This window comes from Phycodurus eques, chromosome 2 (assembly GCF_024500275.1).
Source record: "Phycodurus eques isolate BA_2022a chromosome 2, UOR_Pequ_1.1, whole genome shotgun sequence".
Taxonomy (NCBI): domain Eukaryota; kingdom Metazoa; phylum Chordata; class Actinopteri; order Syngnathiformes; family Syngnathidae; genus Phycodurus; species Phycodurus eques.
In genome coordinates, this window is record NC_084526.1 from 20504416 (window position 1) to 20626311 (window position 121896).

The window sequence follows — 121896 nt, forward strand, 5'->3', positions numbered from 1 at the left end:
CAAATGCTTATTGCCAGTGTTGATATCATACTATATCAACAGTGATTATGTGTGTTTTTGTGGTTTCTTTGCTCATCCTGATTATTATTGTTTGACTTGCATTGCTTTTATTGAATGAAAGTTTACTGCGATTGGCTGCCAACCAGTTCAGGGTGTTTTTGTTTTCTCTGTTTCCTACAGCTTCCGAAAGACAACATGGCACATGGCTTGTCCGACGTGAGGGCTTCAGTATGGCCTGTACCTAATGTTGTGGCCGGTGAGTCTAAGTCCCCGTGTCTGATCTGGCTGACCTCTTTAGCACAGACTGTCACATGCTCCAACATGCGTTCAGAGCTTGATGTGTGGGGAAAGCTCTGAGATCAGATCACTCTTGAAGCCACCTGAGGCCCGATGACTGCAAAAAAGAGCAGTACCGTCGCCGGCAGACTCGTTAAGATATGATTACATGGGAGGTTGGACCGCTACATGTTAATTAGAAAGCAGAGAGGATGTGGCGGGGCAGTAACGGGGACACAGCGAGAGAAGGTCGCTCTGAAGGATGATACGTGACACGAGGGGACGCGTGGCCACTGACCCAACACTGATGTCATGTGTGCGTTCCTTCGAATGTGGCCCACCTGCTTGTTGGCCCGATCTAGCCACAAGGACACACGGTTCATCTCCACGCCGTCAGTCAGCCAGCTTATTATTTAGTTTTTCAGTCAGACGGTTAGTCAGTCAATCAGTTAGTTTCACAGTAAATCATTTAGTTAGGTAGTCTGTATATCTGTCGTCTGTCTGTTTGGTTGGTCGGTTGGTCCCCGAGTCGGCTAGATTAGTTTATTGGTCTGTCAGTTAGTTTGTTGGTTGGGCAGTCAGTTTGTCCCCAAGTTAGCCAAACGGACTGGCCTCTCAGTCCGTTTGTTAATCAGTCAACTAGCTAGTGCAGTGTCGGGAAAGTTCAGTTCACAAATTTTAAAATGAACTAGTTAAATTCGTGGTTCATAATTAGAAATTTTGAACTAAGTTCACCATTCCAAAACTGAAGTAGTTCATAATTGTTCTTTTTTCCCATGTTGTTGCAAGCTACAGTATACCCTGAAAATACTGACATTTCTCCATTGTTGCCACAAAGGTCTGGAAGATCATATAATGTCTATTTATTATGATAAATAGTTACGTAAAAGTAGCCTGGTCGTTGTATCTAAATCTGCTTGTAATCAATACTTCAGTTAATCAATTTAATTCAATACGATTCAAAAACCTTTTGGCATTTATTATTATCAAAGTAATAAAGAACTGAACACATCTATGACTGCTGTACACAGTTGTCCGTATACGTTTACATTCCCTGGCAGAATTTGTGACATATTGGCACATTAGAAGAAAACAAAAAAAACAAAGATGTCTGAACAAGAACCATCTCATTATTTTCTTTATGTATTTTATAATAATTGTGCTCAGTGTTGTACCTGAACGAGTTCAATGAAAATCTTTTTCATTAACTAGTTTATATTTTGGGTGAATTGAACTTAGTTCATTTCTGCCTGTTGAACGTTATTGAGAACGCGCTCATTCTGGTGTCAAAGAACGTTTTTTGAACGAAAGTTCATTTTCATTCAAGAGTGCCAGGTTTTGTTAGGGACTTCCCGGACAAAACCTGTCTGAACACACTACATATGAGACTTCATATGTCAGGAGATTAGCGCTGTATTTGGCAACCGATTCAGTTTGAACGTCATTCACGATGTGCGTTCAGGGACATTCTGTAAATGGGAGAGAATGTGTAAGATATTTTGTTAATATAGTCAGCCAGAGCTGCAAGGAGTGCAAAGAATGCAAATAAATGTCCTTTCACTATCATTGCTGTCATAATGTGTTGTGTATTTTTGTTTGTACGTTATGGACAAAACTCCTGTTTTGTTTATAATTCCTCATTAACAAAACATTCAAGCAACAAGTTTTCCTCACGTTTTTGAGATCGTAGGGTGAAAGCTGCAGCTGGCTACTAGTGTAGACTGAATGAGTGGGAACAATGTAAGAATGAAATGCCAGTATTTTGAGGGTCAGCAACATAAAGTAATTTTATCTCATTGTGTGAATTATTTAAAGTAAGTAAAAAGGCTTCATTATGCTTCAAATAAATGCATTCACTTTTTTTCTTATAATGGCGTTTCACATGTGCACTTCTAATAAGTGCTCCCAGTTTCCACTGGGAAGCATATATAAAAATTACTCTGACAGTTCGTTTTTTTTGGGCATGAGCAACATTTGTTCCAAATGTTCTTTTATCGGTCCTTTTCTGAACGTTCTCTCATTCTCCATCTTTAGTCTGCGTGCAGTTAGTGTAACTGCCTGAAATGCAAACTAGATTGGCTGAGTAAGGTCACATGGGATGGCTTACTTGCAAGTAATTGGTCTGTACATTTCGTTACTACCGTGACGCCTATAATGCTTATAGTCTAGAGCAGGGTTGTCAAACTCGTTTATGTCACGGGCCACATCGCAGTTATGGTTCCACTCGGAGGGCCGTTATGGCTGCAAACCCATTTTAATGTATGATTGCCTCATATTATTACATATACACAAATTAATGGCCAATTACTTTTGAAATCAAAAGCCAGTAAAAACTGTTCAAATACAGTATGAATCAATTTTATTTTAAAAGTGGGGTTGGCAACAAAAAATGCAAGCAATATCTCAATATTTTTAAAAGTGAAGCCAATTTGGAATTTGATATTTTAGCAAGAAACACAAAGTTGATGAATACTCGCGGGCCACATAAAATGACGTGGCGGGCTGGATCTGGCCCACGGGCCACCAGTTTGACACCTGTGGTCTAGCGGAAACCTGGGGCTTCATTTATCAAAGAGTGCAGAGAAAATATTCTCACTTAATTCGTAGAGATGATATTTAGAATGTGTGTGAAACAACAACAACAAAAAACGTATTCACAAACAAACAAACACCAGTAAGTAGTGTGTGTTGATAAATCACACTTGTTCTAAACTGCAACAGTTGGGCACGTTTTACATTTGGCATCATTTGCATTGAGAAATGCCTCCAATTAACCATTATGGTAGCAGCAATCCCTTTAAGGATGCGCGAATGGGCTATTTGGGGCACAATAAAAGTGTCCTTCCCCACCTTTCACATCAAAGTAATGCCACTGTGAGGATATGTATGTTTAAAGATCGGAAGCGGCGTTTCAGCAACGATGTTTTGCCTACATCATGAGAGTCCGCATAGCGGCCTCTTGTTGGTTCATACATGTAATGGCGTACTTTATCCGCCCCTGCAGAGAACCCAAGGCCAAATCCGGCCTGCCACATCATTTTATGTAACCAGCAAACGCAAACGTGTCAACTTCCATGAATTCTTGCTAAAATCTGCACCAAAATTTCCAAATTGTCATATGTAATAAATGTTATTGCAAAATCACTTTTTTTTGTTGTTACTAAACCCCTTTTTACACTAACATGAACAATAGCTGAACAAACTATTATTCTTGACTTCTGATTTCAAAAAGAGTTATCCATCAATTTGCTGTGTATATGTAGTGATATGAAAAGCCAAATAAACATTTACCGCATGTGGTTTGACAGTCATAATGGCCCTCTAAGGGAAACCATAACTAGAATTTAACAGCTGCAAATGGCAGCTACTTGGTGGGTGAGAAGCATCAACAAATGCCCTTTGTTTTAAACAGTGACAAATTGTTCTATCACTATGTTGTGATTCAGATGCTGAAATGTGTCTGTTGCGAATGACATTACCGTAAGACGGTGAATTCTTCCTCTTCGAGACATTCAAGCACATTTAATTAATAAGTGATAAATATTGAGGCTAATGACATGGTTTTGGTTCACAACAAAATGACTGTTTGCTTCCAAATACTTTTGAAGTTGCAGAGATTACATTTTGGGCTCATATATGACTAAAATGGTTGGAGAAAAATATTATTCAAATTAAATGAATAAAGTAATATTAAATTAGTTTTGAAAATATCTGTGACAGGTTAATTTGGTTCTCTCCATTTTCTAATCTTTACTCTCCTAATTACAATTTCAAGTTAAATAAGTCTTATACGATGCAACTTGACCTTAAATGTTTCATATTTCACATCCATATTGAGTTGAGGCCGTTCCCAGGCCAGCTGAAAGACGTAGTCTCTCCAGCGTGTCCTGGGGCATCCCTGGGGTCTCCTCCCGGTGGGACATTTCCGGAACACCTCACCAGGGAGGCATCCTGAACAGATGCCCGAGCCACCTCATCTGGCACCTCTCAATGCAGAGGAGCAGCAGCTCTACTCTGAGCCCCTCCCGGATGACCGAGCTTCTCACCCCATCTCTAAGGGAGAGCCCGGACACCCTGCGGAGGAAACTCACTTCGTCCGCTTGTACCCGGGATCTTGTTCTTTCGGTCACGGCTCACAGCTCGTGACCATAGGTGAGGGTAGGAACGTAGATCGACCGGTAAATAGAGAGCTTCGCCTTACGTCTTAGCTCCTTCTTCACCACAACGGACCGATACAAAGTCCGCATCACTGCAGACGCTGCACCGATCCGCCTGTGGATCTCCCGTTCCATTCTTCCCTCACTCGTGAACAAGACCCCAAGATATTTGAACTCCTCCACTTGGGGAGGGATCTCATCTCCGACCTGGAGAGGGCACTCCATCCTTTTCCGACTGAGGCCCATGGTGTCAGATTTGGAGGTGCGGATTCTCATCCTATCCCATGAAGTGGAACAGATTAAATAATCATGCATAACAAGGGCGTAAGCCCCCCTAAAATAGGCCTAATGACACCACTGTCTCCAACTATGTATTTGGGAAACCCTTGTTTAATTTTGGCTTGTTGGTGATGTCTGCATGGGAACTGTATGTACATTTTGGCCAGGGAAATATTTGCATCCAACACAGTCTGCTGTCTGCAGTATGCTAGCAAATCAGTTAGTCGGTCTGACAGTTAGTTTGTAGGTCAGTTTGCATGTTAGTTAGTTAGTTTAGTCTGTGCTGTCCATTTTGATCATCTGTTGTTTTTAAATGCTCATAATTAGCAAAACTAAATAAAATAACGCTGAATTAAATTTCATTACAGTATAATTATTCTAGGCGGCACAGTGGACGACTGGTTAGCACATCTGCCTGACAGTTCTGAGGGCCCGGGTTCAAATCCGGCCACGCCTGTATGGAGTTTGTGTGTTCTCCCCGTGTCTGTGTGGGTTTTCTCCAGGTACTCCGGTTTCCACCCACATCCCAAAAACATGCATGGTAGGTTAATTGCCGACTATAAATTTCCCGTAGGTGTGAATGTCAGTGCGAATGGTTGTTTGTTTATATGTGCCCTGTGATTGGCTGGCGACCAGTTCAGGGTGTAACCTGCCTCTCACCCACAGTCAGCTGGGATAGGCTACAGCACGCCCGCGACCCTTGTGAGGATAGGCGGCACAGAAAATGGATGGATGGATAATTTTTATACTCCAATAATCTTTTAGTCTCAACAAGGTACCAGGACAGGATCTCTATTAATTTTGTGTGACATGAAGCATGGCCGAGCTTGTTCAGGTCGGATCTCACCTCTTTACCATTGTCAATTGAAAAGGCAACCCACAGCTGCTGTGAATCAACACTCTAATTGGTAAACTACACAAGGGTCTCGAGATTGTGTTGTGAGGATGGGAGATGTCATGTGGAGACTCAGTTTCATCCGTGGGGAATCAATCTGCCAGCATTAGATAACGATTGGTGATTCCGGGAGTGAGTTTCATCACACACACATAAACACACAGAATGTCTCCACAGTCAACAATGATGGGAGATGTAATTACTCTGATAGTAATTATTGCTGTCTTTGAGACGATGGCTGCCTGCCTGCTTGATGCATTGCAATCCCATTTGGCTCGTTATGAAACACTACAGGCTAAATAAGGAGTGTTTTGAAGAAGCTGCTTGAGGTGTTTCTGAATTGTCATTGGCATATAACATGGACGAAGCCATCCATCCATCCATTCTCTGATCTGCTTCTCCTCACTAGGTTCGCGGCTGAGATGGAGCCTATCCCAGGTGACTGGGCGAAAGGTGGGTTACATCCTGAACTGGTCACCAGCCTATTCAACTATTCACACTGACACCTATGGACAGTTTAGAGTCTTCAATTTAACTACCATGCATGTTTTTGGAATGTGGGAGGAAATCGGAGTACCTGGAGAAAATGTTCTCAACCTGCAGGCGGGTTGAGAACATGATCTGTGATTTGATCACAGGACCTCAGAACTGTGAGGTGGATGTGCTAACCACCTGGTCACTATGCCACCAGGGGGGAACCAGTGAGTCACTATTTACTATTTACTTAATTCAAGGAGAGTCACTGATGATGTAGTGGTACACTTTCTTGACTTTGGTGCGGGTAGCGTGGGTTCAGTTCCCAATCAGTGTGTGAATGTGGGTGCGGATGGTTGTCTGTGTCTATATGTGCCCTGCGACTGACTGGCGACCACTTCAGGGTTTAGTCCGCCTTTCGCACGAAGTCAGCTGGGATTGGCTCCAGCGCCCCGTGACCCTAACCAGGATAAGCGGTGTTGAAAATGGATGAATAATTCAATTTCTCGCCAATGATACTGTAAGACCGCAATAGCCTATTAACACACCAGGGTGTGTATAAGTGTGTACACACCTTTGCCAAGGTCAAAAGTTCCTCACTGTATTTGTTTGACTAGTTAGTCGGTTAGTTGTTTTGTCAGTCAGTCAGTTTGTTAGTCAGTCAGGTAGTTAAGTAGGTAAGCAGTTAATCAGCTAGTGAATGAATAACTGAGTGAGTCAGTCGGTCTGTCTTTTAATTAGTCATCCATCCATCCATCCATTTTCTGAGCCGCTTCTCCTCACTCGGGTCGCGGGCGCGCTGGAGCCTATCCCAGCTGTCATCGGGCAGGAGGCGGGGTACACCCTGAACTGGTTGCCAGCCAATCGCAGGGCACATACAAACAGACAACCATTCGCACTCACAGTCATGCCTACGGGCAATTTAGAGTCTCCAATTAATGCATGTTTTTGGGATGTGGGAGGAAACCGGAGTGCCCGGAGAAAACCCACGCAGGCACGGGGAGAACATGCAAACTCCACACAGTCGGGGCTGGGGATTGAACCCGGGTCCTCAGAACTGTGAGGCTGACGCTCTAACCAGTCGGCCACCGTGCCGCCTTTAATTAGTCAGTCAGTTTGTTAATTTGTTGATCGCTCAACCAGTTTGTTAGTCAGATAGCCAGTTATTCATGCACATGAATGTTTTGCATATGATTACACGATTCATATTTTCAATGTCTTCTGCAAGACTATTAGTCATTTTCAAATATCCTCAGCTTCTTATTCTGTTACATTTCTGAGGCCCACGCTGCGGTAACTCTTGCAGCATCAAGGAAAATGAAGGAAATGGGAAAGAAGAAAAGAAGATGTTCGGGAACTTCTCCATTCTAGCTGAAGCATACAAAAAGGAAGTGGAAAATATTTGTAGGAAGCCAACAAAGAGTTCTTATGTAACAGCGAAGAAAGCCAGTGCAGCAATAGGAAAAGCTTAATTAGATTACCGGTACTTCTTATTCAGGTGTCATTGGAGCCTGTGACTGTCTGCTTTTATTGCACCTGTCCTTTTTTAAGTTTTTTTGGCTTCCTCTAGAAATGTAAATAACCGAGTTAACATCATGCTTTCCCAGGGGCTCTCGCATCAAAACAGGAGAAACAAAAGGTTTACACGTTGTACTTTATGTTTCTCCCCCCCACCCCCAAATAAGCAAGGAAGTTTAGTAACATGTTAGTGTTGTTGTTCAATGTAAACACAAAGACAAGTCCCCATTGATTCTTTTAATAGAAGGATCAGGGATATAAAATAAAAAACATGTACTTTTTTAAATCACATTAAACAACTGACCAGATGATTAAATGTGTATAAAAACATAGCATTTGTACAAACCACAATTCCAATGACGTTGGGACATATAAGAGTAAATAAAAACAGAATACACTAATATGCAAATCTTTTGCAACCTATAGTCAATTGAATACACCACAAAGACAAGCTATTTAATGTTCTAACTCAGGTGTGTCAAACTCTTTTTTGTCGCGGGCCACATTGTAGTCACGGTTTCCCTCAGAGGGCCGTTGACTGTGAAACCATATAAATATTTAGTCACCTCATTATTACATCCATCCATCCATCCATTTTCTGAGCCGCTTATCCTCACAAGGGTCATGGGAGTGCTGGAGCCTATCCCAGCTATCAACGGGCAGGAGGCGGGGTACACCCTGAACTGGTTGCCAGCCAATCGCAGGGCACATTTAAACAAACAACCATTCGCACTCACATTCACACCTACGGGCAATTTGGAGTCTTCAATCAACTTACCACGCATATTTTTGGGATGTGGGAGGACACCGGAGTGCCCGGAGAAAACCCACGCAGGCACGGGGAGAACATCCAAACTCCACGCAGGCGGGGCCGGGGAATGAACCCCAGTTCACAGAACTGTGAGACAGACGCTCTAACCAGTCAACCACCGTGCCACTCATTATTACATACACACAACAAATTGATGGAGACCCAGTTTTGAAATCAAAAGTCAAGGATAATAGTTTGTTCAACTATTGTTCACGTTACCATAAACAGAAAATGCTTGCAATGTCTCAACGCTACTATTTATTGTTATTTTAGAATTTGAAGCAATAATCTGAGCAATAATCATGGACGTTGACACAGATGATTTGCTTTCACGGGCCTCATAAAATGACTTGGCGGGCCAGATTTGGCCCCCGGGCCTTGAGTTTGACACCTGTGTTCTAACTGATAAATGTTATTGTTTTTCATTGCAAATATTCTTTCATTTTAATTTGATGCAAGCAAATCATTCCAAAAAAAGCTAGGAGAGGGACAACAAAATGCTGGGAAAGTTGAGGAATGCTCCCAAAAAAAAAAAAAAAAAAAAAAAAAAAAAAAGTTTTGGAACATTCCAAAGGTGAACAGCTTAATTGGAAACAGCTGATTGTGTGTCATGATTGGGTATAAAAGGAGCATCCCCGAAAGACTTAGTTATTCACAAGCAAGAATGGGTTAACTACTTAGTCCACTCGGGCTTGTGGTTTTAAAAAAAAAAAAAAAAATATTTTAAGTAGCATGCCGGCTAGGGTTAGTGGGGTCTCGTGTAGCAGATAGAGTGAGTGAGCGAGCTTGTTTGGAGGCGCGCACAGTGAGTTGACGACTGAAAAAAATATAAACAGATTCACTGATTAGTTGAGATCGACTCGACGATCATTGCCTCAGAGCATCGACTACAACAAATCTGAATTCGTTCAAACCTCACTGTGCATTGGTATCTCATAGTAAAGAAGAAGCTGAGGTGAACTGTGAAGCTCTCTTTATCTTTGTCAGGGCAGATAACCAGGTGTACCTAATGTTGTGGCCCACTTGTTCAAATATGTATGACTGTACAATGTAACAGCTTTCTTTTGTGGAAAACAGTGCTTTAGTTGTCATGGCAACAATAACCAGCTCCTACTATTAAACAGCCAGATAACAATATGCCTTGAAAAATGTTACTGTTGTGCTACATTTATTGTTTCTTAAATAATACCACTTGAATAAACTTTGTCACACCATGAGGGAGGTGATACTATCCTTTCACGTAATCATATATGTGGGGGGGGGGGAAAATATAGCAATGTATCATTTTCTATGAACAACATACCGTAATGAATGCATTAGATATAGAGTTTCAATTTCTATCAGGTTTTGTATGCTTGATGTGCAAGACGACTGCGTTTATAAAAACTATCGTAGATGGGGTTTGGAGTTATGCAGTTCCCACCCCTTATGAACATATTGTTGCACGTGGTTGACATGTCTTAACTTTTATGCCATTAATTAACTGATGCTCCCCCACAGAGGGAAAATAAGCAGAAAATAAATCCGCTTGAATTTATTAATGCATCTAAACCGGTTTGTGATGTCTTAATGAGCCGAGCGTGACAGATTGGGCCTTCAGTGCTTCAACCTTGCTCTGTCATTGAGAAAGATTGTTATTTCGCATCCACGCTGTGGCCTTGCTTTTGTGACTCATCCCCTACGAATCCTTTGAGGGACTCAAAGAAAGGTCATATCACAGAAACCCATTAAAGGAGACATATTATGCATTTTCCACTATTTAAAGAGTCATAATATGAATTCTGTGATTGGCTGGTAACCAGTCCAAGGTGTACCCCGCATCTCGCCCAAAGTCATCTGGGACAGCATTGCGAAGAGGTGAGCGGCTACTTGTTCTCAGGCAGCCCAGAGTCTGAGGGGACGAAGTAAAAGCTTCATCGCCAAGCCACTGATTTAGACTTGACAATTAGTGTGCATATCCATGCATGCATTTGTAAACAAGCTATCAAAACGTCAACACGTTATAATATGTTCATTTTCAATGGACTCGCTCTTTCTGTGAAAATGCAGGGATTTGTACTCCCCTCCTTCCTGCCGAGTCAACGATGCCTGTGAAGGTGATACCATACTTCAGCCAGCCAGTTCCGTTTAGGTGGAAATGCAGGATTGGTCCCTGCGGGACCAATTGGGATGTGCCAAAAGATCTGGATGATGGGAGAATGGGAAAATGTCAAACAATGGCATCCCCCCTCGCAGGCTAAATGATTCTTAGCCTCAGCTACCGCACGAGTCGAGACGCTTTAGTGCCGGTTTAGTGTGAAAACACTAAACACACAAGTTGCGCTCAAGGGCTCCCCCTGTTGTCGTATATATATATATATATATATATATATCATGTTCACCAACAAATTTGCATTTGCGAAATGTACCGGAAATTAACAGAATTTGCATCATGTCTTGAAAATGAAATAATGTTTAAGCACAGAAAAGTGGTGGTTAGTACGTCTGCCTCATAGAGAAGTGGACTTCACGTTGTCCTCATGCTTGTGTGTGTTTTCTTGAAATTGACCGGAGACCATTCTCTCACCCAAAGTCAGCTGGGATGGGCTCACCCGCAACCTTAATGAACAAGGTCAGTGTAGAAAATGGATGGATGGGATCGTATTGCATCCACAAAACTGTGAACTGTAATATTAGCCAAGAGCGATATCCTTGCTGATCCATAATGAAGTTGACGGTCTGCAGTCGACATGACAATGAAAGAAGGGCTTTTTCATATTAGTATCTGGGTATTGTTCTTATATGTTAGGGCACTGCAACTTTGAGTTTTCGGATAAAATTCTGACATATTGTGCTTCAAATTGACGCTTCTAACTTTTGTGCTGTGTTTAATATTAAATGCAAAATTTCAAGAAACTAATTTGCAAATCAAATTCGTTTTTGTTTTTCCATTTTTCTCCTTTCAAAAATGATTAAAGGACAGCTCCCTACCAACGAGAACAATGTCGTCTCACTGGGATTCTTCTTTTGTAATGAAACAATGCAAAACCATGATGATTGCAGCAGTTAACGGCATAATTTGTGAAAAGCCCAATGAAAGTATTCCTATGCATTTATTTTTTTTTTTCCCAGCATTCTTTGAATCCTCTACTGAGAGACACCCGGTGACAGAATTTTCTTCTTTCCCTTCTTCTTGAGCAATGAGAAAATGGGCAGATCGTTATGGTTACAAGTTATAAATAGAGCAGCCAGAAGTGCAGGTGACAGGAACTGAGAGTATTATCTTGAGAAACAAAGCTCAGATCCTCCCTAGAATGCATTTTTTTGGTGCAGCTGAAAAGAAAGCAATTAAATGTTGCAATGTGAGATTTTTGGATACATTTCTTCGACTAACTTGTAAAAACTAACCCACAGTGTCGAGTTCTGAAAACACATCCTTTACAGACACTGTGTAAATAGACACGTACACTATGTTAATCGCACTCAAAACTGTCATCAACATTTGCTTACCTACTTAAGTCAGTTTCATTGAAGAATCTGCATTGTCAAAACCCAGAATATTGGGTTAAGTTGTCGCCAATGTTTAAGATAGCCTTCAAATTTGCTATACCGAAGAATTGAAATAGTCCTCAGTTTTCTTGAAAAGATACACATTTGGCTCGTCAATAACTCAAAATTGTTTGCATGGTGTCCAAAACACACTTACGTTAGCTACAGTGAATATGCTACGTTAATCCAATACTTTTCATCATCATTGATAATTACAAAAACACAAATGTTTGGTTCACAAAAGGCTCCAAATTGCCTTCAGTGTTTACGATAACACGTATGTTATGTTCATTGAAGACACAAATGTCTTGTTTACCAAACCTGGATGTTTAGTTTATTGAATACTCTTAATTGTTGTCAATGTTTATTAAAAACATGCACTTCAGTTTTTATCAAAGGCGTCAGATCATTTTCAGTGTTTGGGAAAATACTTGTACTCCAATTTGTAAACCAAAGAAACAATTTGAGTTGTTGGTGAATCTAACGTATGGGTTTTTGTAAAAAAAAAAACTAAAAAAAAAAAAAGCATTATTCGAGTCTTTGGTGAACCTCATATACTATACATGTTTTTGTAAACAAACCAAAGGATTGTATTCTTTGGGGAACCTAATGGATGAGTTTAATACACAAAGAGTATGATTTGAGTCAACGGGTAACCTAACATACTGTACTTATTTTCATTCATACTGTTTCCTTGACTTATCACTTCAATTCGTTTTGTGAACATGCTTGTAAGTTAATTTACTCGTATAGCAAATCAATATTCCCTATTGAAAAAAATTCAAACACCATTAATCCGTTCCAGCTGCCCAAAAACATTTTTGTTGCGCCTTTTAAATCAAGAACAGTAGCACTGTACATAATAAAATATAAAAAAAGACAATATAAAGAAATAAATAAATTAATAGTTTCATTACTGCATCTCTCGACAAGCCAAAAGTCACCACAACGGTCGTGTTATACATGTACAATAGTAAGCCTAACTTAAGCAGTAGCGTTACATAGGATTATACTGTATAGTACATACATACATATTTTTAATGTATATATGTCGTATACTTGTTGATTATTGTGTTACAATAACGCTTTTCCTCATTGATTTAAAATGTTGCTTTTAATGTGTAAGTGCTGTATGATACGACGTAATGGTCGGCCAATCAGAAGCCATGTGGTGAATGACGTAGGGCGAGGCTGGCTCGTCTATCAAGAGCGGGACGCCATTATTCGGACGCGGATGCTGCCGATTAAATGTGCCTTTCGGGCGAAAGCGCAGTGGACGTGTGTTTACTCCTGGACTCAATACAGAGATTCAACCTCTGCGTTACAATCTGAAACGTATACGGTTCGTTGCAGGCAGGTTGGCCGGATCGTCGCGTTTAAGCTCCCCTGTACCTAATGAGGTGGCCAAAGGGAATGAAGGAATTTAATTGTCGTAGTGAACCTCGTGTCATACATATGCACTCCAGACTACACACAGTCAGAGTCGAATATTTCATGACGTTTTTTTAATATAGGTACATCTCAATAAATTAGAATATAGTTGAAAAGTTTTTCTTTAGTACTCATAGAGTGATTAAACACTGAAGTACTTTTCAGAGGGCAAATTCCAGCCTAATTTCTACATTATAAATCACTTTATTTCTTGAATTAATTCACTATTTCGTTGGACGTTATATTTTAGTTTCTCAATATGAGGATTTTTCTTTTTATTTGCTATGTGCTACAATCATCAAAATAATACATATTTTAAATATGAAATACTTCACTCTGAATATGTGCAGTTCATCTCTATAATTTCACTTTTTGAATTGAACTACCTAATAAAAGATTTACACTATTCATGTGTGAGCATGATTGACATGAACTCGTGAATGCGAATGATGAGTGCGAGAATGTGATTGACATGCTCGCGTTAATGCATTTGATTCGTGTTAATGAGAGCAAGACTCGTGTGTATGAGAGTGTTTGAGTAGTATTAATGAGTTCAAGATTCATGCGTATGAGAGCATTTGAGTAGTGTCAATGAGAGCAAGACGCGTGTGTATGAGAGCATTTGAGTCGTGGTAATGAGACCATTTGAGTGGTGCTATTAAGAACAAGACTCATGTGTATGAGAGCATTTGAGTAGTCCTTATGAGAGTCTTTCAGTAGTTTGTGTGCGTGTGAAAGCATTTGAATAGTAAGCGTGAGAATAGTGTGCTTGTTAACGTTTAGGTACTTACTGTAGTGTTGTCATGTCAAGTCTGCACTAAGTTGCTGATTTTATGTGGCTTCGAACTACACAAATATTTAAGTTATTGGTTCATATAATCACCGCCCAGCTCACACGGGTGCAGTGTGAGCTGGGCGGTGGCCGAAGGCGGGGACCTTGGCGATCCGATCCCCGGCTACAGAAGCTGGCTCTAGGGACGTGGAATGTCACCTCTCTGGCAGGGAAGGAGCCCGAGCTGGAGTGTGAGGTCGAGACGTTCCGACTAGATATAGTCGGACTCGCCTCCACACACAGCTTGGGCTCTGGTACCAGTCCTCTCGAGAGGGGTTGGACTCTCTTCCTCTCTGGAGTTGCCCACGGTGAGAGGCGCCGAGCAGGTGTGGGTATACTTATTGCCCCCCGGCTCGGCACCTGTACGTTGGGGTTCACCCCGGTGGACGAGAGGGTAGCCTCCCTCCGCCTTCGGGTGGGGGGACGGGTCCTGACTTGTTTGTGCCTATGCACCAAACAGCAGTTCAGAGTACCCACCCTTTTTGGAGTCCTTGGAGGGGGTGCTGGAGAGCGCCCCCGTTGGGGACTCCATTGTTCTGACTTCAATGCTCACGTGGGCAATGACAGTGAGACCTGGAAGGGCGTGATTGGGAGGAACGGCCCCCCCGATCAGAACCCGAGTGGTGTTCTGTTATTGGACTTCTGTGCTCGTCATGGATTGTCCATAACGAACACCATGTTCAAGCATAAGGGTGTCCACATGTGCACTTGGCACCAGGACACCCTAGGTCGCAGTTCGATGATCGACTTTGTGGTCGTGTCATCGGACTTGCGGCCACATGTCTTGGACACTCGGGTGAAGAGAGGGGCGGAGCTGTCAACTGATCACCACCTGGTGGTGAGTTGGCTCCGATGGTGGGGGAAGATGCCGGTCCGACGTGGCAGGCCCAAACGTATTGTGAGGGTCTGCTGGGAACGTCTGGCAGAATCCCCTGTCAGAAGGAGTTTCAACTCACACCTCCGACAGAACTTTGCTCATGTTCCGGGGGAGGCTGGGGACATCGAGTCCGAGTGGACCATGTTCCACGCCTCCATTGCTGAGGCGGCTGACCGGAGCTGTGGCCGTAAGGTGGTCGGTGCCTGTCGTGGTGGCAATCCCCGAACCCGTTGGTGGACACCAACGGTGAGGGATGCCGTCAAGCTGAAGAAGGAGTCCTATTGTTCCTTTATGGCCTGTGGGACTCCTGAGGCAGCTGATGGGTACCGGGTGGCCAAGCGGAATGCAGCTCTGGTGGTCGCTGAAGCAAAAACTCTGGTATGGGAGGAGTTCGGTGAGGCCATGGAGAAAGACTTCCGGACGGCTTCGAGGAAATTCTGGTCCACCATCCGACGTCTCAGGAGAGGAAAGCAGTGCACCACCAACACTGTGTATAGTGGGGATGGGGCGCTGCTGACCTCGACTCGGGACGTTGTGAGTCGGTGGGGAGAATACTTCGAAGACCTCCTCAATTCCACCGACACGCCTTCCCATGAGGAAGCAGAGTGTGGGTTCTCTGAGGCGGGCTCTCCTATCTCTGGGTTTGAGGTCACCGAGGTAGTTAAAAAGCTCCTCGGTGGCAGGGCCCCGGGGGTGGATGAGATTCGCCCGGAGTTCCTAAAGGCTCTGGATGTTGTGGGGCTGTCCTGGTTAACACGCCTCTGCAACATTGCGTGGACATCGGGGACAGTGCCTCTGGATTGGCAGACTGGGGTGGTGGTCCCCCTTTTTAAGAAGGGGGACCGGAGGGTGTGTTCCAACTACAGGGGGATCACACTGCTTAGCCTCCCTGGTAAGGTCTATTCAGGGGTGCTGGAGAGGAGGGTCCGTCGGGAAGTCGAATCTCAGATTCAGGAGGAGCAGTGTGATTTTCGTCCTGGCCGTGGAACAGTGGACCAGCTCTACACCCTCGGCAGGGTCCTCGAGGGTGCATGGGGGACAGTGCCTCTGGATTGGCAGACTGGGGTGGTGGTCCTTCTTTTTAAGAAGGGGGACCGGAGGGTGTGTTCCAACTACAGGGGGATCACACTGCTTAGCCTCCCTGGTAAGGTCTATTCAGGGGTGCTGGAGAGGAGGGTCCGTCGGGAAGTCGAATCTCAGATTCAGGAGGAGCAGTGTGATTTTCGTCCTGGCCGTGGAACAGTGGACCAGCTCTACACCCTCGGCAGGGTCCTCGAGGGTGCATGGGAGTTCGCCCAACCAGTCTACATGTGTTTTGTGGACTTGGAGAAGGCGTTCGACCGTGTCCCTCGGGGAGTCCTGTGGAGGGTGCTTCAGGAGTATGGGGTACCGAACCCCCTGATACGGGCTGTTCGGTCCCTGTACGACCGGAGTCAGAGTTTGGTCCGCATATCCGGCAGTAAGTCGGACTCGTTCCCGGTGAGGGTTGGACTGCACCAAGGCTGCCCTTTGTCGCCGATTCTGTTCATAACTTTTATGGACAGAATTTCTAGGCGCAGCCAAGGCGAAGAAGGGGTCCGGTTTGGTGGCCTCAGTATCGCATCTCTTCTTTTTGCTGATGATGAGGTTCTGTTGGCTTCATCAAGCCGTGAGCTCCAACTCTCACTGGAGCGGTTCGCAGCTGAGTGTGAAGCGGCTGGGATGAGAATCAGCACCTCCAAATCTGAGACCATGGTCCTCAGTCGGAAAAGGGTGGCATGCCCTCTCCAGGTCAGGGATGAGATCCTGTCCCAAGTGGAGGAGTTCAAGTATCTTGGGGTCTTGTTCACGAGTGAGGGAAGAATGGAACGGGAGATCGACAGACGGATCGGTGCAGCCTCTGCAGTGATGCGGAATTTGCATCGGTCCGTTGTGGTAAAGAAGGAGCTAAGCCGAAAAGCGAAGCTCTCAATTTACCGGTCGATCTTCGTTCCTACCCTCACCTATGGTAATGAGCTGTGGGTCGTGACCGAAAGAATGAGATCCCGGATACAAGTGGCCGAAATGAGTTTCCTCCGCAGGGTGTCCGGGCTCTCCCTTAGAGATAGGGTGAGAAGCTCAGTCATCCGGGAGGATCTCAGAGTAGAGCCACTGCTCCTCCGCATTGAGAGGAGCCAGATGAGGTGGCTGGGGCATCTGATTCGGATGCCTCCCGGACGCCTCCCTGGTGAAGTGTTCCGGGCACGTCCCACTGGGAGGAGACCCCGGGGACGACCCAGGACATGCTGGAGGGACTACGTCCTTCGGCTGGCCTGGGAACGCCTCGGGATCCCTCCGGAAGAGCTGGATGAAGTGGCTGGGGAGAGGGAAGTCTGGGCGTCCCTGCTAAAGCTACTGCCCCCGCGACCCGACCCGGATAAGCGGTAGAAAATGGATGGATGGATGGATGGATGGTTCATATTTATGACATCATTCTGTAACTTGTGAGGCTTACATTGCCAAGTAATGGGTACAGTTTAGTTCATGCTTTTTTGTACTGTGGGTAAGTTATATTCCTGCCACTTGGCAGCTGCTAACTTAGTTACTTTTGAAATCAAGTAATCAGTCAAGTAACTAAGTTACTTTTAAGCTTAAGTAATCAGTAAAGTTACTTCTTCAAGGTAACTGTGGCAACACTACTGACAATTGATTGATTAGATCAGTTTTGATGTAACTGAGGTTCATCCTTATCCTGTCTGCTGCAGAGGTTGGTCTTCTCAGCCTCCCTGGTGGTGTTTGTGTCAGTTGCATATTCCGCCAGCTACTCGATCGAGCCCATAATTAAAGACAGCTCAAGGATTTTAACGGAGGCGCTTACTTGATGCCGGCTGGGCTTGAGACATCGCCAGCGGCTCTGACTACAAAGCTGCAGATATGGCTCATGTTCATTGAGGGAAGGGAAAAAAAGCAGCAATGGGATAACAAGCCATGGCTTTCTTTCTCTTCTTGCAGAAGCTTGCCGTAGCCAGGGAGTGTGAGGAGCTCTCGGTGTGTCTGTGTGTCTGGCCATGCACTGCTGGCCAGTGTCTATCATTCACCACAGAGCCCAGTCGTGATGATAGCCTTCGGGGTGTGTACTTGAGGGTTTACAAAAGCACATTAGGTTCAGTAAAGATTATTTTTAGTCTTCTGTTTGCAAAAACATGCTACATTCACCGAACACAGAAAATCGTCCTTAGTGTTTCTTGAAAACCCTCGCATTACACTATCAATGAGTGGGATATGTAGCCACACTGCCTGCATCAAAGTCAGGCAAGATTACCACTACACCATCACTGACCCATGCTAGGTTTACAAAGATTACAAATTTAGTATTTCTTTAGAAAATGACGTTCAATTAACTAGAAATCATCCTCACAAAAGGTTAACAAAAGGCTCAAATCATTTTTCTTCCCAAAACACATGTAAATTTACCAAAATCTCAAATTGTGCATTTGGTTTACACAATCACGCGTTTGATTCACGGAAGACTTAAAAAAGTAAATCGCGTTTTTACCAAAACACATATGCAAAGTTGATCAAAGACTCATATTGTTGTTTTTGTTTGCACGGTGTCAGTTCAGGTAAGGGCTACATGCAGAGTGTGTCCACCTGACAAACCGCCGACATTCCCATTTGGGTAGCTGCAGGGTTGTCAGCCAGGAGCCCCCCTAAATTGATGTTTCGATCCATTATTGGTGGAGCCAACAGTAGGGAAATCGCTCTTGCGCCCCCTGTAGCTACCTCTTGATTTCTCAGTCAAAGCCAGAGGCGCTCTCTCTCTGCCTCTTCTTCCAAATCTTTGAATGCCTACTTCAGCTTTGGCCTGGTCACACCCACGTTCCCCAGAAGGTGCTGGATGGATGCGCCAATGAACCCACTGCAACCGACCTCCACAGGGTTGATGGTGGTTGACCGTCCCGCTTCTCAACACTCAGCTGCAAGCCTGGTTTATTTGTCCTTCCTGCTTTCGTAAGCTGTCTCCACTCCTTCTTCCTGTGTGACGAAGAGCTCTGCAATTATCACTGCTGGGGCTAAGGGGAACCACAGGATAATGACTGGTCTCAGAGAGGTTGCAGCTATCTCGAGTGGGAAATTGAGCTGCCAATCAAGGCCAATTCCAGTCACATCCAAGGGTAAGCACTGATCTTCTCTCCCTTGTGCTGCTCTCTTCCCCTTGTGTCTCTGTCCTGTCCTGTCCTACATTGTCCTCTTCTTCCCTCACAGGGTGAAGAACCACTGCCCCATACAAAACACAATTCAATGTGACATTGTAGTATGCATAGAATGATTTATTTTACTTATTTGCTTTTCTGTCACTCCCCTTTAAAACCTTGTTATGTCCGACTGAAATTTTCAATAACTGTCCATAATAATACAAAGAACCACAGTGGCACTATCCATCCATCCATTTTCTGAGCCACTTCTCCTCACTAGGGTCGCGGGCGTGCTGGAGCACATCCCAGCTATCATCGGGCAGAAGGCGGGGTACACCCCGAACTGGTCGCCGGCCAATTGCAGGGCACATACAAACAAACAACCATTCACACTCATTTTCATACCTATGGGCAATTTAGAGTTGTCAATTAACCTACCATGCTTGTTTTTGGGATGTGGGAGGAAACCGGAGTGCCCGGAGAAAACCCACCCAGGCACGGGGAGAACATGCAAACTCCACAGTGGCACGATAAAAAATAAAATAAAATAAAATAAAATAAAATAAAATAAAATAAAATAAAATAAAATAAAATAAAATAAAAGAAAGAAAGAAAGAAAGAGAGAAATAAAATAAAAAACTCTGCTGTTGGACAGTAAGACTGTTCCAGAATAAAAGTGATACAGATTCTCTATTTTGCTTGCCCTGGCAGCTGAACAGGACAGGTTGGGGGGGGGGGGGGGAAGTAATCTTCTCTTTCTTTGGGTGATGTTTTGAGCCCCTGCTCCTTGTCCAACAAAATGCATCAGCTTTGTGATGTTGAAAAATGGTCTTTGGCCACTTCGAGCCTGCAAGACTCAAGGATCTCTGCAAGCTTCTGCAGGATTTGGTCATCATGCTACTTGTAACAATCTTGAGCCACAGCTGTTTTACAGCTGGACAGGATGTACTACAGGCTTGGGTTTGGGGCATTGCAGAGTTGGCAGTTTTTCTCGGAGCCATACCACCGATACATGTTGCTGGGACAGGGGAGGGTGTGGTAATTGACTAGAATGAGAAAGCCTTCAATTGCTTGGGGCATCTTACACATAAGGTCACTTGATGGTCCTGTCAACTACTCCTTCCCAGGTTGCCCAACATGCTTGCTGATGCTGGCTAAGCGCGCTGATCTTTTGTTGCGTCTGCTCCGCCTTGACCATCTCTACAAGCATCGGGTCTTTCCTCTCCTTTTGTGTGACTTTCGACCAGTGCTTGGGAGCTGTTCCTCAGCCCAGGCCAGTTCAGTGTCTCCTTCTGCTGTCTGTAGCCCAGGTTGTTTGACTTCACTGGCAGCTGGTGTGTGTTTCTTAGGCTCTGAGGCAAGACCAGCCTCACGTGGATGACAATGTTTTTCTAAAGGGAGATATTAAGAAACCCATTGCTATGCCCTTCTCAAGATGATGCCAACTAGTAGTAACTTCGTGCGTTATGTAGCAGACTTGGATACTGCTAAAGTAGTTGGACACCAAGCTCTGGATACAGAAAAAGATGAACATTCGATTCACCAAAGATTACATATCGTCTTCAATGTTTTGAAAACTTGCATGCTCAGTTAACTGAAGACTCAAAAACGTCTTCTGTGTTTATGGAAATACATATTTTAGGTTGACCAAAGACTCAAATAATTTTTTAAAATTTTTTTTTTACCAAAACACATTTGATAGATTCACCATAGACTCAAATTGTTAATTTTGTTTGTCTAAACAAAATGAAAAAATGTTCACAGAAGTCACAAAATAGCCCAGTGTTTCCCAACCTTTATCGAGCCAATGCACAATTACATTAAAAAAAAATCTCACAGCACACCACCAAACAAACATGTAACAAGAAAATATGAACACTGAAATACTGATGATTTTGTCTCAATTTCCTCACAAATTTAAAGTAAATCACAAAGCTGATATATTTGCAGGAAGCAATGACTTAATCTGTTGTGTGAATGGCAATTGGCGGATAGACAGGTTAATTGTACCTTCTGTCATCAAATGAAAGAGAAGTTAATCCTTCTGTTTGCCACTATACATTGTTGTCATAGATAGATGCATAAAGACATTTGTAATTACTAAATAATAATCTTCAGACAAATTAAGGGAAATTGACAAATTTCCCGCTGCACTGCTGATGATCTCTCATGGCACAGAAGTGTGTCACGGCACACTGGTTGGGAATCACTGAAATAGTCTACCATGTTTCCGAAAAAAGTATGCTAGTTTCCTCAAGGACTCAAATTATTCTTTTCGTTTACAAAAACATGCACTCGATTCACCAAAAATATGAAATTGAAAAAGCGGTATGTTTTCTTGATGGAGGCACGCTTGATGAGTATGGCCTGGCACTCGAGTCCAACACAGTACACGATGACGGTGTTGGAGACGATTTAAGTGCACCAATTCCCCGTCTGGAATCTTCCTTGAAGTGCAGACACAACAAACACAGTGGAGTTGATTTCAAAGTCGTTTTCAAGTCTCTCTACCCGCTGCGGACGCCCCCGTCTGTTGCTGTTCACAGTTAAAGGTGCGCCGTGCGTGTGTATGTCAGCGTGTTCGCAATGCTGTTTTTCAGATGGGTGTGGGGGATTAATGATGTTTCTCACTGGCAGCGGCTCTCGCCTCTGGGTTCCTTTCATATTAGCAACAGAGCAAGCCCGGTGACAGATAAGATGATTTCCTCCTTCACTTTTCACATTCCCTCCGATTGAATGGTAGCTGCTTTAAAATTCTCTTTCTGTCTGTTACGTAACATCCCTCCACTAGACAATTACTGTGCTGGAAGCGGGTGTTCATTGCTCATTGATTTTTAAAAAATTATCTGATTTTATCGGCAGCACGGTGGACGACTGGTTAGCAGATCTGTCTCATAGTTCTGAAGGCCTGGGTTCAAATCTGGCCTCGCCTGTGTGGAGTTTGCATGTTCTCGCTGTGCCTGCGTGGGTTTTCTCCGGGTGCACCGGTTTCGTCCCACATCCCAAAAACATGGTAGGTTAATTGAAGACTCTAAATTGTCCGTAGGTGTGAATGTGAGTGTGAATGGTTGTTTGTTTATATGTGCCCTGCGATTGGCTGGCGACCAGTTCAGAGTGTACCCCGCCTCTTGCCCAGAGTCAAGTGGGATCGGTACCAGCACACCCGCGACCCGAGTGAGGATAAGCGGTACGGAAAATGGATGGATGGATGGAAGGATGGATGCATCTGATTTTATCCATCTTGGGCAACAGCAATGAGAGGAAAACAGTGCAGACTTCAGCCATGGCTGAAACATTTGAAATCTGTGAAATAAATGAGTAAAATATTGCAATCTAGGAGGGACATAAAGTTTCCTTTTGGATAATAAGCACGACAAATTCCAACTTGGTCTGTTGAGATGGGACAGCAATACAAGCGCCAAGCGTCCCAGCATGTTAAACAGAATTTAATTTGAAAATAAGATAAGATGTGGATGAGAGCTGGTTTGACAGATCAGCTTCCAACCCTGAATCACTTATGTATAACTAATCAAATCATATGCAAATATTAGAATGAATACACCAAAAAATAAAAGAAAGTATGCTAATATCAGTACACAAATATTACAACAGACTACAAAAAAAAATATTAGGAAGGAAGCAGAAGCAGAAAGGGCAGCACGGTGGACGACTGGTTAGAGCGCCTGCCTCACAGTTATGATTATTTCTGAATTATTTTATTATTTTTATACTGTTACTTTTTTAAATTGTTGAAGTTAGTTAAGAACAAAAGCATTTTTATTTCCTAAAATCTTTGTGCTGTGTTTTACCATAATCATAATCAACTTAAGGCAAAATCACAAAACTATTCAATGATCATGACATTTCAAGTAAAAACTATTGGTATCGGTATCTGTATTGGCGATACTAGCCCTGGAACAAAGACCCTTTGATATGCAGAACTGAAGATAGTGACCAAAAGGTTGGGAGATCCTCTCACCAATAAGACCAACCTGGGAAATATCGACAACAATAGATTTATTAGTTGGATATGCCACAGATTGAACTATTACTCCCGGACCTTGAGTTATGTTTAATCACCGCCCTTTTCAGGAACTCAAATACAGCAATGAACTTCTTCTTTTCCTTTCGGCTTGTCCCGTTAGGGGTCGCCACAGCGCGTCATCCTTTTCCATGTAAGCCAATCTCCTGCATCCTCCTCTCGAACACCAACTGCCCTCATGTCTTCCCTCAAGACATCCATCAACCTTCTCTTTGGTCTTCCTCTAGCTCTCTTGCCTGGCAACTCTATCCTCATCATCCTTCTACCAATATACTCACTATTTCTCCTCTGAATGTGTCCAAACCATCAAAGTGTGCTCTCTCTAACTTTGTCTCCAAAACATCGAACCTTGGCTGTCCCTCTGATGAGCTCATTTCTAATTTCATCCAACCTGGTCACTCCAAGAGCGAACCTGATTATCTTCATTTCCGTCCACCTCCAGCTCTGCTTCCTGTTGTCTCTTCAGTGCCACAGTCTATAATCCATACATCATGGCTGGCCTCACCACTGTTTTATAAACTTTGCCCTTCATCCGAGCAGAGACTCTTCTGTCACATAACACACCTGACACCTTCCTCCACCCGTTCCGACCTGCTTGGACCCGTTTCTTCACTTCCTGACCACACTCACCATTACTCTGGACGGTTGACCCCAAGTATTTAAAGTCCTCCACCCTTGCTATCTCTTCTCCCTGTAGCCTCACTCTTCCCCCACCACCCCTCTCATTCATGCACATATATTCTGTTTTACTTCGGCTAATCTTCATTCCTCTTCTTTCCAGTGCATGCCTCCATCTTTCTAACTGTTCCTCCAGCTGCTCCCTGCTTTCACTGCAGATCACAATGTCATCTGCAAACATCATGGTCCACGGGGATTTCAGTCTAACCTCATCTGTCAGCCTATCCATCAGCCTATCCAAAGGAAGGGGCTCAGGGCTGATCCCTGATGCAGTCCCACGTCCACCTTAAATTCTTCTGTCACACCTACAGAACACCTCACCGCTGTTCTGCTGCCCTCGTACATGTCCTGTATTATTCTAACATACTTCTCTGCCACTCCAGACTTCTGCATGCAGTACCACAGTTCCTCTCTGGGTACTCTGTCATAGGCTTTCTCTAGATCTACAAAGACACAATGTAGCTCCTTCTGACCTTCTCTGTACTTTTCCATCAACATCCTCAAGGCAAATAATGCATCTGTGGTACTCTTTCTAGGCATGAAACCATACTGTTGCTCGCAAATACTCACTTCTGTCCTGAGTCTAGCCTCCACTACTCTTTCCCATAACTTCATTGTGTGGCTCATCAACTTTATTCCTCGATAGTTGCCACAGCTGTGCACATCACCTTTGTTCTTAAAAATGGGCACCAGTACGCTTTTCTTCCATTCCTCAGGCATCTTCTCACCCGCTATAATTCTATTGAACAAGCTGGTCAAAAACTCCACAGCCACCTCTCCTAGATGCTTCCATACCTCCACAGGAATGTCATCAGGACCAACTGCCTTTCCATTTTTCATTCTCTTTAATGCCTTTCTAACTTCCCCCTTACTAATCATTGCCACTTCCTGGTCCACCACACTTGCCTCTTCTACTCTCCCTTCTCTATCATTTTCCTCATTCATCAACTCCTCGAAAGTATTCTTTCCATCTAGCTAGCACACTGCTGGCACCAGTCAACATATTTCCATCTCTATCCTTAATCACCCTAACCTGCTGCACATCCTTCCCATCTCTATCCCTCTATCTGGCCAGTCTGTATAGATCATTTTCTCCTTCTTTAGTGTCCAACCTGCCATACATGTCATCATATGCCTCTTGTTTTGCCTTTGCCACCTCTACCTTTGCCCTGTGTCGCATCTCAATGTATTCCTTTCGCCTCTCCTCGGTCCTCTCAGTGTCCCACTTCTTCTTAGCTAACCTTTTTCCTTGTATGATTTCCTGGACTGTGAAGTTCCACCACCAAGTCTCCTTCTCTCCTTTCCTGCCAGAAGATACACCAAGTACTCTCCTGCCTGCCTCTCTGATCACCTTGGCTGCAGTGGTCCAGTCTTCTGGAAGCTCCTCCTGTCCACCGAGAGCCTGTATCACCTTTTCCCGAAAAGATGCACAACACTCGTCCTGTCTCAGCTTCCACCACATGGTTCTCTTCTCTGCCTAATTTTCCTCCCCACCACCAGAGTCATCTTACACACCATCATCCTATGCTGTCTAGCCACACTCTCCCCTACCACTACTTTACAGTTTACAGTTGGTAACCTCCTTCAGATTACATCGTCTGCACAAGATGTAATCCACCTGTGTGCTTCTACCTCCGCTCTTGTAGGTCACCCTATATTCGTGCCTCTTCTGGAAAAAAGTGTTCACTACAGCCATTTGCATCCTTGTTGCAAAGTTTACCACCATCTCTCCCTTCAAGTTCCTTTTCTGGATGCCGTACTTACCCATCACTTCTTCATCACCCCTATTACCTTCACCAATATGTTCATTACAATCTGCACCAATTACGACTCTCTCTCTGTCTGGGATGCTCAGAACTACTATCATCTAGCTCCTTCCAGAATTTCTCTTTCACCTCTAGGTCACATCCTACCTGTGGGGCACATTACACATAACACCCTTAATTTCAAATTTCAGCCTCATCACTCAATCTGATACTCTTTTCACCTCCAAGACATTCTTAGCCAACTCTTCTTTTAAAATACCCCGATTCCATTTCTCTTCCCATCTACACCATGGTAAAATAATTTAAACCCTGCCCCTAAACTTCTAGCCTTACTGCCTTTCCACCTGGTCTCCTGGACACACAATATATCAACCTTTCTCCTAATCATCATGTCAACCAACTCCCGAGATTTTCCTGGCAGAGTCCCAACATTCAAAGTCCCCACATTCAGTTCTAGGCTCTGTGTTTTCCTCTTCTCTTTCTGCTGAAGAACCCGCTTTCCACCTCTTCTTCTTCTTTGACTTCGACCCACAGTAGCTGAATTTCCAACGGCGCCCCACAGGTTGACGGCGCCGGCGGCGGACGTTGTTAACCCGGGCCACGACCGATCCGGAATTCTTTGGATGAACGCTCATATTTGTTTGGCAAGGTTTTAAGACGGATGCCCTTCCTGACGCAACCCTCTACGTTTATCCGGGCTTGGGACCGGCCTACAGTTTGCACTGACTTGTGCCCCCCATAGGGCTGCATTAAATACAGCAATGAACTATTTTTTAATATTAAAACATGCACGCAAGGTGCCACCAAACACCCACTGTGAACAATTGCTGGGACAGAGGTGACACCCGCTGACGTTTGAGAGTTACTGCAAACCTGTGGACTCTCATTCGAAGATTCTTTAACTGAAGATAAATGTCTGTTTAGATATTTTACGAACTCTTCAGAAATATTCCAAATGTATGCCTTGATGTCTGTGTCATTGTTTCAGCTTTACAGGTCTAGCTGCGAGACTTTGAGAACTCCTCGTCTTGATTTGAAGCCAAACAGTGTGAAATGTTGTATTGAACAATAAGCAGTTGATCTGCCAAGCCTAAAGTTTAAACAATCATTCTATATGCTTGATATGTGAGTAAGAGTACAAAGTTGGGAGTATTTTATGTTAAGACGTGATTTTTATGACTAAATTGTAGACCAAAATTCAAGTCGATGGGTGTGGTCTTCTTCAGTTTCCCCATCTCTTAGACACACCTCCTGTCATGGCCCTGTGTTTCAAGTTGTTTTTCTTTGTGTTGCAGTGTCTGGGTGAGCGAAGGTGGGCGTGGACATCGGTGACACACCTGTCATGCATTGTAATCATCAGCCTTTTTAGGGGGCACCGTGACAGTGTGTGGGCGTCGGAATATTCACTCGTTTTTGTCCCGTGTTTGCCGCCGTTCTGACCGCTGTCCAAATTTAGGCTCACTCCGATTATACCACACGGACCGTTTGTCGTGTCTCCCTGCGTTATCTGTTTTTGATTCTCTCTTGTTGTAAGTTCCTTTTAGTTTCGCATGATTTCGCCATCACATGCTCGGCCATTCAATTAAAATTGTTCGGACTTCTAACCTGGAGTCTATTCTTTGGGATCTGCCCTTACGGCATTGCCGATCGTGACACCTCCTGGGTATTTAACCTTTGACTCCCACCTCTTCTCAGGCTCTTGTGTCTTGCCTCTCATGTCTTGCTTCTTGAATCTTCCTGGTTAATCTCCCAGCCGTTGTGGGGCTGGACTCGGCCAACCCCCTCCCGCCTTCCCTTTTCTTTGTTCGAACACGAGGTTCGACCAGCGTGAACCAGGCACTGCTGCCTAACAGCCAAATTCCCCCCCACCCACGACACACCGTCCCCCAGAGATGGGTGTATGTGGTGCATTAAAAACATGCGGATGAGTGAGTGATGCATTTAAAAGCCAGGGGGGGAGGCAGGGCGGAAGGGCAGGGTGCACGGACCGGGAAACAGCACAGACCTGCTGAAACCCGGTCCAACACCCACACCCTCTCGACCCGATACCAGTCCCCCAGGAACCCTTTGATATATATATGTTCCCAGATGTGATTAGTGAGAAAAATATATACAGTGAGTGGTGTGAGCGTGTGCTAAGTGAGTGATTAAGAGGCATGGCTACTGCAGGTCGGGTCCAGCAGGCCGGACAACCACCGACGAAGAGGGCTGCTCCACCCATACCCGCAGCACTGACCCCGTAACCCCCCAAACATCCCCGCCAGCACCCACTACCCGCCCCCGAGTGTGGGAGGTTGATTGCATATTCTTCTGTGAGGTGTTTAATTTTTTCCTCAATTCCATTTCCCAATTTTTGTTCTTGTTTTTTTTTCTTTTTTTTTTTTTTTATACGAAGAGTATGACATGATTCGACCTCTCAATACAGCTTTCCCGATTTCCCACAACAGAGATGGGGATATAGGAATTTCAAAACTTCATCTCATTCCTTCTTCACGAAAGGGATGTGTTGAAGCGCCATGTTGGTGGGGGGTCCCACCATGTTAGTGGAGGGTCCCAAACTTGATTCAACTTTTAGATTGAGAGAAATTGGTGCATGGTCGCTGATGATGATTGGATGTATTTTGGGGGTTGTTCTTTAAGCTGCCGAATTGTTTGAAAGAAAAAAAATCTATTCTTGAGAAAGAGAGGCGAACCGACGAGAAAAATGTGTATTCTCTTTTTGTACGGTTGTTCAGCCTCCATATGTCAACAAGACCAAAGTTGTCCATATATTGCTCTAGTATATTGTGTCATTGGGGCTGATTGCTATTTTTGAGATTTGAGTGATCTATTAGGGGATTTAGCGTAAGGTTAAAATCACCTCCCATGATAATTTTAGAATTGACTGACAAGTTTAACAAGTGTGAAAAGAGCATGTGAAAAAAGGCTGGATCATCTTTATTTGGAGCGTATACATTCACGATTGTGTTAAGCTTGTGAAATATTATAGCCTGTATAATTATATATCGGCCTTCTGGATCTGCTACTGTAATATTTATTGTAAAAAGTAGTCTTTTATGGACTAGTATTGAGACTCCTCTTTGTCTACAGTTATAAAAGGCTGAGATAACCTGAGTGAATGAGGCATTGTTCTTCTGACTCAGTCAGGTACGTTTCGTGTAATTGGAGGAGGTCTGTTTTAAATTTAGTGGTATAATCCATAATCTTAATTATTTTTGCCTGCGATCGAATGCCATTGACATTTCATGACACAAAAGTTAAGTGTGACATATAATGGGTGCATATATCATAATTTTAAATAGATTTGGTACTATGCATTCATTGTTGTTGTTTTTTTTGACAGTTTTCAGGAGATTTTTTTGGTATTGTGTTGACAAATGTTATTTAGAGAGGGTGATAGAGATGCTATATTTAAGTACTGCAGAGCCAGGGTACATAGAAGGGTAACAAACAAACACTGAACACAGAAAACAAACAAGGTATAAGGGGATAATATGTGTGTGGTGGTTGTTTGTAGTGCGCAAGAAGAGTTCACTTCATACAATTCCCAACTTTGCTCTCTCTCGCTATGACTCACTCATTTGACGCTGACATTTTCATTTTTAGCCCAGCAACACACGATGTCGTATTTCCCTTTTCGCATGCCTAGTTGTCTTTCTTTCACCAATGTTTGTCTGTCCTTTGTTCTGTAGTTAAATCCCTGTAGATTTCCCTTTAGATATAATTAAATGTTCTATAAAATTCTACTTCTTGTTGTTTTGTGTTTTTAGTTAATCATAAACCTCTGTAATCGAGGACTCATATTTTATAAATGTAGCAGCCTTCTAGATTATGAGACTAATCGAGGTTTGTTGTCTTTTTCCTAAATTTTACATATCTAAAAAAGAGACGTGGTGTCCCTGTACGAGACAGAAATAGTTTGATTCTTCAACGTAAATCAAACCAAACCAGAAGTAACGCAGGCGTTACCTTCTGACTAATCTCGTTTCCAAATAAATTAGGTTTTTATCCAAAACCAATATACGTTACAATTTGAACAAATGCAAAAAATATTGGGGAAGAAGTAAAAAAAAAGTACTTGCTGGAAAAATTTGCTGAAGATTATTACTGATCATTACTATTAGAAAAACTACACAAATATAAGAAAATATATCGTAAAAAAAGATTTCTCGGAAATACTAAAATGTAAGATCTAAATCACAAAAATATTAGGAAAGAAATTGTAAAATATATAAATAATATTTAAAAAATGAAATATATTCCCAAAAAATACAAAGACATTAGAAGGAAATACAATAGTGTATAGTTTTATTTACAGGCAGCAGTCAGGACACTCAAGGTCACCGTACAAACATAGTTCAAACAAATCAATTAAAATGTCAAATAATATGGGAAATGTTAAAGTGAATAGGCAGTCCGGAATAGGTGGTCTTGAGTTCGTATTTGAAGAGTGTCAATGAGTCTGTGTTTCAGAGGTCAGGTGGTAGTGAGTTCCAAAAATGGGGGGGCAGAGCGACTCAAGGCTGTGATAATACGAGCAGCAGAATTCTGGAGAAGCTGTAGTTTTTGTCGTGACTTGTGGGGGAGACCATATCGCAGAGATTTGCAGTAATGCCGGCGGAAAGTGACGAGCCCATGAACAAAACAAGGACAGCAGCAGTGTGGGGTTTGAGGGATGGACAAAGGCGATTGTTGTTTCCTAAGTAAAAGTATGCAGACTAGATGATGTTGTTTATATGTGCTTGGAAGGAGGGTGTCCTGTTGAGTATGACACTTCTGACTCTTAACCTAAGAGTAGGGGGAAACAGAAGGACTATCAAGGATTATGGAAAAATTATCAATTTTGGCTAGCATGGACTTGGTACCTGAACGTGGAGTATTAAGTTTTTTTCACTGTTGAGTAGTAGAAGGTTTGGTGAGAAGTGGTGTTTTGGTTAACCGAACATGAGAATAATTTTCCAATGACAATATATATATATATTACAACACAAAATATTAAAATACAACAACAAAGATTCCAATTACAAAAGAATACATGAATATTAGACCAAAGAAAATAAAATAAAACAAAGTATCATGGCCATGTTTCATCCCCCGGTAAACCTCAGACAGAAAAGAATATATATATATATATATATATATATATATATATATATAGGATATAGTCTTCTTCACTGTCTGAGGCTTGTCTTCTTCTCCATCTTCATTTTATCACAGTTTATCTACCCTTTCATCCCTACCTACTTCAGAGCCCTTCATTCATTTAAAATTATTTAATAGCCGAGAGAAACATATTTTTGTTTGGTTTTGAATATCGCCTTGGAATAGCACATATGACCCGTGGTTGCCAGGACAACGAAGCCCCTCAAAGCATAAAAAATTAAATCCTGTCCTTGGTTCAGGAGAATATGTCACTTATGATGAGACTGATGTGTCCTCTCCCTTTAGTTATGTGGAACTTGAATGAGTGTATCTTGTGGACCACTCAAGGTCAAGTTGTTTACGTACACTCACACACGGGGCCTTCAGTTAGAATCTCATTTGAAATGGCCAACTCTTTAATTCTGTGTGAGGCTAGTGCGCTAAAAATACATCCCGCTTCATTATGTTAGATTTTTTTTTTTCTTTTGCATGCGCTGTGTGTGCTAAATGATATTAATATTTTTAATCACGGCTGGCAGGAGAGGCAATTATTTCTTGGTGATGGAGATTGGGTGGTAAAAAAAAGAAGAAGGAGGAGGAGAGGCCTCTTGTCACAATCCATCGCTGCATATAAAGTGTGAACATACGTAGAAGGTGCAGTGAAGACACAAATAACTACTGGCCTCTCTTCTAACTCACAACTTAAAGAACATACATGCTCCACAGGCATGTTAGCACACACACACACACACACACATACACACACACACACAGGGATGCAGAAATATATTTGTATTTGTATTTGCTTTATATTTGCTGATGTTTCCGAGTGTGTTTGTGTAAGCATTTGTGTATGTGTTTACACAATCGTGTGTGTGTGTGTGAGACACCGTACTTCATGTATAAGCATTTGTGTGTTTTGGGTGTGTTTGCATGTCTGTGTTGTCAAGGGGAAATGTTACCGTTGTGTATCCCCGCCCGACCACGTCGTCATTGTGTTCCTGGGCAAGACACTTTAGCAATTTGCCTACGACTGAATGTGGTCGGATGTTTGGTGGTGGTCGGAGGTACAGTCTGCTTGCATTGAGGCCAAGTCGGGCAGTGACCCACCAGATCCAGCAGAGGGAGCTGTGGTGGTGTGTGTGTGACAGTTAATAATAATAATCATGCATTGTTTTTATATGGCAGCACGTTGTAGACTGGTTAGCACATCTGCCTCACAGTTCTGAGGACTGGGGTTCAAATCCGGGTCCCGCCTGTGTGGAGTTTTCATGTTCTCCCCGTGCCTGCGTGGGGTTTCTCCGCGCACTCCGGTTTCCTCCCACATCCCAAAAACATGCATTGTAGGTTGATTGAAGACTTTAAATTGCCCGTAGGTGTGAATGTGAATGTGAATAGTTGTTGGTTTATATATGCCCTGGGATTGGCTGGTGACCAGTTCAGGGTGTACCCCGCCTCTTGCCAGAAGATAGCTGGGATAGGCTCCAGCACGTCCGCGACCTTAGTGAGGATAAGCGGTAGAGAAAATGGATGGATGGATGGATTTTTATTGCACTTTGTGTACAATGATAAGCGGTGTGGAAAATGGATGGATGGATGGATCTCAAAGTGCTACAGAGGAGAAATTGAACAAATAGATGAATAAAAATTGGATGTAATTATAAAATTATTAGAGACAATGAGTAATTAAAGCCTAACCCAAAATGGTATTTAGCTGTATGCTTTTTTGAAAAGATGTTTTAAGTTGGCCTCTACTCTGCAACGTACACTTACAGAACTAGAGTAGAACAGTACCAATCTTTTTTTCATTGATCTTAACTCAAGTACAAGTAAATGGACATATTTAGGACTGTACTGGAAACCTTTTTAACACCAGACTTTTTTTTGTCTTTTCCAAAAACACATATTTGTAATATTCTGCCCTTGGGAGAGGTTTGTGTTCTCTGAGTAGTCTTGTCTTTAACCCTGTAGACAGATTAGTTCCCCACTAATGAGGAACTGCAGTATGCATAAAACAACAGGAAACTTACTCACAAAATCCAGAGACAGACCTACTTTCAAAGTGATTAAAAGTACAGCAGCAACCGCATGCGCGCTACATGATGTGTTAAGAACATGTAAGGCCAATGTCACACCTGGGAGGTGCTATTCATAATGGAATGAGTTGAAAATAGAAGTGATCATTCGCTGACTGTGGAAGAGCCTGCTCACATTTGAAGAGTTAAACTCACATTAGATCAGCTCATCATTTAAAATGTTTCAATGCTCACTGCAATGAGCATATCGTTGCTGTCAGGCGGAAACCTTCTATGTCCAAATATCGTCAATTAAATATTTTTTCACAAATCTATAGTATTGGTCTGTCCTCACGTCATTTGTTATTTTTATGTATCATTATCCAATTTATAGTGTTGGAAATTGCTTGACAGCAAATCTATGAACGCTCCTGGACAGTTGAACTGTCGTAAAACTCCACCTCATGTCTCACTTTGCGGGAGCCATGCGGCATTATGTCGCCTCAAGATTGAAAGTCTGGTTCATTCATTCATTCAACATCCGTTCCGCTTCTCCTCACTCGAGTCGTGGGCGTGCTAGAGCCTATCCCAGCTATCTTTGGGCGAGAGGCGGGGTACACCCTGAACTGGTGGCCAGCCAATCGCAGGGCACATATAAACAAACAACCATTTACACTCACATTCACACCTAACGGCAATTTAGCGAAGTCTGGTTGTTTTTTAGACAATTATGAGTGAAAATAGGTTAGATACTTTTGAGTAAGCATGCTTTGTTGAACAGGGATCGCTGTAATGCTTCGGAGCAGAACAGAAGGTAACTGCATGCAAGTATGAAAGTCTTTTTTGACTCATCAGGGTGTCAGCATGAGTGCAGACTTTGAAAAGGATAGCTGACGCTTGCGACGTCCCCTACCAGTTTATTCAATGACTGTGTCATAAATTAGTGGGTTTTTTTTGTTTTTTTAGCATATTAAATTAGCAATTGAACTTTATTTTGATGTCGGTGCACGTTTTAGGATAGCAATACAAGATATAATACCAACTTGAATGATGCGGTGTTTGGTAACTCAAGCAAGATGGTGTTTTGGGGATTTTATGAAAAGTAGTGATTGACAGGGACGATGCATAATATTTTGCACCTATGGGGATAAAATTCAGAAAATAAAAACGTGACTTGCAATTTTAGAAAAAAGACAAATCAAAGCTTAATAAAACATTTTAAAAAATGAAAATCTTTTTTATTTTTTTTTATTTTAAATCTACAACAATTAAAATATATATTTGAACCAAAGGCCCAGATTTTGTTTATGATTATTTGTTGTTATCTGTTGAACTGACAGTGTGGCCTCATTCCAAGTGGACTGTAACGACCAAAACTGAAAATAATCCTCACCTTTATCTGGAGCTTTACCAAAATGTATCAAACTAAATGTATGTTTTAATTTAAAAACAGAAAACTATCCATCCATCCATCCATCCATCCATCCATTTTTTGAGCTGCTTATCCTCACTCGGGTCATGGGTGCGCTGGCGCCTATTTCAGCTGCCTTTGGGCGAGAGGCTGGGTACACGCTGAACTGGTCGCCAGCCAATCGCAGGACACATATAAACAAACAACCATTCGCACTCACGTTTACACTTACGGACAATTTATTCTCCCATTAATTTTTAAGCAGATGTGCTCACCAGTCGGCCACCGCTTATAGAAAACTAAATATTTTCAAATATAATATTCAAAATAATTTAGGATAAAATTCAAGACATCTGAATAAAATTATTTGAATTTAAATATGGTATTTAACTAAATTTTATAAACAAAATAAAAAAACATTGAAATATTACTTGGAGTAATTCAAGTAATTTGACCATGTTACGATTTTTAATTAAATTAAAAGGTTTACTTGAATAACAATAGAAAATTATAAATTAATTCCAAAATTTAACAAAAGTACTTTTTGTGTCTTGCTGCAAAAAAAATATTAAATGCCACACCACTCTACACAGTTTAATGAAAATCAGTACAGTTGTTTTTTCAATAATCCCTCTGACCAGCACATGGGGATGATGAAAACATAACCTCCATGGTGGAGGTAATAAAAGACAGATGGCGTGTGTTTTGGGTTGGGTCAGGTCAGCACTCGCTCTGCAGGTTAAGCAGGAAAAAAAAAAAAAAAAAAGTCTCATCTATAACTCTCGGGCAGCTGTTCACCATGGCGGAGGATTAGGGGGCGGCACACATCCTGTATTTCACCAGGATTTATCTCAAAGTGGATTGCTCATAAGCCTCTCATAAATAATTTCCACATGATGGTAGTCATGCCATTTGCTGTGTGAGTCCACATGACCTTCAGTCAGCTGTCCTTCAGGCTGCGGTAAGGGTAGAATGGACCAAACCATCCACTCACACAAAGAGATGGCATGTCTCTCTTGAAAAGCTGGAGACCATGTGTCATTTTTTTTTTCAAGTCATGGTGAATGCTGTAATTGGTCATTAAAATTTTAAAATCTTTGGAAATCTAATCTGTCTAGAATACCTACTTCTGACTGGGGCTCTCTGAATCTGTCCAAGTGCATGCAATGGAACTTGCCCAAAGTGGTAGCTTCAAATCAAAAGAAAAGTCTTCCTTCTGATTTCTTGAATTGCGTCCTTGAGACTTTTTCGCACGTTCTGTTGCAATCGATGTTGTATGTTCTTGATGATCAGTGAAACTGGTGTCTCCAGCAATTTTTTTCTGTCTTTCCAGGAAGCTCTACTGAATGTGTTTTGCACAGTTGTGCTGAAGATCCCTAAAATACTGTCTGTACATTTTCAAAAGGGTACACACTCAACTACTTGGAATGAAAAAACACTCACGCATGTATGGACGCACACACGCACACACACACACAGATGCCTATACACTGCCACTTATAATATGTATTCAACTGTATGTTAATTATAAACTTTTGTTTTAGCGCGAGGAAGGAAGAAAGTTGATGGTGTTCTGATTTTTTAAGATCACTTTGCTGTGAAACACAGCAAGATGTCTGTGGCTGAACTGGACCCAAGAGCAAGCAGAGGCAGATAGATTGCGATGAACAGTTTATTTAGGAAGGTAATGAAGGTGGTCCTGGGTGTGTTGGCAGACAGCGGTGTGGATAAGCGGCACGAAAGACGTGGATCAGGAACACGGGGGGAATACTAGGAACGAGGAGAGACACAGGAGTCAAAAAGTGAAACAAGGACCAGGTTGCTTACATGAGGTAAGTGGGCCGTGGTACCGCTGGAATAAGCTGCACTACTTCGGCGAGGATTTCTGGGAACAGGCAGGCTTATATGTAGGTGGTGATGAGGGCTGATTGTTGACAGGTGCGCGGCTTGAGGAAGGTGCTGAAAGAGAGGAGAGGGGAGAGAGAGGGGACGAGAAGGTGCAAAGCGCCATCCAGGCTCCAGAAACGGTACTGCAGGACAGTACATGACATATATATAACCTCACCTAGGAAGTAATAGGCAACTAAGAGCCATCAGGTTGGATTTGAACTGTCTCCTTGCATGCAAGTTTTTATTAAATTCATTTATTATTCATTATTCTCAAAGTGCTTGTCCTGTCTCTTGTCTACCAAAGGGTTAAACCCCTCCGGTTGCAGGGCTTACGCATACCCTCCGCACCACAACGCCCTCGAAGATCGTAATGCTCATTTTCGCTTGACATTGTCAGAGTGGTATTGATTATCAAGCATTACAGAACCGATTTTAACAAAAGTCGGTAAAGGTGGTGGCACGTGGCATCAGGACGATTTCATTTTGGTGAAGATGAGAGGAGTCACGATGGGCATGATTCGGCATGTGTTCATCTTCCATCAACCAGGTAGTAGCCTGTTAACTAACTTAACTAAATACAAATAAGACTTTTGTTTTGCTTCCTTGGGTTAAAATTTGGGCCTTGGCAGAAGTCATTCTAGTTGAAATTTTGCATTAGCTCTCCATTTGATTCTTTCATTATTCCTTGTAGGCTTAGCAGTTCATTTCACGTTTCTTCTTCTCTGCGACTTGGAACCATTTTCTTATAGATGTCCAAAGCCCGCAAGCAATAAAGTTTGAAGTTGCAAAGTTGGAGTGTCGCAGCACAAATTGCGCCTGGCACCAAAGATAAAACCAAAGGATGCAGGGGGAACTGGCGCTCAATCTGCAGTTGATGCCTGGCGTCCTCCACGTCCTCCCTCCATGGCCTGTGGGGTTATTGAGGGAGGACCGAGGCGTGACGAGGATTTACAGAGCTCGAGAGGGAAATGTATGTGTTGATCAGGCTACTGATTGCTCTAAAAACTCATCGTCTTTCACCATTTTATCCATAAGGATAACAGTGGCCGACTGGTCTCTAAAGGTCTCTCTCTCTATATATACATACACACACACACACACACACACACACACACACACACACACACACACAGCCCCTCCAAATGTATTGGAACAGTCAATCCATAAACCCTATAAACACTGTTATGAGGTCCTGAGCATGCAGTGCCAAGGCCCTCTTAAAAGTCGTCCGTTTCTTCATAGTTGTTATTCTTCTATACTTTCCAGGGGTCCTTCAAAGACCAACTTGTCTTCGAGATTTTTTCCAATTGCTACCAAATTTGAAGTACAAACCTCAATTCCCATAAAATTTTGACATTGTGTAAGTATAAAACGGAATACATTCATCCATCCATTTTCTGTACCGCTTATCCTCACTTGAGTTACGGGCGTGATGGAGCCTATGCCAGCTATCTTCGGGCGAGAGGCGGGGTACACCCTGAACCGGTCGCCAGTCAATCAAAGGGCACATACAAACAACCAACCATTCGCACTCACATTCACATCTACAGGATATTTAGAGTTTTCAATTAACCTACAACGCATGTTTTTGGGATGTGGGAGGAAACCGGAGTGCCCGGAGAAACCCCACGCAGGCACGGGGAGAACATGCAAACTCCACACAGGCGAGGCCGGGATTTGAACCCCGGTCCTTAGAAGTGTGAGGCAGATGTGCTAACCAGTCGTCCACCGTGCCGCCTATTTTTCAATATGATTATTATTTTATTAAATGACACCAAGTCATTGAGTATGCAAAATTTTACCGAGCAAGCAAGGAACCATTTGTAGTAACCGGATAAAAGTACAGTAGGTTTTAAAATGTGCGATATTCATGAAGCAAATCATTAAAAAAGTAATTAAACATTATCTTTTATTTTTATGGTATTTAATTTTGATCTATTCTCTTATTGCCAGTGGCCTAATGTGCAGGCCAACCCAGGACAATCACAAGACACCAACTCAGACATCACTACGAGGCAAAGAAGGCGGCTTAAGCTTTTAGGCTTTAAAGCTCTGGTCCCCTGTATGCAGTTTCAAGACTCCATATTCTGCGACTCAAGTGTGTGAGATGGTATTAAAAAGGCACACGCATGTGCGCGCACACACAAGCACACACATGCACACGCACACACACACACGCACACACACACACAGCCTCTCATAGCAGCCAGCCAATTAAGGAGGAAGGATATTGCCAGGATCAGCACATAAAAGTGCATTTCACATATTAGAATAGATTTTTTTTATTATTATTATGCAGTGCTATGATGGATAAAACAAATAAAATAGGAAGTAAAAAAGATTCTGATGATGTGGATATTTCATCTATGTGGTAATAATTTCCATATGCCTTAATGAGGAATGACCTTTAATTATCCAGGCGACCGAGCTTTTCCACCAATCTTTGGTATAGCGGCTGCTATGCTAATACATTCATTTATCTTTTAGCTTGTGGAACAACGTTGCAATCGGTGTCATTTGCCACATTTGCATGCAAACGTGACAAACGGGTTTTGTGTGCTTGTAAATCAGGGAGGCCGGAATTATTCCCGAAGATGTAGATTTTTTGTTAACTACAATTCTTTTTACGAGTGGTGAACACATCGATCCAAATATCGATAATATCCACACCAATGTTGGTACTGCTATTGATCAAGGGAAAATCACCAAAAAATGAGACTTGGTAAAGGTCAGGTAACTTCATTAAGATTCAGCAATTTGATGATGAATCCACCTTAAACAGGAATACACTGAACCCTGTTCATTCCGGGTATACAGTCCAGACCCACTGGCTATAGGTGCAAAACTCCAATGTAGCGAGACTATATTATAGTTATTCATTCATTCATCTTCCGTACCGCTTATCCTCACTAGGGTCGCGGGCGTGCTGGTGGCTATCCCAGCTATCTTCGGGCGAGAAACGGGGTACACCCCGAACTGGTCGCCATCCAATCGCAGGGGACATATAAACAAACAACCATTCACACTCACATTCACAGCTACGGCCAATTTAGAGTCTTCTGTTAACCTAACATGCATGTTTTGGGATGTGGGAGGAAACCGGAGTATCCGGAGAGATTATTATAGTTATATGGTATATTATATAAAATAAATTATATAGATTTATCCCTCCCGCACACATAGTGCTGTGGTTTTTAACGTTGGCAAGTTTGTGTGTGAGTGTCTGAGAGTGAGTTGTGGTTGACAGCTGCTTCTGCGTGAGTGTGCTTATTGTGTATGTGTTTGTTTTACTGTTCAATAAACAGCTGAAAAGTGCATTAGTGACTGTGAGTGTCCTTTCACACAGGCAAGGGCATTACAGAGGATATACTTTAAAATTGTGATTGTTTTGTATTTGGATAACAACAAAAATTTCAAGGCAAAGAGTTTGCAACCGCAATCCAGTGAAGCTTTAGCCTAGATTTTTTTCCCATTCATCCTCTTTGTATTTTCCGGCCCTCTGGATGCTCTGTGGCACCATGCTGCCTCTCATAGGTCAGCTTTGGTACTACAAAAACACATCTGGTTTGGATGGGGGCAGTCACGATTGTCGTGTGTGGGGTCTCTATAACAAAATGAAAATAAAATGGCTTATGTTTTGATTTGGAAAAAATGACCTGGAAGTGTTCATGTACAGTATGTTGCCTTCACAACCATAAAAATACCAATTCCGGAGCAACTACGAGACATCTATCATTTACTAGCTTCAGCTTTTTAGTAGCCACTCAGCAGACAAAAAAAACATACAACTGCAGCGAAGACTATCTGAAACAACCCAGGCTGAACGCAACTCTTCTTGACTAACACAGATCTTCAAGCAGTTGAGATGTACTGTTTCAATTTAGCATACTACCTTGAAACTAATTATTACTTTCCCATTAGCCAGGGCTCTGGCCGCATCTCGCGGTATCTTGCCGCATTACAGAAAGAGCACACAAATCAGTGAATAGTTGAGTTTTTCAGAAAACAGCTGAGACTAGATTCCACAGAAAAAACTTTGAAAAAGTGAATTTGTGAATATTGAACTACGAATAGGCTGGGGTTCAATGTATTTCCTATGGGGAAATCTTTTGCAAATCCTAACAAATCAGAATTTGACAAGCTACTAAACATTGTGTAAAATATTTCTTACTCTGATAGTGTCAGTCAAAACCAGTATTGAATCTCAATTCTCGCACTGGATCTCATTAGATGGTGCATCTAAAGTCTTGCCCAATGGGCGTTTTGCATTGAAATAAATGTGCACTACAATTTATACAGCCCTGTTGGGCAAACCATCCATCTATTTCGGCCTATTCTATGTACAACCCCAATTCCAATGAAGTTGGGACGTTGTGTTGAACATAAATAAAAACAGAATACAATGATTTGCAAATCCTCCATCCATCCATTATCTGAGCCGCTTCTCCTCACTAGGGTCGTGGGCGTGCTGGAGCCTATCCCAGCTGTCATCGGGCAACCAACATGGAATGCCTGTGACCTTCGATCCCCCAGGCGGCACCGCGACATCAATGTGTAAAGGCTATCACCACATGGGCTCAGGAACACTTCAGAAAACCAATGTCAGTAAATACAGTTTGGCGCTACATCCGTAAGTGCAACTTGAAACTCTACTATGGCAAAAGCAAAAGCATTTTATCAACAACACCGAGAAACGCCGCCAGCTTCTCTGGGCCAGAGCTCATCTAAGATGGACTGACGCAAAGTGGAAAAGTGTTCTGTGGTCCGATGAGTCCACATTTCAAATTGTTTTGGGAAATAGTGGACTTCGTGTCCTCTGGGCCAAAGAGGAAAAGAACCATCCGGACTGTTACGGACGCAAAGTTCAAAAGCCAGTGATGGTATGGGGCTGTATTAGTGCCAATGGCATGGGTAACTTACACATCTGTGAAGGCACCATTAATGCTGAAGGTACATACAGGTTTTGGAGAAAAATATGCTGCCATCCAAGCAACCTTTTTCATAGACGCCCCTGCTTATTTCAGCAAGACAATGCCAAACCACATTCTGCACGTGTTACAACAGCGTGGCTTTGTAGTAAAAGAGTGCGGGTACTAGACTGGCCTGCCTGCAGTCCAGACCTGTCTCCCATTGAAAATGTGTGGCGCATTATGAAGCGTAAAATACGACAACTGAAGCTGAAGCTCTACATCAAGCAAGAATGGGAAAGAATTCCACCTACAAAGCTTCAACAATTATTGTCCTCAGTTCCCAAACGTTTATTGAATGTTGTTAAAAGAAAAGGTGATGTAACACAGTGGTAAACATGATCCTGTCCCAGCTTTTTTGGAACGTGTTGCAGCCATAAAATTCTTAGTTAATAATTATTTGCTAAAAACAATAAAGTTTATCAGTTTGAACATTACATATCTTGTCTTTGTAGTATATTCTATTAAATATAGGTTGAACATGATTTGCAAATCATTGTATTCTGTTTTCATTCATGTTTAACACAACGTCCCAACTTCACTGGAATTGGGGTTGTATAAATGGCCATAACTATGGAGGAAATGGAGCTGGGGAACAACATGATGTCCATAAATCATGTGACGTGGATTCAGACAATGACAGAGCAGTGCAGTCCCTTCAAAGAGTGTCCAGACTTTTCTTTGTATGACTTTGGTTCATGCTGAACCCCGCTTCGGGTCCAAAATCATCTGGGATAAACTCCAGCTCACCAGCGACCCGAGTGAGAATAAGTGGTATAGAAAATGTATTTATGGATGGAAGAATAAAAACAATAAAGACATTTTAATCATATAGTTTTAGTTTTTTTTTTATTATGTAATGCAACACAATGTTACAGGACTCTTGATAATATAAATATCCGGTGGGCTGGATTAAAGAACAGAGCAGTTCATATGTGGCCCACTTTGCCCACCCAGTTGTAGGGTATAAAAACAGTTTAGTAAGCATTTTTTTTCCTTCTATAAAGCAGCCTGTCCTCTACAACCACCACTTTCATTGTGATATCTCATCACGCTAAACCCATATGCTATGCAATGTTGCAAAATAATAACATGTGTGAATGCTATTTAGCAGTCACAAAATGAAATAATATATTATCATGAGACGCCAGACTGAAAATACAACAATACAAACAATACTTATTGTAAAAATGTAAAAAAAAAAAAAAAAAAAGTCCGATTATTCTGAAAGCGGCACACTCTGACGTCACATGGATAGAAAAGTCACGTGATTTCCGACGGCACGTGACAGTAGCGTTGAAGCAGAGACGTCAACATGGCTGCGGCACCACAGTGAGTTTATATTTGTTCCTTTCAACATCACCAACTATTATATTTTAGTCATCCTTGCTTCATGTATGTGATTTATTTTTTAAATAAATATGTTATCGCTACGCCACGTCGACAATACCGTCGTACATTCTAGGCGTGTCGATTCACTGTAAAAAAAAAAACAACATATCAAACATTACTTTCGACAACACAGTTCAGACGTTTCAATATAATGTTCATGGAATGATTGGTGGAGTGTGTGGAGTGTTTATCTGGTAATTTGCAAAATTATTATTTTGGAACACCATGTTTCCCCCCATTCAATAACTTGTAATTATTGTACAAAGTCAATAGAAAGTGAACGCACCACTGTTAAATGAAACTAACACATTTAACAGTGGTGCGTTCAAGTTCTATATCTACTGATTTCCCTGGTAGTACGACCCCGATAAATCATTTAATAAGGAAATACAATTTGACCTACAGCGTCAAAATATATATATTGCCCACCTAATATATGTTTCGTACAAGTTAAAATTCATATTTATTAAAGTTCACATTTAATAAAATGCTGCATTAGATTGTTATTATTATCTTAGTCTATTTTATTACAAATAAAAATAATAGTGACATGTTCACCATTTATAACTCCCATGTATATGTAAATCCCATATTAAAATGTGTATAATAAAAACAATACAATAATAATATATTTTTTAAAAAAGATGTCTGTCATTAGTTATTGGTTAAAAAAAAAAAAAAAAAAGATAAAATCCAATTATAACTTCTTGTCCGTAGGGGAAAAATAGAAAACATTCCTTTGGGCACACTCATTCTGTATGTGGCTGTGTTTAGTTATTATGTGATGTAAACAATGAGCGTATTGGCTTACTATTGCTAAATTGGCAAATGTTTCAGTGTTGTTGGATGATACTGAAGAAGACTACTTTAAAAGTGTTTTGTGTTATAACATACCAAAAATGGGAGTGCTCTGAATGTTGCTGCATGCCAGTTAGTTAATAGACAGACAGACTGCGACGGAAGTCATAAGAATCAATGTTTCGTACAAGTTAAAATTCATATTTATTAAAGTTCACATTTAATAAAATGCTGCATTAGATTGTTATTATTATCTTAGTCTATTTTATTACAAATAAAAATAATAGTGACATGTTCACCATTTATAACTCCCATGTATATGTAAATCCCATATTAAAATGTGTATAATAAAAACAATACAATAATAATGTATTTTTTAAAAAAGATGTCTGTCATTAGTTATTGGTTAAAAAAAAAAAAAAAAAGATAAAATCCAATTATAACTTCTTGTCCGTAGGGGAAAAATAGAAAACATTCCTTTGGGCACACTCATTCTGTATGTGGCTGTGTTTAGTTATTATGTGATGTAAACAATGAGCGTATTGGCTTACTATTGCTAAATTGGCAAATGTTTCAGTGTTGTTGGATGATACTGAAGAAGACTACTTTAAAAGTGTTTTGTGTTATAACATACCAAAAATGGGAGTGCTCTGAATGTTGCTGCATGCCAGTTAGTTAATAGACAGACAGACTGCGACGGAAGTCATAAGAATCAAACAACGTGCCAGTTTTCAATTGTTGCACATGGAACTTATAAATGGTGTTGTCAACCCCTCCTTTTGTATTTTTTTTATTGTTTTACTTTATTGTCCTGTGATTGCAGCAGTTCTCGCACCATCCCAAGTTCCATCCATCCATCCATTTTCTTTCCCGCTTATCCTCACTAGGGTTATGCAGTCAAAATGCACATGGAACTTTGCCCTTTGGAAAGTGACAATTGAATTGATATGTACTACGGATGTCCCGATCCAACTTTTTCACTTCTGATCAGAAACAGAATCATCTTTATTTGCCAAGTATGTCCAAAAACACACAAGGAATTTGTCTCCGGAAGTTGGAGCCGCTCTAGTACGAGATCAGACAGTCAATTTACAGAACACTTTGGAGACAGTAAGACATTGCCAAAAACGAAAACAGTCTCTGAGCAGTAAAGGGTTGCTAGTTATCTGGTAATGCCGGTACATTTTTTAAATGAATTAATCAATTTATTTTTTTTACAATTGTGCAAAAAGATGCAGAGTCCTCTAGCACTTAGAGCAGTTCGAATGACTAATATTGCAATAGTCCGGTGCAATGACCATTGTGCAAAGGGCGCCGAGACTTCAAGGAGTGTATGCGGTTTAAAGTGACGAGTAGTGCGATAATCTGGGACAATGTTGGTTGTGCAAATGTTACTGATCCGATACAGATATTGCAGCCTTGGGTTTTGGTCGATATCAACAATAATCATACATACTTATTTTGTAGTATGGAATGTTAGAAAAGGCTTGGTCAAGTGATATAAGAGAACAATGAGCAACAGTAGGTATGAGAAAACCAATGGGTTACATAAAGTATCTTTAAAAATAAGAATGTACTACAATTGAATACAATTTTTAAAAAATTATATAAGAAAATCCTGAACAAATAACTCCAATGAAACCAATAACAACATTGCATTGAGAATCAGTCGATCAGTCAAACAGAACAAAGTTTCTCGAGGGGAGAGAGAAACAAAGACAAAAGACAAAGCACTAATTGTAAACAGGATGAGAAAAGAAAGTCATTACATTATCTACAACAATGAAACATTAAATTAAGAAAAAAGAATAAATATCAAAATTGTTAAATTGGAACATAACCACTGCTTAACTTAAACATAAGCACATTCTACATTTGAATAGATTAAACAAAAAAACAAATTGTAAAACCATGAAAAATAACATTAGTAAATTATAAATACAAATGATACTTTATTATAGAGCAAAATAACAATTCAAGTTCAATTGAGTTACTTTTTTTTACTGTCAGTATATGGTGGGAACATCCTTTGCTTTCTCCACATGTGCGGCAATACACTTTTGAACTTGTGCACATCTTGGCCTCTGAGGGGCAGTGTGGTGCATGCAATGAAATACACACTCTTAACAAAGAAGTTTAGAAGAAGTCACGATTGGATATTGTTAATTTAACTCGTTTTTCACAGAGTTCGAATAATATATGCCTGAGAATATTGTTATATTGCCTGTTTGTATGTTTATACAGCATTTCTGTACCAATATTCAGAGGTGGGAGTAAGTCACATATGTGCAAGTCATAAACAAGTCTCAAGCAAGTCCCAAGTCAAAATCAAGCAAGTCAAGTCGAATCACCACTAAATTTCAAGCAAGTCAAATCAATACTTGGTTTAAGCAAGTCTTAAGTCAAGTCATGCAATCTTGCTCAAGTTGCAACATATATTGGAGTGGTAATAAAATGTTTTTTCACTCCCCCCCATAAATCATAACACTAAAAAAAGTATTCACACCTTTAGAAAAGTTAAATGAACAACAGCTGAGATTATGATTGATTGAATTTATTGCATGGAATTGTTTTAAAGTTGAATTTCCAACTCAATTTAATTGAACTTTCTTTCTGAACAAACTACTGTATTTTCTGTCACATCCAACACTAAGTTGATTAATTAATAAACAATTACAAATGCCTATTTGCTGTACCATATTTATCCCTTACTAACTATTTTAACAACTCGTGCAGTGTTTGATCATTCTCGGCTCTTAATTAATTTTTTCTATGTATATTTTGTGTGCAGCATTCTCTAATTTAACTTTTGAATGAATGAAAAATGATTAAGTTCATCTTGTGTCAGCTTCTGTGTTTAGCAAGCTTTTTGATAAGAACCTTTTGAAAATGCAAATTCAAAAAAAAATAAATAAATAACAATGTAAAACACAATTTGGGGCCACGTCTTGCAACTTTCAACATCTGCGCATTGACTGAGAATCATCAAACGGATGCCCTTTTAGAGGGAAATGGGGCACGGTTTTTGCAGATTGGAGTGCCGCTGGCATGAGCTGTCATTTAGAATCCATCCACCCATCCATCCATTTTCTGAGCCGCTTCTCCTCACTAGGGCCGCGGGCACGCTGGAGCCTATCCCAGCTATCATCGGGCAGGAGGCGGGGTACACCCTGAACTCGTTGCTGTCATTTAGAATGAATTTTTATTCATTAACATGCGAACAAAATTGGCCAGTACGCAGGTGTCATGAATCTGACGGTGATTTTTTAGATAGGCTCCACTTGTGCGCAGACTAAGAACATTTCTACGCATTTATTAATCAATGCGGCCCAATGTTTTGTGAATGTTTTCATCACATATTCTTTCATATCCCTATTCTTTAAACTCAGTACTATTTTATTTCATCTATAAACCTGAATGTTACACTGTTGCACAGAATTTTTATTTTCTATTTTATTTTTTAACCGAAGGCCACTGTGTTGCCAGGACGTGTAGAAAATCCTTTGGATACGACATAATCAGATTTGAAGTGGTGTGAGGAGTCGCCCCGGCTACACAAAGATTAAGACAGAACTTTGACAAGCTTGTAACACACCGGGTCAGATAGCAAGTCTCCCGTCGCTGATAAGACAGTTTATCTGATGCTGCACGCTGGACTGTACTCAAGGTCGATCCATAAACCCTATAAACACTGTTATGAGGTCCTGAGCATGCAGTGCCAAGGCCCTCTTAAAATTGCTCCGTTTCTTCATAGTTGTTATTCTTCGGCCAAATAAATCACAATTTTGAGGGCCTTTCTATACTTTCCAGGGGGCCTTCAAAGACCAACTTTTCTTCGAGATTTTTTCCAATTGCTACCAAATTTGAAGTACAAACCCAAATTCCAATAAAGTTTTGACATTGTGTAAAACATTGTGCAAATATGTAACGGAATACATTCATCCATCCATTTTCTGTGCCGCTTATCCTCACTAGGGTTGCGGGCGTGCTGGACCCAATCCCAGCTAACTTCGGGCGAGAGGCGGGGTACACCCTGAACTGGTCGCCAGCCAATCGCAGGGCACATTTAAACAAACAACCATTCACATTCACACCTACGGGCAATTTAGAGTCTTTAATCAACCTAGCATGGACGTTTTTGGGATGTGGGAGGAAACCGGAGTGCCCGGAGAAAACCCACGCAGACACGGGGAGAACATGCAAGCACCACACTGGTGGAGTCGGGATTTGAACCCCGGTCCTCAGAACTGTGAGGCAGATGTGCTAACCAGTCACCCACCATGAAATGGAATACAATGAATTGCAAATTCTTTTCAAACTATATTCGATTGAATACACTACCAAGGCAAGATATTTAATGTTCAAACTGATAAAACGTGACTGTTTTTTTTTGCAAATATTGACTCATTTTGAGTTTGATGCCTGCAACATGTTCCAAAAAAGCTGGGGCAGGCATGCTTACCACTGTGTTACATCACCTTTCCGTTTAACAACACTAATTCTTGAAGCTTCATAGGGTCCACAGGGTCCACATACGTCCTCTTTGTGAAGCTAACTGGCTGTCTGTTAGCATGCGCCTGGTCACCATTTTGAGATATCGGTAGTGGTTTCAATCTCCGACTGTTCATTTATCTCCGCATACACTTGAAGGCATTGAATTTTTGTTTCCAGGACCATCTTCTGAGCAGTTTGTTGATAGTCTTCAGTGGAAAAGGGAGACATCTTGTTGCTGGTCTTGTTGCTAATAGCAGGCTTGTGCTTTTTAGCAGGCCATGCTCACGTACTGGTGAGGGGGTATCAAAAAATATTGGAATAAGGCAACGACTGAACGTATCTACAAAAGGTGCAGTCCCACAGGTTTAAAAATATCCAGGAGTTGCTGCTTGTAATTTCTTTGGAAGAAGAAAAACATGCTTACCAGCAAGAATAATATAAACAGAGGCGAAGCAAGCAGAGCGAGCAAAGAAAAACATCTGCACTGTACGAGAGCAGGAGTGATCAACTTATCTTGAAAATATGGAACGTTTTGTCTCAAATATACAATTTCATTCTCGTAAAAATGTTGTTTTGATTCTAGTAGCAGATCAGATATTGATCAAATGTTGTACGTAATGGAGGTTCCACCCTGAACAGAACCAGAGTTGCCTCATACCGGCATGAATATATTGATGCAATAACACTGAACCTGACTGACTGGCTTTCCTCAAATAGTGTCCGGTCCACTCATAGACACTGACATAAGTTTAGGTCAGATCAACATTACAACATGACATAAATAATGGTTGCTAACTTGCTGTAATTAAATCAATTTATTGCAATTAAATTAATTCAATAAATACGGTTAATGACATGCTTACTCAAACTTTCTCACCGTCCCGGCTATATGGACGGGTGTTGTCCAGAGTTTGCGTCCGTTTGGCTTTTCCTTTATTTATTTATTTATTTTCACGCTGCGTTGCTTGAACGCGGCACGCGTGTACATTCTTTAGGTGCCCGATCAAATTTGTGTTGATGCATTTAGATGACATTCCCCACTTCAGTTGTGCACAGACTGCAAATAATTGTCTGAGATGCCGCAAAATAGGCCCACACCGATGACGTCTTTTTTAACCGACATGTTGGAAAAAACTTTATTGGCCATCAGATAGTTACAGTATTACGCCACAAGACACGTGACAAGGCTAAAATTAAACTAGCTTTTGGATTCATACGCAACGGCGACGCGGAGTTAAATGTCTTGTGCGGAGCCGTTCGATGACGTCATTGATCGGATCGGCAAATTATGACATGAAAGCCGATCAGCATAAAATGCTAATTATCGGCCTATACCGATCACACCGATCTGATCGGCGTAAAGTCTAGTCGTAACTGCCAATATCTCATGTCATAGATGCTGTTCTTTACACACAGAGATGAGAGTTAATAGTTAAGCCCATTTGAACTCTTTCTCACAAAAAAAGCAGCACTTACTGTATAGCTACAAGTAAAGAGTCTCTCAGATTAATTTAAGTGTGAAGTCTTGGTACAAAAAAAAAAAACAGGGTCGAGACAAAGCAACCCATACGAACTGACTTGAAAGAGAAATAAATGGCTTAATTAATAAACAATGTGGTGACCAAAATAAACATTGGCATGTTCTTATCGCCATGCAGTCTGTGCAAACCTGAATACATAGTGCATTGCTATAAGAGCTCATAATCACTGCAACACTTGGTATGCTTGATCTGTGTGTAGCCTACTCTCAAACTGATGCGTCGTACTATGTGCAATTGAGTGAAAAAATTTGTGGCTTCTATTTGAGGAAAATACCGTATGCGAAAACTATTTGCGTACTCTGGTCGGCCATTAATGTTTCAGTTGAGACGCATTGAACAACATTGTTCAAGATGACCATTTTCAACATTTATATAAAAACCCGTGATTCACCCGTACCGAAGTGCCGATACTATAAGTCTGTTGTCGTAAAAATGCTCCAATACTATGCACTGATACTACATCACCAACCTGACATAAACAGTATACTGTACCTTGCGGGTCGGAGTCATGTCAGCCGTTTGTTGATACTTTAAGGAAATGGATGACAACTCTTTGAGGTGACTACAAATTATACTCAGCAAAATGGAGGATAAACTCTGCTCGGGCAATTACAGTGGCGGCCGCTTCTTGGCAAGCACCGAGTTTCGTGAGCTCTGTCGCCCACTCTATTTCACCCAGCTCTGCTATAGCCGGGCAGGCAGTATGCTGCTGTGCGGCACAGCGCATAAAGAGAAGTAAGCGATAGCGTGATAAAGTATCACGACCGTTGCCCTGCCACAGTGTGTTCTTGTGTGTTCTCAAGAAGCAGCCTGGTATTTATTTTGGCATATGGCATTATTTTGTAGTTAACACACAAGAGGTAACATGGCATCCATATTCCCACGTGTTTATGTCCACTAGACCCGACTCTACTTTCTTCTTCATCTCATAGTTCTTCTCTGTCTCTTATCTGCTGTACAGTATGTACTCCTTTTACATAGTGCCCTCTAGACTTCTGATCCAGACACCACATAACTGAATGTGTATGGCAAGACTGTTAAAAGAGCATGCAGTTGGATATTAGAATTTCCATTATTTTTCAGTAATTTCCATCCATCCATCCATTTTCTGAGCCGCTTCTCCTCACTAGGGTCACGGGCGTGCTGGAGCCTATCCCAGCTGTCATCGGGCAGGAGGCCGGGTATGCCCTGAACTGGTTGCCAGCCAATCGCAGGGCACATACAAACAAACAACCATTCGCACTCGCAGTCATGCCTACAGGCAATTTAGAGTCTCCAATTAATGCATGTTTTTGGGATGTGGGAGGAAACCGGAGTGCCCGGAGAAAACCCACGCAGGCACGGGGAGAACATGCAAACTCCACATAGGCGGGGCCGGGGATTGAACCCGGGTCCTCAGAACTGTGAGGCTGACGCTCTAAGCAGTCGTCCACCGTGCCGCCTGTCAGTAATTTATTACTCTCAAACGTCTTATATTTGAGTGAGACATATGCCATGTTCAAGAAAGGTTTTTGAACAATACAAGACATAATGGCAAGTTGGCAACATTATCAATTGTCTGTACTCAGTATCAGCAAGTACTCCAGTGTAAGTGCTTGAACTCGTACTTGGTCTGAAAAAAGTACCATTGGTGCATCCCTAATGGAAACGGTGAAAAATCAACTTTGAGAGCGGATTTAGCATTTTTAGCCTTCCAAAAAACTATTGTCCTGTAAGCGAACTGCAAAAATCTGTTACGTTTTTATCCGATTTCAGCACCCCTTTATTCCACTCTTGTGCTTTCAGACCAGTCTACTGGCTGGGTAACGAGACCCTTCGAGTGTCCGCTGAGCTTTTCGCAGAGAACCGTCGGCGTCTGTGTGGTGGGCTGAGGGCCAAAGATGGCATGGAGACCTGCTCGGTGGCGGTGCTGCAGGGCGGCGAGCAGCAGCAGAGGCACTGCACCGACACGGACCTCCTCTTCAGGCAGGTCGGTGGTTGTTACGCAGAGCTGTATCATTTCAAATGTAGGACGCGGTTGTATTGTTTCCCTCTTTACACTTTCTCACTATAGGAGTCTTTCTTCCATTGGGCCTTTGGGGTGACTGAGGCTGACTGCTATGGCACGATTGAAGTGGACACGGGGAAATCCATCCTCTTTGTTCCGAAACTACCTAAAATCTACGCCACTTGGATGGGAGAGTAAGTCTTTGTGTTTTCTGGGAGGTGGTGTGTTTGGAATAACATAAATGTTGTGTGCTTTTTACTAAAAGTTGCGTCTGGTTGTGTTGACAGGATCTATTCCAAAGACCACTTCAGGAAGAAGTATGCTGTGGATGAGGTGCACTATACCTGTGATGTAAGTCTACCTTTTTACCTGTCTCTTAACTGAACTTTGTTGTTCCGCCAACCACTACTACTGCTTCGAATACTAATACAGTAATGATAATAGAAAAGACTATAAAAATATCTATTTCTGTTGATTTATGGCAATACTTGAGCGCTATACAATTGTAATGATGATGGAACTTTTTTTTAATAAAGGGCCAATGAAAGTGTCATTTATCAACTTTAGCACTAGGTAGCACAACTGCACATCGACATCATATCACTACCATTCTCAGGACTTTGATGTAATTTTGTCTGTAACTATTTTTGGGTTACACATAAATGTGCATGGAAGAATATAGTTAATAAGTGGGTGCAGTTGTGCTACCTACTGCTAAAGTTGGTAAATTACCCTTTCATTGGCCCTTTATTAAAAAAAAAAAAAAAAGTTCCATCATCATTACAATTGTATAGCGCTCAAGTATTGCCATAAATCAACAGAAATAGATATTTTTTATATTTTTTTCTCTTATCATTACTATATATGATATTTGGGATGTGGGAGGAAACCGGAGTGCCCAGAGAAAACCCACGCAGGCAGGGCGAGAACATGCAAACAGGCGGAGCCGGGCATTGAACCCCGGTCCTCAGAACTGTGAGGCAGACGCTCTAACCAGTCGAGCCACCGTGCCGCCTGCACATTTATGTATAACCCAAAAATAGTTACAGACAAACATTTACACAATTACATCAAAGTCCTGAGAATGGTCGTAATATGATGTTGATGTTGCCAAAAACCTATATATACAAACACACACACACACGTGCACACATATATATATTTTTAATATAGTCGGCGCTCAATTTACACCCAGACCTTCTCAGTTCCATTAAGAGCGAAGGTTTTCTTGCAGCTTCCCTGAGGCGTGCAATTCCCGCCTGGGGGTAGGCTTTCCACGTCAATTCACCGCCGCTTCCTCTGCGAAAGTCACAGTCGGAGCCTTCAAAACACTAAAATGCCATAATAGCTCCGTTCGCCCGCGTTAAGTGTCGCCAGCTGGGACTTGCACTGAAAGCACAATAGAAAACCACACTGTCAATATTGTGATCTCCTTAAGTGCAGCGTACTGTTTTTTTTTGTTTTTTTTAATTGAAAATTTTTTTTTCCATCCACCCAAGCGAGTTGCTTGCAGTCCCCTGCGCACATCAAAATGTTTCGCCTGGCTCGACTTGACGAGCGTTTTGCTCCAGACGGTTCTGCTACCTCTTCTCACAAAGGTGTAAAACACATTTTTAAAGCCTTCAAAAATGTCTTGTTGATTGACATTTTTATGCCTTTGCGGGGCAAGTAGATGTGTCCTTCTTAGATGGAGTAGATGGCTGTCACTTAATGCGTACAGTATATATATTAAATTTAACACAGAGCGGTAAATTATGTTTTGACTTTTTTCTTTTTTTTTTAATATAGTAATCCTGACTGTCCTTTTTTTCTGGCTGACTATTTAACATATTTAACTTTATTATTCATATAGAATATATTTTGTCTATGTAGTTTAGAACAAAATAGTATTTTGGTAGCACTAAAAAGAAAAAATACGACGACAACAAAGTCAGAATTGTGTGAAAAATTTACAATGGAAAAATAAATGAAATAATACAACAACAAATTAATTTAAGAATTGAATCAAAATACTAATGAGAATAAAGTCATATTGTAAGGAAAACGTCATATTTTTTAGAATTAACTCAGTGATCATCAGTATAAGATTGAACTATCCAACCCAATGAAGTCTGAGTATTAAAAGAAAAAAGAAATGCTTTTACAATAGTAAAGTTGTAATTTTATGAGAGTATAATTAACATTTTTGAGGGGGAAAAAAATTATAATGATAAAAGTTGTCAGAATAAAGTGGAAATAATAAGCAAATTAATTCATCATTTTGCAAGAATAAAATCTTTCATTTTGCGAGGCGAAAAAAGTAGAAATTTTACAAAAAATTAAATATTAATTTTACAAGACGCCGAAATTTTAAATGAAAAATGTTCACAAGAAACATGTCATATTCATAAGAATTAACCTGAGGCCAATGAAAGCAAAATATTAAATGACAACGGACTAAAGCTCAAATTACTTTATATAGAGAGAGTTTGAAATAACCGGCTGTAAGAGAGACTTTTGTTGATTTTAACAATAAAACACCATTTTCACTCTGTAATGGCATTTGAAAAATATCTGTTTCAGTCGTCAGTTCGAGTATTTGTTCACTTGTGAAGTATTGTGTCGACCACGGCTGCGAATCGAGACTACCTTCAGACTACCTATGTAAAACTAAAACTATGTGATAGTTGGAACGTTCCCCAGGTGGACACACATGTCAGCAAAATGTCACCTGACATTTGAGGCTGCTGGATAAGCAATAAAGTCACTTGAGGTTCCCTGTCACATCTGTGCTGCGGAGCCATGGCGACACCTGGCAGCCAGAATGCCACACTGCAGCGTGTGTGCATGCGTGTACACAGAAGTGTACACACATACAAGTGTACACACGTATTTGTCATCAATGTTTTAATTTTTTTGCCTTGCAGATTGCTGAAGTCCTGGGCAACCTGAAACCAGCTGTCCTCCTCACACTGGTATGCTGCTTTCTTTCTTCCTACGCTATCTTCATTTAAAAAAAAAAAAAAAAAAAAAAAAAAAGCGCAGGGCAGGAAGGAACCATGTTTACCAACGTAAACGTGAGTTAAAATGGATGGCAGACACCAGTCAATATGGCTGTAGACAGAGTCATTGGAATCTTGATGATGATAATGACAAATGAAATAATCTTATTATATTGGTATTAAGTTTTACACGATCAGGATTTTTGGGGCCGATCAGTGAGTTTAAAAAAACGATCACCGATCCAATCACAGGATGGAGGAATGTGTCTATTTAAATGACCTGTTCATTTACTGTATATACTTGTGTATTTAATTGCTCAAAAAATTATATTTACAATAAATAATTGTAAATAGCCTCCTCTATTTATGCCAGTGAGGCATAGTGACAGAGAGAACAAATGATAAATGGTCTTCTATTAGATGGCAGGAAGTACACACAATAATTAATCTATCCACTTTTTGTGACATTTTTGTTTATTGGTGTGCCGTGAGAATTTTCAATTGTAAAATACCATAAAGGTTGGAAATCACTGCTCTAGTCAGATCGTGTATTCTAATCAGTCAGGTCAAACCAACATTACATTACAGAAATAATGAGCTGCTTGCAAGCCGTATCGTATTAAAAGTACGTGAACATACCTCAAGCAAGCCTTTTCCCCATTTTGTTCTTACAAACACACGGCGTGATCCATTATTGTTGTCGTCCCCATGATAACGAGTGTATCTGGTCGCGTTTGCGTTGACACGATGAAATATACTGTGTACGATGGCGACGCGGAGTAAGTGTCTTTTCGGATCGGCGAATTCTGACATTAAAGCCGATTAAAGCCGATCAGCATAAAATGCTAATTATCGCCCGATGCCGATAAGGCCGACAAAATCCGTGTAAAGTCTAATTGGTATATACGATTTGTGAATTTACAGTAAAGTGAAAAAAAAACCTGTTTATTAATATATTTTTTGAAAAATAACACATTAAAAAAAAATATATATATATATATATATATATATATAATGTATATGTATATATATGTGTGTGTGTATATATAAGTGTATAAATATTTGTGTGTGTGTGTATGTGTATATATATATATATATATATATATATATATACATATTGCAATTTTAGGAGAGTAAAAATGCAATTGAAAGTTATTTTTTATATTACAGGAAGAAAGCGATGATTGTGAGAATAAAGCATAAAAGTGAGACTATAGGTGTACTATTATGAGGAATGATATTACTTTTTACTCGAATAAAGCTAGAATTTTAAAATAATAAAACTGCAATTTTACGAGAAATAAGTTATATGTGAGTATAAATTTTGAGAATATAGTTTAAATATTAAGAATGTTTTTGTCATAATATGCTACATTCTATTGCAATTTTACAACATCGTACTATTCAACTATAACTATAATTTGTCTTCACTGACTGACTAGCTGGGAGAAATAACACAACTTCCCACTACATGGTGTTGCTTTTATGGATGGCAGGATGATATATGATAAGAATCTTTACATCTCCATCATTTATAAGGCTAATTAGTTAGCAATTATACGGTTGTGATGCAAAATATGAACCTTTTACTTTTATTGATTCACAGAAACTTGGACTGGATCAGTAAAAGTCCAATTTGGTAATCAATCTCAACTATACATTGCCGTGTGGATGCATTTAACATTTGTCATTTGTGTGTGTGTGTGTGTGTGTGTGTGTGCTTGCGTGTGCGTGCATGTGTTCATTGTAGCGTGGACAGAACACAGACAGTGGGAGCGTCAGCCGTGAAGCCTCCTTTGAAGGAATTAGCCTGTAGGTTTCCCTTTATTTACACTTTGCTTTATGCGTTCTCATGCATAATGTTAATTTAGTGGCGTAAAACAATGCTGTCCTTTGCACTGCTCTTTGGTGTTTTTTTAAAAATACACACCTTGACGCTCACCTGCCCATCCTCTTCGGGCCCCGCTAGATGGGGGGGGGGGGGGGGGGGGGGGGGGCTCTTGCTCTTCTGGGGATGGGTGGAGGGTGGAAGGTGACGGTAGCGGGGTGCACTGGGCGGTGGTGATCAGCGTGGAGGCATGACCAAGCAGCCAAACAGGACAGGTCAAGAACAATAATAAAAGTAAATAAATAAAATATTTATCAGGGACTTATCTTAAGATTTTTTTTTCCCTTTAAGAAACGATATGTAATGTGGAAGTCTGGTATTGTCAAACTGAGCTACTTTTGTTTTCTTTGTTTTGGTTCAGATTCCAAGTGAACAACACGTTGTTGCACCCAGTCATCGTGGAATGGTAAGATGTCACATGCATGGGATTTAGCTACAACAAATTTCTAAGCAACTTTAAGCAGTGTTTGGAAAGTTATTTTTATGCAAATTAGTTCCAAGTTCAGTTCACCATTCCAAAAATGAACTAGTTCAGTTCATAATTTAAAATTCTGATCAAAGGTCACCATTCAAAAAATGAACTAGTTCATAGTTCTTTTTTTCCCCCCAACATGATGCTGACGAGCTAGTTCACTCAAAATACTGGCATTTCATTTCCTCATTATTACCATCCATTCAGGCCACACTAGTAGCCAGCTGCAACGTACAGTCCCAAAAACACAAGAGCAAACTTGTTGCTTGAATAGTCTTTTTTAAAATGAGGAAATCAAACAAAAACAGGACTTTTCACCTTAGTGCGTAACAAAAACACACAGCACACACTGGATCAATGGTAAAAGGACAATGATAATTGCATTTCTCGCAGCTCTGTCTGACTATATTAACAAAACATCCTATCCTTATAATCAAAAACATAATAATAATTTCATATAGCAGTGTGATCATACAGTGTTTTAATGCAGCCCTATGGGGGGCACAAGCCAGTGCAAACTGTAGGCAGGTCGTAATTCCGGATAAATGCAGGCTTAAAACTTTGCCAAAGAATTCCATACTGGATTGGTCGTGGCCTGGGTTAACAACGTCCGCCACTGGCGCCGTTAACCTACAGAGTACAGGTGGAAATTCAGCTACTGTGGGTCGAAGACGACGGAGAGGTGGAAAGCAGGTTCTGTGGCAGAAAGAGAAGAGGAGAGCACAGAACCTAGAACTGAATGTGGGGACTTTGAATGTTGGGACTATGACAGAGTGTTGTGCAGCTTTTTGGGAAGAGGTGAGACAGGCTCTCGATGGACGGGAGGAGCTTCCAGAAGACTGGACCACTGCAGCCAAGGTGATCAGAGAGGTAGGCTAGAGACTACTTGGTGTATCTTCTGGCAGGAAAGGAGAGAAGGAGACTTGGTGATGGAACCTCACAGTACAGGAAATCATACAAGAAAAAAGTTTAGCTAAGAAGAAGTGGGACACTGAGAGGACCAAGGAGAGGCGACACAGGGCAAAGGTAGAGGTGGCAAAGGCCAAACAAGAGGCATATGATGACATGTATGGCAGGTTGGACACTAAAGAAGGAGAAAAGGATCTATACAGGCTGGCCAGACAGAGGGATAGAGATGGGAAGGATGTGTAGCAGGTTAGGGTGATTAAGGATAGAGATGGAACTATGTTGACTGGTGCCAGCAGTGTGCTATCTAGATGGGAAGAATACTTCGAGGAGTTGATGAATGAGGAAAATGAGAGAGAAGGGAGAGTAGAAGAGGCAAGTGTGTGGCAAGTATGATTAGTAAGGGGGAAGTTAGAAAGGCATTAAAGAGGATGAAAAATGGAAAGGCAGTTGGTCCTGATGACATTCCTGTGGAGGTATGGAAGCATCTAGGAGAGGTGGCTGTGAAGTTTTTGACCAGTGTGTTCAATAGAATTCTAGTGTGTGAGAAGATGCCTGAGGAATGGAGGAAAAGTGTGCTGGTGCCCATTTTTAAGAACAAAGGTGATGTGCAGAGCTGTGGGAACTATAGAAGAATAAAGTTGATGAGCCACACAATGAAGTTATGGGAAAGAGTAGTGGAGGCGAGACTCAGGACATTAGTGAGTATTTGCAAGCAACAGTATGGTTTCATGCATAGAAAGAGTACCACAGATGCATTATTTGCCTTGAGGATGTTGATGGAAAAGTACAGAGAAGGTCAGAAAAAATTCCTTCCTTGTTGGATTTTCTAAAAAGTTCAGTCTGAATCAGTGACCTTCTGCTACAAAGTAATGCAAAACTTCATGAAGCCGGTTTGTTTTTTTTCCCCATTCACAAGCGACCATGGACATAATGGACTACGTGTCAGTCTGCTTGTTCCCTGCATTAGACTTTGCAGCCATCAGATGAATTGACTTTTGGCCAAAATGAGGAGGAATGCTCTTCAGTCACACCTCCTGTTGAGAGAGGCAACATTTCCACCACATGGAAAACAACAACCCCGCCACCATTTGTCACATGGCTTGGCATTAATGCCCTGCCCTTTCACTAGTCATTTTCCACTTTTTTGTTTTTGTGTTTGTTAACTATTACACTGGGTGGAATTATTTTCAGACATTTGTTTAAAAAAAAAAAAGGTTAACCATGGTACAACATTAAATACAACAAAACGGTGTATAACCCCAATTCCAATGAAGTTGGGACGTTGTGTTAAACATAAATAAAAACAGAATACAATGATTTGCAAATCATGTTCGACCTATATTTAATTGAATACACTACAAAGACAAGATATTTAATGTTCAAACTGTTACACTTTATTGTTTGTAGCAAATAATCATTCACTTAGAATTTTATGGCTGCAACACATTCCAAGAAAGCTGGGACAGGGTCATGTTTACCACTGTGTTACATCACCTTTTCTTTTAACAACATTCAATAAACGTTTGGGAACTGAGGACACTAATTGTTGAAGCTTTATAGGTGGAATTCTTTCCCATTCTTGCTTGATGTACAGCTTCAGCTGTTCAACAGTCGGTGGTCTCCGTTGTCGTATTTTACGCTTCATAATGCGCCACACATTTTCAATGGGAGACAGGTCTGGACTGCAGGCAGGCCAGTCTAGTACCCGCACTCTTTAATTACGAAGCCACGCTGTTGTAGCAGCAGGGGGGGCGTCTATGAAAATGACGTTGCTTGGATGGCAGCATATGTTTCTCCAAAACCTGTAAGTACTTTCCAGCATTAATGGTGCCTTCACAGATGTGTAAGTTACCCATGCCATTGGCACTAACACAGCCCCATACCATCACAGATGCTGGCTTTTGAACTTTGCATCCATAACAGTCTGGATGGTTCTTTTCCTCTTTGGCCAGGAGGAAACGACTTCCACAATTTCCAAAAACTATTTGAAATGTTTAATCGTCGGACCACAGAACACTTTTCCACTTTGCGTCAGTCCATCTTAGATGAGCTCGGCCCCAGAGAAGCCGGCGGCGTTTCTGGGTGTTGTTGATAAATGGCTTTTGCTTTGCATAGGAGAGTTTCAAGTTCCACTTACGGATGTAGCGCCAAACTGTATTTACTGACATTGGTTTTCTGAAGTGTTCCTGAGCCCATGTGGTGATATCCTTTACAGATTGATGTCGGTTTTTGATGCAGTGCCGCCTGATGGATCGAAGGTCACGGACATTCAATGTTGGTTTTCGGCCTTGCCGCTTACATTTACTTACAATTGTACGCTGAGGAACATTGTCCTTAAACTGTTCGACTATTTTCTCACGCACTTGTTCACAAAGAGTAGAACCTGTTCCTAAGTTGCCTGTTCACCTGTGGGATGTTCCAAACAGGTGTTTCATGAGCATTCCTCAACATTCTCAGTCTTTTTTTGCCACCTGTCCCAGCTTTTTTGGAATGTGTTGCAGCCATAAAATTAAGTTAACGATTATTTGCTAAAAACAATTAAGTTTATCAGTTTGAACATTAAATATCTTGTCTTTGTAGTGTATTCAATTAAATATAGGTTGAACATGATTTGCAAATCATTCTATTCTGTTTTTATTTATGTTTAACACAATGTCCCAACTTTATTGGAATTGGGGTTGTACACTGTTTTGTTGTATTTAATGTTCTACAGTGGTTGACCTTTTTTTTTAACAAATGTCTGAAAATAATTCCACCCAATGTAATAGTTAACAAAAACAAAAAAAGTGGAAAATGACTAGTGAAAGGGCAGGGCTTTAATGCCAAGCCATGGCAGTAAGAATGTTAATGTACAAACTTTGTTAACAAGTGGCGATGTGTGTGTGGTGATGCTGGAGTCTTACTGGTTTGAATGTAAGTGGACGTCCAAGATGTAACTCATAGACCTTGTGTGTTTTTTTTTTTCTTGGGTTACTCCCTTGAGTTACTGTACGTCTTTGATGCTCTTGAACTGAGTTCTAGTAAGCTCACGTGCAATGTACTAAAGTCTTGAATAATGTCATGCATGATGATGGGCCATCATTTTAGGAATAACAATCACAAAAAAAGGCAGAAAATCAAAGATAAAGTAAAACACACTTCTCCAGAATTAATCTTTTGATGCCTGTTGAACTGAGGTCTTGTGAGCCCTCGTGTGATATGCTAACATCTCATGTGACATCATGCATGCGTTACACTGGTCTATGCTGGTGTTAAACTCAAGGCTGGAGGACCAGATCCGGCCCGCCAAATCATTTTATGTGGCCTCCAAAAGCAAATCGTGTCCGTCAACGTCAATGATTCTTGCTAAAATCGGTATAAATTTCACTTTGTGAAATGTAATAAAAATACATCATAATGTTGAGCTGTTGCAAGCATTTTTTAAAACCCCTTTAAACTTGAAAAGTAGTAGAACAAACGATTATCCTAGACTTCTGATTTCAAAAGTAGTTATCCATCAATTTGTTGTGGATATGTATTGATATGATGAGACAAAAAAAACTTATGATTTCACAGTTAAAAACATTTCATGAAATATGCGACTCTCATGTGACGTCATGCGTGACAGCATGTTTTTAGGAATAAAGGTTGCAAAATTGGGCGCAAAATGCATTTATCCCAGAATGAATCTTTTGATACTCACTAAAGCTGGGGTCTTTTGAGATCTCCCACTATATGCTAACATCTCTCATTCAGTCATACATCACAGCAGTCCATCTTTTTCGTAATAAATATGCAAAAAGAAAAGCTAATTACTTTAACAGGATCAATCTTTTGATCCTCGATGAACTGATGTATTATGAGTTCTCACCAAATATGCTAACATCTCGTGATGTCATGCATAAAAGCGGCCCTTCTTTTTAAGTATAAGGGTCTCAAAATAGAGCGTGAAAAGCCAGAGGAAAAACAAAATGTTTCCAGATTGAATCTTTCGATGCTTGTTTGGTTGAAGGTCTTGTGAGATCTTTGGCCATATTTTAACATTGCACAAGACGTCATACATGCATTATTATTCTATTTAGGAATGAGGGTTGCAGAAAAGAGCTCGCTTAACTGATGTTTTGTGAAGTCTCTTGCTCTGCTAAAATGTCACAATAATGACATGCATGCATTATTCTTCTTTTTAGGACTGAGGGGTACAGTAAAGAAAGAAAAAGCAAAACAAAGTTTGCCAGACTTAATCTTTTAATGCTCATTGAGCCTCAGTCCCATGAGATCTTCAGGCTTATGCTAAAACCTCACAATGGTGACATGCATGCATCATTATTCTTTTTAGGAACAAGGGTTGCAAAAAGAAGACTATTGATTCCATGTTGGAAAAAAAGGTGTAAAAAGCCAATGAAAGGAGGCAAAAAACTTAAAGCAAACACACTTTTTGGTTTACTTTGTCAGTTTTAGCAGAGTTTGGAAGTTGACGTTTTTAGCTATGCAGCAAAAGGAAGATTTAAGAAAAAAAAAAGTTTCTTTGTGACATTTGAAGAGAATGTCTTGGGTCACGTCTTTCCCACAGGATGCTTATTAGCAGAGCACATTTGAATAGCGCAACTTCACGCCAGTGCTCTGACTTCTTCTTTGTTAGTTTGTGCAGTTCACTGCTGCTGACAGATTTGCATCACAAAAGTCCGCTCTTTGTCTCGCTTGTCTGTCCCTGCAGCCGCCTGATTAAGACGGACATGGAGCTAGAGGTCCTGAGGTACACCAACAAGGTGTCCAGCGAAGCCCACAAGATGGTAAGTAGCAGTGTTGGGAAGATTACTTTGGAAATGTATTTGGTTACAATTAGTTACCTGTTGAAAATGTAATAGGATTGTAACTATTTCAATTACTTTCTCCAAGTAATATAAGTGATTCAATTTAATTACATTAGGATTCCCTTTCTTAATTTTTAAATAATGCATCAAGAGAACACTTTGATGGCTCCTCTAAAAAAGTTAAAACCATACATAATTATTTTGGAATTAACCAATATTTGTTCTTTTCACAAATAATAAAATGATTTTTTTTTTTTTTTTTTTTAAATATGATGAACTGTAAATAGACACGTGGACAACATTCTTGGTACCCCTCTGTTAATGAAAGAAAAGACCACAGTGAATCTGACAAAAGTAATAAATAAAAATGTCATGCAAATGAACCAATGGAAATCAGACATTGCTTTTGAATTGTGGTTTAACAGAATTATTTTAAAAAACTAACTAATGAAGTAGGGTTGGACAAAAATGATGGTAGCTTTAATATTTTGTTGCACAACCTTTTGAGGAAATCACTGCAATCAAACGATTTTTGTAACTTTCAACGAGACTTTTGCACCTCTCAGTGGGTATTTTGGTCCACTTTCCATGAGCAAACTGCTGTAGTTGTCTGAGGTTTGAAGGGTGCTTTCTCCTGATAGGATGTTTCAGGTCCCTCCACAGACGTTTAATAGGATTTAGATCAGGGTTCATAGAAGGCCATTTCAAAATAGTCCAATGTGTTGCTCTTAGCAGCCATTCTTGGGTGTTTTTAGCTCTGTGTTTTGGGTCATTATCCTGTTGCAAGACCCATGACCTTGCAACTGAGGCCAAGCTTTCTGACATTGGGCATCACATTTCTCTCAAGTCTTGAGATTTCATTGTACCCTGCACGGATTCAAGACACACTGTGCCAGAAATAGCAAAGCAGCCCCAGATCATAACAGAACCTCCTCCATGTTTCACAGAAGGAACATTATTCTTTTCTTGATATGCTTCATTTCTGTGCATGTGAGCACAGAGCTGATATGCCTTGCCAAAAGGTTCCAGTTTTGTCATGTCTGTCCATAGGACATTTTCCCGGAAGCTTTTTGGGTTGTCAACATGCAGTTTGGGAAATTCCAGTCTCGCTTTTTTATGATTTCTTTTCAACAGTAGTGTCCTCATTGGTCTTTTCTCATGAAGTCCAATCTTGCTCAAACAATGACAGATGTACATCAGTGTCAGATTTCACCCTTGACCTTGGAGTTCACTTTTAATTTCTTCGGCGGTTGTTCTGGGCTCTTTTGTTACCATTTGTATTCTCTTTCTCTTCATTTTGTCATAAATTTTCCTCCTGCTGCCACATCCAAAGAGGTTGGCTAAAGTCCCATGTAGTGCTCAGACTCTGGGTATTTTTCCAAACGAACAATTCATGACGATGGAAACAAGCGTTGATTAAATGAATTTGATTTGTTTTATTCCTTGTACTATTCCAAAATTATAGTCCAACAAATGAGAAGTCCAATTTGATTATTTGACAACTGTTTAATCGGTAAGAGAGCATGCAGGCACATTTTGACCGGCACGTTTTAGCTACTGCGTCTCAGTACAGAAATGTTTTCTTTTTAATTTAAAATGGCTTACTTCAAGGATCCGTCACAGTAGCTCTGCCACAGGTAGAATCTCGGCCGGGTCTGTTTTGCGCTTGTCGCTGGTGCCATAAATCCTCACGGAGCCTCGCCTTTCCAGCTGGCCTGAAGGCTACTTAGCCTGCTGGCTAACTAGCTGCTCTCATCATTTTTCACTATGAACTTACTCCCATTAATTCAATCTGCCGCGGTTGCCCCCTTTAGCAATACTCCTTTTTGGCTTCTGTTGTGGCATTTCCATGTTATCGGTCCAGCTCAGTGGAGCTAGGCTAAATGCAAGCTTCCTTCAGTATTTTTTTTATTTTATTTATTATTATTATTTTTTATAAACAAAGTTCATGAAGATCTCAGTGACACTACAATGCATTTATATATATATACAGACCCTTTCTGAAAAATTTGAATATCATGGAAAAGTTTATTTCCATTCAAAAAGTTAAACTTTCATAGATTATAGATTCATGGCCCACAATTTAAACAATTTCAAGTATTTATTTGTTTATTTTTACATAATTTGGACTTCTATCTCATAAAACCCACGAAATCAGGAATTCAAACAATTTGAAAACTGTGAAGAAATCAGAAAATATTTTGCAGGCCATAAATGTTTTAAAGTGTGTGAGTGTCACACACTAATCATCTACTAAACTCAAAGCACCTGCACAGAATATGTCATGTTTGAGACTACAGCAGAATGGTACATGACCACAGAGAGCCAATCACAAGCATCAGCTTTAGAAGAAATTGATATAAAAAAAAAACTGAGCTTTGCTGCTATTTTCCAATTGTAACTAAAATTGTAATCAGAGACATTTCCAAAAGCAACTGTAATTTAATTGCACATTTTCTCTCGGTAATGTAATGTATTGCAATTACTTTATATACACATTGTAATTAAATTTCTAATTCTAGTTACAGCAGAACCTCAGGTTACAAATTTAATTCATTCCATGACTGCATTTGTAACCCAAAACGTTCGTAAACCAAGGTAATGTTTCCTATTGAAATGAATGGTAATGCAATTAATCCGTTCTAGCTGTAGATCAAGGTTTGTGTAATTTTGATCGTTGTGTGGTTAATAATAAATACTGTGCAATATAGAAATGAAAATACAATTTCTGATAATGAAATAACAGTAGGTTCGCAAGCAAATAATCTTTTCGGGTACAGTAATGTTTACATTCACTGTAGTTACTGTTAGACCTAAATGGACACTACCTCCCACAATGCAGCATTGGTTTTGTATTGCATTATGGGATGTGGTGGCCATTAGGTCAAAAAACAAAGATAGCTGAAGCACGGGCCAATTATGTTTATTTCGCTCAAGAAAAAGCACAAATTTCTGAGCCTTCAGCAGCCGTTACAACGATTTGTAAACCGAAAATAGTGAATAACCCGAGGTAAATTTTCTTTCCAGGTCATTTGTAAACTGAGGTTTCATTGTGCATGTAATGAGTTACTCCCCAACACTCGAATAGTTCTTATGGTACAAACATCTTTCTAACCTATTAACAACTAGCATTCTCTATTCTTTTTGTCTTTGTAGATCATGAAAAGTGTGAAACCTGGACAGAAAGAATATGAAATGGAAAGGTAAAGGATTTTTATTTATTTTTTTCCTCAGGACTACGATGTCAGAAATTTAATGACCGCAAACGCAACATACAATGTGAAATGACATCTCTGACAGCATCATTATCTTTGTAAAGGCTGTTTGTTTCTGACAGCTCTTGAATCTCATTTGATTGTATTGTGTACCTAATGAACTGGCCAGTCAGTGTATAATAACTCCATCCATCCATCCATCCATTTTCTGAGCCGCTTCTCCTCACTCGGGTCGTGGCGTGCTGGAGCCTATTCCAGCTAACTTTGGGCAGGAGGCGGGATACACCCTGAACCGGTTGCCAGCCAGTCGCAGGGCACAGACAAACAAACAACCATTCACACTCACATTCACACCTACGGGCAATTTAGAGTCGTCAATTAACCTAGCATGCATGTTTTTTGGGATGTGGGAGGAAACCGGAGTGCCCGGAGAAAACCCACACAGGCACGGGGAGAACATGCAAACTCCACACAGGCGGGGCCAGGGATTGAACCCCGGTCCTCAGAACTGTGAGGCAAACGCTCTAACCAGTCTTCACAGTGCTGCCGTGTATAATAACTGTTATCCAATATATAACAGCACTGGTATAAATAGTAATAGTAAATAGTAGATAGTAGAATGCATAATGTTAAGTTGGCTATTGTCTTTGTCAGTGGAAGGAGAAGTCTATTAGTTAATCAGTCAAATAGTTAGCAAGCTAGCTAGTTAGTCTGAAGTAGTTGGCTAGCTAAGTACTCAGTCAAATCGTTAATTAGTAGGTTGCTTTTTGTTCCTTAGTTAGCTAACTAGTGAAATAGTGGATATAATAAAGTACATTTTAATTAAATAGTTGAGAATTTGTATTTAGTTAGTTGTCTTACTAGTGAGTTTGTCAAGTAGTTAATCAAATGGTTTACAAATGGTCAATGGATAAATGGACAATAAAAGGTGATTCTTCTTCTTCTTACTTTCTAGTTAGTCAGTCACACAGCTCCAACCCCAATTCCAATGAAGTTGGGACGTTGTGTTAAGAAAAATAAAAACAGAATACAATGATTTGCAAATCATGTTCGACCTATATTTAATTGAATACACTACAAAGACAAGATATCCATCCATCCATTTTCAACACCGCTCATCCTGGTTAGGGTCGCAGGGCGCTGGAGCTTATCCCAGCTGACATCGGGCAAAAGGCGGACTACACCCTCAACTGGTCACCAGTCAGTCACAGGGCACATATATACACGGAAAACCATTCGCACTCACATTCACACCGTCACTGAGTGGGAACTGAACCCACACTGCCCGCACCAAAGTCAGGCGAGTGTACCACTACACCATCAGTGACTTAAGACAAGATATTGAATGTTCAAACTGATAAACTTTATTGTTTTTAGGAAATAATCATTAACTTAGAATTTTATGGCTGCAACACGTTCCAAAAAAGGTGGGACAGGTGGCAAAAAAGACTGAGAAAGTTGAGGAATGCTCATCAAACACCTGTTTGGAACATCCCACAGGTGAACAGGCTAATTGGAAACAGGTGGGTGCCATGATTGGGTATAAAAGGCGCTTCCCTGAATTGCCCAGTCATTCACAAGCAAAGATCGGGCGAGGTTCACCTCTTTGTGAACAAGTGAGTGAGAAAATAGCCAAACAGTTTAAGGAAAATGTTCCTCAACGTACAATTGCAAGGAATTTAGGGATTTCATCATCTACGGTCCATAATATCATCAAAAGGTTCAGAGAATCTGAAGAAACGACTGCATGTAAGCAGCAAGGCCTAAATCCAACATGGAATGCCTGTGACCTTCGATCCCCCAGGCGGCACTGCATCAAAAACCGACATCAATGTGTAAAGGCTATCACCACATGGGCTCAGGAACACTTCAGAAAACCAATGTCAGTAAATACGGTTTGGCGCTACATCCGTAAGTGCAACTTGAAACTCTACTATGGCAAAAGCAAAAGCATTTTATCAACAGCACCCAGAAACGCCGCCGGCTTCTCTGGGCCCGAGGTCATCTAAGATGGACTGATGCAAAGTGGAAAAGTGTTCTGTGGTCCGACGAGTCCACAGTTCAAATTGTTTTTGGAAATTGTGGACGTCGTGTCCTCCGGGCCAAAGAGGAAAAGAACCATCCGGACTGTTATGGACGCAAAGTTCAAAAGCCAGCATCTGTGATGGTATGGGGCTGTGTTAGTGCCAATGGCATGGGTAACTTACACATCTGTGAAGGCACCATTAATGCTGAAAGGTACATAAAGGTTTTGGAGAAAAATATGCTGCCATCCAAGCAACGTCTTTTTCGTCCCTGCTTATTTCAGCAAGACAATATCAAACCACATTCTGCACCTATTACAACAGCGTGATTTCATAGTAAAAGAGTGCGGGTACTAGACGGGCCTGCTTGCAGTCCAGACCTGTCTCGTTTATTAAAAATTGTCTTTGTAGTGTATTCAATTAAATATAGGTTGAACATGATTTACAAATGCAGCACGGTGGAGACTGGTTAGAGCGTCAGCCTCACAGCTCTGAGGACCGGGGTTCAATCCCCGGCTCCGCCTGTGTGGAGTATGCATGTTCTCCCCATGCCTGCGTGGGTTTTCTCCGGGCACTCCGGTTTCCTCCCACATCCCAAAAACATGCATGGTAGGTCAATTGAAAACTCTAAATTGCCCGTAGGTGTGAATGTGAGTGCGAATGGTTGTTTTTTTGTATGTGCCCTGTGATTGGCTGGCAACCAGTTCAGGGTGTACCCCGCCTCCTACCCGATGATAGCTGGGATAGGCTCCAGCACGCCCGCGACCCTAGTGAGGAGATGCGGCTCAGAAAATGGATGGATGGATGGATGGATGGATGATTTACAAATCATTGTATTCTGTTTTTATTTATGTTTAACACAACGTCCCAACTTCAAAGGAACTGGGGTTGTAATTTGGTAGGGTGCTGCCGGTTGGTTAGCTAACTAGTGAGTTCGTAGTAGACCTCTAAACACATTAGTCAGTCAAATAACAAGCTAGTTAGACAGTCAGTCAAATAGTTATAGTAAGTTAATCAAATAGGATGTAAAATAATTCACTAGCCAGCAAGCTGGTTGGTTGTCAGTTATTTTGTCAGTCAAATAGTGTATTTAGTCACATTCAGTGCCGTAAAAAAAGTATTGGCCCCCTTCTCAAATTCTTATATTTTTGCATAGTTTCCCACTTTTAAGATCATCAAACAAATGTAAATATCAGGCAAATATGACCCAAGTGAACTTAAAATGCTGTTTTAAAATGGTCATTTATTAAAGAAAAAAAATAACTATTGAAAGTTACCTGGCCCTGTGTGAAAAAGTAATTACCCCCCCCCCCCCTTGTAAAATCATGAATTAATTGTGGCTAATCACAATTTGTGGGTAATTTTCACTAATTACCCCAAGAGAACAGCAATGACTCATCTAGGAGGCCAAAAAGGAACTCGGGACAACTTCGAAAGAACTACAGGCCTCCCTTGCCTCAGTTAAGGTCAGTGTTCATGACCTTAGAGGAGACTGGGCAAAAAATGGCATCCATGGCAGAGTTCCAAGGCGAAAACCACTGCTGACCAAAAAGAACATAAAGGCTCGTCTTACTTTTGCAAAAAATCATCTGAATGATTCCCAAGACTTTTTGAGAATATTATATGGATTGAGGAGATGTAAAATGAGCTTTTTGGAAGGTGTGTGTCTTGTTCCATCTTGCGTAAATGTAGTACATCATTTCAGAAAAAGAACATCACACTAACAGTCAAACATGGTGGTGGTGGTGTGATGGTCTTGGGCTGTTTTGCTCCTTCAGGTTCTGAACAACTTGCTGTGATTGATGAAACCATGAATTCTGCTCTTTAACAGAAAATTCTGGGGGTGAATGTTCAGCCATCAATTTGTGACCTCAAGATGACGTGCACTTGGGTTCTGCAGAAGGATAACAATCCAAAACAAAATCAAGTCAACTTCTGAATGGCTTAAAAAAAAACTAAATGATTGTTTTGAAGTGGCCTAGTCAAAATCCAGACTTGAATCAGATTGAAATGCAGTGGCACGACCTTAAAAAAGCCCTTCATGCTCGAAACCCTCCATTTTTACTGGATTCAAATAATTCTGCAAGGAAGAGTGGGCCAAAATATCTCTATAGAGATGTGAAAAACTCATTGCCAGTTATAGAAAACACCTGAGTTCAGTGGTTACTGGTGGGGATGGGCCTACTGGTTATTTGGTTTAGGGGGCCATTACTTTTTCACACGGGGCCAGATAAATATTTTATAGTTTTTTTTTTGTTCCTTAATAAATGAAATCACCATTTAAAAACAACATTTTAAGTTCACTTGGGTTATATTTCTTATATTTACATTTTAAAGTACATGCCAAAATATAAGAGTGTGAGAAGGGGGCAAATACTTTTTCACAGCACTGTATGTAGTTAGCTATCTCTGTAGTCAGTCAGTCAAATACGTAGATGTTAGGGTACTTAGTGTTAGTTACTTAGTTAGTTAGCCAATTGTAAATCTGTTTAGAACTAGCCACATGCACACCATCATTCTAATTAGTGTTTATCATTATTATTTTATGCGGCACGGTGGACGACTGGTTTGAGCGTCTGCCTCACAGTTCTGAGGACAGGGGTTCAAATCCTGGCCCCGACTGTGTGGAGTTTGCATGTTCTCCTCGTGCATGCGTGGGTTTTTCTCCGGGAAGTCCGGTTTCCTCCCACATCCCGAAAACATGCATGGTAGGTTAATTGAAGACTCTAAATTGCCCGTAGGTGTGAATGTGAGTGCGAATGGTTGTTTATGTGTGCCCTGCGATTGGCTGGCAACCAGTTCAGGGTGTACCCCGCCTCCTGCCCGATGATAGCTTGGATAGGCTCCAGCACACCCGCGACCCTTGTGAGGATAAGCGGCTCAGAAAATGGATGGGTTGTTATTTTATTTTTTCATTATTTTCTTTCTTTTACAGCCTGTTCCAGCACTTCTGTTACACTCAAGGAGGGATGCGGCACACCTCGTACACGTGCATCTGCGGATCGTGAGTGTGCCTTCTGTTTTTTACACACTGGCAATATAAAAAAATAAAATGGGTGACGCTTGTGCTTTAAAGCTTAATTAGTGGCATGGTTACGCATAAACAGTTGCTAATCACACACTGGTCTTCTGTGTATCCAAGGCCGCATGTAATGACCTTTTCTTGGGGATTAGCACTTATTAGCTATGTTTTGTGTTTACACACAAAGCCTTGTCTTGATTACCCACCTGGCCTCTGTCCAAACTTTGCAGTGACATAACATCGTCAGAGGCTATGAAATTTCCATGTTTGACTCTGATTGACAAAAGCTCTTTAGTTCCACTTCACTGTCTTCTGTACCAACATCTAAAGCTAAACTTGTCTTTGCTAATTACAGCTGAACTGCTAAAAGTCCAGCTCCGCTGATGTCGTCGTGAAGTTCCGACCGAACTTTTTCTTTTGGGTCTGCTATACTAACATTGTCATTAACTACCAGAGGACTGTATTTCCTCAGTTAAGGATGTTTAATATCAGAAGAGTTTCACAGCGCTGGGAGACAGACTATGCACGGCGGCTGGAGAGTGTCTGTTGACCCCGAGTTTATTCCCTCCTCTTATCCTGTGTGACACAGTCTCAGCACTTTTCCTATGTGTAGCGCAACTGTCTTGACTGGTTTTATCTAATATGAGCAAGCATAGGGTGCGACAAATGGAGGAATTCAAGGCCATAGCAGTGGAACGTTTACAGCAGTAAACAACTAAGACTCAAGCCTGAACCTATCTAAGGCATATGCCTGAAGGAGGCCCATCCTAACATCATCCAATTCGGAATTTGAGCCTTATTTTCACCCAGAAAATGCCTGTGATTGCACGTCAGTTACATAATTAGGGATCCCGTTTGATGTCCGTCCCGCATCTGGGACGCACAAAAATGAGCATGGACGTATAAACTAAAATGAATCTGCGTCCGAGGACACAATGCTATGGATTAAATTTTTCCGATGTAGTGCTGGAAATCCGGCGTATGATTTTTATCAGGACTCTAGAGTGCGACTAATTTGGTCACATATGTGCTCTAACTTCTGAATGGTGCTGCTTTAAAAAAAAAAAAAAAAAAAAAGGGAGCGCAGGTCCACCTGTGCACCCAACCATTCAAGGAAGAAATGTGACTTGATAACAAAAAACTCATCCAGTCTCGAAACCAATCAGAGACCGTAAAGTGCGGGATCGGACCCTACCACCCTCCCTCTGAATGACCGTATCCGTGTCTGTGTGTGTGCGAGCGCGCGTTTGTGTGGTTTTCAAATACAGGCACTAGCGTAGTAAATATCTTCAAAGCTACGCTTTCTGACGACGAGCCGGTAGCTGCAAAGTTATAGAAAGTTGAGTGGCATAATTGGAATTAGTTCCAAAGCCTAATGCTACTGCGATGATGTGGGAACATTTTGGATTCAAGCCAGATGAACGCAGCCGTCCCGCTAACTCTTTGCCCAAATAATGCAAATACAGACATGCCAACATATATGGTGCGCATATGCTCATATTATATACAGTATAGCGTACTCACTATATTCAGAGATGTAGCCATTGAACATATTGACAAAGAAGTGTTTAAAGAAAGGCTGCAGACTTTTTAAAAGTAGTACAAAACTGTTTGCTTTGAACTACTCGTGCGTTTATGTTGCTATACTTTGCACTTTTTCTTAACCAACTGTAAACTTGATTGGCAGTATATTGCCTGTTAAGGCACTAACGACCCTTTATACCTCTGTGCCAAATGTTTATTTGTTCAGTGCAATTTATGTGAACAGAGCCTGAGTGTGTTTTATTTATATTTTTTGTTTATCGAAGATTTTTTAGTTATTATACAAAGTTACAATTCCACTGTTCAATATATTCTTAGAGTTAATTGTTCTCAAAAGGATGTACTTGGATTATTATGCTCTAATATCAGTGGCATAAAAAAAACATCAACAATACTATTGTTTGTCATGATAGTTTTGGGGAAAATAATCCTAAAAAATTAAAAAACTAAACATATATTGAGAGAGAGAGAGAGCAATGGATAACACAAAAATATTGTACAGTGTAAAAAACAGAGTAACCCCTGAAATACAAATCTACAATATAGTGGGACAGCAAAGCAAGAACCGTGATATAGCGGAGGATTACTGTATCTGTATTCTATGATAAGTTGCAGAGACTCATTGTTTCCAGACATGTGTATCCTGGAACTCACATATTTTCAAGTGTAAAATGGTCTATGCATAATGTTAACAAATGACATCAAAAAAAGTTTGTGCTTCGGGGTATTAACAGTGATTAACTTATTTTTACCGTAAGCTAGCTTTCTACCAAGTTAGTAGCTCAAACAAAGGCACACCAATAATCGACAGTAGTGCTTCTTGTTCGCTGAAACTTGAACCGTTTAATTTTTCCTCTGTAGCATGCTGTAGGGCTGACTAGCAGATGTTTACAGACTCAAATTCTAACGCCATGGGTTCCACGCCTGTGGAACCCGGAAGTACTTGAGGTGGCCGGATTTCTTTGCTGGAAGCCCCGTCCCGTTGCTGGCATTAACCCAATTATAAATGTAAAAACCTGTGATGCGACCACATTGAAATTGTTATTGCAGTAAAGTCAAGTTTGGAGTGATGAGGGTTAACTTCTTTTTAAATTCGTATGACATCTTTGAATGCTAAACTGTTATTTCAAACCTGTTGCATTAATACCGCGGTCACCTTGTTAATGAAACCCTTTATTTCAAAGTCAACTCTGGTGTTTTGACATCTTTCATGTAGTGTCACTTTTGACTATGTGACCCACAGGGGCAACAATTCTTCTGTTCTGCACTACGGTCACGCTGGGGCTCCCAATGACAAAACCATAATGGACGGCGACATGTGGTGAGTGGTGTCGTTTTATTTAGTTATTTTTAGTTGTCCAAAACTACCTGTGCACTATATAAAAGTGTTACAATGGTGACAATTGGTCCTTGGAACAGATTCATTATATTTCCATTTTAGGGAAAAAAAATTAAAATCCTACCAAATTGAAAGACATTTTGTTTTCATGTCCTCTCCTCCAGTTTGTTCGACATGGGCGGTGAATACTACTGCTACTCGTCAGACATCACATGCTCGTTCCCCGCCAACGGCAAATTTACCACTGACCAGAGAGCCATCTATGAGGCGGTCCTAAAGGCCTCCAGAACAGTCATGGCTGCCATCAGACCAGGTAATACCACTACTACTAATAATAATAACGACAATGTAAACGACCGATTATCAAATCAATTTGATCTCATACTCCTTGTGCTACTCCAAAATAATAGTCCAACAAATGAAAAATCCAACTTGATTATTGGAAAACTATCAACAGGTAACAGATTTACATAATATAATCAAAACAGCGGTGGGTGCAGTTCTGGGGAATTAAGAAGATGCAAAATGTTTCTTGTTAGTTTAAAATGACTTACTTTAATCGTCATGATCCCTTGCAGTGGCGAAAGGTCTGTTGAAGCCGGTCTCTGTGTCGGAAAATGCGTACTCCATGCTGGCGAGCATCATTTTCTACTACTAGCTAGTTACCTTAGCTGCTGGTTAGCGGTAGCTCTTGTCAGTCATTTACCACAATATGTTGAATGAATCTTGTATAACTTTATCCAATTCATTTGCCGCTGTAGCTGTCTGCCATGAACGTTCGTGTAGCTTCTAATCATGGGACGTGTCGTTCTGCAGAGGTTCTTGTCTCAGCAGAGACGTTACGTATTATACGCTACTGTACAACTGCGCATTACTGTAATGAAACGCACCAGAAGTAAACAAGGAGGTGGCCAGATGACTTTATTCATTCCAGCTCCTGCCAGAATAATATACGAGAGTTCATTCTCTTCCAATCGAATGTGAAAATTTCAATTCAATATTGTTTTTTTCATTGGAATTTGCGAATTGATTTGAATGGCGAATACATTATTCCTAGCCCTAGTAATAACTGATGTGGAAAAATATATGTATGGAATGAGTAATTACTAATTTAACAGAGATTTGACCATGTGAAAACGTTCCTATGTCCAGGCGTGAAGTGGACCGACATGCACCGTTTGGCTGACCAGATCCACCTGGAGGAGCTGGTGAAGGTGGGCATCCTGAAGGGCAGCGTGGAAGACATGATGAAAGTCCACCTCGGCGCCGTTTTCATGCCTCATGGCCTGGGACACCTGCTGGGCATCGACGTGCATGATGTGGGCGGCTACCCCGAGGTGAGAGCGCCTTCGTAGGCAGATGTCGAGAATCCGTTGGATCGCGCTGTAACGTGGCTGTCCCGCAGGGAGTGGAGCGCGTCAACGAGCCTGGGCTGAAGAGTCTACGGATGGGACGCCTGGTCCGGGAACGCATGGTGCTCACCGTGGAGCCTGGTATCTACTTCATCAACCACCTCCTAGATCAGGCCCTGGACGACCCCACAAAGAGCTGCTTCATCAACAACCAAGTGCTCAGTCGCTTCAGAGGCTTTGGTGGGGTCAGTACATTCCTTCCACCAAAGCCGATAGCAGGAGTTTGGATATTGATTGTTGTTTATTTCAGTCAAAAGGTTATTTAACAATTTATGTAGCCATTTAGTCAGTCAAATAGTTGTTTCGTTAGTTATCTAGTCAGTCAATCAATCCAATACACATTTTGTCAGTCAAATAGTTAAAGCCATGCAAGTAGCTAGTTAGTCTATCAAAAAGTGAAAGTCAATTGTGAGTTGGTTAGGTAGCTAGTCAAATTGTTATTGCGTTATTAGTTACTTAGTAAGTAACTAGCCAAAAAAATGTCTAGTAAATTCGACACACCACAGAAAAGAGTAATAACATGACGGATATAACATATATATATAATATACATATAATAACATAAAAAAAAATAATAATAATAATAAAATATATAATATATAAATATATATATATATATATATATATATATATATATATATTATATATAAATATATAAAAAAAATTGCAATATGAAATCAGGCTTCAAAATGGTCAAGAATTGAGACATTATTTTAGCTTCCAGACGCTGTGGGCGTGTCGCTGGGTGCTTTGAAAATACCGCCTCCAGCTGTCAATCAAATACTTCTGTCCCAGCTCCTATCTATCTGCAAGGCAAAGAGCGATGCACATAACACGTTTTCACAGGCCGCAGAGAATCATTCTGCCCCTTTGTTCCCACTGAAATTCAGCGGGCTGTTAATCGACAGACGGACTTTTCAGCCGTGACGATTTGCGAAGAGGAGGTGGGGGGCTTCCTTGTTGCATGCATTGCGCCAATCTCTTGACGTCACGAGGATAGTTTTTAGCCCCGCCCACAAAATCAGTCAAAATTAGGTGAAAAACAGTTTTAAGCCATATCTCAACAATTCAGTACTATATTGTTCTCAGTGCACGTTATGTATTTACAACCCCAATTCCAATGAAGTTGGGACGTTGTCTTAAAGATAAATAAAAACAGAATACAATGATTTGCCAATCATGTTCGACCTATATTTAATTGAATACACTACAAAGACAAGATATTTAATGTTCAAACTGATAAACTTGATTGTTTTTGGCAAATAATCATTAACTTAGAATTTTATGGCTGCAACACGTTCCAAAAAAAGCTGGGACAGGGTCATGTTTACCACTGTGTTACGTCACCTTTTCTTTTAACAACATTCAATAAACGTTTGGGGACTGAGGACTCTAATCGTTGAAGCTGTGTAGGTGGAATTGTTTCCGATTCTTACTTGATGTACAGCTTCAGCTGTTCAACAGTCCGAGGTCTCCGTTGTCGTATTTTACGCTTCATAACACACACATTTTCAATAGGAGACAGGTCTGGACTGTAGGCAGGCCAGTCTAGTACTCGCACGTTTTTACTACAAAGCCACACTGTTGTAACACGTGCAGAATGTGGTTTGGCATTGTCTATATATATATAAGCAGGGGCGTCCATGAAAAAGACGTTGCTTGGATGGCAGCATATGTTTCTCCAAAACCTTCATGTACCTTTCAGCATTAATGGTGCCTTCACAGATGTGTAAGTTACCCATGCCATTGGCACTAACGCAGCCCCATACCATCACAGATGCTGGCTTTTGAACTTTGCGTCCGGAGGACACGACGTCCACAATTTCCCAAAACAATTTGAATTGTGGACTCATCTAACCACAGAACCACTTTGCATCAGTCCGTCTTAGATGAGCTCGGGCCCAGAGAAGCCGGCGCCATTTCTGTGTGTTGTTGATAAATGGCTTTTGCTTTGCATAGTAGAGTTTGAAGGTGCTTTTACGGATGTAGCGCCGAAGTGTATTTAATGACATTGGTTTCCTGAAGTGTTCCTGAGCCCATGTGGTGATATCCTATACACATTGATGTCGGTTTTTGATGCAGTGCCGCCTGCGGGATCGAAGTTCACGGGTTTTCAATGTTGATTTTCGGCCTTGTCGCTTGCATGCAGCGATTATTTCAAACTGTTTTGACTATTTTCTCACGCACTTGTTCACAAAGCGGTGAGCCTCGCCCCATCTTTGCTTGTGAATGACTGAGCAATTCAGGGAAGCGCCCTTTATACCCAATCATGGCACCCACCTGTTCCCAATTAGCCTGTTCACCTGTGGGATGTTCCAAACAGGTGTTTGATGAGCATTCGTCAACTTTCTCAGTCTTTTTTGCCACCTGTCACAGCTTTTTTGGAACGTGTTGCAGCCATAAAATTCAAAGTTAATGATTATTTGCTCAAAACAAAATAGTTTATCAGTTTGAACATTAAGTATCTTGTCTTTGTAGTGTATTCAAATAATAGGTTGAACATGATTTGCAAATCATTGTATTCTGTTTTTATTTATGTTTTACACAACATCCCAACTTCATTGGAATTAGGGTTGTAGAAACAAAACAAGGATTTACGTTTTGGGGCACTTTAAAGTCGTTTAGATAAGTAGCTAGCTAGTCAAGCTGTCGTTACTGTGTTAATTACTCTCTAGGTATCTAGTCAGTAAGTCAAATAGTTACTTGGGTAGTTAGTCAAATATGAAATATTTGATATTTGACCTACTGAGTTTGCTTAGCTTGCTTGCCAGCTTGTGAGTCAAATACAGTAAGGTGGTTAGTCAGTTAGAGACCAAACTACTTAAGTCAGTCAAATGTGTTGAAGTTACTGAGGTATTTAGCTTCTTAGCTAGTAAATAATTCGGTCAAGTGGTTGATGTTAGTTAGTCAAATAGCTTAACTTAGCTAGCTAGCTAGTTAGTTCGTCGTCCCGTGTTAAAGTAAGTTAGATAGCTAGTTTATATAGTTCGAAAAATGTGTAATGTGATTTGGTTGGTTGGTTACTAGGTTAGTTGGGAAGTTAGTCAAATAGTTGACTAGCTAACCTGTTAACTAATGAGTGAGTCAGCTAGTTAGTAAGATGGTTGGATGAGTGAACAAACCGTTAAGTAGTTTATGTAGCTACCCAGAACAATTCGTGACCTGACTAATTAGTCAGTCAGTCAAATATTTCATTGGTGAGGTAATCAGTCAAATAGTTAGTTGATAAAGTAGTTAGCTTGCTTGTTGTCAGTTGTTGTCAGCCGTGCATCCGCATAAAGAATTTCCAGTGTAAAGGTCAGCCGTCATGACAGTTTCCGCTGTCAACATTTTACAAGCTACTGGGATACTATCTGACTGAATGATAACCTCTGTCATTGAATGTGTGATAACCTGGGATTGTTCAATAGCTATAGTCTATAGTTTGGTGCTAGTATAAACCCCAATTCCAATGAAGTTGGGACATAATAAAATGCAGAATACAATGATTTGCAAATCCTTTTCAACCTATACTCAATTGAATACACTACAAAGACAATATATTTATTGTTAAAACTGATAACTTCGTTGTTGTTTTTGGTGAATTAAATTTTCCATCCAAATTTGATGCCTGTAACACATTCCAAAAACATTTGGACAGGGGCATGTTTAACACTGTGTTACATTACCTTTCCTTTTAGCAACAAAAAGTGTTTGAGAACTAAGGACACTAATTGTTGAAGCTTTTTAGGTGAAATTCTTTCCCATTCCTGCTTTTTATACAACTTCAGTTGCTCAACAGTCCGCTGTCTCCTTTGTCGTATTTTGCACTTCATAATGCACCACACATTTTCAATGGGAGACAGGTTTGGGCTGCTGCTCCCGTTTATTGTCCCCACTCTTTTACTACACTGTTATAGCACATGCAGAATATGGCTTGGCATTGTCTTGGTGAAATAAGCAGGGATGTCCCTGAAAAAGAAGTTGCTTGGATGCCAGCTTGCATATGTACCTTTCAGCATAAATGATGCTACCACATGTTACCCATGCCATGAGGACACAATGTCCATGATTTCCAAAAGCAATTTGAAATGTGGTCATCTCAGATGACCTCGGGCCCAGAGAAGACAGAGGCATTTCTGGGTATGCTTTTGTTTTGCATGGTAGAGTTTAACTTGCATTTGTAGATGTAGCAACCAGTGTTAATTTTGATAGCAAATTTTGTTTTAGTCCTTTGACTATAATGTAATTTAGTTTAAGACCACAGCACACATTTCCACTTTATATCATCCATCCCAAATGACCTCGGACCCAGAGAAGCTGGCAGCATTTCTGAGGTGTTGTTGACATATGGCTTTCGCTTTGCATGGTTGAGTTTTAAGTTGCGTTTGTAGATGAAGCGATGAACTGTGTTAACTGAGATTGTTGTTTTTTTTTAAGTGCATATGTGGCAATGTCCTTTACACAATGATGCCGGTTTTTAATGCAGAGCCGCCTGAGGGATCGAAGTTTCTCAGGCATTCAGTGTCTCTCGATCATATTATGATGATATGGACCGTAAATGATGAAATCCCTAAATTCCTTGCAATTGTACGTTGAGAAACATTGATCTTAAACTGTTGGAGTATTTGCTCACACAGTTGTTCACAAAATGAACCTCACCCCATCATTGCTAGTGAGCAGCAGCTCCTTTTATACCCAATAATGACACTCACCTGTTTCCAAATTAACCTGTTCCACCTGTGGAATGTTCCAAAAAGGATTAGATATTATTTTTATTTTTTTTTGCATTGCTCAGCTTTCCCAGTCTTTTGTTTCCCCTCTCCCAGCTTTTTGGGAACGTGATGCAGGCATCAATTTCAAAATGAGAGATTATTTGCTAAAAAGCAATACCGTCCGTCTTTGTAACTTAATTTTGGTTGAAAAAGATTTGCAAATCATTGTATTGTTTTTGTGTTTTACACTATATCCCAACTTCATTAGAATTGGGGTTTGTGCTGTCAAAGGAGAGGAGATAGCTCTCAGCAGCAACACTGTTGTGAATTTAAACGTTGACAACCGGAAGTTAACATGCCAGCTTTGCGGATGCAGGAATTGAAGTCAATCCTGGAATCCCAATTCCTTGGTCTGCACTCTATTGTGTTTCATGCTAATAAGTATAATGTTTATGTTGTGTGTAAACATTTAGTGTGTTTCCATTGATTGTGTCCCATTTAAACCATCTTGGCAGGTTCGCATCGAAGACGACATTGCCGTCACCGCGGACGGCATTGAGCTGCTTACCTGTGTGCCAAGGAACGTGGATGAGATTGAGGCCTTTATGAGCAACTCTGACAAACCTTTCAGCCCGCTCGTGTCCAGCCAAAAATGTTGATCCACAACTCTCTATACATAATAAAACTAAACAATCAACCAACACAGGATGAACACATACAAGTTTGATCATGATGCAGTTGAACACAAACATTTACATGAATTAGTATTAAAATACACAAAACAAATGCTGTACAAATGAATAAAATTTAATTTTTGCAAATATGGATGGATGGCTGTTGTCTTATCATTCACAGGGTGCACTTGCTGATAATGGCCACTAGATGCCACTCTTGTCACACAGGGAAAGTGTGCCCTATATTCTATACGTATACTATTTTATTTACACACAAATATGTATACATATATATGTTTTGGGGTTAGCTAGACAGTCAAATAGTTAAAGGAAAATGGTTACTTTGCGAGCTATCTAATTAGTACGTCAGTCCATTACTGGTATTTTTTAAAGAGCCAAAACGTGTTTTCAACAAGAGTATGAAGGTCCCTGAACGTATCATAATATACAGTATATTTATAGCTGTGTGCTCAGAAGGGAGGGGAAAAGGGTTGGTGAATAAGTTAATGGAGCAAAGATGTATGGTAATCCATGGCGCAGCAGTTCCAGCATTTTGGAATGCAACCTCCCCCCGGGAATTGAACATTAATATTTGGGAGCAATATACCAGGAGGCCACCATTGGTACATAAGCGAAAGCAAAACAAATATTTTTAACAGCATTTTCTCCATGGAGAGATGCATAAATAAATAGTGTTCTTAAACAGTCGTTTTAACAAATAAAAATTAAACAAGCTTAGATATTTACATTCAAGTCAGGAGTGTCCATGTGCGTTTGCTTTTGTCTGCTTTTCATCTTAAAGATTGTGATGCTGCATTTAAGAAAACTGGGAAATCCAAAATTTTAATTTCACGCATTATAAAGTGTCTCAAAGTCTGGAGTTCCACAGAGTTCCAACCAAATAGTAGCCAATCAATGAATCCCAATAGACAAACGTCACACAAAGACTCATTTAGACTAAATTTATATTTACATATTGGTGGAATTAAAAAGTTAGTTAGCTATCCTGGCAGTCAGGCAAACACTTAAAATAGTAAGTTCGTTCGTTTGTTAAATAGTTAAAGTTAGCTATTTATTCATGAAATAGTAAAATAATTATTGGTTAGCTATTGAACTAATTTAGCAGTCAGATAAATATTTCATTAATTGACTTAGTCAATTAGTAAGAGAGCGTTAGACAGTCAGTCTACCAGCTAGCTAGTTAATCTGTAAAATAGTGTGATAGCTCGCTCGTCAGTTAACTACTTGATGGTGTTAAATTAGGTGTCTAAGCAGTTTGTTAGTCAATCAGTCAAATAATTAGACAAATAGTTAAAGTAAGTAAAATAGTTAATTTTGTTTGCTAGTTAGTACGTCAGACATTAGTTTGTCAACTAGTTAAGGTAGTGAGTTAGTTGTTTAGGTTGCTAGTTAGTCATTTAAATGGTCAAATAGTTGGCTCGTCAGTCAGGTAGTTCGCTAGCTAGTTGTCAGCTGGTTGTGGAGGCTGGACTTTGTAGACTCCAAATGGGATACATCTAAAATCCCAGTGTTCTTGAATACATCATCAGGACAGCTCCGACCAATAACTGAATAGATTAACAGGTGCCATGTTGCTTTTTCCTCGATTTGTCCCGTCCATCTGGTGAGCGGTTTCCGGTCCTTTCCAGCACGCAAATGTTTCTACTTCCTGTCCCAACGAGCATTAGCTGCGTCCCCTGTGGACCACCGAGTGTCTGTGAGGGTGGCGCGAGCACGATGCGCAGCAAGTCTTCTTGTAGTAGTCGTAGACGCACAGGCGAGCCTGGACCACCACGTTGCAGTTGTAGTACTCGTCTTTGCAGTGCTCGTCTGCAATGGGAACGTCACAGAGATCAGAGACCGAATAACGCAAACTAATTGGTGCCCCTTTTTAGGACCGACCTATTTGAGGTATGCAAGGTTCAGGGTTGCAGTCTTCCCGTTCGGCCGGTTTGAGCCGTTCCTCACAGCCGGTGCTGGACTGCATGTCTTCGGATAGACAACGCACCTCACGCACACGAAATCCTCCCTCGCATGTTTTGGAGCACTGCATGGACCAGAAAGTGACATTTAATAAACCTCTAAATTTACGCTTTAAATATCTGTCCTCATGAAACTACTTCTGCATGAAATACATATACAGTCCCTTCCAAAGGTATTGGAACGGAAAGGTCAAATCCTTTGTTTTTTGTTGTATACTGAAGCCATTTGGGTTTCAGATCAAAAGATGGATATGAGACAAAAGTTCAGGATTCCAGGTTTTATTTCATGGTATTTACATCTAGATGTATTAAACAACTCATGACAAGGGACCTTTTGTTTGAACACACCCACTTTTCAAGTGAGCAAAAGTATTCGAACATGTGGCTCATAGGTGTTTCTAGTTGCTCAGGTGTTTCCTTTTAGATTGAGTTCTTAAACATTAGATAGTGCTTGTTTTTGGCTTTGGGTTTCACCTGTGAAAACTGCATTTGCTGTTAAGCAAACATGAAGATCAGAGAACTGTCTATGGGAGAAAAGCAAACCATTGTGAAGCTGAGAGAAGAGTGAAAATCGGTCAGAGCTATTGCACAAACATTGGGCATAGCCAATACAACAATTTGTCCTGAAAAAGAAAGAAACTACTGATGCAACAGACATCGAACAGGTCGGCCAAGGGTATCAACAGCAATTGATGACAGAAACATTGTGAGAGCTGTGAAGAAACACCCAAAGATAGCAGTCAGTGACATCACTACCAACCTCCACGGGGCAAGGGTGAGGGGATCACAATCCCCTGTTTGAAGAAGACTTCGAGAGAAGAAATATACAGGCCATACCACAAGATGCAAACCACTCATCAGCAAAAAGAATCAGAAGGCCAGATTGGATTTTGCAGAGAAGTGCTGAGATGAGCCCCAAAAGTTTGGGAGCAAAGTTTTATGCACTGATGAGACCAATAATTGACCTCTACCAAAGTGATGGAAAGGCCAAAGTATGGCGAAAGAAAGGATCTGCTTATGATCCAAAACACACAAGCTCATCTGTGAAGCATGATGGAAGTAATGTCATGGCTTGGGCTCGCATGGCTGCTTCCGGAACGGGTTCACTCGTCTTTATTGATGATGTAACTCATGATGGTAGCAGCAGAACGAATTCTGAAATTGACAAAACCATTTTGTCTGGCACTTTATAGAAAAATGCATCCAAACTAATCATGAGACGCTTCATCATGCAACAAGACAATGACCCAAAACACACTGCCAACACAACAAAGGACTTCATCAGGGAGAAAAAGTGGTAGGTCAGACCGGACCTTAACCAAATAGAGCATGTATTTTGGGTTCTGAAGAGGAGACTAAAGGGTGAAACCCTCAGAAACAAACAAGAACTGAAAGAGGCTGCAGTAAAGTCCTGGAAAGGCATTTCAAATGAAGAATGTCTGTCAATGGGTCGCAGGGTTGATGCAGTTATTGCAAGTAAGGGTTGTGCCACCAAATATTAAATGTTATTCACTTTAAGTGAATTTAATAATGTCTTTTCCAATACTTTTGCTCACTTGAAAAGTGCGTGGCTTCAAACAAAAGGTGGTCTGTCCTGAGTTATTTAACACATCTAGATGACCTTGAAATAAAAGCTGGAATTCTGAAATTTTGTCTCATATTCATCTTTTGATCTGAAACCCAAATGTCTTCAGTTTTCAACAAAAACAAAGGAATTGACCTTGCCGTTCCAATACTTTTGGAGGGGACTGTATTTTGGGTGGTTTTAAGACCTGTGATTCAATTAGTTTATAAACTGTTATCATTTCAGTGGTGAGCAGTGGCGGCTGGTCGTTCGAGGGCTGCCGTCCCACCACTGACATTAGCCAACAAATTACTTTCCTTGAAGACAAAAACGGAAATACAAATGCAAATACGGTGGTCGACTGGTGAGCACATCCGCCTCACATTTCTGAGGACCGGGGTTCAAATCCCAGCCACGACTGTATGGAGTTTGCATGTTCTCCCCGTGCCTGGGATATCCTGGACGAAAACCTGCTCCAGAGTGCTCAGAACCTCAGACTGGGCTGAAGGTTCACCTTAAAAAAAGACAATGACCTTAAGCACACAGCTAAAATACCGAAGGAGTGGCTTAAGAACAATTCCGTGACTGTTTTTGAATGGCCCGGCCAGAGCCCTGACTTAAACCCAATTGAGCATCTCTGGACAGACCTGAAAATGGCTGCCCACCAACATTCACCATCCAACCTGACAGAAGTGGAGAGGAACTGCAAGGAGGAATGGCAGATGATCCTCAAATCCAGGTGTGAAAAACCTGTTGCATCTCAAAAAGACTCATGGCTGTATTAGCTCAAAAGGGTGCTTCTACTAAATATTGAGCAAAGGGTCTGAATAATTATGGCTGTGTGATATTTCAGCTGCGATTGGCTGGCAACCAGTTCAGGGTGTACCCCGCCTCCTGCCCGATGATAGCTGGGATAGGCTCCAGCACGCCCGCGACCCTAGTGAGGTGAAGCGGCTCAGAAAATGGATGAATGGATGGATGATATTTCAGTTTTTCTTTCTCTGTTTTATGGACTTTGAGAAGGCGTTCGACCATGTCCCTCGGGTAGTCCTGTAGGGGGTGCTTCAGGAGTACTGGGTACCGAACCCCCTGATACGGGTTGGTCGGTCCCTGTACGACGGGTGTCAGAGATTGGTCCGCATTGCCGGCAGTAAGTCAGACTCGTTTCTGGGGAGGGTTGGACTCCGCCATGGCTGCCGTTTGTCACCGATTCTGTTCATATCGTTTATACACGGAATTTCTAGGCGCAGCCGAGGCATAGAAGGGATCCGGTTTGGTGGCCTCAGTTTTGCATCTCTGTTTTTTGCAGAAGATGAGGTTCTGTTGGCTTCATCAAGCTGTGATCTCCAACTCTCACTGGAGCAGTTCGCAGCCGAGTGTGAAGCGGCTGGGAGGAAAATTAGCACCTCCAAATCTGAGACCATGGTTCTCAGTTGGAAAAGGGTGGAGTGCCCTCTCCAGGTCGGGGATGAGATCCTGCCCCAAGTGGAGGAGTTCAAATATCTTGGGGTCTTGTTCAGGAGAATGGAGGGAAGAATGGAACGAGAGATCGACAGCCGGATCGGTGCAGCGTCTGCAGAGATGTGGATTTTGTATCGGTCTGTTGTCCTGAAGAAGGAACTAAGCCAAAAGGTGGCTCAGGCATCTGATTAGGATGCCTCCAGGGCCTCCAGGAGGAAACCCCGGAGACAACCCAGGACACACGTGAATGTGAGTGTGAATGGTTGTCCGTGTCTATATGTGCCCTGCGACTGACTGGTGACCAGTTCGGGGTGTAGTTTGCCTTTCGCCGAAGTCAGCTGGGATAGGCTCCAGCGCCCCCCGACCCTCACCAGGATAAGTGGTGTTGAAAATAGATGGATGGATAGTATGCAGGGCATCACTCACAGCACTCCAGTCTGTGTAGTACCACTTTGCTCCGCAGGCTTTCACGTTGCAGCTCTGCCGGCTGAGCGGTCTCTCCAGCGACGAACACTCGTACTGGGGCGCCACGGCCACGACGTCGTGTGACCTCGTAAGACACACCACCGCCCGCTGCTGGCTGCCAGCACCGCACTCTGCAGAACACTGGAAGACACGCAATATTGATGTTACTTCAAAAGTCACATGTTCATCCTACCTGTAAGTTCAGTTGTTCATACTTGACTCCAGGGGCCGGTGAACCACTCCATGGCGTTGTCGCAAGGGCCTGTGTTGCACACTTGAGAGTCGGGGGGCCGCTCACTACCACAACCCTCTAGAGGGAAGCTGCTCATGTGATTGGTCAGGCACAAGATGCCCCGCGTTCGTACACCCATCCCACACTCAGCAGAACACTAGAAGAGAAATAACGGCAACGCACCGCTGTCTCTTTAAACGTCAATGAAAACGTTAGTTTTGCAGATGCTACATCTACTCTGTAGGCATAATGTGGTACCTACCACAACATATGGTGGTATCAGTCAAAGTGAAGGTAATTACAACCAATTAGTGGAGGGAAATGATGTGTATTTAAAGTGAAGTGATTACTTAAAAATGAAATTTGAATTCATTGCATTCATAGCAGCAGCAAATTTTTGTCATTATAGATTAATTGAAAACTACTTTAGAACATGTAATTACAGACGTAAACATTACAATCATTACTAGACCGCATATTACAATAAAGATACTATTTTGGAATTATTTGATGGTTCATTTTCCCTACAGTAGTTTTTTTTTTTTTGTAAAAACAAAACACAAATCTAATTCAAATACATGATTAGTAATTTTCCTCATAATTCATTCATTTTCACTCATATTTTTTAAATCGAAAATCAATGTAGGGTGCGTTTCTGATCATTTTTGAATGGGTTGAATCAGGGGGGTGAGTAATCATTAACTCAACATAGATGTTTTTGTTCTTCAAAGAAAGAATTGATAGTTCCATAAAATATACAAAATTTGATAAAGTACTACTTACAATTTAATATATTAAAATGTCAAAAAACTGTTTACATTTATGCTTGAAAACGGTAAATCCAAAATTCCCCAGCTAAACTCATTCATTCATTCATTTTCCGTACCGCTCATGCTAACATGGGTTGCGGGCGTGCTGGAGCCTATCCCAGCTGACTCTGGGCGAGAGGCGGGGTACACCCTGAACTGGTCGCCAGCCAATTGCAGGGTACATATAAAGAAATAACCATTCGCATTCACACTTATGGGCAATTTAGAGTTGCCAATTAACCGACCGCGCATGTTTTTTGGGATGTGGGAGGAAACCGTAGTACCCGGAGAAAACCCACACAGGCACGGGGAGAACATCCAAACTCCACACAGGTGAGGCCGGATTTGAACCCAGGTCCTTAGAACTGTGAGGCAGATGTGCTCACCAGTCATCTACCGTGCCTCCTCCCCAACTATACTTTCCATGGAAATTTACCAGATATTTTCCAGCCCTTTGCAACCCTATTGTCTACCAACATGCATTTGTAGTTGTTTAAAAAAAAAATCTAGTTATTTTTGTAAATGCAGAATTTGTTGAGTCGGCTCGTGTAGTAGATTTGACTAATGAAGTGTCCCTTGCAGGCGAGAGATACCTTGGTGCCCCAGTCTGTGTAGAACCAGCTCTTGGCGCAGGCCCCCCTGTCACAGTTCTCCACGTGGACTGGCCTCAGGTTCATGTTGCACTCTGTGTCGGGGACAAAGTCCCCCACGTTGCTGACGCAGCGGACCTCCCGCCACCTCTGGCCCAACCCGCATGGCACCGAGCACTGCAGAGACGTAATTTACCACCATGAATGAAGCCCACAATCAATCATCCTTGCGATGATTGACAGCCGTCACTCACGGCGCTCCACTCCGAGCGGATGTGCCACTCGCTGCAGATCTTGGTCTGGCAGGTGCCGGCGGTCTCAGGCCGCTCCAGGTGCCTGCAGCGGCTGCCGTGCACGTTGTGGGTGTGGTTGGCATAGGTCTGGCGACACAGGACCTGACGCTGCTGCGTGCCCAGACCGCACGTCTTGCTGCATTCCGACCACTCGCCAATGTCCCAGCTGATAAAAGGCAAGAGATAATCACAAGGACATTATACAGTTGAGATTAGATTTTAAATATTCACCCCCACAAGTAATAACAATGAATTCAATTAATAGAGTTCATGATATATGTACTACGTTAAATATTTCTAGTAGATCTTGTTTGATGTGCGTCCGGCATAAGCAGGGGCGCACAATGCATGGTGACTCTGCGTCCACAGAAGCACAGCATTGCTTACCCTTACTCATTGCTTATGTGTGTGTTGCTGAAGTGCTTCAGCGAATCATTGTCCACTAACAGTACGCGTCTTGTCTTGATGCTAGTAGGGTGGGATATCGTTTCATAAATACAATGGGGCACGATACTTTTTTTTAGGTAAGTTTTCATTGTTGTTCATCTAGCACACCGCTCACGATGCAGCGAGCCACTGGCGAAACGGCTTTGGCTCCGTAGATGCACACACGTGGGACACTTTAGGGAACCCTGTGAACTAACTAGCTAGCGAGCTAAACAGCTCGCTCTGGCTCAAGCGATCGTGGCGACATACAGAGGTCACTAACTGGCGGACCACGCTTCGCATCCGGACCCAGAAGCAGTGCCATATGTACACACAGCATAGCCAAAAAAGAAAGGGTATGATTCAAGACATACAGGTCGCTGCAACATATTACAGGCTTTAAGGTAGTGATGAACCATACCGACCAATCACATGTGAGTTCAGCCACCCCCTTTGGGAAATCAAATCTCCATCTCAGGCCTTAATCGCTGATTCCGAGGCAGCTCAGACAAAGAAGAGGAGAAACGTAGCAGGGTAGAGAGAAAGAGAATCAGCGTGGAAGTTGAGTTAAAGACGGAGAAAGATCATAAAAAGACTGATAAAGGAAGAAAATGGCGCTTAAAATGAAACGGTCAGTGCCATTTTTATTTATGCTTCTCAGTGGGAAGTGCATCTATGTGTAACGCCATTATGAAAGAAAACAAAGGTTTTGAACAAACATAACCTCTAAAATGGTTCAGTTGTTCAGAATTGTTTAATTAAAATATGTAAAATTGTTTGAGGCTTCACTGTTGTGTCAAGATGCCAAACAGAAAAGGGGATACAAACTTTGTTTTTCTTAAGTTCAGCACTTTAGTTGAACACATATAACTCTCTATTTAATTGCTCTTATTGTGAAATTGAGGCGTACTTTTATTTAGGAAATGAGAGAACATTTCACAGTTGTGCTCATGTTTGATTACCAGGGCAGAATTTGTAAGATGTGTACAATTCTTTATCATGCTCTAATATCCTTAGATCAGTGGCATTTAAAAAAATAATAATAATAATTAATAATTCAACAATGCTATCGTTTACCGTGAAAGGTTTTTTTTTTTTTTTTTTTTTTTTTTTTAGAATATATCATTTGCTATCATGGCAGGCCAAGAAATTTTGAAAAAAAGAGAGCGCAATAGCAATGGATAACAAAAATATTGTACAAACAGTATAAAAGATAGAGTAACAACTGCAATAAAAATCTGCAATATACCAGGACCGTGAAGCAAGAACCATGATGTAGCGGACGGAGGATTACTGTATCTATATGCTGTGATGACAAATTTAAGGGACTCATTTTTCCAAGGCTGGAACTCATTGTTTCTATGACGTGTGCATCCCGGGACTCACATCAGAATCAGAATCAGAATCATCTTTCATCGCCAAGTATGTCAAAAACAAATCAATACTAGACCGCATATAAAACAAATTTGTCTCCGGGAGTTGGAGCCACTCTAGTATGACAACAGTCAATTGAGAGAGAATACTTTTGAAACATAAAGACATTGAGGAAAAAAAATAAAACAACAACAGTCACTATATCGCAATAAAAGGTTGCTACTAATCTGGTAATGCCGCTACATTATTATTATTTTTTTTTTGGACAATTGTGAAAAGACGAGAACAATAGTCCGGTGCAACAAATATTGTGCAAAGGGCACCAAGACTTCAAGAAATGAAGACATAAACTCAAGTGTAAAATGGAAAATACAACATTCAATATTTGAGGGAACTACCAAACCAACGACTTTGGAAGAACCTGAAGGGCGAATACAAGTTATGTCTTACATCCCAGAAGAGTTCCTTGTGAAACCAGTTAATGCAGTTCCCAAGTGGCTTGAGAAACTGGTGGCTAATGCTGGCGCCCATATCGAATTTTAAATAAAACTCCATGCATTACACATATTGGGAGTTACTTTTCAATCACCCGGTATAGATGACTGGATGGGTTTTCTCCAGGTACTCCGGTTTCCTCCCACATCCCAAAAACATGCGTGGTGGTTGAATTGCCCGGAGGTGTGAATGTGAGGGCGAATGGTTGTTTGTTTGTATGTGCCCTGCAATTGGCTGGCAACCAGTTCAGGGTGTACCTCGCCTCTCGCACGAAGATAGCTGGGATAGGCTCCAGCACGCCCGCGACACTAGTGAGGATAAGCGGTACAGTAAGTGGATCGATGGAGATAAATGTATATAAAGGTGGGTAGTAACGCAAATAACATTTTCAATAAACTGTACTTGTCAGAGTACTTTAAATGTACTTTTTACTTGAGTATTTATGTGAAGAAGGATCAATACTTTTACCCCGTTACAATGATCGACATGCCGATCGCTACTTTTATTTAGCCATCCTTGCGTGTGCGTGTCTATTTTTAGACTGCATCTTCGACTTCCCCATAGGGCTCCCATTGCGGCAATTGAACGTTACCACAGTGGCGTTTGACTCAAGTCCACCAGTCAAACGACACAAGGCATGACTGGGCAGATTGCCTTTGCGAGCCAATCTTTTTTTTGGGGGGGGGGGGAAGAACAGCCGCGCGAGTGTGTTTACTTTACAGACTTCGAAAAACAACAGCTTTGTCATGAAACTCTTAAATTGTGACTTCCCAAACTTGGATATTTCAGCCCACTTCTAACTTGAGAAAACAACTTCTTCATGAAGTCATTTAAGTGAATAAAACAAATCATGTTTCTGTTGGGCCCAATGTATGTGCTGTTGTTTTTTGGGCAGTTTCAAATTTAAATGGGGGCAGGTTCATTGAGCACTTCCTTACTCTTACTCAAGTAAATATTTGGACGACTGCTTTTTACTTTTACTTGAGTCATATTATTCTAAACTAACAGTACTCTTACTTGAGTACAATATTTGGCTACTCTACCTACCTCTCTGTCTCTCTCTCTGTCTCTCTCTCTCTCTCTCTCCATCCATTTTCTGACCCGCTTATCCTTACTAAGGTCGCGGGTGTGCTGGAGCCTATCCATGCTATCTTTGGGCGAGAGGCGGGGTACACCCTGAACTGGTCGCCAGCAAATCACAGGGCACATAGAAAAAAAAAACCATTCGCACTCACATTCACACCTATGGGCAATTTAGAGTTGTCAATTAACCTACCGTGCATGTTTTTGGGATGTGGGAGGAAACCGGAGTGGCCGGAGAAAACCCACGCTGGCACGGGGAGAACGTGGAAACTCCGCACAGGCGGGGCCGGGGATTGAACCCCGGACCTCAGAACTGTGAGGCAGACGCTCTAACCAGTTGTCCACCGTGCCGCCATATATATATATATGTATGTATATATATGTATGTATATGTGTATATATATATATACACACACCGTATACGATGGTAATATACACCTACGGTATTATAATATTTATTTATATAAATAACAATGCATACAATATTTGAAGAAATACAGCATTATAAAGAAAGGAAAAACAATAAATAAAAATAGAGACATGAAATAGAGGGCTGAGTGTTGACTCACAATGCGGGGCAGGCCTGCAGGTTGCATGGTTCCTCCTGCAGCATTGGTTTCCCGTCACACAAAATGTCCTCGACTTGGACCTGGTTTAGCCGGTGGATGCAATGGAAGACGGGATGCCTGAAACCTACACATCACATTATGAATGCCATAATACTTGTTGATGTTGGGCTTTCATGTGAAATTTCAGGTTGAAACCTTTACAGGTGAACGCTCTGCTAGTCTAAGTTTTTTAATGCACGTCTAACTCATTTAAGCTTTTTCTTCGAAAATTGCGGGTTTCCCCTGGTCCAAAAGAAGAACATTAAAAAATATATATGTTTAAAAATCACTTAATAGGTGAATTCACAGGTGCCAAACCAAGGATATGTGGGGGTCCACTCTATCCCTAACTTTTTATGACTAGAGTCAATTCATAAACATTATGTTGACATCAAAAGCAAACTGTATGACTCCCAAAAATTTTTTTAAATCATCTCACCTTTGCCGCAGGAGGTGCTGCACTCGCTGGTGCCGGCCATTTTCCAGCTGTATTCCCGTTGGCGGCGCGGCACCTGGTTCTCGTGGCGATGAGGTGGGTACTTCCCCCTGCCGGCCGGGTCGTAGTTCCCCTGTTGGGAATCGTCGTGCCCCACCTCCTGCTCGTTCACGGTGTTCCCTAAGACATTGATTGAATTGAGTAAGTGCAGTGCATGCTGGGTAATGCCATAATGTACTGGGCAAGTGTGGCAGTAAGTCACGTAATGTGACCTGTGGTACTGGGGGTATTGTTTACCTTGTGGTGTCTCCGACGTGACCACGTATTCATAGTGAACCCCTGGGTTGGGCTGCTGGAAGATCATCTGAGGGAAGTAGAGAATTCCTATCATGAGTGTCAAGGAATGGGAATACTCGATGTGCAATTCTGTTCTCAACTCACATAAACTTCCAGGATCTCATTGGTGGGCCCCTCGGCGAGGAGGGACTCGCCAGCGGTGTTGCTGATTTCATTGGGTCGCCGGTAAGTGAACACGGTGCCCCCGCCCTCATACTTGCCCGGCCGGTCGATTGCCCAATTCCCGTTGATGATGGACCGTCCCGATCGGCTTCGGAGCGCTGCGGGAGAGCGATCAATTAACTGCAAAATCTCTCAAGGGGTAAATGCTGGTCAACCCACAATTTGTTCGGATTTTGAATTTTTTTTCCACAGAAGAAATCATGGGACTATACATTAGAGGGGGTAGGAAAGAAGTAAAATTTCAGAATTAAAAAGAAAATAATTTAAACACAAGTGTAAAGATAACTGTATATATGTAAAAAAAAAAGATGTGTGTAAAAATAATTCTACAACTGTCTTGTAATTGGACTGAAGTGGCTGGGTAGAGGGAAGTCTGGGCGTCCCTGTTGAAGCTACTGCCCCCGCGACCCGACCTCGGATAAGCGGTAGGAAATGAATGCATGGATGGATAAATGACAAAAGGTAAAAAGAAGTTAACCGATGTAAAACGAAAATAAACCCCTCTAATAAAATAGTCCATGTTAACTTTGATCAAGCCCCCTTACTTCGCATCACTTTCGGTGTACATTCGTATTTCTTTCAACAGCCTTTATTGAGACTGCTCCTTCGTTTGGAATAAGCGTTGGGAAAAAAGAAAAAGCCCAATGTGCAGCAATCAGGCCTTTTGAGGCATAGGAAAATATCGCTCAAATGCGGAGTAGCGCAACTTTAGGGGAGCATGTCACTAACTTTTAAAACGGAATCCTTTTTTGTTGGCCAACCATTTTTAGCCCAAAACCCAGTGGATTAAGCACAGGAAGCCCATTACAAATGCATTAGGAGTGTAACATTAGACTTGTAAAAGACTGTTTGGACAAGGTAAAAGCACATTAGGGTCCAGAAAAGAGACCCACTCAGGGAATATGTGGGATGGGTTTGCTCATGAAAAATCCATTATAAACCCTGTTGTTCTATATTACTTGAATGGGAATGCACCTTGTCTTTTAAGATTTGCACAGAAATGCAGTATTCGAGGCAGCAAATTTGATGATCACAAACATACAATTGTTCACTCGGAATGAGCAACATGCTGCTTCACTAAGACTGCAGTACTATGGGATGACATGTTGCACAGCCTGCTCTGGTGAACTTCCATGACGGATCCTTTTTAGATTCTGATTTACAAAGAACTTTCAAAACTTCATTAAACAAAAAAGAGTGGTTAAGGCGTGTGAGTGTTTTAATGAAAGTGTGCACTTTCATTGTGGGGGCCGGTGGGGGCTTGGGACTATTTAGGCTCTCACCACTAAACTGGGTTCTCGCTCTTATTAAACAGCATTCCAACAGTTTCAGAAAATGTTCAACACCAACTCAAAACATGAAAGTAATTATTGTTGTACCAAAGCAGGAACCTTATTTTTCTTAGAGGCATCAATTGTTTTTTTTAGGTTTTAGGGATTCTTTATGATTATTATATGTTTTTTTTTTTCTTCATTATTATTAATTCTAATCTATTGATATTTTTCTATTTAATCCATCATAAGAAGGCCAAAGTAGACTCTTCCAATATTTCTTGTGTAGGAAACATATTCATTTTGAATTCAATCTGATTCAAGCTGCTCAAGCTTTTTTGCTTCTTTGGAGACACTAAGGGGGTTTACATGGAACCTTGTATTCTGATTATAAATGTTTTAGAAGCCCAAACGGAATGAAAATACTCCATATAAACACCTCAATCGAAATAAACAGGCCGAATCCGAATGGAATTTCATTCGGTTTCACGGGGGGGGGGTCTGTCTGTGCATGCTTCGTCTTGACGGAAATGCTCGGCGACGTCATCGTTTACGCACTTGTAAATATGGCGCCTTCCACCAGGAGCTTGCATGAGACTGAGATCTTGTTTTTAACTTCTTCTAACTTGTTTTAATCAAACTGTTGTTTTAATAAAAATGTAAAAGCATTCGCAACTACTGTGCTAAATAAACGAATGACAGCCATCTTGAACAAAATGAGTTGATGTTTACATCGATCTGCGTATGGCACATGGCTGTTCGAATTACATGCAGTGCGCATGTATACACGCGATCAGACTAGATAACGTCACGTACAGTAAGCAGGTGGCCAGATTTCTTCGGTCGGAATGAATTCAATCGGCATGACGAAAAAAGTCTCCATGTAAATCCGGCTACTTATTCCAAAATAAAGAGCCACCTCGAAGTGGGTCAGATGCCTCTGAGGTCGTAAAATTCTTGGAAAAAAAAAATAAAAATAGGGCTATAGCAGAAAATACTAACAGTTAAAACCATCATCATACATGATGTAACCAGGGGACCTTTTGTTTGGATCCAGCACTAATTTTTATTTTTAAACTTATATTACAGTTCAGAATGTTTAATTGCTTGATAAAACATTGCCTGCATCGTTAATTTAAAAAAAAAAAAAAAAAAAACGTCCTTGGCTTTTTCTTTGTCTTTTTGTACAATTTCACAATGCTCTTTTTCAATTAGATAGTAGTTGTGGTTAACTTCTTTTTACACTTGTATGACAGTTAAGAATGCTTAAATTCTACTACTAAAATGCTAAAACCATTATGTTTTTCAAATTTTTAATAACACATTCGTAATTATACATCAACCGTGCTTATCTTATTTTTACACTTGTATGACAGTAAGGAATGTTAAAATGTACTAACTGGAAACTTTGTCTGTAGATATGTAAAATATTGTGGGCTTTTCCTTGGCATTTTGTGACTTATTCTTACTTATATATACACACAGTGGTTAACTTACTTTTCCACTTTAAAGTCGAGAATTGTAAAATGTGACTTAAAACATTGCCTGTACAGTTAATACAAAAAATAAGTCTAGACTTTTACTTTGTTTTTCTGTGGCTTTTTTGCCCTTACAAAACATATTCTCATTATCCAGTATATTGACAGTGGGTCACTTAATTTTACACATTTATAACCTAAACTGTTACTTAAAACGTACAGTAAATAAATTTTCTTTGGCTTTCTTTCAAATTTATCATTACATACTAACAGTTTTATACTTGTTTGTTCTTTGACAGTTGGAATGTCAAAATGTAACTTACAACATTGCTTGTTCAGCCAATAAAAAAATCAATATGGGCTTTTTCTTTGGCTTTTTGTCACCACATTCTCCATTATATATTGACTGTGGTTGACTTATTTTTACACTTGTATGACATTTAAGAATGTCAAAATGTGAATGAAGACATTGTCTGTGGTGTACAGTTAGTAGACATAAGTATTCCAAGCTTTTTCTTTGGCATTTTGTGAAAGAATGTAATCAAGAACCTTTCCCCCCCCACCTAGGTAGTTGCTGCTCTTGGCCATCTCGGTGACGTTGATTTTGGTTGCTCCCTGCGGGATCTCAGCTATTTTGTGATAGCCGATTTTCGTCAGAGAACGGCGGAAGAATCCAGACACGAGCCGGCAGGTGGCGTCGGTGCCGCCGCACGCGCCGCACTTGTCTATCACCTTCCCGGAGCCCAGGAATCCATCGCAGCCTGGACTCTGTGAGGGAGACCAAGAGAGGAACGTTAGATGGCTAGTTCATGCTAAAGAGGTTAGCTTTGTTTCATAAACAATTTGGAAGCATGCTCCGTGTTCTGTATGACGGCACTCCGAACAGAAAGGTGGGGACAAAGTCCGCCAGGGATCTTTTTGTGTGATTTCTGTGTGGAAAAAAGCTCAACATAGCATACAGATAAAGCTGCCCTCTGCATTTTTCACTTTTGGATGTAGTAACAGAGATGTAAGAGAAGCCAAAGCAGTGAGACCATGCCTGTGTGTAAGAGGGCATGGAACCGCCGCATATTTGCGGTTCGGAATTTGCAAATTTGCCTATTTGTGGATTTTGTTTTCGGAACCTACCATTCGTTATTCGCTGAAAAACTCGCCTCAGGCAAAAAGAATAACACTATTGCTTTGCTGCCATCTGCTAGCATCTTGGTGCCAAGGAAACAGTTTCAAGTGGATTGAGGAATTTCATTGAGATAAAAGTAGTCCTTTGCCACCATATTGTGGCATTTATAAGCAATTACAGCACAGTATACAGTAATCCCTTGTTTATCGTGGGGGTTAGGTTCCGGACCACTCCCACAATGTGCAAAAACCGGGATCCTCAGAACTGTGAGGCAGATGTGCTAACCAGTCGGGTACCGTGCAGTCCTAAACAATTAATCCATTCTCAAAATAGTTGTCAATAATTTGATAATCGATTCACTGTTGGACCTCTAGTGCTCACTGTTTTCCACAACGCCTTCGCTTTTTTTCATCCGCCGTCTTGTGCTGAAAGCAATTGTCGCCATCCCAAGTGAAAGCGCACATAGTTTAGGCAATATTTGCGAATCTTCTATCTGCATCGTTTTGCGGCATCGGTTTGAAAAGAGGCTTGCGTGTAAGACTTGTATAATGCAGGGACGAGGGTGCAAAGTTTAATACCTGACACTCAATTTTCCCACCCTGTTGTGTTGAAAGGAATCGTAATTGTCATCTAATGTTTTTGATGGCGGGATACCGTGTTGCTCTGTGATAGCGCACACCGCTGCGGCCAGTGGTGGAAATTGGCACCAAGTAACCAAGTAATAAAATGTCATTTAAAGTTCACGGTCACATAGCATTCAGAGCATCAGTGAAGGGCTTAAAAATTCCCCTCAGCGTATCATCCAGTAACAGTCCCTAGTGGAAAAAGAATAAAGACGCAGCAATGAAGAGCTGTTAGTGACGTGGCAAGCATTATACGGCTCTACCGTGTCAGCATAAAATCCATCGCACCTCGCACGACACGATCGCAGCAGTCAAACGTTCCCCTCGTAAAACAAACGCTGACACCAGGTTATCCACGGCCACTTGGACAGCAACAACGCGTCTCAACGGAAACATGCGGCGTGATTTCTCGATTCCTAAATCGGACTTGTCGATGAAATTTCATGCGACCACAAAACACGCAAGGCTCCTTACGGGAAGAACCGGGATGACTTTTGAAGTCAGAAAGTCACTTCAAGCAAAACAAACGCCTGAACTTTTCAACTTTGTGATGACCACATGAAACTATAAACTCTTTCAAGATTTCAGTTTTGGGAAAGTTCATTTTCCATGCGAACTACTTTGAAGTTCAGTTCACCCTTCCAAACATGAATTAGTTCAGTTCATAGTTCATAATTAAAATGTTTAAACTAAGTTCATCATTCCAAAAATGAACTCGTTCAGTTTTTTTTTGTTTGGTTTTTTTTTGTTCTCAATATGTAGCTGACAGCCCGCGACACTAGTGAGGAGAAGCGGCTCAGAAAATGCATGGATGGATGCAGCTGACAGGCTATTCCCCTTAATACTGGGATTTCATTTTCCCATTGTTGCCACCCATTCAGTCCAGACTAGTACCCAGCTGCAGATTCACCCGAACATGGAAATAAGAAAATTAAAAAAATTGCCTTTTTTAAATAAAAATTAAAAAAAAAAAAAAAAAAAAAGGACTTTTGTCCTTAATGTGCAAACAAAAACACACAACACAGTATGAAAGGACAGCTTTGTTTCATAAACAATTAGGAAGCATGCTCCGTGTTCCGTAGGACGGCACTCAGAACAGAAAGGTGGGGACAAAGTCCACCAGGGATCTTTTTGTGAGATTTCTGTGTGCACATTGCATACAAACAAAGCTGCCCTCTGCATTTTTCACTAACCTTGAAAATGTTTCAAAACTGGACTACAAATCAAAACTTGGATTTAAATAATAAAGTAACAGCAGAACTCGAGCTTTACGATCTGCTTCAAACATCAGGCGAGAAAACAACCTGCTCTTTCTTAGCATTATCAATTTTAAAAAAGAAAATGACATCACCGAGGACTAGCTTGTGAAACTTATTTTTTTTGCACACCACTTAGTAATTTAATGATTACCCTAATGAATGATACATAAATTGTGATTGCTAATATGCTCTCTCTAAGTTGATGTACGCGAATGCAATGTTCATTCTGGCCAAATATGTGTGTGGGGAAAAAAATGCTGATATATTTGTTTCATCAATTTTTTTATGTCAGGCTGCCGGGCCACTCTGCTTGGCTCATAAATTGTAAATGTGACTGTAATGTCAGTGCTCGCCATGAACCTCACCGCATGGCACTAGTGCATACTTTAGGAGTCTACAGTATGTGGAGGTCAAAGCTCCAGGTTTGCCGTACGTGTGTGGGCTGTGAGTTTATGTGGTAATGATGAAGATGATGATGCCAGCTAATGGAAGCTTTCTCCTATCGGAGCGGCTAAGGTACATAAGTGAAACATAGCAGGAAACTGCTACAATGAAGACGTCAATAAACCTGTACTGTTAATAATAGGTTCAATTTCATCGGTAGAATAGTAGCGTGTATACCTCTGCCAAGGTTTGGAGATTCCACCTGGCTGAGCGGAAAATGTATGTGAAGCTGTCACTTTTGTGCTCAAGGGCAAAGCAATAACACTATTACTTAGGAACCATCTTGTGGCATCTTGGTGCCAGCGAACTATGTTGAAGCTAGTTGAGGAGCTTCAGTTAGGAAAAAAAAGTTATTTGCCACCATCTTGTGGCATGGATAGGCAATTATAAACCTTTTAGAGGGGGTGTCAATTACTTGCGGATCGTGGGGGAACACTGCAAACACTTGAAAAGCTGAAACGAGAATGTCACTTGGTAAAGCAGAACCCTTAGCTAAGCCTGAAGATCGTGTTGTTGTTGTTTTTTTATCACTTTTATCACAGTGGCGAGCTCCTACCTGCCATCTGCATGCTTTCTCCACTTGGTACCATGGTGAATGCATGTCGCTTTTAAATTTAATCATTTAAAGCGTCACTGAAGCCCACCTTCATCTGGAAGTGGTTACCAGCGGAGTTGACTCTGAAAACGAGAGGGTCATAAAAAAAAAATCCTGGCGGTATTTTTTCCCCACACACTGCGTCTCTCTGTACCATGCAGAAGGTTAGATTCAAATACTGATGCCAACAGTATTGATATTGATACCACTGTAATGAGATGGATACGTTAGTTTCAATTTGATGATGCGACCACCTTAAATATTGAAAAAAAAGTATTGCTATTACTGGTTTCAGCGATATTGCCCTGGTATTTACTTCCTATCATATTGATATGATAGGGAGTAATGTCCTAATGTCAGCACTCTGACATTAGGACAGGAGGATTCCAACATTCCTGTCTTCTATTTAATAGGAACAATTTCCACAACCGAGCAAGCCTTGAGGTTTATACTGTATATAATAAGTTGCTTAAAACATATACAGTATGTACTATACCAGCACTCGATGTAAGGTTTCTGGCACAGATGCCCTAAATTAACAGCCAAACAGACAATATTTGTGTATGCTGTTTGAAATATACTTTATATATTTTGGGGATCCCTAACAAAACCCCTGCAAAACTCCCTCACTTGCGCCCCTAGAAATTTTGAAAAATCTTGCTCTCCAACACCAATTTCACCGATTGACAAAACATTGGGTCTGTCAGAACTCAATGCATGAAAAGGTCTCGAGGACCCATGCCAGGAATTAAACCGTTAGCTTTGAAGCAGCCATTTTGGACAAATTATAGTGCTTGTACTTACTTTTGACAAGCTCCTGAAATTTTTCAAAATGAGCCCCAATTAGGGGCAGGTATCTTGGACAGATGGGTGATGCTTCATTGCCGAGTGTTTTTTTTGTTTGGTGACTAGGAGTTTCACTTTAAATGCATTCATTTTGATAGGCAACATGTAACCGTAATACAACCCCAATTCCAATGAAGTTGGGACGTTGTGTTAAACAAAAATAAAAACAGAATACAATGATTTGCAAATCATGTTCAACCTATATTTAATTGAATACACTACAAAGACAAGATATTTAATGTTCAAACTGATAAACTTGATTGTTTTTACCAAATAATCATTAACTTAGAATTTTATGGCTGAAACGCGTTCCAAAAAAGCTGGGACAGGGTCATGTTTACCACTGTGTTACATCACCTTTTCTTTTAACAACATTCAATAAACGTTTGGGAACTGAGGACACTAATTGTTGAAGCTTTGCTAGGTGGAATTCTTTCCCATTCTTGCTTGATGTACAGCTTCAGCTGTTCAACAGTCGGTGGTCTCCGTTGTCGTATTTTACGCTTCATAATGCACCACACATTTTCAATGGGAGACAGGTCTGGACTGCAGGCAGGCCAGTCTAGTACCCGCACTCTTTTACTACGAAGCCACGCTGTTGTAACACGTGCAGAAGGTGGTTTGGCATTGTCTTGCTGAAATAAGCAGGGCGTCCATGAAAAAGGCAGCATATGTTTCTCCAAAACCTGTATGTACCTTTCAGCATGAATGGTGACTTCACAGATGTGTAAGTTACCCATGCCATTGGCACTAACACAACCCCATACTATCACAGATGCTGGCTTTTGAACTTTTCGTCCATAACAGTCCGGATGGTTCTTTTCCTCTTTGGCCCGGAGGACACGAAGTCCAGAATTTCCAAAAACAATTTGAAATGTGGACTCATCGGACCACAGAACACTTTTCCACTTTGCGTCAGTCCATCTTAGATGAGCTCAGGCCCAGAGAAGCCGGCGCCGTTTCTGGGTGTTGTTGATAAATGGCTTTTGCTTTGCATAGCAGAGTTTCAAGTTGCATTTACGGATGTAGCGCCGAACTGTATTTACTGACATTGGTTTTCTGAAGTGTTCCTGAGCCCATGTGGTGATATCCTTTACACATTGATTGTCGGTCTTTGATGCAGTGCGGGATCGAAGGTCACGGGCATTCAATGTTGGTTTTCGGCCTTGCCGCTTACATGCAGTCGTTTCTCCAGATTCTCTGAACCATTTGATGACATTATGGACCGTAGATGATCAAATCCCTAAATTCCTTGCAATTGTACGTTTAGGAACATTGTCCTTAAACTGTTAGACTATTTTCTCACGCACTTGTTCACAAAGAGGAATTTGTGAACAAGTGCCCCATCTTCCTCGCCCCATCTTTGCTTGTGAATGACTGGGCAATTCAGGGAAACTCCTTTCATACCCAATCATGGCACCCACCTGTTCCCAATTAGCCTGTTCACCTGTGGGATGTTCCAAACAGGTGTTTGATGAGCATTCCTCAACTTTTTCAGTCTTTTTTGCCACCTGTCCCAGCTTTTTTGGAACGTGTTGCAGCCATAAAATAAAAGTTAATGATTATTTGAGGTGCGAATGGTTGTTTGTTTGTTTGTATGTGCCCTGCGATTGGCTGGCGACCAGTTCAGGGTGTACCCCGCCTCCTGCCCGATGACAGCTGGGATAGGCTCCAGCACTCCCGCGACCCTTGTGAGGATAAGCGGCTCAGAAAATGGATGGATGATTATTTGCTAAAAACAATCAAGTTTATCAGTTTGAACATAAAATATCTTTTCTTTGTAGTGTATTCAATTAAATATAGGTTCAACATGATTTGCAAATCATTGTATTCTGTTTTTATTTATGTTTAACACAACGTCCCAACTTCATTGGAATTGGGTTGTACAAAACATGCGCTGACACCAGAGCTAACGTTAGCAAGTTCAGTTTGTTCGACTGAGACAGTGGTCTCGTACATTTGAAGCAGAGTTTGTTTTGTTCGATTTGTTCTTAGCCTTGTTTTTTAGCATTAGCATTCTGAGTCCGCACTTCATGCCTTTTACGAGCACTGCTTTGTTATCCATGTGTGGGCGCTCGTTGTGGTTCAAGCAAGTGTAAAGGTTTGGGGTTACGCTCCAGTTAGCGGCAGAGGTCGACTTTGGAATTTAAAAAGTAGCTTTTAACTCTGCTGTAGTTAATCAAAGATTGAAAAAAATATATAAAAGCAAGATGGCGAGTTGGAATGTGTTTTATTACTTTAATCACACAGCCCGCGGTGGTCTCACTTTCTTAGAGTTATCGGAAAGAGGAAAGCTTTCACCTTTTCTTCACATGGCCTGCGATTACCTACGCGATTTAAGTATTACGGTTGATAATGACCATGGAATTCACCCAAAATGACTGGTTCAAACCAAACTTGTTGACTTCCCGTTGCTTTTCGAGCACTGGTGCTGTAGACGTTTCGTTGTATCCTGTTATGATAGACATGTCCGCCCAATTTCTTATTAGCATCGTCTCGCTGCCTGTTAGCTGGTTCCATTTGGGGCTCATTTGAGTAAGTTCCTTTGTAAGAACTTCATCAAAGTATCAGCCCTAGAATTTGCCCGATATGGCGGCTTCAAAACAAAATGACCGACTTCCTGTTTAATTTCTGGTATGGTTCCATTGAGGGCGGCACGGTGTCCGACTGGTTAGAGCGTCAGCCTCACAGTTCTGGGGACCCGGGTTCAATCCCCGTCCCCGCCGGTGTGGAGTTTGCATGTTCTCCCCGTGCCTGCGTGGGTTTTCTCCGGGCACTCCGGTTTCCTCCCACATCCCAAAAACATGCATTAATTGGAGACTCTAAATTGCCCGTAGGCATGACTGTGAGTGCGAATGGTTGTTTGTTTCTATGTGCCCTGCGATTGGCTGGCAACCAGTTCAGGGTGTACCCCGCCTCCTGCCCGATGACAGCTGGGAAAGGCTCCAGCACGCCCGCGACCCTAGTGAGGAGAAGCGGCTCAGAAAATGGATGGATGGATGGATGGGTTCCATTGAGACTTTTAATCCATCTTGTTATGATAGAAGTGTCCACCAAATTTTGTGTCGATTGATGAAAGTGGTGTAATTTTGTCAAACATGGGTTGGTACTGAGGGAGTTTTGGGGTGTCGCTTTTGTGAGCCCTAAAATAAATACATTTTCACCAGGATACACTGCAAACAAGACTTAAGGAATGGAGATTAACGTCGTCCTATCATCAGGAATAAAGGTAAACTGACGCTGTGAAGACATAGCAGGATGGAGCCACAGTGCCGTATTTTAACACTTATTTACGAGCGAGGGGTGAAAGGCGAATGTTTAGTGGACACCCTGGGATTCGTCGAGCTAGTCACATACACAAACACAAATCAGATCAAATATTTCCTTGCGAGGTTTGACATAGCATCTGGAAATGCCATAAACATTCTCTTTAGAGAATATTCGCATAACCGTGAGGAATGTATTGCGATAGCTAGACGGGATGCTGAGTCTGGAAGTCGACTTACAGTAAGTGGAAGCTTGCATTTAATGTGCATATGCCGCCCACATGCCAGGCTGGCCGGCCATCTTGAAGCAACTTTTTCAACGCGGAGTCAGCGCTTCAAACTGACAATGACACCGCAACCCCCCTTCACGAGGCCACACGCTAATAAAGACCCTTGTTAATATGCTGTTATCACGATAGAAGGAGCCAGGAGGGTGCATTTCTGAAAATCTGCAATATTGAGAAACCATACAAAAAGCTATTTATAAAATATTTTTACCGCTGTCGCACACTTTAAACATGTTTCAACTAATTAAACACTGTTTAAACATATCATAAGCAGATATGAACACAAAAGTGCAAGCACAAAATGTATGAGAAAATACTATATGTATCGTAGCATCTGTGTGTGAGAGCCACATATGTGCCTTTATGAGGCGTGGGTGGCGTGTGACATTGGCAAGTCTGCTTGTGAGTGTCTGGGCGTGAGCTGTGGTCAACAGCAGCCCCTATAAAAGGGTACTGATTGGGTGTTTTACTGTTCTCCTGTCGTTCAGTAAACAGCTGAAAAGTGCATCAGCAACTGTGGCGGTAAGTAAGCATCCATAAAAAAACAATCGTTAGAAAATCAGCAATAGAGCAGGAGCATGAACAGCGGTCCCTTGACTTACAAGTTGAATATGTTCTGTGACCAATTTACTCGTATATCAAATACATTTTTCTATTTGAAACTAAGAGAAATGCTGTAAATCTATTCCAGACCCCCAAAAACCACCACCAAATTTGTTGTCACATTTTTCATTCATTCATTCATCTTCTCCTCATCTAGGGTCGCGGGCGTGCTGGAGCCTATCCCAGCTAACTCCGGGCGAGAGGCGGGGTACACCCTGAACTGGTCGCCAGCCAATCACAGGGCACATAGAAACAAACAACCATTCACACTCACATTCACACCTACGGGCAATTTAGAGTCTCCAATTAATGCATGTTTTTGGGATGTGGGCGGAAACCGGAGTGCCCGGAGAAAACCCACGCAGGCACGGGGAGAACATGCAAACTCCACACAGGCGGGGCCGGGGATTTGAACCGTGGTCCTCAGAACTGAGAGGCGGATGTGCTAACCAGTCATCCACCGTGCCCCCTTGTCACATTTTTAATAAAGAAAAATAACACTATATTTGATCAAAACTGGTTTGATTACCAATAGATGGCTCAAAACTCCAAAAAACTACCAGGCTAAAGCACTGTCCTAGGTCAAGGTCCCAATGCAGTCGATATTTCACGATGCAGCAATAATAAACATATTCATACAGTATAGTCGTGACTTGACTGATTCACCATTTTCTTTTCTTGCAAGCCAAAAGCTAAGAGCTGATGTGTTGTTGGATGCACATATTAGCGTGCTAGCTAACTCGTTCAGGAGTCTCCTCTCGCTCAAGTCCCAACACACAGTACATACATAAACTGACAAAAATTGGAGGATAAACCTAAAATGCACTATAACCTTTAATGGTGACGTAATTTGACCTTCTTCAAACTTTTGAATGCACAGATCAAACTGTTCAGATTTTCAGTACTTTTTGCACAACTTCCTCTCTAACAAGGAGCTGAACAGCAAAATTCACAACAGATGATTCCATCTGTAAAATCTATTTCTATGCCTTTCTGTGACTCCTCCTGTCTCTCTGGATCACCTGCTGGTGATACTGTGACACTCTAAACTCAGTGGCCACTCCCTTCTGAGAACATCCGGTTTGAGGCCTCGCAATAGCGAGGTACTGTTGTTCATCATTTATTAGGTGTCGTCTTGGTCTCATGATATCAAAATGTAAACACCATGAACGAGAGGACTGTTTAAATTCCAATTCTAATTGAATCAGGAACTGTATTCGTCCATTCATGGATCAAACACCTGTTGTGAATTTTGCCATTCAGCTCCCTATTAGAGAACAGTAAGTTGTACAAAAAGTATTAAAATATGTAACTGTGGGACTTGTGCATTCAAACGTTTTTTATGTTCACCTTAAATTTCACACAAAAAATATATATATCACCAATATCCCAAACTTTTTGTTAGTAAAGTATATTGATATAAATATATATAGCATACATAGCATCTAAATAGCATTAGCATCATTATTTAAACTTCTGACAAAAAGGCCTTTTTTATTTTAGCAATTCTACAATTTGTCTCGTAATATTTCCACTTTTATCTTGTAATGTGACTTTCCTCATCAAATTAAGTCTTGAATCTTGAAATATTTCCCCCTAATTTTCATAATATAACAACCAGTTTCTTCAAAACAATAATTTCACTCTCACAACCATACATTTTTATCCTCGAATTACAAACATTCCCATACGCTCCAGCGACCAACGAACTTCAGATTTATGACCGGGGGTGGACCCTCTGACCCTCTGACCCTTGCATTAACGACCTCAGCCACTTCACATGGTCAATCAAGTCGCGCTGAGCTAAAACCAGCTCCAACACAGGCGGTGGCAGGTTAATTCCAGCTAGAGCCACCATCACCACCTCTACGCCTTCAGAATCTCTATGAGAGAGAAGACCTCGTAGTAGGGTCCGAGTTGGCACCAAGACAGAAAACTTTCAACTGGCGCTACCCTGCAGTCCAATTAATCCAAACCAACTGCAACATCCCAACAAAGTCTTCTAGTTCTTACAGTGTTCCAATGGGAACCCCAAAACGCAGGTCCTACCTGAGACCTCGGCTTCCCCTGCGCGTGGAGGCAGGCGAGCAGCAGCAGGGTCGGTACTGGTAGCATTCTCCCCAAAAACTAACGGAGCGCTCGCTCACAAGTCCAAAAAACTGCACGGGCCATCCCATACGAGCTCCCCCTTGTAAAGACAGCCGGGGGAGGTGCAGCGGAGGAGGGAGGGAGGGAGGTGAGGGATTGCGGGTCTTTTTTAGAAGCGAGACTAAGGGGACGGTTCAAGGGGAATTGGGAGCCCAGTGAGACGTTTTGGGAAATATTCCACTGGGACAACCACAGCCTCGTAATGATGAGGTATTTATTGCGTGCGACTGGATTCCGTTTCTGAGACCGTTTTGAAGTTGTTGTTTTTTGTTATCCAGTGAATGCCTGCTATTCACTGGGGAGAGCGACGGAGCCCTGCCGCGAATGGAGAAAATTTGCAAGTAACTGGCACCCTTCTAAAGGGGTTTGTAATTGCCGAGAGATGCCACAGGATAACAGCAGAGGACAACTTTTGTCTAAATAAAGCTCCATAACTTACTTCAAGTTGTGTCCTTGGCACCAAGATTGTGGCTTGCGCACCAGTGAGTAGGTGCGTTTTTCAGTGAATGAACTTCAAATATGCGAGGGTTCAACATTGAACCCTTGCTCATTGCAGGGCTAATTGCAGGGCTTCGGGAACAGGTCGCAGTCGTTCAAGCATTTTATTGTTACCGTGCACACGGGGGCAACGGAATGACATACAGTCCGTGATTGGTTCTTTTTTCTTCAATGTTTGACTACTGGATATTGAAATTCAAAAGTCCGAAGCATTGCATTTTATCATCTTCCCACCCGACAGTTGATTTCCTGATAACGTTGCGGTGGGACCCGATTCTCGATAAAGACGCTGAGACGTGGAAAATGGGGGTGAGATCATTGAAAACTTTCCTCTTCACAGCGAGAGGTCGTCAGGATGTTGCGCTCCGGAAGCGAGGAATAAAACTTGGCCTCTTCTGGGACCACGTTGGAGTGGGTCCCGTTTATCCAGGAGAACACGTGTGTAGTAGAATAAGAAATGCTGGGAAAACACCAAGATTTGCCTTTCTAGTTCATTCCTTGCAAGGAGGGGTAGAAAATGTACAGAGCAGACACACAATGCAGTACACAAGGACTTTTGAGCTGCTCTCACATTTACACAAAAAACATTGCGCTGCCTCCGTCTTACAAACATAACAATTGTTTACGGTTACTCGAATGAGCCAGCTGCTGCTTCATCACATCGAGCCATTATCACGTTTTTCTCTCATAATCTTACAAATTTACTGTGCAAAAATAAAGTATTTCTAGTATTGTTGTCACTTTTTTCCTGTCAAATTATGACTGTTTTCTTGGAATAATATGAACTAACTTTCCTAATATTAACACTTTTCCCCCCAAAAATGCATTATCATAAATTACACATTCTCTCATTAAAAACCTTTTTTTTTTCCCCTCAATACATATTGGCTTTATGATTTTAAAAGTCCTATTTCTTGTAGACTTTATTGTCCTAAAAGAAAATATCCCTCTGTTGCAACTTTATGATTGGAACATTTGAACTTGCAAAACACAACAGTCTAGACCAGCCTTTATTCTCCCCAAAAATTTGTATTCAAATTACCACTTTGTTCTTATTGGAGAATTACTTTTTTTTCTCATAACAGAATTGTATTCCTGTATTGTGAAGACTTTATTTTTGTGAATTCCCCCCCCCCATATTTTTCTGATAATAATTCAATTTCATTTTTTTGCAGTACGCTGTCTTACAATCGAATCCTCATAATTTGTTGTATTTCTGACAAGCGTTTTCTCTTATTACAACTGTATTCTTGTAAAATTATAACTTTGTATCATAAATATGAATGCTTCCTAGTAATACTGTGATTACATTTTTCTCAAAATGTTACAATTTTATTTTTGTCAAATCTTTTTTTCTCATAACATTATAACTTTATTCTTATAATTTCATGACTGTAATCTTTTGAAATTGACCGTTGTTTTTTTTTTATAATTTGACTTATTAAATTCTGATTGTTTTCTTGTAACATTGTGTTAAGTTTTTCTTGTGAATTACAATTTAATTATGTTAAAATTATTATTTTTCAGTATTATATAGATTTTATAAAATTACAACCTTTTTCTCATCAAAAGATATTTTTTCCCTCTTCTTGTGCCATCATAAAATTACCATTTCTTTGTCATATTTTTTATATTGCAACAGAACCTTCATTAATTTGCTAATTTGTTCTCATAACATTATTTGTTTTTCTGTTCCCCACCAAAATGTAAGATTGTTTTAAGACTTATAGTATGACCCCCCCCCCCCAAAAAAAAAAAAAATTGCCACTTCATTCTTGTGAAAGAATGACTTTTTGTCATAATGTTACACTTTAATTGCCTTAAATTTAAACATTTTGTCTCATATTACTTAATTGTCATAGAATTATTATTATTATCATATTCTCATTCTCAAGTATTTTCTTGTAACGTTGCAATTTCTTTCTCCTAATATTACTTTATTTCCATCATCATTTTTTTAGTAATATTAATACTTTATTTTTCCAATATTACAATTTGTTTGTAAAATTTTGACTTTTCACTCGTAATATGAGTTAATTCACCTAAAACTATTATTTATTTCTCGTAGTATCACTTTGTATTCTTGTAATATTATTGTAATATTATTGTCCTCTTCCTCTGTCTATGCAAAATAATAACTAATTACTTCAATTCTAGTTTTATTATAAAAAATAACTATCTTATATAGTGCATAAACCCAAGGATGCTTTACAATAAACAAAAGACAATAACAACATGTAGACGACAAAGACGAAATCAATAAACAGTAAACAACAACAAGCCAACTGGATGCCAAAGGCTTAGGTGAACAAGTGTCGTTTGATTGCAAATTTGGAAGTGTCCAATGTTCATGCCTGCCTAATTTCCTTGGGAAGAGAGTTCCACAGGAAGCCAGTATACTGTAGGTGTTTCAAGGTTTGGTCCGGGTGGGAACCCTGGCATCTGACTTTTGCACATATTGCGGTCTGTCCAGTGCTTTGCTTGGGAGCCCGAACAGGAGTCCATTACAATAGACCAGGTGGGAAGTGGTGAACGCGTGGCTGAGGGTCTTAGCAAAAGAGTCGGACAGTGAAGGCCGGAGTCGGTAGATGATTTTGAGATGGAAGAAGGCAGATCTGACATTAGATTTGATGTGGGATTCGTATGAAAGGGTGGATGGAATCCAGGATGACCCCCAGGCTGCGAACCTCAATGGAACGTATTGTTTGAACTATAAAGAAGTCCCTTAAAGCACCGTCAAACCGAAAAAAGAGCACCGATCTGACATGGGAGCATTTGTGCTGACACGTGTCTATGTGCTGGTCCAGCTGTTGTTGTGCTGAACTGGATACGGAAGTGCGGCACACACGGCGCGCTCTTCCTGTGGGATGGCGAGAGCGCAAAGCTCAGCAAATCTCAGACAAATGGGAATTTCAACAACATTTTTTCAGAAAAATATGCCGATTTTTATTGTTGTTTTTAATCATGTAAAGCCCATAACGAATAATAAATTTGCCTCGCCATGCTTCTGAAGTCACACACACATAACTTACAGGCATATGCCTGAAAGGCACAGGCCAAGAAATGCTGGCACTCCTTTTAAAACCTCTGGAGGGAGTTTGAAGACTGGCAGAAGTCCACATCACTTGAATAGATCAATAGTTGATCGAATTTTCAGGAAAGTGCAACATCACTTTGTCTTCTTTTTAGGAAATAGAGGAGTCAGACATGTGCGACAGTAACAGTTTGAACAGTGTGAGTGGCTATAATATAAAAACACCAATGGTATTTGTTATTATAAAAAATGTCTGGAGAAAGTCAGTCGGCAATGCCAAACAATTCTGGAGTGTTTGGAATTCTGCTAGCATGCTCCGCAGATCCAAAGCATTTTCTCTGGAGTCGTGTATCAGAAGCAAGCATGTGCAAAGATCATACTGCCGAGTGACTTTTCAAAGTCTCTGCTTGACGTTTAGCTGTAGCCATACTTGGCACGTTTCAGTCGAACCGCTGGAAGTTTTTTCTCTGCATGTTTGGCTCAGGAAAAGCTCGGCACTCCCACAACCTCGTTCGGGAGGCATTTCTTGAAAGAAGCTCAATACCTGCCCTCTTTTAGCAAAAGTATTGGGATGTTTATGCATTAATACTGATGCAATATCTAGTTGGTGACACACAATGGCTTGTGTTCTTTATTTTCTGGGTTGCATCACTTGCTGCTAGGCAGACTTCATATTATTTAGATTCATGATTTGGGCCCCACCTCCAAACCACCGAAAACAAACAAACACGCGCTAACGTTAGCTTAGCCTGTTGGCGTGCCTTAACTCTGGATGTATTATACTCTACAGTCTACCGTCTCCCCCTTTGTTGCAGCTGCCCTAATTCTCCTCTCAAACAAAAATAGCTAAAGTTAGCGATTAGAGCCCTTAGACTCCTCTCTTTCTCTTCCAAACAGGACAAGTTGAGTTTTTAGCAAGAAAGTTCTATTTTGGTTTCATCTGACCATGTGACATTCTCCCAATCCTCTTCTGGATCATCCGAATGCTCGCAAGCAAACTTCAGACGAGCCTGGACATGTACTGGCTTAAGCAGGGGGGGGCACGTCTGCCACTGCAGGATTTGAGTCCCGAGCGGCGTAGTGTGTTACGAATAAAAATAGCTAACATTAGCTTAGCTGTGCCTTCAATCTGGATGTTGTACTTTAAATCAGCCGAGCAGTTGTGACTCACACTACCGTAGCTGTTTTGGAGTTATCACTCGCCGATGTGGGCTGAATGGCTCGAGCAGCTGAGAAGATCCAAAGGAATGATGAGGGGAAAATCTTTTGCTGTGCAAATTGTGAATGAGAAGAAGTGTGAAGACCCTGCAGGAAGTGAACGCACCACTTTGGATCACGACGCATTCCTTTTGTGTGTTAGCTCCCACGCACCGACATGTCAGTCCAATTCTGACAGGTGTGTTTTAGCCACTTGTACAAATATCCCACAGCTCTACTTCCTGTGGCCCTCAGCTTCACTCCAACAGATCCTTCTTAAACTATCTTGCCCCCTTGTGGCCATAATCACCCCCACAATCCTAATACTCACCTTTTTCAGTTCAAGACCCTGAAAAGAAATCAAATAAAGTCAAACAAAGTCATGTGATCTTACCGTGCACTTTCCCGCCACACACACAGAAGAATCATTGCGTCCGCACGGCGTGCCGTCGACGACCTTGTCGGACAGTCGCACGTAGAACCTGAAGCCGGCAGCTCGACAGTTGAGCTCGCAGTGCTGCTCACCCGCAACTTCGAGCATGTTGACAAATGATTTCATTAGATTTTGATACTAATCTGGGCAGCAAATTGGACAAGTGTATTTCAATTTTTCTGTAGTTGTTCATTTGTTAACGTACATATTATATGCATGTCCATAGTTACATACCAGTATTACATTGTGTATATATATATATATATATATATACAATAAATATAATAATAAAGCCCTGCATATTTGTGGTTCGGCATTCAAAAATTCTCATATTCTCAGATTTATTTTTTGGAACCTTTCCTCCTTTCTTCAATGAATGCTGTTTTTGAGCGCAGGTCATTGCAATAAAGTTTTACTATGGCGCCACCTGGCGGAATCTCGTAGTTGTTAGGTTCAATGTCTTGATAATGTTTGCGTTCATCTGTGTTTGAAGTGAAACTGAAAGTATGTTTGTGCTTCTCTCCCGATGCAGCTACGAATATTGTAGTTTTTTGTTACCATTTGCCTGGATAGTATTTCCTTTCTATTATTGTGTATAAATGCCAAAAGGTGAGTACAACACTGACAATAATAATAAGTATAATGACAAGTGTTTGTTCAGTGTGCCAATACGCATATTTGTTTGCCCTTGTGTAATGTCACAGTTTGTGCTAGCATGTTATTTAAGCGAGTGTGCCTCTAAATACTTTTTATGAGCTTCGTGAAGGTGGTTTGTTCGTGTTCAATAATTTAACTCCTGAACACAGTCGTTTATGTAACATGGGCTTCTGATTGTGTACATGCTAGATGAAATGTGTCGATGCTTCATGAGCCTCTCTGTCTTAAGCGCTTTGTTTGCCGCCATCTTGTGGAATTTCTTCACAATTACAACCCTTTTTTTTTGTTGTTCGTTTGTTTTTTCCGGATTTTCACTTTTTGCAGCAGGGCTCGGCCCCTATGCCCAGTGAATAGTGAGGCTGCACAGTAATTATGACAAGTGAGTCCCACACGAACACAACGCACTATTATTTTTTTCCAACCGCTAGTTTAATTCTTGTTTTGTTGTTGTATTTTTTCATTCACACAGTGGTACCTTCGTTGAAAGGTTCCCACTCGTACAGTCTGCCCATAAAAGGCTTCTTGTCGTGCATGGAACACTGAGCAGCTCTGATGTGTTTGCTGGATGTGGGACAAGCCTAAAAATAGATGAGAAACATCATAAATACTCCTGTTACTACTACTACTACTACTACTACGACTGTTACTACTACGAATACTACTACTACTAATAATAATCACAATAATAACCCAATTTGGAAAAGATTTTCAGCAAAAATATGTTTCTAAAGTTTTATTGATCAGACATGATGAGAAATCAGTTCTGTGAGCTTCAAAAGAGTGACTCGGCACAACTTTTTGTTATTGATCGAGCCCACTGTTACACTTGCCAACCCCAGTGGTCACGCTAACAAAAGCTGGAATCGTCATTGGCCCAACAGTAAACGGGGCGGGATGGTGGACGGGTCACTTGAACGATACATGGCTCGTCCCTTAAAATGAGCTGATTTCAGAAAAACTGGAACTGTATTTGTAAACTGTGTGTGTCTGCTAACTCTTGATCCTTTGACAAAAGCATTCCGCAGATGTTATCGAGACACTTGAGGATTGTTTTGAATTGAAGAAATCCATCCATCCATCCATTTTCTGAGGCGCTTCTCCTCACTATGGTCGCGGGCGTGCTGGAGCCTATCCCAGATATCATCGGGCAGGAGGCGGGGTACACTCTGAGCTGGTTGCCAGCCAATCGCAGGGCACATAGAAACAAACAACCATCCGGCACTCACATTCACACCTATGGGCAATTTAGAGTCTTCAATCAACCTACCACGCATGTTTATGGGATGTGGGAGGAAACCGGAGTGCCCGGAGAAAACCCACACAAGGCACGGGGAGAACATGCAAACTCCACACAGGCGGGGCCCGGGGATTGAACCCCGGTCCTCAGAACTGTGAGGCAGACTCCTCCGAATTGAAGAAATGTCTCCTTTAAAACATTGCCTGTACCGTTAATGATGTGTTTATGATATATAGCAGGGATGGGCAACTTTAATGATGGTGCGGGCCACAAATTTTCATCAGCGCTGCCAGGTCGACACACAGGACCGCATAGTTCCTAACTATATGCATAACAAAAAGTCCATTATAAATATGGACAAAATGTATTATTTATATTGAACCAATGTACATCACAGTATTTTAATATGTTTCATGCTGTAATGCATGTATAAAAGTTCCACTGTTCAACAACAAAGGGTATGAAGCGAACAACAAAATAACCACTTGGTGATTCCCCCCTCCCCTCCAGTGCGAAGGTCTCTTGTGTGTAAAATGTTTTTTTAAAGATGCCAAAAATAAATAAATAAATGCTGAACCAACATTAAGTGCGAGAACTCATTTGCGCATTTTTTCTCCCACCAAAATCAACTCACTCAAAGATTTTAATATTGTACTGTTTTGCTGCATCCATCCATTTTCGGTACCGCTTATCCTCCCAATGTCATTCAAAATTCCCAAATGTTCTGTATTAGTAGCACACACTTTTTTTTGCATTGAGACAAAAGTAAACCTCATAAATATCGGTTGAGAAATGAGCAAGTTAAGACTTCATTTCAATGTCCATGCATTCGCTTGGATGGGAACGTTGGCCCTGCCAACATGGCCGCCACGGAGACACGTCAGTTAGCCGGCCTGCTATAGCGCGCTAGCTTATCTAGTCTTCTTTTGATATCTGTGGTCACAGCAGTTGTTTGTCTACCCTAAAATATGTCCATGTTTTCTTGTGAGGAAACAAAATTATCGACCAATAGAATGGTCGCTCTTCTGTTCCCAGCACGCATTGGGGCATTTAATGCGAAACCTTTTCCCGTAAGAGGGACGTGAATCATTATTAACCATCATGTTACGTGTAGTTCGTTGTGTTTTTTAAGTAACTGTTGGGTTATGTTAATGTTGCACAATGTTAACAAAACATACGGTAACATTCCGGTCAATTCCGTCGAAAGATAAGCATAGATGAGGTTCGTAATTTTGGATGTCTGACCAGGTAATGCTTACGTGCTACGTCGAGTCATGAATGATGAGAGTATTCCCTCGTATGAATTTCCGCTTTCTTCACTGACTCACGAAGGCCATAAAATCTACCGTGACTGACAGCGTTTCTACATTCACTATTCACTATTCACTATTGCGCGACTGAGCGATGTCTTCCGTCTGGTGGTGAACGGCGTAACAGCAACTTAAAAGTGATCACGGATGGTGGCGGAAGCATTTTAATTATGTTCCAAAAATGTATTGAAGTGGCCACGGGCCATACGTGATATAAAGGACATGAAAGTTTGACTCGGGAAAAATTTCCATTATTTGCGATGGGAGCATTTGTTATCGTTTTTCAAAATGAGATCTGTAGGTTTGACTTATTTCTACACCTGACATTTAAGTATGTTTAAATGTCACTTAAAACATTGCCTGCACCAAAGGTTTTATGATGGTGACTGTTTGACCCTGGAACAAATTATTTCGACTTTATCTGCTACGAGGAAAACAGAAAGGATAACGCTAACATTTCTTCCTCACCCTATGATGACCTTAAATAAACACCTGGATTTCCATGGACCTGCTGTTTAATTCCAAAGGGGTAGGCCGCGGCTACGTACACACAAAGAAATGGAATTAATCAAGCAGGAACTGGGGAAAGTAAACTGCTTTTGTCACGCCAGGATGTTGAGGTTACTCATCGATCAGGTTCATGTGAAAAGACTACCCCGCCGACACTTCGACATCAACAAGACTCGGCTCTGATTTACTTTATGCTCGTGATGTTGTACAGAACCAAGGCTGTGTGTTGCATTCCAAATAGACAGGTTGGTCTTCACTGAGTCACTGCCAGCACAACAATTATGGGTACTAAGTCAAAACTCACTGCTCACTTAATTAGGTACACCAACATAATACAATGACAGCAAGTACGAGAGGTAAAAAAAAAAATAATTAAGATAATAATTAGGGGATTTGCAGATCTAAGGAAGTTCAGAAATTCAGACTTTGCCAGATTTGTATTTAACTACATTTAAGAATTTTAAGACCTGCATTTAAGGCTACTATACCCTAAATTTAAGACTTTCAAGTCCTAAATTGGTGGCACGATGGGCGACTGGTTAGCACATCTGCCCCACAGCTCTGAGGACCCGGATTCAAATCCGGCCTCGCCTGTGTGGAGTTTGCATGTTCTCCCCGTGCCTATGTGGGATTACAGATGGCATCATAAATTATTCATTCATTCATTCATCTTCCGTTCCGCTTATCCTCATTAGGGTCGCGGGCGTTCTGGAGCCTATCACAGCTATCTCCGGGCGAGAGGCGAGGTAGACCCTGAACTGGTCGCCAGCCAATCGCAGGGCACATAGAAACAAACAACCATTCGCACTCACATTCACACCTACGGGCAATTTAGAGTCTTCAATTAACCTAGCATGCATGTTTTTGGGATGTGGGAGGAAACCGGAGTGCCCGGAGAAAACCCACGCAGGCACGGGGCTGGGATATGAACCCCGGTCCTCAGAACTGTGAGGCAGATGTGCTAACCAGTCGTCCACTGTGCCGCCCGGCAGAAATTAATGCTAGCTAAATCTATCTTATATACAATCAACAAGATGAAACACTGACTCTATAAAAGTTACAACATAATGAATTATATGAAAGGATTTTATTAGCATTTTGTTTTTTTTCAATGGGACTAAAGTACCTTGTGGTCGCAGAGTCTGAGGTGATTGTGCTTCCCCGTACAAGAAGAAGCCGGCAGTGGGTGGTAGGGTTGCTCCAGTTGTGGCTCCGGTTCCTGGGATCCGGAACGCTGCCCACCTGAAGGAAGGCTCCTCTGGCCCTGCTGGTAGAGCGGCGCCCAGAGGGTCTGCGTGTGGGGTACGCTGCGGTGGAGGTGGCGCGACCTGAGCCCACCGTGGTGAGTGACCGCGGAACGTCTCTGTCTGCCGGGCTGGGACCGCCGGACCCTTCCGGAATCCTGCAATGGAGATCTTCCATAGCCGTACCTGCCTGGGATGATGGGGATGATCCTCCTGAAGACATTTGGTAGGCAGTGGTGGAGGGGGTCAGGGTCAGCAAGGCCTTCTCTGTTTGCCTAAATACACTGAGAAGCACTGACCTACATTTACAACCTAAGTTCTAATATTTGCTCAATGAAATTGTATTAATTTACACCTCTTCATTTTGCAGCATTTCTCTTGGCTGCACTGATTCTAGTACGTGTCCGTGGTTGTTCGATTTTGCATCCAGTCAGATTTTAGCCTCTGTGTGCTGCCATGTCAACCTAATCTGCACAGGTCCTTCAGAGTCAGTACTGCAGGCCCATATAACTTAGCAGTGGGACTCTTTGTTTAACCAATCACATTTCAGATTCATCCTCCTAAAGTCAGCGAGTACACCCTTGATGACAGCAGTATTTTCCATCGATTGATGGATTGGCCAGAGCAAACCTTCCAGCCAAGTTCAACGAGCAAAACACGTCTGTCGCGATCTGCACACATAAAAAGCTATCAAATTGTCCCGAGTTTTGGAGTAAAGTCCGATAATGGAAATATGCCAGGAGAGTCCTCTTCAAAAGCACCCTCCTGTTGCTCAGCTGTCAGTGTGATTTGTTTAAACAGGACGTACTGTAAATCCCAAAGCTGCCAAGCACTGGCTGAGTTCTGGACTCTCTTTAAAGATGAGCTTTGTACAGAACCAAAAGAGGTGGGAGGGCAGGGGTCCTGCAGCCCAACGCGACGGCCCCATGGAGTCACTTTCAGACCCGACCGCTTGCTGTAAAGCGCAGATATAACAACAACAACAAAAAGACCAGAGAACCACTATTATAAGCGAAAACGGCTGTTGTTTGTTTCTTGATGGTCTGGTGGATTCAGTGTCTGGCATTTAGGAGGGAAGCAGTAGCGGAGTCTTAAGACTAAGGACTTGGCTCAGAAACCAGGCCGGTTAGGTTCATTCCACTCTTAACTCATTCGCTCCCAGTCCCCCATGTTAACGCGGATATTTGAATTCAACAGCCGTCAATGGCAGTGAACTCATAACTGTCTCTGATGTGTTCAATTCAACGAAGATGGTAAATGATCATCTTGTTCAAGACTAAATTGTCTTTCATGCTTGTGAAAACATCACACATCACAATGTGAGGTTGAAGACTGTCTCTCTGATGTTCAAGTTTCATTGAAGACGTGTTCCAAAACATGTACATTTGGTTCGTTTAAGACTAAATTGTCTTTTAAGTCCTTATCTTTGATTGTCTCCGTTTGTGAAAGAATAGCATCTATGATCCTTACAAAATCATGTACCTTTGGATTTTGAAGACTCTTAAGAGTCTTTGAAAAATGGATGTATGTTTGATATGACATGACGATAAATTCTCTGAGGTTAGATTCATCAAAGACTTTGAAGTTCGTTGAACATGAATACCTGCTTCCACCAGATGGGCTCCTCTTAACCTCGTGACCACTGCCATCCCGATAGACAGAAACTGAAGGCCTCAAGGCTGAGATGACGTGGCCCGGACGCAGATGAGGGCTGACCCTCAGACACGGTCTACTCTGCTCTTGTACGCCACCTCCACATGTCAGGGAGCAGGCGGACCAGGGTCCCCAGGAACCCCAGGACCCTTGGATTCCTCCACGGTCTGCTTCGAAGTCCTGCAGGGACTCCGTCCTCTGGGGGACCTGGATGACAACAACAATGACATCTCATCAGATGGGCCTTTTTAGAAGCTGAACTCATCCAAGAGGTGCAGTCCAAGTTTTAAGTCATGTTTTGGGTGCTTAGTGGAAGTCTCAGGGACTACAGTGGTCGCCCATCAATCATAAAGGGGGCAGGGGAGGCGGGGGCGGGGGGCTTGCAATCGTCAATGTTTACAGAAATGTGTGTTGGGTTCAAGACTAGTGTTTAAGGTGTAAGAGGATTTGTATGCGCTTAGGTTTCTTGAAAATGTGCAATTATTTTTGATTTTTACAAAAACGGGTTCATTTCCTTTGATGTTTGATGAAGACCTGTATTTGTCTTTGATGTTTAGGAAAACACATACAGCACTGTACATCAGTTTCAAAACTCGCAATCGTTAAAGAAAGCGTGTATATTAAGGCTCACTGACGACTCGCACTTGTCTTTGATGTTTCTGAAAACACACACCACCAATAAAAGATTTTGACGCATTTTCTCATTCAATAGCACTAGAAAGTAGGAAGTATGATATGCTTTGTTGTCAACCCTCAATATGTGTAGAAGATTCAGAGGGCTGACAATTTCTCCTCAAGGCCCACTGTCGCAAACAGTGTGTCACGATTGACTAGCAAGTCTGGTTATAAAATGTACTCGTTTGATGAAGACTTGTAATGTTCTTTCATGTTTACATAATAATCATTGTTGTTCATTGTCTTTGATGTTCAGGGAAAACACATTCATTTGGTTTTTGAAGATTCTAAATGTCTTTGATGTTATTACAAAAACATTGTGAAGACTTTCAATTCTTTGTTTACTAAAATACATGAATTAGGTTAATTGAGGACTTGTTGTTGTCTTTGATGTTAAGGAAAATGTACATTAGGTGGGTTGAAGACTTAATTGTCTCTGATGTTTACAATAGACATAATTTAGGTCATTTTTCTTTGATGTTCACGAAAACACTTTATAGGTTCATTGAAGACTAAATTGTCTCTGAACACACGTATGTTAGGTTTATTGAGACTTGATTGTTTTTTATGTTTACAAAAGTGCGTACGTTAGTTTTGGTGAAGACTTGTGATTGTCTTTGATGTTTTCAAAAACATCCAGTTGATTGTTGTTGATGTTTAGGAAAAATCTTGTTAGTTTTGTCGATAAAGTCTTTATACACTCGTGTCACAGTTACGAATGTTCAAAACACGCAACGAAAGTAAACAGGCGTCCACCATCTTCGAGAACTCCCAGCTACTCCCTGAGCCACTGATGTTGATGTTTGTTGACACAGTAACACATTAGCACCTGAGTTCATTGGGAGCGTTCCCACTAACTTTCCACACTTTTCGGGAAGCACGGAAGAGGAGAGTCCTCTCACTCGGAGGCATTTGGAGAACAAAGACGCGATTATGATGATGCATGCAGCGCTGGTGCCAGCATAGCGTCACGAGATGTGTGTGTGTGTGTGTGTCTGGCACGTGTTTAGACTTGGGCACGACCTGAGCCCTGCTCACCTTTCTGTGCTCTGTGACGTGTTGACACCTCGCAGCCTCCAAGCAAAGTAAAAACCGCACCACATCCCTTCAGAGCAAGCCAGTAGGAAGGATGAGTTTCCGGTAAACAACACATAGCATCTTTTTAAAAACATTTACCGGACAAGCCACGTGTAGACTCGTCGCATTCTTGCAGGATGACCAGCACCCACTAATCGGAAACAACAAATTAGACATGCTCAAACATTGACCGACTATCAAGTTCCATACTAAATGTAATCACATCAAAGGGAACGTGTAATAAGATCCTACAAGCGCTCACCAAATTGAAAAGGCTGATTTGATAGAGATATGTGCATCCAAACATTAAATGGCATTTGCACGACTTGAATTTAATGTGTAATGTGGCTCAGATCTGAATTAAGCTTGGTTTCTAACCATTTCTTGGGTGTGAGTTGAAGCCGACAGCGGCTCTTGTATAAATTCTGTTTCCAATCAAGCGACTGAGGTGCATCGGTGACTGTGTCATTCTTGACCACATGCGAGGGCATCATCTTTTTTCCAATACTGCTACCATGGTTCTTTGCTATTCGACTATAATTTATATTTAACTATTTTTCTTTTCAAATTGTAATAAATACTCTATAGCTATATGGACAAACCATTTGTGCTTGTGATTTATTACCTCCCTGAAGGGAGGTAATAAATCCCAATAATTCTTATTCATTAAATTATCCTTTTAATACATAACATTAAAAAAAATAAAGGTTAAAAAAAACTGTACACGCGTAACTATTATACTGTACATCTATTGTACTTGTGATGAAGACAGGGTACTATAGAAAGTTCATAATAGACAGACACCAATATGGCAGTCAATTAAAAAAAATAATGATTGAAGACTTACCAGGATACGCTTGCGAAAGATATTTTTAACCTCATTAAGGTTTTCCTGGATAAATAAAGATTAAAATGACCTACCTGAGTGCTCCTGATATACTTGAACTCTTTTAAATCAACATGTTCCAGTCTGCAGCCTCCATGGATGCGCTCCTTTGCTCACCTTCGAAACATTCAATCCACTTTTTTCCCCCCAAGACTTTCCCGTCGACCACCTGGCGAATCGTGTGAAACAAACATTCTGGATCCCGAAGAGTCAAATCAAAAAAAGGGAGAGGAGTTCCGCAGAATCGCCAAAAGTCATCCAGCTTGGCTCGGGCGGTTGTGACTTTTACACACAGACGAGGTTGAATGTGAATGTGAATGTGAATGTGACTGGAGCATGACACACGCGGTTGGAAAAACTAAATAAATAAATAAAAACCTCTTTTGCGCCCCCTGCTGGAAGACAACCGAATGCTGATTTCAATTCTCTTCTGGAGGCTGTGAATGGCACTTGTGGACGCACTCGTCGGCCACTGCATTAGGTACACCTGTCCACGGTTAATGACACCAGTGGCACCTTCACACAACAGATGCAGAAGAATGTAAAAACAATCAAATAAAAAAATAACAATACGAATTGTAAAAAGAACCAGGAAACCGGAGTACCCGGAGAAAACCCACGCAGGCACGGGGGGAGAACATGCAAACGGCAAGCAGGCGAGGCCGGATTTTAACCCGGGTCCTCAGAACTGTGAGGCTGACGCTCTAACCAGTCGGCCACCGTGCCGCCAAAATACAAACTAATTTCATAAAAATAATAATATTAATCTGACTAATGTTACTCCTCTTCGTTGGTGCTGCGTCAAATAATAAAAAATAGTAGTGTCCACGAAAATGATGAGTAATAAAGCGATAGACATAAGACATATTTTATAATATATATATTGTATGT

At 41.3% G+C, this 121896-nt stretch overlaps 2 protein-coding genes across 3 annotated transcripts; one reads left to right on the plus strand and one right to left on the minus strand.

The window, feature by feature from the left end:
- The first annotated feature begins 42390 nt into the window (after positions 1-42390).
- Positions 42391-80468, plus strand: pepd (peptidase D). The gene is made up of 15 exons (XM_061669482.1): positions 42391-42475; positions 51154-51337; positions 51422-51549; positions 51643-51706; positions 54262-54309; positions 56087-56148; positions 56586-56630; positions 62299-62374; positions 65552-65598; positions 70570-70638; positions 73442-73519; positions 73702-73850; positions 74690-74874; positions 74943-75134; positions 80159-80468. Exons 1-15 carry the CDS (start codon positions 42459-42461, stop codon positions 80300-80302), a joined length of 1488 nt encoding a protein of 495 aa, XP_061525466.1. The 5' UTR covers positions 42391-42458; the 3' UTR covers positions 80303-80468.
- Positions 80435-121311, minus strand: LOC133397965 (thrombospondin type-1 domain-containing protein 4-like). 2 transcript variants are annotated; one of them, XM_061669461.1, is made up of 17 exons: positions 121041-121311; positions 120219-120270; positions 120081-120147; positions 118318-118574; positions 116597-116927; positions 112889-112991; positions 111718-111854; positions 95967-96171; positions 92577-92752; positions 92139-92499; positions 91661-91784; positions 87675-87879; positions 87424-87597; positions 86005-86178; positions 85751-85930; positions 82220-82364; positions 80435-82147 (listed from the first exon to the last, which is right to left on the minus strand). In XM_061669461.1, exons 2-17 carry the CDS (start codon positions 120245-120247, stop codon positions 82002-82004), a joined length of 2814 nt encoding a protein of 937 aa, XP_061525445.1. In that variant the 5' UTR covers positions 120248-120270; positions 121041-121311; the 3' UTR covers positions 80435-82001. The 2 variants fall into 2 exon arrangements, with proteins under 2 accessions (XP_061525445.1, XP_061525454.1); XM_061669470.1 differs by having other exon boundaries at positions 92139-92315; positions 92433-92499; positions 120219-121311.
- Positions 121312-121896: the final 585 nt, after the last annotated feature.

Excerpts from the sequence above, each read along its gene's own strand:
- pepd (XM_061669482.1), top strand. Across the intron at positions 70,639-73,441 it reads TACACGTGCATCTGCGGATC|GGGCAACAATTCTTCTGTTC; the intron begins GTGAGTGTGCCT and ends TGTGACCCACAG. Across the intron at positions 74,875-74,942 it reads ATGTGGGCGGCTACCCCGAG|GGAGTGGAGCGCGTCAACGA; the intron begins GTGAGAGCGCCT and ends GCTGTCCCGCAG.
- LOC133397965 (XM_061669461.1), bottom strand. The coding sequence starts at position 120,247 with ATGCGACGAGTCTACACGTGGCTTGTCCG. Across the intron at positions 92,500-92,576 it reads ATGAGATCCTGGAAGTTTAT|ATGATCTTCCAGCAGCCCAA; the intron begins GTGAGTTGAGAA and ends TACTTCCCTCAG. Across the intron at positions 91,785-92,138 it reads CAGCACCTCCTGCGGCAAAG|GTTTCAGGCATCCCGTCTTC; the intron begins GTGAGATGATTT and ends TGTGATGTGTAG.